The sequence below is a fragment of the Erinaceus europaeus genome, chromosome 4, assembly GCF_950295315.1.
Source record: "Erinaceus europaeus chromosome 4, mEriEur2.1, whole genome shotgun sequence".
NCBI classification, from domain to species: domain Eukaryota; kingdom Metazoa; phylum Chordata; class Mammalia; order Eulipotyphla; family Erinaceidae; genus Erinaceus; species Erinaceus europaeus.
The window spans coordinates 96869181-97013359 of record NC_080165.1 but is presented as its reverse complement, the minus strand read 5'-3'; the positions used below and the strand labels follow the sequence as shown (position 1 = coordinate 97013359).

Sequence of the window (144179 nt, the reverse complement as noted above, 5' to 3'; positions counted from 1 at the left end):
AACAAACAAAAAACTAGTGTAGTCACAGGCCCTTTGGAATTTAACTAAAATATGCCTACTAGCTATCAAAAAAACAGAAATCCCCCACCCCCAACTCTTCATCTGCACTATTCCAGCCTTTAGGTTCATGATTAGTCAATAATTTGTTTGGCTTTATATGTTAACTCTCTTCCCAGTCACCAGATTCAGATGCTACCATTATGCTAACCAGACTTCCCTGAACAGACAACCCTAGCAATGTGTCCTGGAGCTCCGATTCCCCAAAGCCCCACCCCACTAGGGAAAGAGTGAAGCAGGCTGGAGGTATGGATCAACCTGTCAATGCCCATGTTCAGCAGTGAAGCAATTACAGAAGCCAGAACTTCAACCTGCATCCCACAGTGACCTTGAGTCCATACTCTCAGAGGGTTAAAGAATAGGAAATCTATCAAGGGAGTGGATGGGATATGGAGTTCTTATGGTGGGAATTGTGTGGAGTTGTACCCCTCTTATCCTATGGTTTTGTCAGTGTTTCCTTTTTTTTTTTTTAGTGTTTCCTTTTTATAAATAAATAAAAAAAGAATTCTATTTGTAGCTAACAAATACCAACACAGGAATGATGAGTTTAGTTATGAGCATTTCCAAAGTAGTTTGTATCTTCTTTGTGTGTGAGTATGGGCAGGTTGAATAGTTGGGTGCATTTAAGGAACAGTCAAGTTCTGGGATTTCTTTATTGTTTCTGTAAAATGTTATATATAAAGAAGATTTTGAAAACAAGACCTATTTTTCCCTGTATAAAGTAAAACCTCAAAGAAGCAATTGTCTTCATATAACAAGTCAGAAGTAGATTGAAAATAGGTAATATGACAAACCAACAAAATAATTTTCTTTCTTCTCTCTTTATTTTTACAAGAGCATTGTTCAGCACTGGTTTTTGGTGTTGCTGGGGTCTGAACCTGGGACTCAGCCTTAGGCATGAAAGTCTTTTGCATAACCACTATGCTGTTTCTCCACCCCCAGAGGAGTTAAATTTTTTATTATTAGCTTTATTTAATTATTTTCTAGATAAAAATAGCCAGAAATTGAGAGAAATGGGGAGATATGGAGGGAGAGAAAAAGAGATGCCTACCACTGTCAGAGCTTTCCTGCTGCAGGGACTGGGAGCTTGAACCCAAGTCCTTGTGCACTGTAACATGCACTCAACCCCACCACTCGGGCTCTAGAAGAACTTTAAATGTGTGTTTGCAGAACTTTTGAAAAAAAGAGAAAAATAAAAGCACTATGTAAATTAGGTATTTCTTTTAAGAAAGATTAGTTAATATAAGGCACAGAATAAACACTACACATGGCTAAAACATAGAAACAAATGTGAAGAGAGATTGAGAAAATGACTTAGATATTTTATTTAAGAGGATTAAAATGAATTAGAAATGAAATTATAGAAGGCCAGGTGGTGGCACACCAATATCAGAGCATACATTACCATGTGCAAGGGTTGGGATTCAGTCACTACACCACTAACCCCACCTTCAGGGAAGAAATGTTACAAGTGATGAAGAGAGAGAGAGATTGGCTTCTAGGAGATGGAATTGACATGCAGATTCCAAGCCTCGTGATAACCTTGGTGGAAAAAAAAAATGAAAGAGTTAAAATGATAGAAATAGAAGTTGTATAAAGGAAATATAACACAAATATAATGGATAGTTTGGCTAATTCTTAGTTTCATTTGAACACAGTGATAAAACATGTTTTTTTTAAATAAACAGAAGAGTAATCAAAGCATAATTCATAGTTTCTAGAAATTATATGCACACACCAGACACTCTTCTCTATACACACATTGTAAAAGGACAGACACATATGCTGGAGACAATGGCCCAGAATAATCAACCATGAGGCATATAAAATTAGGTCATCAAACTTTAGAGAATGAATACTTCTGGCCAGTAGGGAAAAAAAAAAAGTCACTTAAAAAGTGCAGAGTATTTTCCTTGCCAGTAAATAAGAGTTATAAATCAACATGAATAACACTTGTATCAATATGCTTTACATAGTTAAATTATTATTTGTTTATTTAGGCAAAGGGTAGACACTTTTGAGAATGTATTAATTTAGTATACATTTCTCGTGAGTCATTAAAAGGTGAAATTCAGAATGAAGGAAGAAATCATAGAAATAGGATTCAGGATGAGTATGGGATTCATTTCATCATGGAGCCAAAACTAAAACAAGCCTGGGGATTATGATTGCCAAACAAAAACTTCCACAAGTTTCAAATGTAGAGATTATTTAATTAAGAAAAGTTTTGATGTAGAAGAGGAAAAACATAACCCAAATAAAAATATAGCTTTATATGCTGCCTTTCTAATCATACCTAGTGAGAGGTCAAAGCCTGTTATTTCAAATTAATAAACCTTGCAACTGAGATATACTTTAACACAAAACAATGAAATAAAATTGAGTGGCAATGAAAAGGAAGAAGGAATGGGAGGAATTAAATTAAACTAGTACTTTTGTCACCGGGAGCTAATAGAGACTGGCTAAAGAATAACAAATTAAGTATCATGCATGGAGTTATAAAGACAGCAACTTATAATAAAAATAATAAATGCAACTACTAGAGCAAATAAAAATTCACACTTTTCAAAATGTCAGCATAAAAAGCAAATAAGATATGTCCACACAATTCAACAAAAGGAAGTCAGATTCTTTAGTAGAAGAGTTAAAAAAAAACAATCTAAGTGATAAGACAAAGAATCCTATTAAATATGATTGCTTTGGAAGTGGATAGTGTGCTTAATGTTTCTTTCCATGTGGAAGATTTATTCTACTATTTCTGACCTCTCCACTTCTTTATGTACTCTTCTCTAGAGGAGGTGAAGTGATTTATCTACTTGATAAATTTAGAAAAGTAAATAAATACACTCATCTCAGCTCTTCGTGGTTTCTCCCTGGAGGAAATTGCCCTAGGGGGAGAACATTCTGAGCTTCTGGGAAGCCATTTTATCTCTGGACTGGTCCCAGGTCTATTCTGACAGTTTTGAGTGGGTGAGTGTTCAGTAGACATCTCACAAATAAATCGCACATTAAGCAGCCGCATTTTGACTTCCTAGTCTCATCTCTCAAGTTGTTCTGCATATGACTGGTAAGGAATGTCTTAAAAAAACCCTAGTGATAATGACTTGGGCTTTTTGAAGGCCCAACTCAATGAGAGAATAATTGTAGAACACTTAGGACAATTTCTGGTAGCTAGCAGTTTCTTCACAAAAGCAATTAAATAAATCAGTACAGAATTTTAGATCTTCAGAGGGAGATGACAGCTAATTAATCTTTGTTGTGGCTAAGAATGAGCACATAAATATGCAGGAACTGTAGAGTGATTGTTTTGCCATCCATGAACAGAGCAAAGGACTCATCTACAGAGGAAAAATAATGGCCCACTAGCATGTAAGTCAGTGGAGGCGAGAGAAGACATTGTCTTGTTACTATCATACTTCCTACTGGCTTTCCACCCTCTGGTTCCAAACCCTACAGGGGCCCAGTGGCATTCTACTCCCTTGGTTTTGCAAGTCATCCACATGCTATCTGACTATTTCCTACCCCCCGCCTTGTTTTTACTGCTCAAACTTTCGTGGGTTGTCTTTGTCATCAGTCAAAAACCCTAGACAAATGTGTGAGGTGCTGAGGTCCAGAGCAGTTGGAGGATGCTTCCTAAATTTATATAATTTTGGAAAACTTCAAGTCTGGGAAAACAGCCAGACTACTCCGTGGGAAGAACAAGGGCACTTTCACAGCAAGAAAGCAACTGCTGGGGTTTCCTCAGCTGACTGGATCCAGTGGGTCTGAAGTCAAAGTATCACAGAAACCATGAAACTTGGAGAGAAGCCATAGGCAGCCAAATATATATATTTGCAGAAAAGGGGGCTTCCAAAGTTAAGGAAATTGTATTAGAATCTTATGCTTCCCACTTCATGAATCATCTGAAAAAATGTAGAGCTCTGGAATGCTAACCAGTTGGGTAGAGTACTACATTAATTCTCCTTTGCAATTCTATAAATTCTACCAGTCTCATAGAGCCTCAAAAAATAAAATAATACCTCACTTCATTCTGATTCCAGTTCTCATTTGCCTGTGCCCTGATTTTCCAAGAGCCCAAGGTGATTGATTGCAAACTCTGGACTTCTGTGGGCTTAAACTAATAGATGAGACAAATGAATATCCTGGAAAGGAGTTAGCCAGGAAGCCAGCAATAGATGGAGAGAAGCATTCATTTTACAAGCTGGGTCTGAGATGAGATTCCACATTGGGAGGTAAATAATTCTAGTTTATAAACAGTGCAGAATCCTTGAGGAAAGCAATGTGGTTGTAGTTTAGAACCTAACAATGTCTGATCCAGGTGTGGAATATTGCATAGTAGTGTTGAATAGCAGGTATTGAATATTGCATAAAATCCGTTGAACTTTTCTCTCTCTCCCTCTCTTTTGTGGAGCTGGGCTCTCTCATGTGTGGTATTTTATTGCTTTAGAATACTTTTTCATTAAGTTTAATGCAATGCACCTCCCCTAGCTGGTGAGTTGCCTCTCTAGCCCTAAACTTTTGTTATTTGTTCTCTTGTCACCTTAATTTTTTTTCTTTTTCTTTTTCTCTCTTTTTTCACCAGGATTATTGCCCTTGCTGGGACTGTATCTTCATTCCTTGCAGCAATTTTCCCCCTTCTATTTCTTTCTGACAGAGGGTGAGAAACAAAGAAAGGTCGAGAGAGAGGAGGAGAGAGAGAGAATGGAAAAGAGACATTGCTTATGAAGTTCTCCACTGCATATGAAGATCCCAGGGTTTTGCCTTTGTGTATAGTAACATGTGTATGCCATGGGGTGAACCATCACCCAGCAACACGGGTGTCATTTTTGGTAACACAGACCACGTTGATTTTTTAATTTACCCAAGTATTTGTTCAATCAATGGTCATATTCCCAACTAGAGAATCAGTGCTGGTAAAGGGACCACTTTTGCACTTGCTCACTCTTGCTTCCAAGGGCCCAGCAAAGTGTAAATATTTTGATTTTAAAAACACATTTTTTCTGGATGAATAAAGAATGTCGATGTGCAAAGTGTTTTTATGGCCAATAAAGTTTTCAGATACTTGAGTGTTTAATTTGGATAGATGTCCATGTTCTTGCCTATGGCCAACTAAATGCTCTCTTGGCACAGTCATGGTATCTCCCTCTCCTGTCTTATCCAGACTCTAAGGGACTAGTACCTCAGTATTTGGACCCTCCCACCCATCCTTCCAAGAATGAAAGAGTTGATCTTTATCAAATCAGGGTTTGCCAACACAAAGTATAGCCATCCCAGGTGTCTGTTACTTCAGCCAGAGGAGACTAATTATGTAGAACCAAAGGAAAATGCTACAGAGCAGAAATACTGCACAAATCATCTGCAGATAATGCATCTAGGGTGCTGTTGACCTCTTTGGACTTTTCCCTTGGCTGTCACTCTCCTCTGGTCAACTGAGTCTTCTCTTGAACCTCTTCAGTGAAATGAAAGAAGAACGAGGGTGAATACTTCAATTTTGTTCAGGAAACCTGAGGTATTTGGAACTAGCATCAGGGATGTTTCCTTGGAAGTTCATGTTAAGTTTCGGCCACAGTAGGTAGAGTTTTCTGGCTTCATTTGTTTTTATAATTTTAAGTTAATTATTTCATTAATTAACTATATTGGATAAAGAGAAATTGAGAAGAGAGGAAGCATAGAGAGGGAAAGAGTCACCAGCAGCACTGCTTCACTACCTGTGAGGCTTCCCCCCTGCAAGTGGGAGTCCAGGGCCTTGAACCTGGGTCCTTGCACATGGTAACATGTGAACTCAACCAAGTGCATCATTAACCAGTCCCTCCCTGTCTTCCTTTTCAACATCTGTGTTTCTCTCATCCTTTACTCTTGATGGAGAGGGAACCCATTAGCTTAATATGATTTACCAAATTCATCTCTGAAAGTTGACCACATCAGCAAGAGAGAGAGCTTCAGTCTTACTAGGGCTTTTTCTGTGTCTTGAAGTGACTTGGTGCAAATCCAGTGATGATGAAGTGTTTGGCCAAACACAAAAGACCACATCAGAATGTAACAGGGACCCTTGAGGAAACAACTGAACAAGAGAGATATGGAGAGACTCTGGACTTCCATTGTTCATGCAGATAAAAACTCGCACTGTGTGGAAAAAGTGATTTGTGCTCACCAGGAGTCCTTCAAGTAGCAAAACTTAATTTAGAAAACACTAAGCAAAGGAAAGAGAGAAAGGAAAAAGGAAGAATTTATTCACCTGTATTACTGGGAAATTCCAGTGGTGAAAAGAACATTTAAGCCTGACTGGGTCTACATCCAGACATTTGGAAACTGTCAGGAACTGGTCTTTAGACATTGACTCTGCTTTCTTCTAGAAAGATCTTATCCTGATGCAGATTTTCTCCATGGTATGGGCAATGTAACTGTTGACAGTTTGATGCTGACATTAGACACTTGCTAGTTTGACCAAATAAAAATATAGGATATTCAGTTAGATTTGAATTTCAGATATAAAATTAATAGCTTTTTAAATGTAAGTATGCTTCAGATGTTGCATGGGACATGATTATGCTAAAAAGTGTATTAAACATTCTATATTTTTATCTAGTAACCCTATGATATCATCCTTACATTCAATAATGTTCAATGAAGAAATATAGATCCCTCTTTTACACACAGTCTGTCCTGCAAATGATCCTGGCTGGCAAACTAAAGCCATAAACTTGTTGTGGTGAATTGAGTTCATGCAATTAAACTCTAGGGTGTAGAGGGGGAAGGAGTAGTTGATAAATAATACATAAAGAAAAAGTAAACATGGAGCAATTACAAATCTGAATAAGATTCAAAGCTGGGAGGCTATTGAGGGTTATGTTCTGTGCATATCCAGGCCCATTGGTAGGTCTCAGAATGTCTATATGTATGATGCTCCAAGAAGAAAATGATAGCATGCCCATAAGCCTAAGACATGACCAACCACCACTCAACACCTTTGCACCAATCCATACAACACTGTCTAGAAACTCATTTAAATAAAGAGACCTGGGTGGGGATGAGTCTTACCCCTTATACATACAAACAAGCTCACCTTTCCCTGGGGGGTGGTGGTGGTGGTGGTGGCTTGAACACACAGGCAAGTACATCTTGGCTTTTTCTTTTCCAGATTGCATTTCTGAGATCCTGAATGTAACATGGTTCTTATAAGGTGCCATAATTTTTTAACTATTATACATTTACTGTGACTGGACCAGGCTTGGGCTCTTTGTCAGTGCAATAAACATTTGTGAAGCTACTACTCACTGCTTTGTGCCAGGCCCACTGTAGGTGCTGCAGATTCAATTATAAGCAGAGTAGTAGCAAGACTGTGCATTTCCCTTTCTGGTTAATAGTGGGATTGGGCTGACAGTGAACACATATAGTCATAAATAGAATATATTTCTTACTGGAACTCTATATCTGCATGATTCTGTTACTAATAGCCTTCCCTTCCCTTCCCTCCCTCCCCTTCCCTCCCTCCTCTCCCTTCCCCTCTCCTTCCCTTTCCTTTCTTTCCCTTCCCTCCCCTTCCTTCCTATTCCTTCTCTACTTTTTGTCTTTCTTTCTTTCCTTCCCTCTTTCTTTCTTTCTTTCTCTCTCTCTCTCTTTCTTTTGTCTTTTTCTCTTTCTTTCACTAGAGTATAGCTGTAGTGCTGGGAATTAAATCTGGGACCTCAGAGCCTCAGGTATGAAAGTCTTTTGCATAGCCATTCTGCTGTCTTCTTAGCTTTACTGCCCTTGATTTCTTTGTAAATAGAGAATGAGAGACAGAAAGGGACACAGAGAAGGAGAGAGATACATATGCAAAAATAAAAAAAAACAGGATACAGTTGTCTTTTGATAAATACTATGAAAAATATAAAATAGGGTGCCATGGTAGGAAGTGTATAGCACTGTTGTGTCCCTTGCAAAAAGATAATGTCAAAATTGGAACTCCTGTTATAGGTGCATGTAGTCTTATTTGCAAGTAGGGATATTGCAGCTATGACTGAGGTAGGATGAGGCTATATATGTTGAAGTGAACTGTCATCCAGCAAGTCATGCCTTTATGAGGGGCATGGACATAGAGAAGAGAATGAGGACAGAGGTTTGGAGGGACATATGTACAAGCCAAGGAATGCCTAGAGCTATTAGCAAATACCAGAAAGCTGGAAGGGGAAAGAATCCTGCCCTCTAGGCTTCAGAGAGGCCTACTGTGACTGATACTTTGCTTTCAGACTCTTGAGTTTCCACATCTGTGAGAGAATATGTGTCTGTCATTTGGGGCCGCCCACTTGTGGTTTTTGATTTTGGCAGCTCCAGGAAACTGATGTAAGAGCAGCAGGTGGACTGAGTGGTGAGGGGAGCAGTGCTGCGCTTGAGACTGAGGGTGTGGAGACACAGCTGTGGGAACATCTAGGGGAAGAATATTTGAAGGAAGAAAAAAAAAACCCAGAAAATACAGAGACGGTATTCTTTTTTTTTTTTTTTTGCTTGTTTGTTTTGTTTTTTTCACAGTGATTTTCAGGTTTTTATGGTGACATCTTGGAGCCAGTGAGGCAGAAACATACAGGAAGAATTGTGAAGAGGGAAGAAGTTTTCAGAAAACTAGGCAGACAAGAACAGAGAGACTCAGGACAACAAAACTCAGATTAACATTCTGATGCAACTTCTTCAGTCCCAGCCATGACCAACCAGAAGCAGCCAGAGGAGACTTACAAGTACCTTAGGTATTAGGAATTACACAAAGTTGCATTCTTAAGGAAAGGCATGCAGATTGTCAACCCAGAGTCACCTGAAAATCACCTCCAACCACCCCCAGCCACTTGAGAATGACAAGAGATTCAACCAACTGGATGTACAATCAGGCTAATTATAAGTGATGGAGGGGGTAGGAAGAAAGACCTTAGAAACCCAAAGCTGATTGACAGTCCAGCTCTTTTGTTTTCTTTGTTACCTTCCTGGTTGCCCCATGCTTGAGGAGAGGATATACTACTGCTTCTTAAATAGAATTATCGCTATTACTATTATTGTTATTTGTCAGGACAGGGCTATGCTCTGACTTGAAGCCCACATTTAGCTTTGGCTAAAAAGCTCATGTTTTGCACATGGCACATTTTACATCTGGTATAAATGATGTAATACACATACTGTCAGCCAAAACTGAAGATGAACTGGTTCAGGGAAGCAGCAAGGACCTGTCTGAGGGCTGATTAATACAAATCAGAAGTGGAAAGGAACTTGAGCTTTAATGGTTGCACTGAGGACCACTACTGGCAAAGCAAAATTGGGTTGGCAAGTGAACCAGAAGTTGTCTTGTGTCTTTCCCCCACTCAAGCCAGAAATTGCAAACCTTTATCCACCTTGTCACCCCAAGAGAGAGAACTCCCAATCCAGGGAGTTGGCTTCCCCTAAAGATGTAACTGGAAGGAGAAGGACTTCTAAGTCAAAAGGGATTTCTTTTTAGCCCTGGAACTCAACTGGCTCCTGAATCTGGCAGCAATATTCAATAAGAATAAATTCCTCAAAGACCTAGAGAAGTAACAAGTCTCTCTGGAGGCTGAAGAATAATCCTCAGAGATTAAAACAGCATCTGTGACTAGACCAAGAAAGATCTTAAACCTGAATTTGAGTTGCTAATTAGATCCTTGTTTATAATGTTCATTTCTTTCAGAGGCCTAGTGGGGGGTAGGGAGAGGTACTATACTGGAGAGGGGGAGTTGATGCATTCAAAAGTTGGTACTTAATCTTCTCCCAGGCTTAATCACATACTGACAATTTATATGTTGATAGGAATTTCAAGTTGGTCTTTTCAGGAGCCTGTGATATGGCAGCTTGGCAAATTCTGAATTTAAGCAGAGGGAAGATGATAGTGTATTTGGCCCAGTCAGTTCTGCTGTATAACTGCAGCTTGGCTTTCATGAGATGGCTCCAGCCTGACTCAGAGGATAAGATGCTTGTTTCCAAGGGCACAGCATCACAACACTGAAGTCACAGTTCTCAGGGGCCCTCTTGCAGATCTTCTGATAAGACTCTCTTATTGACAACTGCTCTTTTTGCTTCACCCTGGTTAACCATAAACCCAAGCAAAGTCTGAGCTTTTGCTATGTCCATTCTAATTTCTTTACTTGCATTATCATATGTATGACTCAGCAAAGCCTATGAATTTTGTTCTGTCTTCTTATTATACTTGAAGAATAAGACAAGCACTCACAATTGATGAGATTTTCCCAATGTCAACCAATATTCCCCTGGTAGACATGGGATTCAGATTAAAGTAGTCATGATACTAAAACTCATTCTACTCTGACCCTTGCCCTAGAGTGTGGGGATATGTGTAAGCTTGATAGAGCTTAGGGAAAACTCCCCCCATCCCCCCTGGATGGAGGTCTGGGAAAGACACCCCCTTGTAAGTCTCTCTTGCTGAGGTGAGCAAAGGGGAGAAACTGTCTCTCAGACTTAGTTCTTCCCTTCCAGTCTCTCAAGCCCACAGAAATCTCACTGCCTCTCTCCACTAACTGCAGGCCACATGACTTCCTGCCTTAAGGTTCATTTACTCAAATTCACCTCACCTTCTGGTCACAGAGGAGAACATACATTATCACACACTCCATCATACACCTCAGACCCCAGACAAGAGAAATTCCAAACTCTATGGCCTTTGATATCCATCCCCTCTCTGTCTCACCCTACTGGTTTAACCCCCATGTTTCTCTCAAATACCTTTGGATAATTAAGTTGCTTGCATCATGGAGAATAACTGTCTTGTATCACATCAATTCCTGTCATACCAGCCCCCTACCATAGGGGCAAGCTGACCTTTAGGAAACCTGTAATTTCTGACATGTTTGAAATATGTTTTTTTTTCTGAATTCCTATTTAAACCCATGTTATTCTGCCATTAAATGAGAGTGCCTCAATTCTCCCCAGTATCTCTTGTCTGAATCACATCGTCTCTTGAGCGAGCGAGGGAGAACCGGTAAGCTTACCTTCCTTGCTGAGTCATCCCGTGTGAGCCCTGGCACTAGAGGATTTTTACAGCTGTCCCCTTGAAAAAGAGTGAAAAAACTATATATATATATATATAATTTTTATTTACTTACTGTTGGATAGAGACAGAGGAAAAATTGAGAGGGCAGGAAGAGCTAAAGAGAGGAGACAGAGAGACACCTGCAGCCCTGATTCACAACTTTTAAAGCTTTCCCACTGCAGGTGGGGACCAGGGGTTTGAACCTGAGTCCTTGTACATTGTAATGTGAGCACTTAGCTAAGTGTGCCACCACCTAATCCCAAAACTGTATATCTATTTTTTAAAGAATCAATATCACATGCAACTTCTAAGGGGGACAAAAATCTTTAAACTTTATAAAAAAGATATATTGACCAATGGGGGGAATAAGGTATACCTCCAAAATTGTCCTCCCTCCCCCAATAGGGGAATGGAGGTGAGTTTCTCAAATCATTTCCTCTCCATTAATGTTCTTTTCTTTGAAGATAGTCTCATCTCATTTGAGTAGGTGCTGAATCCATGTCTTCAGAGTTAGTCACAGGCTAAAGCCTAGTTTTGCAAAGCTAGGTGTTCTTTTTCAGTGCAGGAGAAAGTTTCTTTCTTAAAGACAAGAATTTAAAGGCCAAATTAGAACTCATTGTTTGAAGCTCTAGTAGATATAAACTAAAGTTATTTTAAACATTAATATACAATAATAGATACAAACTATAGTTCTTTTAAAAGCCATAGTAGGTGCTAACTAGATTTCCTAAACAATACTTTTTAAAAAAAAAAATCTCTTATTTCTTGGTTATATCCTCTCTATATCTCTTTTGCTTTCCTAAGAATTGACTACTTTATCAGTAGGGAGAAATATGATGATTCTTTATTTGGAAGTGACAGAATCATTACAGGACACAGTACCAGATCTGGTACCTTGGAACCTCATCTTTAAACCTTTTGAGAATGAGGGCCTAAGGAATGCTTTCCACCAATGCTTCATCCAGATGTTTAGAAGCACATCCCCTCTATGTGAGTGCCAGTGAGTTGATGGTGGGCAAAGGTAGAATGCAGAGTAGAGCATGAATAAGTCTGTGTATCCACAGGTCCCCCCCCCTTTTTTTAGAATTGAAGACACTTTTGGAAGTTAGATGGATGCCTACCGGCAGAAGTCACTGGATGGCCCAAGTGCTAAAAAGTCCTTTCCAGTTATTTATTCATTCATCCCCATATTTGACATATATTTGTTCAGCATCAACCATTTGCTAGTCATTCTATGAAGCACTATGAAAATACTGATGAGTAAGACTTAATTCTGGTTTTCAAGATGCTTTAAATATTAGAGGAGAAACATAAGCTATGTAGTAGACAAAGAAAAGGAGTAAGAATACAATCATATGTTGTACCAGTGCAGTGAAGCATCACTTTGATGATTTTAAGAAATAAAACGTTTCATCTCACTATGCTTTCCATTAAAGTTCAACAATTTGGCTAAAAATGTTTCCAATATGTTTACTTGGAATGCTAGATAGTAAAATGCCAGAAGGAATCCTAAGTTCTGATGGGCATGGATACACCATTGGGGAATGGTGAAAGGAGTTCGCTCCAGGGAGAAGAGTCTGCACTCAGCCCCAGTACTCAGGCCTTCTGGGACACTCTATGTGACAACCAACTGCTGAGAAAGCCAGAGTGAACAAAATCATGGGGGAAAAATGTATTGTGTATGTTTTCTTGCCAAGCTCTCTTCTGGAAATTCTGATCCTTATAATGTGTCTCATTTTTTTTTTTCTTAAATCTGTATAAAAACCTATAACACAAACCTATTTCCCTCATTTTGAGTGGCTTGGGACTAAATGATATGAAGGGCTTTCCAAAGTGACCCAATTTACATGTGATAAAGTAAGGATTAAAAAAAAATTCCAGGGGCTGGGTGGTGAAACACCTGGTTGAGCACATATATTACAATGTGCAAGGACCCAGGTTCAAGGACTCGGTCCCCACCTACAGGTGGAAAAGCTTCACAAGTGGTGAAGCAGGACTGCTAGTGTCTGTCTGTGTCTCTTCCTTGTAATCTTCCCCATTCATCTTGATTTCTCTCTGTCTCTATCCAACAAAAAATAAACAAAATATTTTAAAAAATTCCACAACTTCCTGACTAGAAAGTCAAATGAGTATATATTATGTTTATATTCTTTACCTGAGAAGAAAATATAGGAGAAACACACAGGTCTTAGGTCCTATAAGTTTACTTTTTTCCCTTTAACAGTTTCATTGCTCTTATAGAATGCTCTCTCATCATATCAAAGTGCATTTCTTTCCTTTAAGCATACCTAATTCTTTTCCATACCATTCCATTTATTCCCATCCAACTGCAATCTGTTTTCATCCAGTCCAACCCATCTCATCATAATTTATCTCTTTATTCACTTTCTCATTCTATTTCTTTCCTCTTCTTTGCTATTTAAATTTTATTCCATTCATTCCTTTAATTTTTTTAGTGATCTAACAATGATTAACAAGATTGCTAGATAACAGGGGTACAATTCACATAGTTTCCACGACCAGAGTTCTGTATCCCATCCCCATAATTATCAAGTAATTATGTTAGAATTTGAGAAATTCACTTCTCATCTTCATATTCATCCATTATGCATCCCCTAAATGAGAAATTTTTGTTATATCTGTGTTTTCAACTTTGGATACATAATAGAATCTCTTACAGAATCTGTCGCTTCCTCACTCCCTCTCCCACTCCTCCCAGGCATTTGGATTTAGTCAGTCTAGGTTGTTCCTGGGAATTGTAGTAAAAAAAAAAAAAAAAAAAAACCTGCCTTAGGGGGCCTGGAAGGTGGTGCAGTGGATGACGCATTGGGCTTTCAAGCATGAGGTCCCAAGTTCAATTCTTAGCATCCTATGTACAAGTGTGAGCTTCTGGTTCTCAGTCTCACTCTTATACACATAAATCTAAAAGGAAACCTCCCAAGATGAAACTAATTTATAGTCAAAGACAAGACCTTCTGGGTTATATGATTACTAAGCTATTATTATTATGTATTCAGCAGACATTTAGTTTATACTATATAATTGCTACTAGGATTGAGGTAGACTGAAAATCAAATTTATAAAAAAGATTGTTCACCAAATTTTCTTTTGTTCTTAATGTAACAGTGTGGGATGTTGTAAGTCCTGGAAGTGTCTCAGGTAAAATGTGAAATTAAGGGATTTTTAAAATGTGTGGTTGTTCAGGACACATTTTATAACTGACTTTCACTGGGAAATCTAATTTATCTTTAAAGTAGAAATGATACTTGGTTTTCCAAAGATGTTGCATTAGCTAGAATAAGAAGCATCCTTTGACTTGGAGGATTTGAAATGAATCCTTTTCTAGAAGGTATTGACAGTTCTCTAAGAAACTGTGAATAAGTCACAAGAATTATTTAAGTAGACTTTAAGTAGACTTTGCATGCCAATTTCCTCAGATGTTGTCTTATTCTGGGCACTGAGTCTTATGCACCATAATCACATGTTGGAGGAAGTAGTCTGAAAATGATATTCCCTTATATACCCAGAAAACAAATGATCAAAATAAACTAATACTGACTTAATAATAGTATTTAATCTATAGGCCTTATTCAGAGTTTCATCCATTGTCTTCATACTGTTAAAAAATAACACTTTTGAAATTTAAAATTCCATTTGGGGTCTTGTGTGGCATTGAGTTGTTGCTTTATCTCTAGTGTCTTTTGATCTGGGATAACTAATAATTCTTTATGGTTCATGACTTCATTATTATTGATGGTAACAGATCCATTGTTAGTAGACTACCCCTAAATTTAAATTTGTTGAATGTCTTCTCATAAGGGAATTTTGTTTGTGAATTTTGGGTAGGAATATCACAGAGTGCTTCTGAGTCCTTCTTAGTGTCATACTGGGTGGTAGTATGTGGTGCTTGTTTGCCCCATTAATGGAGTCAATCTTGTCTTAATGACTCGACTCCATTTTTCTATTTCTCAATGCAATATGCATGCATCAGGGTGGCAATGTATGCATTTTTGCAATTAGCCATTGATGACAACTCCAGATTTACTTTGTTTTTCTTTCTTTCTTTATTAGTGATTTAATAATGATCAACAAGATTGTGGGATAAAAGGTGTACAATTCCATACAATTCCTACCACCAGCGTTCTATATCCCATCCCCTCTGTTGGAAGCTTCCATATTCTTTATCCCTCTGGGAATATGAACCAAAGATCTTTATGGGGTGCAGAAAGTGGGAGGTCTGGCTTCTGTGATTGCTTCTTCACTGGACATGGAGGGCAGGTCAATCCATACTCCCAGCCTGTCACTTTCTCTAGTAGAGTAAGGTCGCAAGGCAATGGGGTTCCAGGACACATTGGTGAGGTCGGTTGCCCAGGGAATTTAGGTTGGCATCATGGTTGCATCTGCAACTTGGTGGCTGAAAAGCATTAAGATATAAAGCAGAACAAATTGTTTAATAATCAGAAACCTAAAGGTAGGGATATATCAGGTGAGATTGGGATCTTCATGTTGGAAGAAGCTAGGAAAGACTTCATTTAGCCTATGAATAGCTTGAAGCTGACTGACTGTGTCTAAAGTAAGAAAGTCAAAAGCACACTTTTCAGATTCTTGAGTGTTTTGATCTCCCTGCCTGCTGAGGAAGCAGGGAAACTGAAACAATACAGCAAATGAGAATGCTATTTATAATTTATGGTAAATCATGGTGACAAACCCTGAGGGGTTTTAGTTGTGATATAAAAACTTACGTTCTTGTGTTTTGCCAGGAGAAAGGATGTCTGCTGTTGAGCAGACAGTGCTCCTACTGAGAATTGTCCAAGATTTAGTATTCCAGGGGTGAAGCTATTTCTCCAGGTTCTGCTCACCTTCTTTCTACCTGCCAACCATCTTCTCTACAACCATCTGTCCACATTTATACATAGTTGCCCTTCTTTTTCTGATTCACTCCCCTCTTTCCTTCTAAGCCACTCATGACATCATAACTGCCTCCATATGTCCCTCTCCTTTTCCTTCTCTCTCTCTCTGGGTGCTGATGGAGCTGGAGTGCAGAGTCCTCTTATCTTCATCCTATCACTTCTCCCCTGCTGGGAGTATGGACCAAGGTTGTTTATGGGGAGCAGAAGGTAGAAGTTGTGAAGTCACAGATTTTACAGAAAATGTCAGTCTCTCCTTCCTTTAGCTCCACCAGTCCTGAGAGCTTGGCTGAATCAGAAGGTTTTCAACCTTGGTTTTTGTACCCATATCTAGGTTGTTAATATATGTTGTCTCCGCGCCCAGCATGGAGTAATGTTCAATGACAATCCTGAGAGAAGGGATGAGAGATGGGTGCAGTAGGGAGGTCTTGTGCCATCGACACAAGCAAGTTTATTTCTGAGCTTCTGATATTTATACTAAAAGCAGGCAGTTACAGAGTCTTGCACATCAGCATTATTCATACAGAGAAAGGTCATACACTGATTGTGGATAGTTATAGAAACAATAATACAGGGAAGAGGTTACAGACCTTATTTTGTCTTACTGGATTTGCCTAAGGTCACTCTGCTCTACTAAACTCAGCAGAGCCTAAACAAGAAAGTGGCTGCACACCATCAAGCACACATCAAGCAGCCAAGCATAATCTATATCAGGGGAGCAGCAAAGTGCAGCCAAGGGTCATGGTGTTCCCATGCAAGTCCCCTTGGCTATCCCCCTTCTCGGGGGCCTGAGGGGTTTACCCTGAACGCTGCTCCCAACAAATATATATTCCTGCACTATGTGCTACGGGCCTCTGAGTGCCAGAGGACATGAAAATATTAACTTCAATTCATGCAGAGAATGTACTAACTCCATTGCTTCATTTAAAAACAATTCTATCCACAGAAACCTGACATGATTTTTATAGCTTTCCCTCCTAGCTTATCAACCTGATTCAAACATCTTAGAGGTTATTTTACCTTTTTTTTCTCTGTATTTACAGGGATGTTTAAAATAGATTTTTCCCTTGATTAAAAATAAATTATTCCCATGGTAGAAAATTTGGAAAGATCAGAAAAGCATAAAGAGGAAAATAATTTCAAATCTTATCTCCCTGAAGCACTTACTCAATCTTTTTGGATATAAGATTGCTTTTTTTTTTTCATTATATTTTTGCAGAGTAGGCTTTTCTGTATTTACAATTTGGAATGCCTTTTTTTTTTAAAAAAAAATAATTAACTACTTTGCCTTCACTTCAAAATTCCATTAAATTCTCTGCTCACCTTTGAAGTTATCTGCTTGTCCAGATACATGGAAAAATGAATATGTGAGTTGGAGCTTGTGTTCTATACTGGTGGGCTTATAAATGGACAATGGAAAGCAGAACATAAGGCAGTAGTCACTTGGGATGAGATCTATTTATATTTTATGTAAACAAATAAAATAAATAAGTCCATATTTTATTTGCCTTCAGGGTAGTCTTTGGGGCTTGGTGACAGCACTAAGAATACATGGCTCCCCCTCTCTGTCTACCCCTCCTCTCTCCATTTCTGTCTGTTCTATCCAACAACAACAACAACATCAATAACAATGATAATAGTAACCACAACAATGGTAAAACAACCAGGGTAACAAAAGGGAAAATATGGCTTCCAGGAGCAGTGGATTCATGTTGCAGGCACTGAGCCAGGGCAATAACACTGGAGGCAAAAAAAGAAAGAAAGAAAGAAAGAAAGAATCCATGGCTTCCAGCTACCATTTTTTCTCCATCCCCCATTTTATTCAATAGACAGAGAGAAATTGACAGGGGAGGGAGAGATGGAGAGAAAGAAAGACAGACACCTGCAGGCCTGCTTTTCCACTTGTAAAGCATCCCCCCTGCAGTTGGGGAGCAGGGGCTCGAACCCATTTTTCTCCTTCCATTTTGTACTATACTAAGTGTGCTTAACAGGGTGTGCCACCCCCACCCCCATAAATATTTTAGAAGCTGAATGTTCCACTAAATCCTTATTTAGTGCAGAAAGAACTGTGAACAGTGGTTTACTCAGGACCTCACTATAACCAAGTAGTCAATTTCAAGGTACACATTTAATCCTAGTACAAACTAACTTGAGCTGTTTTGGACAGTTTGAACTGATGATCTGGGATATCAAAAGTTGAAGATCAATATGCATTCTGACTTAGCTTCTCCTTATTTCTCACAAATTAGTATTGAAGTGATCTTTATATTGAAGTTACTTTTTGTAGAATAATATTTATACTTCATTATTCTTAGGAACTCATTTTAAACCTTCCAATTTTTAAAATATATTGTATTGGATTAGGGAGATATCATAGTGATTTGTATAACAAACTGTTATTCACTTCTGAGGCTCAGAAGTCTCATGCTCAATCCATCGCTCCACCTTACACCAGAGCTGCAGTGTGACGGTTAAAACAAACAAACAAAAAGGACTATTTATTTTCATGGGAAAGAGAAACACACACACACAGACACGCACACACACACAGGGGTGGAGATGATAGATAGGTAGAAAGAGAGAGACCAAGACCAGAGCACCTCTTAGTTCTGGCATATATGGTAATGCTATGGATTGACCCTGGGACATCTGAGTCCTCAATCAAGCAATTCTACTGAACTATCATGACTCCTTTTATTTTTAAGGCATAACTGATAGACTTACATTGTTACAAAATACCAGAGTTCACTTGCATGTTAGTCAGTATTCATGAAACAAACATCGATGAGAGGAATGCAGGTACTAACAGCCTGAGTAAATGGCAGATTTATGTCTCCCAAATACCATCTTACTTTTAGACTGGGGTTTTAGGATTTGATGGAACTTGAAAGGGGAAGGGATCTTGGAGAAGGGCTAGCATAGTGGTGAGGGAAAAGAGGTTCAGTTGTATCTCTTTGGCACCTGGGGTTGATGTTTTCACTCTAGCTTGCAGTTACTCCGAACATATTTTTCCCCCTCAGTACATTTTAAAACATTTTCCCAATCCATTTTTTTTATTTGTGAGTAATAGTAGTTTACAGATTGCAGTATTACAGGATGTCGTTAAAATCAAGACTATTACTGTGCAAAGCTTGCATCTGCTGGTCTTTGTGCTGGGGACTAGAAATCTGTCTCCTTCAAGGACATTTCTTGTCTGTTCTTCATTCTGTTGGCAGCTGACCTCTTCAAACACACTAACACAATTAATACAGGTCTTTCTAAGTGGCTCTTGCTAAGTAAGAATAACACAGGCAACCCTGCAGTGATGGCCATGGAGAGAGTTGCTATGGCAAAGTCGTCCAGGACCCATTATAGCATGACTAAATTAAACATCAAAATGGGTTTTCCTGCTTGGCTATAGTATCACTGATAAAGTAAATTCAAGTACACAATTGAAGGAAATAGGGATGTAAAATCTAGACTAGTAAGTACTAGGTTAGGTGGATGTGTATTAGGATGGTTGTTACTAATATCAGTAAAACCTGGATCCACAATTAAATAGCAATTGTCTTTTCCCCATGAAGGCAGTTTGTTATTATTGGTATTACTGCCTGAGAGAGAGAGAGAGAGAGAGAGAGAGAGAGAGAGAGAGAGATTGTGGAGGGTGACCAACTAGGGAGATATCATAATGGCTATGCAAAATGACTTTCATGTCTCAGGCACCAAATATCTCAGGTTTAATCCCCAGCACCATCTACCAAAGTTGATGTTCTAGAAAAACAACAACAAACAGCAGCAGCAGCAGCAACAACAACAAAAAACTTATCACCCAATAATTGTAAAACAATTGCTGCTGCTCCTAGCATCACATCCACATCCAGAAGATAAAGAGGGTAGAAAGAGAAGCTTTACAATCTTCCTCTTTTTTCTTTCTTTCTCTCTCTCTCTCTCTCTCTTTCTTTCTTTCTTTCTTTCTTTCTTTCTTTCTTTCTTTAATCTTTCCTTCTTTCCTTCTTTCGTCCTTCACCCCTCTTTTGGATAGGCAGAGAAATTGAGAAGGAAGGGGAAACAGAGAGAACAATAGAAAGAGAAGTATTTGCAACAGTGCTTTATTGCTTGTGAAGCTTCCCCCCTTGCAGGTGAAAGGTGGGGGCTTGAACTAGGGTACTTGAACATGGTAACATGTACATTCTACTGGCTGCACAAGCATTCAGTCCACCATTCTTTTTTTATTAGCAAAACAAAACCTTTCTGCAAAGTGCCTAGGAAACTTTTTTCTTTATTTCTCTGGAAGAAACAGAGGCATACAGCAGGAGAGAAGTCTGAGAAGAATCAGCATCCTCCATGGGGAGATGGGCACATTGTTGCCCAGAATAAAGTCAGTTAGATGATGGCTCATAATGGCAGAGGAGGACCTAGTGGGATTGAATTGTTATGTAGAAATCAGATAATTGTTATGTATGTACAAACTATTATATTTTATTGTTGACTGTAAACCATTAATCCCCCAATAACAGAATTAAAAAAAATAATGATGGCTGGTGAGTCAACCAGTGTCTGCCACAGATGACCTATTTCTAAGTAAAAAGTTTCTAGGTGATAAAATTCCTATGTGTACTTGTGTTTTCTTTAAGTATCCTTATGTAAAAATGCAAAATAGGTATCTAGAATGAAGGACTATAGCAACAAATCATGTAGAAAACAAAGGAATTATCCTGAATCTGGGCTCTAGGGACTCCAGGTGTATCCAGACCAGTGCACACCTAGGATTCATAGTGCTCCAAGAATCTGTCTAGCCATTGGTGAACTTCCCACCAATCAGGAGGGTGCAAACTGATAGGCTACTTAAATAAAGTGGTCTCAGGTGGCCCCCTTTTACTTACAAGGTCCCATATTACTCACAATGGAGCTGTGGATCCTGGGCTGTAGCTTGCTTCATAAAGATGGTGAGTACTCCTGGGTTGAAACTCCTGCTTTTTGAGTGGAGGTTCAGGACTTTATTTGTGGAGATTGTTTTCTTTCTTCTTCTTCTTCTTTTTTAATTTCTTTATTGGGGGATTAATGTTTTATAGTTGACAGTAAATACAGTAGTTTGTACATGTATAATATTTCTCAGTTTTCCACACAACAACAACACCCTACTAGGTCCTCTGTCATCCTGTTCTAGTACCTGAACTTTCCCCCCACTCACCCTAGAGTCTTTTACATACACCAACTACAGTCCAAGTTCTGTTTAGTGTTTTCTCTTCTGATCTTGTTTTACAACTTCTGTCTATGAATGAGATCATCCCATATTCATCCTTCTGTTTCTGACTTATTTCACTTAACATGATTTCTTCAAGTTCAATCCAAGATGGCTGAAAATGATGAAATCATCATTTTTAATAGCTGAGTAAATATACTACAACTTTCTCAGCCATTCATTTATTGTTGGATACCTGGGTTACTTCCAGGTTTTGGCTATTACAAATTGTGCTGCTAAGAACATATGTGTACACAGATCTTTTTGGATGGGCATGTCGGGTTCCTTAGGATATGTCCCCAGGAGAGGAATTGCGGGATCATAGCGTTGGTCCATTTCTAGCCTTCTGAGAGTTCTCCAGACTGCTCTCCATAGAGGTTGATGCAATTTACATCCCTACCAGCAGTGCAGGTGGGTTCCATTGTGTGGGGATTATTTTCTTTGTGTGTTTATAGACTGCTCTCCTTTCTCTATAAAAGGTTTCTGCTTTTGTGGACTTTGAGATTGAGGTTTGATTTCAAATGTGCAGTCACCCTACACCTAAACAGTGAGATATTTGTGTCAAAAGCTCTGCTTCAAGATTTGGATTTTGTGATTTGGTCAGTACTCTAAACTTTCATCCTTACCAGAGACTTGAAGTGTGGCATTTTCTCAAACATAACTGGTAATGATACTCCCCCCATTTACCCTTTCTTTTTGCTGTTTTTTTCTGGGCTCTTCCTATAGATTCCTGTCCTGGTGGATTGACCCTGGATAATTTGAGATTCAGTTCAGTCCAAAAGGGGAAATTTAGAAGTTCACTAGATAGTTTACTTGAGTGTACATAATTGGAGAAGCTACAAAACTGAGCAAAATAAAGGCTAAAAATTTGTTTTCCTCACTGTCAGGCCAAGGGTCAGGCCAGAGGTCATGTAAAGAGTCAGGTATTGCTGTCTGAAGAGAAGTTCAAAGAGATGAAGTCTTTAGGACACAGAAGAAAGTGCAAGAGTCAAGGAGAGAGAAAAAGAAAGGGGAGAGATGGAGAGACTGAGGCTGTCAGGCCCATAGGCCCCTGATTTGGCATGTTTATATCATTCTCTTTTTTGTCCAGGGAGGGAGAAGACCTTCATGCTGCTAGTCTTCCTTCTCTGTCCATCTGTCTCCTGTTTGTCTTCATCTTCTGTCTCTAGATAGCCTTTATCGCTTCAACTTGCATCAAGTGTAAAAGGTATTGTGTGTATAATATATCCATTGAGCTAGTAAAACATAAGTTTTGAGCCAAAGCTACCACGGGGGCTTCCAGTCAGGGTATATTCCTGTCTTACACATGACATAACTTTTGTTTTTTATTATCACTGAGGTTATTGCTGGGACTGGGTACCTACACAACAAATCCATAGCTCCTGACCACCATTTCATCTTTCTCTCCACCCTCACCCCTTTATTTGATAGGACAGAGAAATTGAGAGGGGAAGGGGAAATACAAAGAGAGAAAGAGCCTGTAGCCCTGCTTCATCACTTGTGAAGCTCCCTCCTGCAGGAGGAACCAGTGACTTAAGCCCAGGTCCTTAGATATGGTGATTATACCACCACCTGTCTCCCCAAGATAAATCTTAGACCACTTGGGAGTGAATGTTCACTATTTTTTTTCCTAAAAATTTCAAATAAAAACACAAAAATGAATCTAGGTTTTTTTCCCTTAAATTAATATGATTTAGCATAATCACTAGTAATGAAAACTAGTTTAATAATAGAGTTAGTACGCTGGCCTTCAGAGGTAGCAGATGAACAAAATATAACTTTATTCTGTCCTATGTCTGCAATAATTGTAGGAACACAGCTCTTTTCAGCTGTTATTTCTTTTCTTTGGCATTTTCTCCTGGTTCTTGTCATCTTCTCAAATAGCTTTGGTACAGGGATCAAGTATGGGACTCCAGTTCTCCTCACATAAGCCATGCATCTTTGACAATGAAGACGTCAGAGCCCTCATTTCATACCTTAAAAGAAAAAGTGACTCATCTGTGAAAAGGGAAGGATAAAGCCAAATTCATACCCATCAAGACTTAGCTGCTTGCATATGAGGTTTGGGGGTACAGTGTCCCTTTGACATGATGCTGTGAGCAGGGCTATGGACTGCTCAATAGTCTGTTTCCTTCCTGAGGAGTGCTCCTACTATTTTTTTGACATTTGCTTTGAATCTCAGCAGCTAATACTGAGCCACAGTAAAAGTGCCATTTGGTATCCTGAGACTCTTGTGACTTTAACCTAATTAGGCATTACATAAGTGGATAAGATGTCCAGTGGAAAAGAGTGGTGCTCTCATAAAAACTAAATTAAATTAGATGGAAATATTTGAAAAATCCAAGTCACTTTCCAGTGCTATTTAGTTGGGTATAGTCTAAGTGACTGGAAAATAAATCTGAGTGATTCTTCATTGAGATTGTTTCTTGGAGGTTTCTACATTTTCAACCACTTTAAAGGATTTGAATCCAGGGACTGAAATGTAAAAGTTTATGAAAGGATATGGTGGTATGTATGTCAGGGGCTATGGTGCACATTGTGCACATAAGTGTAGGTTCTAGTCTCCATCTCCAGTACCCACCTGCAGGAGAAGAGCTTCATGACCAGTGAAGCAGTGCTTCAGGAGTCCTTCTTTCCCTCAGTGCCCAGCTTCCTTCTGACAACCCAGGAGTCCTATATGTTTTTCTCATGCTGGTTTGGGAGAAATACAAGGTACAGTGGCATGAAGAGGTCAGGGAAAGACTTTGGAACTAAATGCCCTGGATTCCATGGGGACTTTTCATTTCCCAGCTTGCCAACAGTCTGGACTAGCAAAAACAATAAAGCAGATACCTTATCCTTAAGGATTAAGTGTCCCAATAATTCTTACCTGGGCCACATATAAGATTATTTCTCACATTATCATACTTTTATTTGTTTTTATTATGATATTTCATTCACTTTATTACTTATTTATTTTTATTTGTGATTCACAGTGGGTTATAAGATTGTAAGATTGAGTGTATAGTTAGTTCTACACTACACCCACCACCAAATTCTGTGTCTCTACCCTTCCACCTCCCAGAGATAACCACCACAGTTCTCACAAGGTTTAGAAACTATTTGCTTAGTAGCATACTTTTAAATTCTGATATGGGTGTCTGAGTCTCTGCTGTACACATCAACATTTTTTTTTTTACCTTTTCCTTATGATTAATCTGAGGTTATCAGTGTATATATATGTAAAGTAACCTCCTTATCACATTTTTTTTTTGCCTCCAGCGTTATTGCTGGGAATCCACTGCTCCAGGTGGTCATCTACCTAACCCCCCCCATTGTTGTTGTTGCTGCTGCTGTTTTTGTTGGATAGGTCAGAGAAATTGAGAGAGGCGAGGAAGTTGGAGAGAAAAAGATAGACACTTGCAGACCTGCTTCACTGCTTGTGAAGTGACCCCCCTGCAGGTGGGGAGCCAGGAGCTCCAACAGGGAACCTTGTGGCAGTCTGTGTGCTTAGCACTATGTGTACTTAACCTGGTGTGCTACCACCTGTCTCCCCATGAACATTTTCTATTAACTTTGGAAGTGCCTTGCTTATTTGACTTTGAAACCACTGGGCTTTTATTTCATTAAAAGGAAACATTCTGCTACCTCCCTAATTTACCTGGCTATCAAATGATATTATTTTTATTTTTATTTCCAGAGGTTTACCTGTCCCCTCCCCAGTACTCAGGCTTCTTCTTGAGTGGTGGCCTGGCTCGAACCTGTGTCACACACATGACAAAACAGTACACTAGCCAATAAGTGAGCTATTTTGATAAAAGCCCTCTAGCTGTATTTATTGTCTGTCCATCTGCCAATCCAGCCATTTTCTATAAGATAACATGCCCGATGGTGTTTTCACCAAAGTAAAGGACTCCAGGGTGGATGGGGGGGGGGGGATGCGGGGGAGGATGGAAAGTGTTCAGATCCTGGAACATGATGATGAAGGACCTAGGTGGGGGGGGGGTTAGAGTTATGCGGAAAACTGAGAAATGTTGCACACATACCAACTACTGTATTTTACTATTGACTGCAAAGCATTAGTCCCCCCCCATAAAGTAGAAAAATGTAAAACAAAAGAGAACATGGCTGAGAAAGTGTGTGAGCTGTGCATCTTACCAACACTGATGCTGCCAGTTAGTAACCCTCCTCCTTAGTGACAGTTAATGCTCAGCAGCTGAGAGCCTGGTTCACTTTGTTTCTCATATTTGTGGCTTTACCCTTTGATGGGCTTCAATTTCTGACGTTTTTAATGTGTGTTTTGCCTACCCTAACTTTAGGCTGCTTCTACTTGCAGTGGATTTCATTTCTCTTGGCCTCAGATGCTCTCTATTCCTCTGCTTTGTCCTAAATTAGAACAAAGCTATCACACAAACATGAATACCTTCTCTGACCTGTTTTCCTGTTCCTCTTCTTTCTCACCCATCAGGAAGTTTTGGAGATGAGATTTCATAACTTAATAAGACAGGTATCCCATCTGTGTGATTAGTATGAGCAACTGGGTTCACCTGGAGTGACTATTGGCTGATGCTTGGGTTATAGTGAGGGGCGTACTGAGAGTGCAAAGTCAGAAGCACCTTTGTCCCACATCACTTGGTGTCGTATGCTTTACATTGGTTTGTTCTAGCCCTCCCCCACCAAGAGAATTGGATCAGTCCAGTTAATTTCGCAGGCCGCTTGGCCCCACCCCAAGGAACCCCGGGAGAGGGTTCCTGAGTTCGAGAGTGCGAGAGTTTGAGAGGGTTCCCCAGTAAGAGAGTTCCAGAGTTCCAGAGTTGGAGAGTTCCCGAGTTATAGAGTAAGAGGGAGTGCTTGTGCCGCAGCAAAGAGACAGCAGAGTTCTGTTTGGTGATTAGTTAGTTTGTCTTAGTTTGTGAATCGTTGTTCCTGAATAAAGAAATACAGCTTCCCTGCCCAGCCGTTGTCTCCGAGTCTCTGTTACCCGCCCGTGAAGCTAACCCGCACGGCAAGAGCCTACGAATTTTAACAACAAATGGCGCCCACGTGGACCTGATCTGCGCATCGCTCAGATAAGTGAAGACAATTTGGCTACCTATGCACTATGGCCTTCTCTTCTGCTTGTGAAGAGATCTCCAAAGGCCTCTGCTCTTTCTTCACGAGACTGTTTTGCTGTTTCTGGAACATTTATCTCTGGACCACTCTGTGGTTTCCACTCGCTCGGGCAAACTCAGAACAGCCAGCGGGAAGAGCCAGTGGGCGGGAGGCGAGGCACGGAGCTGCTGTTTCCACCTGGTTAAACAGCCAGCCAGCCAGCTGCACCCAGACAACCCCGCGCACCGCGCCCGCAGCCCCGCAGCCCGCAGGAGGCCGACGCCAGCACACAAGAGCCCCTGGAGCCCGAGGCCAACACGCAAGAGCCAGAGGCCAACACGCAAGAGCCCGAGGCCAGCCCACAGGAGCCGGCTCTCCACTGCGTGGCGCAGGGCACTGGACGCGTGATCCCTCCATGCTGCTCAGCCACTGCGAACAGGGCAGCAGACATGGCAGGGCCATGGGGCAGGGCCGCGGCGGCCTATCATTGTGAGTTTTAGGGTACTTGAGTTTAGCTTAGCTCATCTTAGATTGTGCTGCGTCCTGCATGAATAAAGAGATACTGCCTACAGCTCAACCATGAGTCTCAGGTCGTCTGTTACCTGCCCGTGAAGCCAGCCCGGCGAAAACAACCTAACCCATCGAAAACAATATAAGCAGAGGAGATTTACATGCCTCAACTCTTGAGCATTCATTTCCACCAATCCAGTCTCCTTCATTTCCACGAAATCCAGTATCTCCCCATCTCTCTCTCTCTCTCTCTCTCTCTCTCTCTCTCTTTCTCTGCTCTCTCTCTCTCTGTCTTGGGGTAGAGTGCCGCTCAGCTATGGGGACTGAACCTGAGACTGCATTTGAGGCTGCTCACATACAAGCTCTGAACATTGTTCTCCCCAATGCCACAAGCATCCATTTTCTGAAGTGTTTATAGAGATCCTATCCTGTGCCCAGCATCATTATTGCTGGCTTCTGGTGGGGATTACAGCCTCAAACCCCTAATAAATTCCTGGTCTTGCTGTGGAGGCATAAGTGCACATTTACAATGCCCATGCCACATGATAAGGACTAGAAAATACAGGGAAAATGTGGCAACAGAATAAAAGGCAGTCTGCTAGGAACTGGGTGGTAATGAATATGGTAGAGTGCACATGCTACTATGTGTAGGGATCCAGGTCCAAGCTTGTGATCCCCACATGCAGGGATGAAGCTTCATGAGCAGTGAAGCAAGTACTGCAGGTATCTCTCTTCTTTCCCTCTTGATTCCCCCCCATCCTTCAATTTCTCTCTGTCTTAGCAAATATAAACAAAATAAAAAAGCAGGGAGTTGGGCGGTAGCGCAGTGGGTTAGGCGCATGTGGCTCAAAGCGCAAGGACTGGTGTAAGGATCCTGGTTGGAGCCCCAGGCTCCCCACCTGCAGGGGAGTCACTTCACGAGAGGTGAAGCAAGTCTGCAGGTATCTCTCTCTCCCCTTCTCTGTTTTCTCCTCCTCTCTCCATTTCTCTCTCTCCTAATGTTGGTTAGGACAATAATAACTACAACAATAAAAACAAGGGCAACAAAAGGGAATAAATAAATATTTTTTAAAAAGCAGTTGACTTCAAAGGCTGTCATATTTGTGGATCAAGTCAGCTTTTTATCTGTTTTACATATAAAATCTTACTTCTTCTTCTAGCATTTGCCCTTCTTCCGTAGCCAGTCAACAGCTTCAGGCTGAGCCTAATGTAAAGTTTCGAGACCTCCTTTAAATCTGGAGAAGTGGCAGTCGTTGACTATGTGGGTCATAGTCTGTCTGGAGCCGCAGGGGCAGTTCGGGTCGTCTCTGGCTCCCCAGCGATGGAACATAGGTGCACCAGCCATGGCCTCTTCGGTACCGATTGAGGAGGGCCCAATCATAACATGCTAGGTCAAAGCCGGGTTGACACTTGCAGGGGTCTGTGATGAGGTGTTTGTTCTTTACCTCAGCTGACTGCCAACTCTGTTTCCAAGAGTCTGGAACAGAGAAGTTCAGTGTAGGCGTAGGAGACCAGATTGGATGACGAGACGTCAAGCGTTGGACAGGGTGGGCAAAGATATCCGCGTATATTGGCAGGTCCGGTCGAGCGTAGACGTGGGAAATGAACTTAGATGATGCCGCATCCCGACGAATGTCTGGCGGGGCGATGTTGCTAAGAACTGGCAGCCATGGAACCGGGGTGGAATGGATGGTTCCAGAAATTATCCTCATGGAGGAATATAATTTGGAATCGACCAAGTGGACATGGGGGCTACGGAACCATACTGGGGCACAGTATTCTGCATAATGCCAGAATAGCATAATGCCAGAAATGATGATCGTAGTGTAGAAGCACTTGTGCCCCATGAGGAGCTGGCCAGTCTTACAATGATGTTATTCCTCGCGCCCACCTTTGCTGCAGTTTTTATGAGATGTTCGTGAAATGACAGAGTGCTATCGAGAGTAAAGCCAAGATAGACTGGCTGGGCTTCATGCCGGATTCTCGTATCGCCAAGCTGCACATTAAGCTCACGCGAGGCCGAGGCATGGTGTAGATGGAAAACAGATGATAATCTTACTAGAACACAGTCATGCTTCTTTGCTTAGTTATCTGGAGTCCTTTTTGCAGCACAGGAGCAGAGTTTGAATAGTTGCATCATATGATTGCAAAGCCAAAAACACTTATTCTCTGGTCTTCAGCAGTAAAATTTGCTAGCTCCTGATAATTAGTTGGATGAGTGTCAGGAATCATCAATCCAAACTTAACAAATGATTGTTCATATTTTTCCCCATGAGACCAGAGCACCACTTAGTCATTTATAATGCTGTCTGTCTTGTTATGCTGTGCTAGGAATCAAACTCAGCACCTTATGCAAGTAAGGTATTCACTCTACTGCTGAATCACCTCTCCAGTCTCAGAATTCTTTTTAATGCTCTTGGATTGACCCTTGCTTTCCTTTCATTCAATTTACAACTAAATCTTTATATTCTTTTTTAAAAAAATAATTGCAAACAAATTGTTGGGGAGGGGTGTAGGGAGAGAGGCCTGCTGCACTGTTGTACTGCTTGTGAAGCTTCTGCTCAGCAGGTAGCAACCAGGGGCTTGAGCCTAGGTCCTTGCATGTTGTAATGTGTGCTCAACTAAGTATGCCACCACCCAGTCCCTTTTTTGCATTAAAAAATGTATGGCTTAAATTATAAATTACACATAAGATTGCATTTATCCAGAACCTTCTATATGCAAACTTTGCAAATGATTCCATGTGTAAAGGACTTTAATAGTGGGAAATTCATGTATATAATCACTATTAACATAAGACAAAAAGCTAGATGGGAGATTAACTATGCACTAGATTTTATCTATATTATTTCATTTATATGCTATTATCATCTTACGAGACAGTGATTAATAGACCATTTTATAAATGTAAAAATGAAAGCTAAAAGAAATAGGGTTTGGAAGTGTCACTTCGTAATGTGTGTGCCTTACTCTGTACATGGAGCCCTGCTTTCCATTCCAGGCACTGCACAGAGAATTGGGCACAACACCAAGGGGACTCCCTGGATGGTGCAGTGGTGCTTTGATCTCTCAATCTCTCTCCTCCACTCTCTTTGTTCTCCCCCCACTACTCCCCTTTCTGATAAAAGAGTAGAAATTTGACCTAGGGAGATGACTCAATAGTTTTCCCCTTTCAGGAGACAGTCACTTGATTTTCCAGGGAGGGCCATATGGCAAAAAGAAAGAAAAGAAAAATAATCTGTCATCTCTCATCTCTTTATACATCTGTCTATCTAATCATCTATCACTTGCCTGCCTATTATTTATCTGTTGGGTTATCAGAAAAGTTATGACATGTTTGAACAGAAAATGTAATGATGTTTCCAATAACCCAAATGTCTGTCTTTTCTATCTGTATATCTATCTATCACCAATCACCATTTATCTGTATCTACCCTGCCTAACAAGGGAAGTCAGTACATAGTAGAATTAAAATTCAGTTATGTTTTATTATTCCCTATTACCATAATTTTTATGATTATGTTACAAATCTGTTGGTAATTTTTTCCATAGTTACTGTATTTTGACTATCCTGTCTCTTCAGATTTTTTAAAATTGAAAACTTTCCATCTCATATCTAGCCTTGCCTCCAAAAATATCAGAGTGCTGAGAAAAATTGCAATATAATATAAGTTAGGATGATGACTACATTTCATTAAACTGGAACTAAAATTGAGTTCCAATTCTACATAATAATTTGATTATTACTTATTAAATGGGGGTAATTTTGATACTATGCCTGCTGCATCTTGTTTGTAATTTTTTCCCTTAAAATTCATTTGGGGCAACATTTGTCTTTTGTGACCTCCATATGTTCTGAATTATGGAGATATCCTTTTGAATGATTTGGTATTTGCTTTTATATAATGTCTACAGAATTTACCATATGATAGACCAGTAGTTTTATACATTCCCTAGTTTGTGATTTCCTAAGTCACATGGATAGTGCAAACTTGAATCCTGTTGTAGGGTTTGAAGCTTCCCTTCAGTAAACAGTTTCTCTTCCTTTAGCTCTGGACATTAGCAGGTTATATATAGTCTTATTTATCCAAGCAGTGGGCAAGAGTGAAATGGGCAAGAATAAGAATACATTTAGGGCTAGAGAGATGGCATAATGGTTCTGGGTTCTGCAAAAGATGCCCATGTTTGAGGCTCTGTGGTCCTAGGTTCAATCCCCAGCACTATCCACCATAAGCCAAGTGGAGCAGTGCTGTTTTATTCTGTATTTTTCTCACTAAAGTATGTAAAGAAAAACAATAAATTTAATTTTAATTTTTACATCTTAGAAATTTTTATCTGTTTTTGAATTGAGATTGTAGTATATTTTTTGCTATAATGCTAGTGATTTCTAATAAGATCAATAGGGAAAACACTAAGCAGAATTTGTACTGGAGTTGGTGTATTTCACCAAAGTGTAAGACTCTGGGGAGGGGATGGGAAGGGTTCATTCAGGTCCTGGAACGTGATGGCAGAGGAGGACCTAGTAGGGGTTGTATTGTTATGTGGAAATGTTATGCATGTACAAACTATTGTATTTTACTTTCAACTGTAAACCATTAATCCCCCAATAAAGGAATTTTAGAAAAGTGAGTGTGAAGCATAAATATCTCATTAACTAAAAATAAAAGAATTCTAAATAAAAAACTAGTGATTTCTATATTCATTGCTATTCAATAATTCTTTATGATAATAACTTAAAGTTTATCCTTTTTATCTTTCTGAATGATAGAGTCATAGAATGTTCAATATTGACTGTACTCCAATAATTGTCTGCATTTAACACTACAGATAAGACTTAATTTTATTACCGTATACGTTCCAATATTGTTCAGATTTACTCACATTTACTTTTTCTCATTTTGTCTCATCTTTCCTTGAATTGTATACCATTTTAGACCCATTTTCTTTTTTCTTTAATTATTTATAAAATGAAAACACTGACAAGACCACAGGATAAGAGTGGCACAATTCCCACTACCAGAGCTCCATATCCCATCCCCTCCCCTGATAGCTTTCCTATTCTTTAACCCTCTGGGAGTATGGACCCACAGAGACCCATTTTCTACCTACTTTATGAAGTTCTCTTGCTAGTAAATGAGTTGCTTTTTCTCAACAAGTGCCTTTCTTTCACCGTTTGAAAAATAGTTTCTAAATTCATATATTCTACATCAACAATGATGTTCTTTCATTATCTTCTAATTTCTATGTTTGTGGATGAGAAGTCAGCTATAAATCTATGCTCCATTTGATAATACATGTGTTTGCATTTTTCTGGGATCCTTTAGACATCATGACTTGCAGTGATTATGAAAAAGAACTCAATTAAGAGTCTTCCTAAATATGGTCTCTCTAGTTTTTCTATTATCTCCATTTGGCACTAATTGATAAACCTTATTACTGTATCACTGGTGATTTTTCTTTTCTCTTTTTTTACTCTAATCTCATTAATTAAATTTTACCTTTCATAGTTCAGTGGTGGTAGATTGGTTTTTACATGCATGAGGCCCCAGTTTTAAGTTCTAATACCACATATGCCAGAACTGAGCAGTACTTTTTATATGCCTCATAAAAATTAAAGGCAAATAAACTATACCTAACTTCAATTTGCAAATATTTTCTATATTTTTATAATCTTCCATTTTAATACACTCAGAATTTCTGGTATTCATTTATTTCTAAAGTTCCATTTGCAAATACATACATATATGTATATGAATAATAGTCAACCCATATCTGAGACCTTGGGAAAAGTACTGCAGTTTCCAATAAAGGGAATGGGGACACAGAACTCTGGTGGTGGGAACAGTGTGTAATTATACCCCTGTTATCCTATACTTTTGCAAATCAATATTAAATTATTAATAAAAGAGTTCCATTTGATTCATTTTCAAAATGATTATTTTATTGTGTTTTTTGGAGGTAATAGTCTTTTGTCATACTTTCCATACTCTTTCTTTGACCATATTAATTATAATTTTTAAGCTTTTTTCCTTTATTACAGTACTCAGACCTTTGAGTCTATCTCTGTAATTTAGAGGTTTTGCTATTCAAGTTTTCATTTGAATCGTGGTGACTTGTTTATGTTATTTAATGTTTAATAGGAGTGCAAATTTCTTGAAGTACCATTCCTTGTAGACTTGAATTTAAAATACCTTTCTCCAAAAAGGGTTTGATGTATAGTCTGGGACCTTGGAGTACCACCACAATACTGCAAAACTTTCAACTACACTTTAAAGACATTTATTTATTGTTAGGAAGCATTTGGTTCTGTTACATGTGGTGCTAGGGCTCAAACCTGGGACCTCGTGCATGCAAATGCTTTGCTCTACTGCTGAAATATTTCTCCAGTCCTCAGTCACATTTACTTACTCCTTCACAGCTAGTTTCCGAAGCCAGACCCACATAATGGATAATCTTATGGGAGGGAGCCTATACAGAAATGAACAAGCCTTCCAACTTTGCCTGCTTGAGAACACATTTATTTTTACTATATTACTTTTGAGAATCTTGCCTTGTTAGGGGTTTTTAGATGCATGTTCTACTATGAGCAAGCCCTAAGTTTTGCCTGCTGTTCCTTGGGCATGTGGCTTGTCCTTGGTTATCATGAGCTTACACTGAGTCCTAGGAAAAACAATCATCTCCCTTCTAGACTAATTTTGTTCCCCTGTCATTTCTAATACCTGAAGAATTTCTTCATTTTTTAACACATTATTCAAACTTTTAATAAATTCTGTACCAGAAAAGTTTCTCTAGTTATCTAGTGACTTAAGTCTCAATTCTTGTTCTTGGTGGATATCCACATGCCAATGTTAGCTCCTAATTCTATGTTTTGTTCTAACACCAATTTGGGTATTTGCCTCAGCCCTTGCTCAGTTGACATTAAATTCACTCTTCATGTTGGAGGAGAAGGGATTCAGAACTCTGGTAGAGGGAAATGAATGGAATTGTACCCCTCTTATCAATCTGGTTGATCATTATTAAATCACTAATAAAATAAGTTTTTTTAAAACCTGCTGTGCTTTAGAGTGACTCTTTTATCTTTTGCTATTACTTTAAACCAATAATTATATTTTTAGAGCTTTATTTTTATTTGTGATTTAATATTGATTTACAAGATTATAAGATAGTAGAGGTATAATTCCATACACTTCTTACCACCAGAATCCTGCATTTCATCCCCTCCATTGGAAGCTTCCCTATTCTATATCCCTCTGGGAGTATGGACCAAAATTCTTTTTTGGATGCAGATGGAAGTGTACTGGCTTCTGTATTTGCTTCTCCAAAGGACTTGCATATTGGCATGTTGAGCCATACTCCCAGCCTGTTCCTCTTTCCCTAGTGGGGTAGGACTCTAAACAGGTGAACAGGTGAGGTCCTAGGAACCATTGGTGAGGTTCTCTGCCCAGGAAAGTCAGGATGGAAACATAGTAGTATCTGGAACTTTGTGTCACAGCTGGGAACATTCCAGACTGCACTCTTTTCAGAGCTAGTCTTCCTCAAGTGGCAGAGTAGGATGACCCAGCCTTCCTTTGGCAGGTGAAGTAGTTCCTACCATCGGTATTTCATAGTGAGGGTACAGTCCTGAAGAAGCCTACAAAATGGGCTTAGGATGTTCCCAATGGGTGTGGCCAGTGTTGGGAGAGAATGGGGGTCTATCAGAGGTCTAGGCCAATATTATCTATGGGGAATCCAAGGATTCCCTATCTAGGGCCCTGTAACCCAATAATTCTGTATGTAAGATAGTGAAGCATAGAACCTCATGCTGAATTGCTACAGCTTTTCTGACTACCATTCTTCAGTGACTAACTTGGACAAATTATTTAACCTTTATGTGCCTTAGGTCTCTTCACTGAAGTAGATGTAATTCCTCCTCAAAGCTTCTGTGAAGATTCTGATAAATTAATCTATCAAATCAGTCAAAATAGTAATCCCTGACATGTGATCTTTCCTATGTAAGTCATAGCTAGTACCACAGGGTATATTTAGATTAATTAATTTTTTTAATAGAAGAAGAACCAAAGGATCACATTGGCACATGTGATGCTGAGGACTGAACTTGTGACCTCATCCTTGAGAGTCTACTGTCTTATCCACTGATCCACTCCCTGGATCCCCAGGGTATATTTAGGCCAGGATAGGAATTTCCTAGTGATGGGAATTATATGGAATTGTTACTCCTCTTATACCACAGTCTTGTTGATGATTATTAAATCACAAATAAAAAATAGTTGAAAAATAAGAAAACACAAAGCAGAACTTGGACTGGATTTGGTGTATTACACCAAAATAAAAGACTCTGGGTTGCAAGGGGGAGGGTTCAGGTCCTGGAACATGATGGAGGAGGATATATAGGGGGTTGGATTGTTATGTGGAAAACTGGGAAATGTTACACATGTACAAACTATTGTAGTTCACTGTTAACTATAAACCATTAATCCCTAATAAAGAAAAAAAAATTCGTGCTTTAGCTAAGTAGATCTAAATACTTCCAAAGTCCATGTTTTCTCCACTATACCATAAAGTCTGCCCAGAAAGAGAACAGGAACTGTGTAGGTCTGGTTGGGATAAGAAAGATCTTCCAAAATATAAGACACAAGGAATAAATTTGCTTATTTAATAATAAAGTAAGTTCTACTTCATATTAATCCAAGGAATAAAACTTAAGGGGCAAGGAAGACATGAAGATTTTCATGTAGTGTATCCCTTACTCAGTTAATAAAAATGATTCTCCATATTTGGCAGAAGGGGTCTGTGGATAAGTGTTGAGAGACAGAGGTTGAAACCCCAACAGACTTCCAACCTGTATTCTAGACAGAAGTTCCATGATCTTTCAATATCCTAATAGTTCACTGTATACTTGGCAAGCAAACATTCAAATGCCATTTGAACTTTTTACTCTTTTCCAAGGATAGGGTGAATATTTGTTGTTTTCGCCGGGCTGGCTTCACAGGCGGGTAACAGACGACCAGGGACTCATGGTTGAGCTGTAGGCAGTATCTCTTTATTCATGCAGGACGCAGCACAATCTAAGCCGAGCTAAGCTAAACTAACAACTACAAACAATCTTGTCCTTATAAATATACTAGCCCAGTAGGGTGGGAACAGGATGCGACGCAGAGAGGGTGGAGAGAAAAGTGACTGGTGAAAATCAGGGTATGACAAGGAGAGGGGGCGGAGCAGGCAAGAATTCTATCACTGAACCACCAATGCCCTGGAGGGAGGGTGGTGCTTGTTAACAGCGGTTATGTAGATAGAATGAAGTGGTTATGTAAATAGAATAGTGTTAAGCAGGGGGGATTAAACTAATGAAACAGAAGGGGTTTTTAGAAGCATACCAACAAATATTTTATGTACTCAGATTATTTAAAAATTACAAGAACACAGTTCGATAAACTTTCTTTTAAATTTTGTCAGAGTATAGAAAAGAACTCTATACTTGTCTGTTTTCTCAGTGCTTAACCATATATGAAAATTAAGTAGCAGACAGCAGGGTATCCAGTTGGGAGTTGCTCTCTTGTTTGAGTGACACCGGAGAGGCATTTGGTAATGGTATATTTTAGATTTTAATTAATTGTGTGGAAGAGGGATTCAGGAGAGCTGTAAGGACTTGCAGGTATGTTTCATCAAGAGGGATGGCAAACACCACTGAGGAGAAACAGAATAAAAGGGACTGGAGCCATGAGTGAAACTAAAAACAAAGTCGGAGGGGAAGTGAGGCTTTTGCTTTCTGTGTGGGGGGGATGTGCTCCTTTAATGAATGAGCACTCAATAAATTAGATTCTTGTTTCTTCAAATGTCTGGTTGACCAGGGTTTTTTTTTGAGCAGATAGCATGACAGTGATAACCTCCATCTTGTTTCCACGGTGTCTGCGTTACTCATACTCAAAGCATCATCTCTTAGTGCTTAAGGCAAGTAAGTGTTCTAGAATTGGGCAGACTGGGTTAAATCACAACTCTTGTCAATTCTTTAGAGTGCACTTTTGGATACATTGCAACCTTTCTAACCATCTCATCTATGTGGTGGTAATTATAAGATTCAGGATAAAATTGAGATGACTCAGCCACTGGCACATAGACAGGAAAATTACAAGTCTTGGCAAATTATTATAGAGGGTCTTATGGTCAGTATAATGCATTTTTAAGTGTCATAATTGGAAAAAGAGGTCAGTTATTGGCATCTCCTGAGTAAAGCTTCAGGATTCCCAAGCCCACTCCTCCAAAGAATTTTCTGACCCTAAATGCCAATAATACTAAGATTTAGAAATGTTCTGTTTTATTTTGAGCAAGGAGGAAGACCAGGAGAGCCATAGGATATTGTATTTTGTCTTAAAGGTTTCATAGTTAAGGTAGGCGGAGAAGCCTTTTCTGTAAAGATTGTGTCACATTATCTTGATCTCTTCTCCTCTACACTGCCAATGGGACATATGTGGACCCAGTTGATATTTCATAAATCTTTGCTCCAGACAGTACATCCTGATCACTGGATTTCAGTGTAGGAGAGTCATGAGAAGCAAGTGAGGTGAGAAGGGGTTCCTGGTGAGCTCAGAGTTGGTGAAAGCTACAAGTGGGAGCCATAGTGGACATCAGAGCAGAGGTGTGAATTAGAACCAGGGGGAGCCTGTGCAGAAAGAACCTGGAGCCTGGAGGGGCAGTGAGAGGTGGCTGCAATGCTCTTCCTGGAAGCCTAAAGCCTCAGACAAGCTGGACAAAGGGAAGGATGGGTCACTTTCAGAGGCTGGGGTGGAAGGTGGCTCTCGGAGCTTGTGCAGGTATATGCTCTGCTTTCAGTCCAAGACAAATGGGAACTAATGGCCTCTGGCCATGCATGCAAGCCTTCTTTGCACAGCCCTGGGTGATTCCATGCCTGCTAATGAGATTTTCCAGAGGGCTTGTTCAAGATCATTAAAAAGCAGTTTTTGCAAACCCAATATTAGTTTTTAAGTAGTTAGCAGGGTGAGCCCTCACTGCTCAGTGTTCACCAAAGTGAGTTTTGAGTTGCTATTTGGGGGAGGGGTGGAGGCTATAGAATCTCCTGGGGCCCTAGAGGTGGCAGGGATGCTTCTACATGGATTCTAACACTTTTGTTTCCATTTAATTCAAAATATGCTTTTTGAACAACTTCTCTATTGTGAAAATTCTCAGTACCTATGACTAATTGTCATATTAAAACTAACAGTAATGTGAATATTTAAAATGTATGGTGCGCCTATAAAAATTGGCTAAGTATTTTATTTAAGTGTAAACATTTCCTCTGATCCTATGATTCAGCTGCAGTGCACTACCAGTTCTATTTTACACATCAGAATTTTGATATTAATAATAACAACAAAAATCCAGCAACTTAAGCAAATGAATGCTAGATTAAATGATGAGGCTGGGTCTATATATTTATAATGTTCAGATACTGTCCTATTTTTCCATGAAAAGTACACTTATTTCTGTTTTTTTTATTTTTAGTATCTTTATTTATTTGATAGAGAAAGCCAGAAATTGAGAGGAAGGGGTAGATAGAAAGACACCTGCAGCAATGCTTCACCACTTGTGAAGCTTTTCCCCTGCAGGTAGGGACCAGGGGCATGAACCTGGGTCCTTGTGCATTGTAACATGTGCATTCAACCATGTGCACCACCATCCAGCCCCCCAAATTCATTTATTTTTTAAAAAAATACTTAGAGATAGTTTGTATAGTCCCTGTTTCCTGGATAGGGAGAACAAAAATGAGAACAGTTAGAAGAAAATTTAGTTTGGCAATTAGTAATTGGATTAATAGGATACAAACCTAGGTAGTACATTAGTTAGTATAATCAACACTTGGCTGGAGACTCAATAAAGCCATAATGCCCCAGATTTGAATATCTGAGGCCCACAGGTCCGAGGTTCAATCCTTTGCACTATCATATGCCAGAATCAAGCAGTGCTCTCACCTTATAAAAATGAGCCATTTTATTTCACTAAAAAGACTTAATATACTCATCACAGAATGTTCCAGGGACTCTACTAGCATGCAACACTGAGCTGAGTGCCTGGCATACATCACTCGCTCTCACAACAGCCACTTCCAGGCGTTTCATTCATTCCTTTGTTTCCTGTGTCTAGAACATTGCCTAACACAGAATAGGCAATCAAGAAACATCTGTCAAGTACATGTTACAATGTCAGCCATCAAAAAAAATTGAGAGATCAAAGGTAATTTTACACCAAAGCACATAAGGACACTGGACAGCCCAAAACAGAGTTTACTGGAGTAGAGAAGGATGAGTTGGGGGAACTTCTCTGAATTATATAATCCTAGGACAGCTGAGATACTGCAGGTGCACAACAGTATCTCAAGCTTTGGAAAGTTCTTATGAGCTGTCTGGGGGAAGAGACATGTTTGGAGGAGGCGGTTGCCATAGAAGCCAACACATTCCCAAGCTGAGGAGGCAGACACCTGAGGAAGAAAGTCTCTGTGCTAAGAACAAAGGCCATTTTCCTTGCAGCATATATTTCTCCTTCTGCCCTTAGGAGAAAGGCAACTAGCGAGAGGGGAAGAGAATATTGAGTTAGTCTCAGAAAATGCAGAAGTCATCCCAGAAGTTCAATGGGAAGTTTTCAGAAGGTCAACCAGGTAAGACACAGTGAAGCTCTATTTCAGAACTCAACTGAACAAGAGAAACCTCACAATGCCTTCTCTGATAAAAGCATGCCTGTGTGTTAGTGAACTTGGGGAAGGTCAGAGTACAATAGACACCCAGGACTTGGACTCTGATGTCTGACTCCCAATATTTAACTATTGCACTATTCACATATCACCTCTCAACAATTGCCTTTGAACATGCCTGAACTTTACCCTTATTTCTTCCTTGAATACTCATCCTTCTCTACTTATGTAGGTCAGAATTTTTGTAGTTTACTGAAGAATAAAATAATTCTCCCACCAATTGTAAGTCATCAAATGTATTTTTCTTGATCTTTTAAGACTGATCTCATTTTACCTTTTTATTATATATATTTTTAAAACTCACTTGGAACCCTTTGGGGCAAACTGGTTCTCTCTTCATTGCTGCTCCTGTGATACTTAGCACATTAATTTTGACATAGCTCAAGATCAATAACAATTGTTCAGTTGAAATAAGACATAAAAGGGTGTATTTTTCTTTAACACTGCCCAACTGGTCTTTAGGGGTCCCTATTGTCTACAGAGTTTTCAGAAAATTTAAAGCAGCATCCGAAAATACTCTTGGACCAAACAAAAGGTGCACAGAGGAATGGAAAAACCTGTGTGCATCAGATGGCACTAGTTGGGTAAACTGACCTATTTACATGTCACAAGGAATGTGCATATAAATGGATAAAGTGATCTCTGGGGAGTCGGGCTATAGCGCAACGGGTTAAGCGCAGGTGGCGCAAAGCACAAGGACCGGCATAAGGATCCCGGTTCGAACCCCGGCTCCCCACCTGCAGGGGCGTCGCTTCACAGGCGGTGAAGCAGGTCTGCAGGTGTGAATCTTTCTCTCCTCCTCTCTGTCTTCCCCTCCTCTCTCCATTTCTCTCTGTCCTATCCAACAACGACGACAACAACAATAATAACTACAACAATAAAACAACAAGGGCAACAAAGGGAATAAATAAATAAAATAAAATATTTTAAAAAAAAGTGATCTCTGGAATACATTTCTGAACAAACAAAATTAAATGAGATGGAAGCAAGGCCTGTATAAGAAAATGGGGACAAAGATGTAATTATATGTCTATATCTACAGTAATGATAAACCAAAAATGCATAAAAAGACTACAAATATCTGCAAGGATATTGAAGAAGCATGATAGGGGATGAAGCTTAACATCTCTGAATTTACCTTGCTCTGAAGCCAAGAATATATTTTACATTATTATAAAGAAAATCAAGTTTCCAATATATCAGTCTCTTAAGATTGAAAGCACAGCAGAAGAAATGAATTTAACTGTGGTAAATGATCAAATAGAGAAAGATTATTTCAACTGACTTCAAAACAGTCATTTGACTGCCTCTCCAGTGGCATATATTTTATGGATAAAAATATAAACATTTGCAGTAATTGTAGTGCTCACATAGCGTCGATCTGGTTATTCTGAAAATTGTGTATCTACACTGTAGGATATGTAAGTGCTTATTTTGATGTCATTGTGAATCAGAATTATTACTGTGGAGAAAAGAATATGAAGGTTTCAAACTGAAGGGATTAAGTAACAAAGTCCTTATTCTTAAATTTGATTTTGGAATTTTGGGGCATAACTTAAAGTGAATTTTCTCAAAAAGGAAAATAATTTCTATCAATAGTTGACCTGATGAAAACACTGACATACAAAGGCTGATCTGTAGTAGTGAGTACACTAGCACCGAAAGAATGTAGTCTCTGAGTATCACTTCCCAATAGAGGAAACCAGGGTTCTGTTAAGTCTCAAATGATAATATAGGCCTGAAACTATCTTCCTGAAAGTCAGAAGACTATCATAACTTAATAGGACTTGTCCAAAAACTTGAAAGCCAGCTTTTCAGAGATCTATTGGAGAAAAAAACAAATAAACTGTCTTGCCAATAGGCTGATCTCTGGGGATTGGTGTCTCTGTAACTCTTCTCACTGTTTCCTGGAAGTCACTTTTTTACTTTTACTTTTGATAAAGGAAGACAGAGAAATACACATGGGCAGAGGAAGAGAAACAGGAGAGAAAACTGTAGCATTGTTCCAATGCTTGTGAAGCTTTCCTCCTGAAAGTGTGGGTGTGGGTGGGGGTGGGGGGAGGGGCTGGGGGCTTGAACCAGGGCCCTTATGCATAGTAATGTGTATTTACTCATTTAATGAGTGCACAACTACTTGCCTCCCCAAAATTAATCTTTGTCAGAAAAACATATTAAAATACTATGTTTTGGTTGAATTATGTAACATTCATGCTATATAAGAATAGAAAGTATAGAGGAACACTATAATGTGTTTATGTTTTAGATGTGTCTCCTTAAAAATTAACTAGTATACAGGCTGTATTAAATTTACCATTGAAAGCCCAATTCCTTCTTTTTTATTTTATTAGTGATTTAATAATGACTACCAAGATTGTGGGATATGAGGGGTACAGTTCCATACAATTCAGTTTCCACTGCCAGAGTTCCATATACCCCTCCCCTCCATTGGAAGGTTCCCTGTTCTTTATCCCTCTGGGAGTATGGACCAAAGATTTTTATGGGGTGCAGAAGGTGGACGGTCTGGCTTCTATAACTGCTTCTCTGCTGGACAGGGGCTTTGACAGGGCGATCCATACCTCTAGTCTGTTTATTTTTCTTTCTTTTCTAAATTACTTTATTTTATTTATTAAAAGGAAATACTGACAAAAACCATAGTATTCAGAGGGGTACAACTCAACATAATTTCCACCACCAGAACTCTGATCCTGTCCCCTCCCTTGATAGCTTTCCTATTCTTTAAACCTCTGGGAGTATGGACCCAAGGTCATTGTGGGATGCAGAAGGTGGAAGGTCTGGCTTCTGTAATTGCTTCCCTGCTGAACATGGGCATTGACAGGTAGATGCATACTCCCAGCTTGCCTCTCTCTTTCCCTAGTGAGGCAGGGTTCTGGGGAAGCGGGGCTCCAGGACCTATCAGTAGTGTTGTCTGTCCAGGCATCATGGTAGCATCTGGAACCTGTTGACTGAAAAGAGAGTCAACATATAAAGCCAAACAAATTGTTGACTGATCATGAATCTAAAGGTTGGAATAGTGCAGATAAAGAATTGGGGGGGTCCCTCCATTTTGTAGATAGCTAGTAGGCATATTTTAGTCATAGTCCAAAGGGCCTGTGGCTATACTAGTTTCCAAAGAAATTGACACAGTTATTAAGAATCTGCCCAATAACAAAAGTCCTGGACCAGATGGCTTTACAAACAAATTCTACAAAACCTTCAGGAAACAGTTAAAATCTATACTTCTAAAACTCTTACATAAGATTGAAGAAACAGGAACACTCCCTTCCACCTTCTATGAAGTAAACATCACCCTGATACCAAAAGCAGATAGGGACACAACAAAAAAGGAAAACTACAGACCGATATCTCTGATGAACATAGATGCCAAAATACTGAACAAGATCCTGGCCAACCGGATACAGCAGTATATCAAAAAGATTGTTCATCATGGCCAAGTGGGATTTATCCTAGGAATGCAAGGCTGGGTCAACATACGTAAGTCAATCAAAGTCATTCACCACATAAATAAAAGCAAAACCAAAAACTACATGATTATCTCAATAGATGTAGAGAAAGCCTTTGACAAAACCCAACTCCCATTCATGCTCAAAACACTACAAAAATGGGAATAGATGGGAAATTACTCAAGATAGTCAAGTCCATATATAGCAAATCTATAGACAACATCATACTCAATGGCGAGAAGCAGAAAGCATTCCCCTTCAGTTCGGGGACTAGAGAGGGATGTCCATTATCACCATTACTCTTCAACACAGTATTGGAAGTTCTTGCCATAGCAATCAGGTAAGATAAAGAACTCAAAAGATTATAGATTGGAAGGGAAGAAGTCAAGCTCTCACAATTCACAGATGGTATGATAGTGTATATAGAAAACCCTAAAGAATCCAGCAGAAAACTACTGGAAGTTAGGCCATATAGCAAGGTGTCAGGCCACAAAAATCAGTGTACAAATATCAGTGGTATTTATTTATACAAACACTAAATCCAGAGAAGAGGATATTCAGAAATCACTCCGTGTGATCATTCACTGTTGCAGCAAAATCAATAAAATACCTAGGAATAAAACTGATCAAAGAAGTGAAAAACTTGTATACTGAAAACTCTGAGTCACTACTTAAGGAAACATAAAATAATACCAAGAAATGGAAAAGCATCCCATGCTCATGGATTGGAAGAATTAATATCATTAAAATGAATATTCTCCCCAGAGCGATATACAAATTTAATGTGATATCCATCAAAGTTCCACCAAGCTTCTTTAAGAGAATAGAAAAAAAAGTACAATTATTTGTCTGGAAACAGAAAACACCTAGAATTTCCAAACCAATCTTGAGGAAAAGAAATAGAAATGGAGTCATCACACTCCCAGATCTCAAACTATATTATAAGGCTACCATCATCAAAACATCCTGGTACTAGAACAAAAATAAACACACAGACCAATGGAACAGAATTGAAAGCCCAGAACTAAACCCCCACACCTATGGACATCTAATTTTTGATAAAGGGGCACAAAATATTAAATGGAAGAAGGAGGCTCTCTTCAGTAAATGGTGCTGGGAAAACTGGGTTAAAACATGCAGAAGGATGAAACTGAACCACTTTATCTCATCACAAACAAATATCAACTTCAAATGGATCAAGAACTTGGATATTCAACAAAAAACTATCAAATACTTAGAGGAAATCATTGATGGAACACTTTCCCACCTAAACCTCAAGGATATCTTTGATGAAACAAACCTAATAGCAAGGAAAACTAAAGTAGAAGCAAATCAATGGGACTATATCAAATTGAAAAGCTTCTGCACAGCCAAAGAAACTATCACACAAAGAGACTCCTCACAGAATGGGAGCAGATCTTCACATGCCATACATCAGACAAGAGACTAATCACCAAAATATACAAAGAGCTCAACAAACTTAGCACCAAAAAAACAAATGACCCCATCCAAAAATGGGCAGAGGATATGAACAGAACATTCACTCCAGAGGAGATCCAAAAGGCTAACAAACATATGAAAAACTGCTCCAGGTCGCTGATTGTCAGAGAAATGCAAATAAAGACAGCATTGAAATATCACCTTACCCCTGTGAGAATGGCATACATCAAAAAGGACAGTAGCAACAATTGCTAGAGAGGCTGCGGGGAGAAAGGAAGCCTTTTGCACTGCTGGTGGGACTGTAAATTGGTCCAATCTCTGTGGAAAGCAATCTGGAGAACTCTCACAAGGCTAGACATGGACCTTCCATATGACCCAGTAATCCCTCTCCTGGGGATATACCCCAAGGATATCATAACACCCAACCAAAAAAGGTGTGTACTCCTATGTTCATAGCAGCACAATTCATAATAGCTAAAACCTGGAAGCAACCCAGGTGCCCAACAACAGATGAGTGGCTGATAAAGCTGTGGTATACATATACATATACATATACATATACATATACATATACATATACATATACATATACATATACATATACATATACATATACATATACATATACATATACATATACATATACATATACATATACATATACATATACATATACATATACATATATATAAACAATGGAATACTATGCAGATATTAAGAACAATGAACCCACTTTCTCTGATCCATCTTGGATGGAGATAGAAGGAATTACGTTAAGTGATCTAAGTCAGAAAGATAAGGACGAGTATGGCATGATCCTACTCATAAACAGAAGTTGAGAAAGAAGAACAGAGTGGGAAACTCAAAGCAGGATTTGACTGAATTTGGAGTAGAAAACCAAAGTAAAAACTCTGGGTTGAAGGTGAAAATGGATGTTCGGCTTCAAGGGGGTATGGGTGGGAATGGGATGGGACACTGTCTCCCTTTGGAGTGTGGGACATTTTTTTTTTCTACCATTGTTGTTCTACATTGAAAGCAAGGTCCTGTAGAGGACGATAAGAGGATTTAGGATGTTGTTACTGATTGAGATGACCAGTGATGATGGAGAGAGGAATCTGTTAGAGTATAGGCTCATCATATTTATGTGGGAATTATAGGATTCCCTGAGTACGGCCCTGGTTGATGGCGTGGCATGGTATTGACCAAAAGGTGAAAGCCCAATCCTATCTAAAACTTTTGCTTCTGGTTGTGACAGAATAAATTTTACCAGACTAAGCTGCCTGCCACAAAAAGAGAGAGGAAAAAGCTCAGATACTGAACAAGATAGTGCACTCCCTTTGTTATGGTTTGCTGTACAGTACCCAGTATCTTGTATATAGCTGTGCTATTGGAAGCTTCTAATCTACTTGGTCTAGGCTTTTGAGAGAGTCCGCATATCAAATACGTAGCCTATATATTAAAAAGATTCAGTTTGTCTTTTGAGAACCTTTGAGACATACAATTGATTTCCCCCTCTCATATTAATTAACTACTGATTTATATGTCTACATTTTGCTAGGAGTGTACATAAACACCATTCCCACCACCAAAGGACTGTGACCCATCCCTCCCGCCCACTCCCACCCCCCACTGGCCCAGGAAGTTAACCCAATTAACAAATAATGTGATAATAATATTAACTATTGATTGTCTTTTTGAACCCTAAGACAGCAGGAACCTCACATCTTCACTATAGAGCCCCTACTTCCCCCAGTCCTGGCACCCTTGGATAGGGCCCACTTTCCCGTATGCATCTCCCAATCCAAACCGAATAATATTGCATCCACTGATCACAACCTAACCAAAGCAACGATTGCCATCTCCACATGCTTCACCTCAGACTGTATCCAGAGACTTCACGTGTGGAATGACAACCTTTCAGCTTCATTACTCGGGTGAGACCTTTCCTTTAATAGTACACTCTAATTTCATCTCAGGTAGTTCACTTTCTAACAAAGTTCCATAACCTAGATATATACCAGTTTCTCTGAGAGAGAGCTTATGTGCACACGTATCCATAAACTACTGCAAAATATATACCTGAAAGCAGGATTACACTAGAGTTTGCAGTGAGTACCTCCCTAACACTTCCTCTCCACTATTCTTGGGATATTCTTCCACTAAGCTTGGGATCCATGATTGCTCAACAAATTGTTTGGCTTCATATGTTAACTCTCTTTTCAATCACCAGGTTCCAGATGCCACCAGGATGCTGGCTAGGCTTCCCTGGATTGAAGACCCCACCAATGTGTCCTGGAGCTCAGCTTCCCCAGAGACACACCCTACTAGGGAAAGAGAGAGGCAGACTGGGGGTATGGACCGACCAGTCAACGCCCATGTTCAGCGGGGAAGCAATTACAGAAGCCAGACCTTCTACCTTCTGCAACCCTCAACGACCCTGGGTCCATGCTCCCAGAGGGCTAGAGAATGGGAAAGCTACCATGGGAGGGGGTGGGTTATGGGGATTGGGTGGTGGGAATTGTGTGGAGTTGTACCCCTCCTACCTTATGCTTTTATTCACTAATCCTTTCTTAAATAAAAAATTTAAAAAAAAAAAAAGATAGTGCACTCACTAGATAGTTATTCCTAGGAAGTGATCTTATTGAGAGCCCTGAATTCTTTAGGACCTGGTGTGATGAAAGAAATTCCAGGCAGTGTGGGAATCACTAACTAAATTAAGATGAAAGTTGAATTTAAGGAATTGAAGGGGATAAAATTTTCAGAGCAGAGGCCAAAGAAAGGGAAGCTACTAGGAGAAAGAAAAGGCATCTGGGGAGTTGGGTGGTAGCACAGCGGGTTAAGAGCAGGTGGCGAGAAGCACAGGACCAGTGTAAGGATCCTGTTTCCAGCCCCTGGCTCCCTACCTGCAGGGGAGTCGCTTCACAGGCGGTGAAGCAGTTCTGCAGGTGTCTCTTTTCCCCTCTCTGTCTTCCTCTCCTCTCTCCATTTCTCTCTGTCCTATCTAACAACGACGACATCAATAACAACAATAATAACTAAAACAACAAGAACAACAAAAGGGAAAATAAATAATAATACAAAAGATTAAAAATAAAAAAAAAGAGAAAGGCATCTGTAGGTGAGTTTTCACAAGTCTGATGATGTACACTCGATCTCTTGTACATTACACAGATGTGTAGGATGTGACTCCAATATTGGCATAATAACAGCCAAGTGGGAAAGCAACTGAAAGAATGTAACTGCTAAAATGACCTTTTACTGAATCTATCTACTGGAGGCTTCTCATCCTCAGCCTAGAAAATGTGGACATTCAAAAATTACTCCAAGGAAATAACCTTGAGTGCACAACGTTGTGTTGAGGCTTTCTTCACAGCACATATGATTGAGCATAGGTTAAGTCTCCATGAGCTACAAATTTGACACAGGCTGGTGGAGAAAACTCATCTTCAGCTGCCCAAGTCAGTAGCTCACACCCTTGTTCATTAAAACCACTCTTTCCCCATTAGGGAAAGAGAGAGGCAGCCTGGGAGTATGGATCGACCTGTCAACGTCCATGTTCAGTGGGGAAGCAATTACAGAAACCGGACCTTCCACCTTATGCATCCCACAATGACCTAGGGTCCATACTCCTAGAGGGATAAAGAATAGGGATGCTATCAGGGGAGAGGATGGGATATGGAGTTCTGGTGGTGGGAATTGTGTGAAGTTGTACCCCTCTTATCCTATGATTTTTGTCAGTGTTTCCTTTTTATAAAAAAAATAAATAAAACAAAATACTCCCTACTGATCTGCCTGTTTCTTTGGTTGGTCTTTTCCCTCTGCTGGTGGGAACCACATTCAAAATGCACAGAGGATGTGCTTGTTTGTGTCTCAACACAAAGAAACTGTAAGTTAAATTACTTCCAGATTCCATAGAGGGATGGAAACAGTTGTGAACTAATTATATGGAGTGTCCTTTGTGAACACTAAGCATGCAGAAAAGATCCCTGAAGAGCTATGCTTTAGTTGGTAGGGTCAACTAGCCTGGATTAAAATTGACTATAAGTACAACCTAACAAAGGCTACAAACAGATTTCAAAAATTATTTAGTGATTATCTAGTCATGACCATGCTTGACAGAATAAAGCCAAATGTGCCTTGAAGAAAACCACTCTGAAGAAAATGTTGCAGGTGGCTTCATAGAGGGTGTCAAAATGTATTAAATTGCAAACATTCAGCATTTATCAGTTACTGTCTGTTGTTTTTATTCTATGCATGCCTTTTTTAAAAACTTATTGGATAGAGACAGAGAAATTGAGAGGGGTGGGGAGATAGGGATGGAAAGAGACAGACACCTACAGCCCTGCTTTACCACTCCTGAAGCTTTTCCCCTGCAGGTGGGGACAAGGAGTGTGAACCTGGTCCTTGAGCACTGAATGAGTGTACTTAATCAGATGCTCCACCACCTGGCCCCTTTTATATGTTATTGATGCATCAGCAGTATTCTAAAAATTTGCCAAAGATTTAAGCAGCCACTCCTCAAAGGAAGATAATGCTACATGTAAGTATATTAAGTAACATTTGCGATGAGGAAAATTAAGAAAACAAGAAGCCACAACATAGATAACAAAATACCTAAAATCAAAGTTTGACTATACGATATATTGACAGAGATATGAGTCATACTCATACATGTATTGTATGAGTATGAGTATGATGGGAATGTATTGTATGAGAAAATCATACAACTGAGGAGAATATAAAATGGTATTTTGGGAGATTGGTGGCTTCATATATATAATGCCACTCCTAGGTAAATGCCCAAGAAAACTGAAAACAAAGACATATAGACTAATTTCCAGGTAGCTTTAGTCATATAATGCAAAACTGGAAATAACTGTTGATTAGCTTATAACTTGAGATATAAATTACCCTATAGCCATGCAGTGTTGATACTTAGCAATAAGTGCTGAGAAATGAAGCAACAAAAATGAATTTCAACATTGCATTGAACTTCGAATTGTCTATATTCTACATACAAGTGAAATATCCAGTAGCTTTCACCTCATGTGTCACTAATTATAATCACCACCAGCACATCCAGTTTTTGTCCCACATGGTACAATACCCTTTAAAGTATAGACAGGTATTCCAGTAAATATATACTCTGCAATTTATATTGTGAAAAGACAGCAGACACAAGAGCCCATGCTGTGTGAATTCAGTCATATGTAAACACACATCTACTATATAACCTTTCCAGTGATGGAAAGCTTAGTGATGGCCTTGAACAGGTAAAGGGTTAGATGACTGTACAGCTGTTGGAAATGCCTTCAAACATGCTGAGACTCACCTTAGAGCTAAATTGCCACTGCTCCTGGTGCATCCTGATCCAACACTCTTTACTCCCTCCTGAATAACTTCCTAATTTCGCTGTTCTACCCTGACACTAGCTTATACCCTTTATAAAAGATATAATAGTCCTATTGAAGTGAAATTCAGGGACCAGGTGTTGATGCACCTTGTTAAGTGCACCTTTAACTTGCAAGGATCCGGGTTTGAGCCCCTCGTCCCTACCTGTGGGGGTGGGGACATTGCAATTGGTGAAGCAGCGTTGCAAGTATCTGTCTCTCTCCCTCTCTGCCATCCCCTTCCCTTCAATTTCTTGTTGTCTCTATCATAAGTAAAGGAAATAAAAATTTTATAAATAAAAAAGGTGAAATTGAGATGGTGTTAACTTCTCTAATCGAAACACTACGGTGCCCCCACTTCACTCTAATTAATAGCCCGAACTAAGTCATTGTTTTCTGGCTTTGGATGATGGCTCACTCTACTAGGTGTACACATTACCTTGCAAGAGGACCCAGATTTTATTTTAATAAAAACTCTGGCTTATGTGGTGGTATGTGTGTTTGAACCTGGGGTGTAGGAACCTCAGACATGAGTCTCTTTACATAACCATTATGTTAGCTACCCTTGCCCTAAAAGCCCAAACCTGAAAGTTCTACATTAGCTCCCAAGAGATCTTTGAAACCCTTCACCACCATCACTCATCATTGAACTGTCTGGCATGGCATGCACACAGGTCTAAACTGTTTCACCAGCTGTTTCTCATGCTTCAAATGCTTTTACCTCCAGATTTTCACATGGGACAATCTCCTTTATCAGTAATATCCTCAAATATCACTATTTTCCCCCATAGGATGCTGTAACAAAGCACTACTGACTGGGTGAACTAAAAAGATCAGATCCAATTCATGGGGTCAACAACAGTTAACAACATTTATACACCTTTCCCCTATTTGGGAGCTATTCTCGTCCCTGATCCAGATTTCTGGCCCTTTTTCCAGCCATGATATCATCTCCCCTGATAATAATTTGGATCCACCTGCATATCAGATGTCAGGCTTAGAAAAAAAAAAAACTAGTATAGTCATGGGCCCTTTGGAATATAACTAAAATAGGCCTCCTAACTATATACAAAATGGAGACCCCCAAATCTTCATCTGCACTATTCCAGTCTTTAAGGTCATGATTAGTCAACAATTTTTTTGGCTTTATATATTGACTCTCTTTTCAGCCACCAGGTTCCAGATGCTAGCATGATGCCAACCAGACTTCCCTAGACAGACGACCCCACCAGTGTGTCCTGGAGCCCTGCTTCCCCAGAGCCCTTCCCCACTAAGGAAAGAGAGAGACAGGCTGGGAGTATGGATCGACCTGTCAATGCCCATGTTCATTGGAGAAAAATTATAGAAGCCAGACCTTCCACCTTCTGCACTCTTAATGACCTTGGGTCCATACTCCCAGAGGGATAAAGAATAGGAAAGTTTTCAGGGGATGGTATGGGATACAGAGTTCTGGTGGTGGGAATTGTATGGAGTTGTACCCCTCTTATCCTATGTTTTTGTCAGTGTTTCCTTTTCATAAATAAAAATAAAAAAAAATCATTCTCTCAGATAACAGAAATCAAAAAGTAATAGCCAGAATGCTATTCTCACATTCTGAAGGAAGGGGAGAGTCCTCCCTAGCCTCTTTCTATCTTCTGATGATTATTGGCCATCCTTGGAGTTCTTCAGCTGGTGACTTCATTATTTTAACTCTGCTATTTCATGGCTTGCTTCCCTATGTGCTCTTCTCTTCTTGTCTCCCTTTGTCTGTTCCAAACATCACCCCCAACCTTTTATTTAAAGAATAATAGTCATTGACCTTTGTCACTCTCTAATTTGGTATGGCCACATCTCAATCTGATTACATTAACAAAGGCTCTGTTTCTTAATAAAGTTACAACTGAATTCATTTATACAATTTGAAGTACTTTAGCACTGTTGATCCATCTTTTCAGGTAAGAAAATTGAGGCAAAATTGCAAGATAAAATAGGCTACTCAGTTAATCTGAGTTTCAAATGAACATTTTTAGCATAATAATATCCCAAGTATTACATAAGATATATTAGATTAAAAATAATCATTGTTTACCCAAAATTCAAATTTAGTTACACTTCCTGTACTTTTACTTGCTAATTCTGGCAACCAAAATTGAATCTCAGAGAATCACTTTCTTGAGACTATTTTCTTCTTTGCAGAGAGTGACTCATTTCCAGATCTGTTTGTCTCTGGAGACTGGGTTTTTAATCACCAGGCTCTAGGTAACACTCATCTACCCTTTGTAGTTTCCAAACTTCATTCAGCTCCAGAGAAACTGAGCAGGTGCTTCAGTGGTGGTGCATGGGATTTGCATGTATGAATTTTTGAGTTCAGTCTCTGGCACTTTTTATGCTGGATTGGTACTCTGGTTCTCTCATTATCTCATAATCTTAAAAAAAATAACAAGTACCAGGGGTTAAGGCTTGAGCATATCTTTTGGGGAGAACTTAATTCTGTTACAGATACTTTTTTTTTTTTAATTACCACCAGGGTTACCACCAGGGCTCAGTGCCTGCATGATAAATCCACTGCTCCTGTTCCTGGCAGTTGTTCCCCCCCCCCTTTTTTTTGATAGAATAGAGAAAAATTAAGAGTGAAAGAAAGACAGAGAGGGAGAAAGAAGCCTGCAGTACTTGTTCCAACACACGTGAAGCTTTTCTCCTTCAGGAGGGGAGCAGGGACTCAAACCTAGGTTTTTGTATATAGTAATGTGTGCTTAGCTGGGTGTGCTACTACCTGACCATGCATTACATTTTTTTAGATGCAGAGATGCAGGAGTAAGGTGAAAGGGATCACAACACTTCCTTCACTGAGTTGGGGGCTGGGCTCAAATCTTGATCACATACATGCAAAGCAGTACACTATCCAAAATGAGCTATTTTTCTAGCACTATTTTGCCAGTTTTACTTTTAAGAAAGAACTTTTCTACCTACCCCTTATCTACAATTATAGTCTGTTCCCAAACACTCTTTCCACTCTGTGCTCCTTGTTTCTTTGATGACTATCACCATCAAATAAGCATGTGTTTTACTCATTAAATTAGTTTTTCCTGGGGACCTGTTGGTGGCATATCATGTGGAATGTGTTTAAGGATTTTTTTAGTTATATAATAATGATGGACAAGATTGTGGATTAGAGGAGTACAATTCCATACAATTCAATTCCCACCACCAGAGTTCCAAATCCCCTCCCTCCCCCTTAGACGTTTCCCTATTCTTTATCTCTTTGGGAGTATAGACCAAAGGTCTTTATAAGGAGCAATAGTTGAAAGGTCTGGCTTCTGTAATTTCTTCTCCCCTGGACATGGACACTGGTAGGTGGATTCATACTCCCAGACTGTTTATTTCTTTCCCAAGTGGTGTAGGGCTCTGTTGATGTGGGGTTCCAGGACACACTGGTAAGGTCATCTGCTCAGGGAAGTCAGGTTGGCACCATGGTAGCATCTGCAATTTTGTGGCTGGAAAACATTAAGATAACATTAACATAAGCAGAAAAATTGTTTAATCAGGAGCATAAAGATAAAACACATGGAATTTGGGGTCTTCATGTTGGAAAGAGCTGAAGTTATTTTAGGTATATTCCAAGGGACTTTACTAATTGCCTGAGCCTCATCGCTAACATACATGGGGACTAAGGAAACTGTTTGGGAAGATGGTGTCAGAGTGGAGACTAGGACTAGAAAGTTGGATCAAGGGCAGAAAGAAGCTCCCAAATATGGGAAAAGTACATAAATGCCATCAACTGTAAACCTCATCAATATGACCTAAAGCCCATGTCTATTCATATTGAGCATAGGAACCTATGTAACCTCTGAGTCCCTCTTAGTCTGAGGTCTCAGTCTATGGTCACAGTTAGGAGCATTCTAGACTGTGCTCACTTCAGGACTAGTCTTCCTTGAATAGCAAAGTGTGTTGACCCTGCCTCCCTTTGGAGAATGAGGCAGCCCTGATGCCCTCCTACAGAAGGGAAACTACACAAAGGAGTGAAGTTTTCTCTTTTTCTCTTTCAAAGTGGCTGCCAGGAATGGTGACGTTTTTCAGGAACTGAGCTTGAGTGATAAAATAAACAAGCCTGGCTAATTTTACTTCACTATGAGACCCACAAGGGAGTTTTTTTTTCCCCTTTTGCCTACTGGTATATGAGGTATTCAACATAATTCGAATGAATAAAAACTGTGTGAATATATATGTCCATTAACTATGGCATGTAACTGTATGTCTCCTGATTCACTGCAGAAGTATGTTGATCTATGCACAGTTTTTTCCTCCATTAGAAATAACCTCATTTGGTAAAAACCCATGAAGTTTCACAAATAACAAAGTTAATTATTTCTACTCATTTCTCCTTGTCAGCATGTTTAGTTCCTACTTACCATTCTTATTCTCATCTCATTTCCCCCTTGATTTTCAGTTATCTTGGAAATTCATAACTTCTTCTTGAAAGGGTCTGGAGTATCATCTCTGTGGGAAGGAGATATCATATATCGCTTCTGATCAAGAATAGTCTCTGAGTTTCATGTCAAGGAGAATGGTCAGACATTTTTGATTCATGTGTACATTTCACCACCATCATTCCTACCATCCCCTTTGCAACAATGCTTTTTGTGGTCCACTAGTAGGTGATCAGGATTCTTAATATAATTTTTTTATCTTTAGTTATTGAACAGAGACAGCCAGAAATCAAGAGATAAGAGGGTGAGAGAGAGGGACAGAGACAGAGAGATACCTGCAACACAGCTTTACCACTTACAGAGCTTTCCCCCTGCAGATGGGGACCTGGGGCTCAAACTTGGGTCCTTGCACATTGTAATATGTGCACCAACCAGATCCGCCACCACCCGGTGATCAACATTTCTTAAAAAGAATCAAATAATGAAACATATTATTCACTGTTGATATATGCTAGGCACCATCGCTTGGTAATAGTAATGCTGATTCATGTAAGCATCCATAACTGTGGATGAAGGGCATCCCCATTTTAGAACTAAGGAAGTTTATGTGACCTGCTCTAAGTCATGAAATTTGTAATCCTGAAATTAAGAGCTAAATCCAGATTCAACTGACTCCAAAGTTGGTGCTATTAATTGCCATGACACATTTGCATGTAAATGAATTCAGTTTAGTTAGGAAAGATGATTTTTCTCCATAGTAAATAAAATAATAACTCATTCTAAATGGGGAAAGCAGAATGGATAGTATGTAGTATGGGTGGAGATATGACTAAGTGGTCTTAAGATTTCCACATTAAAATATGTGTAAGTTAAGAGCCTGGACACCAAGTTGAGTGTGCATATTACCATGTGCAAGGACCCGAGTTCAAGCTCCCAGGCTCCACCTACAGGGTGGGAAGTGGTAATGTAGCCATCTCTCCTATCTATCTATCTATCTATCTATCTATCTATCTATCTATCTATCTATCTATCTATCATCTATCTATCTATCTATCTAATCTATCTATTGTCTGTCTATCATCTCCATCATCTCAATCATCCCTTTTGACTTCTGTGTCCTAATAAATTAATGTATAAAAAAAAAGGGCACTGGGAGTAGTAGATTCATTGTGTAGGCACCAAGCCCCAGCTCTAACTATAAGACAATAAATATAAATATAAAAAGAGAACATATAATTTCAGTGAAAGTTTTATGGCTCATTTCTGGCCAAGTTTTTAATAGCAGCTCACAGTTGAGAGGTGCTTCAGGCTTTGCTCTTGCTTCTGATGGGGCTAATCTTCTGAATCAGCTTAGGGATTCTCAGGAGAGGTTTCTCAGTACTGACAGGCTGGCTGGTCCCAAATGACTTCACTCAAATTTCTGGTGATTTTCTCACTAGAAGCAAAAAGGGGCAACTGTGCCTTGGGTCTATTATCATTTATCAGGATGGTTCAGGCCTTTTCTTTTTTTATGATAGGCTAACCCAAGCTTATTCAAATGTTGGCAGATTTCAAGAGAAGCAAGAGTAAGAAAACCCTAGTATATGAGAAGAAACAGATGACCTTTACCATCTGTTCTCAACAAAGTCACGTATACCCCATTCACATGCAAAATATCCTTGTGCCATGTCTGGATCCACTAAAATATTGTCCAATTATATAATCAGAACTATAGAATCTCCCAGATTTCATTAGGTACAAATGTGGATAAGACTTCTTGGATATGTCTATAAATTTAGAGACCTCACAGTAGGAAACAGATAGCAGATTCCTCTCACACAATACATTATATAGTAAGACATAATAATGGAAGACCATCATAGCTATGGAAAACCTGAAAACCCTCCAGATAGATGTGTAACTGTTTCCACTACAGATGTATGACCTGCTCCTCCTTGAAAGGAACTTCACATCTATAGTACTTCCAGGATATATTATCTTCACTCTTTAACACTGTTTTTTGAGTCATTCTTCCTTTTTCATAAGTAACTGTCTCTATTGGCATATGAGTAGCATTTTCTACCACACTATGCTCCCACAAAGTCGAGAACCTAGAAAACTATTTTCAATTTGGGTAATATCAGTTCTATGTAATTAAAGCTTCTGACCTCTTCACTGATACAAGTTCCTTAATTCTTAGTAGGCTTTCTATATATCCAAGTCTAAATCTACTCCATCTGATAAAAGTCTACCCATACTCTGGTACAATTTTTTAAAAGATTCTTCTAAAACCCATTCCATAACTAAGAATGTGTGATGGTCAATTTAATAAGACTTTTGTCGGTCTTTACAAAGTTTCATAGCATGACATCTTGCTGGGTCAGCTTCATGGGCGGGAGACAGACAACCAGGGACTCATGGCTGAGGTGGGACACAGTTCAATCTTTATTAATGAGCGGGGATGCAGTGCAATCAATCTAATCTCTCTTCATTAGAAAATCCTGTCCTTTATGTCTCCTGAGGCAGAAGTGTCAGGAAAAGGAAGTACGTAGGATAGGGGGTGGAGTAGAAAAAGAGCGAGAACCAGTGGGGATTAAATGGTGGAAAACAGGATGTGACTAGGAGAGGGGGCAGAGTGAAAAGAGAGCATGAACCAGTAGGAGTAAACCAATGCAGGTCTCACAGAAAACAGTGATTATGTAAACAGACCACAGCGTTAAGCAATGCAAATGAACCTAACGTGATGATCAAAACAGAAGGGGTCTTAGAAGCAGAATTAGAAGCAGACCAACAACATCTTTAATTTATCCTTATCTTGAAGTCATTGCTTACTTTCAATGTGTTTTGCTCAAAGACTGATATAGCACATATGTAGATATAGAAAAACAGGTTGTTTATAATTCAATAAACCCTGGTCCTTCTAAAATAAATATGCTTGCCATATAAACAATTCCTCCTTCAGCCATCCTCTTTAATAGTGTCTTTTCAGGCACCTACCCAATCCAACTTTTTTTTTTTTTTCAGAACTATGCTTGGAAACAATTTTTACCAAAGTTCAAAAGTGTAAGTACATCTGCTGCTATATGACAAACAACAGTTATTCTACCACTAAGCATTTCGTGATTTTATATTGCAAGTCACCTTTTACATTTTTTCCTTTGCAGCTTTGGAACTAATTTTCCATTTTCTCACTCTCCATCAACATTTCCTTTGTGCTTCTTAAAGTTCCTTACATTTTCCCCAAAGTCAGTGACCCTTATTTAAGGTTTTAGTTGTACAGTACTCCATTTTTAGGTGTTAATTTCTGTACTTGTTAGTTTCTGCTGTAGAACAATTCACACCAAATCTTAACTGTCTTAAAAACAACAACCATTTGATCTTGTACATTTGTTCTGTTTCTGATCTTGTACTAAGATTAGTGAGCTGTTTTGATTTGGGCCAGATCTGTGCTAACCTTACTTATAAACTTGTTATCAGCTGCACATTGACTGATGTCTAGGTAAGGAGCCTATGAGGCCACCCACACACCTGGACATTAACAGGCGTATCTGTTGGAATAACACGGCTAACATGACTGTTCTCATCCATTATCTATAGCAAGATTTGTTACACGATAGCAGTTTTTAAGGACAGGCAATTGCTGCTAGATAAACATGTGCAGTCTTTTGGCTCCATTTGGTTTTGTGTGGTCCCACTAGTGAGCTAAATTATGTAGTCAAGTTCAGAGTCAGACCAGGAGAGAACTCACCCAGGAAGTGCTTACTGAGAGAGTTTTTATGGCAGTTTTGCAAAAAGTCAACTACATAATTGAAAATGGAGAGGGGTAAAGGTGGAAAGCTTTATTTAAAATTCAAAAGGGCATTGCCTTTGTCAAAGATATATCTATGTCTAGACAGCATCAAATAACTCAAAGAGGGTAGGTACTTTGAATGTATCCCACTGACTTGGGGGTTGAATGACAATATGTACAAAGTGATGGAACTGATTGGGGAGGTGGCTCAATGGTAGAACACAAGACTTTGCAAAAAGACCCTAAACTTTGTCCCCAGGACTGCATATATTAGCATGATGCTCTGGCCCATGTATATCTTATTAAGTTATCTTTTCTTATTAAGTGAATGAACAAATTAAACCAGGAAATCTTAAACAAAAACCAAAGTAACAGAACTCTAGTTTAACATTGAGATTTAACATATACATTGCAAACACATTGCAAAATGTTTCAGTGAAGGCTCCATTCAGGATACCCCAATGAATGACTGATGTAGAGAACTATTATACACACACACACACACACACACACACACACACACACACAGATGTTTTCAATTTATACAGAGTAGCTGAGAGTTCCATGACTTTTCTGAAAGAGCTATACAGCCAGCCCATATAGGTCTACAACTCATAAAACAGTGAAGGAAGAGGTCACACTTGTTCAATGAAGGCAGGTAATGCAGCCTCTAATTTGGAAAGGATTTCCTTACTGATGAAGTATCAAAAGTGTTGATCTGGCATAAAAGAAATTGAAGCTGACACTCTACTTCAAATGGAATGAAAAGTAAATAAATGTTGAAGGAGAGCATGCAGATATGACTTAGGTAAACTCCACACTTAACAATTCATTACAAATATCATTTCTCTGGTTAAATGTGTTCCCTATCCCTGACAAATAAATGACTTGTAAACTAACTTTTATGTCCTAAACTGGTCAAGGTTTGTCCTTTATTGTTCTTTTCCCAGGGAATGGGATATTAAAATGTTCCTTTCCTAAACAATGAAATGCTTAATTATTTCTCTTCCAAATAGTTTCATGCTCAATTGTTCTCTCAAGAAATGGAACAGCCAATGAGTCCTCTCCCAAACAATGGAGTGCACTCAATTGTTCCTCTCCCAAGCAATGAACCATTCAATTATTTAGGTGAATGGAGTTGAAAAGTTTCCATTTCTGGCAGTATAAAACAAAACTGTGACAAGGGCAATGTTTTGGACCACTTTGCTTAGTTGGAAACAGGCACATTCATGTATATTTCCATAATCTTATGGGGTGTTTTTGAAATTTTTTGAATAAGAGATTTTGTTGTCTCCTCTTCCCCCAAAGAACCTACAGACTCTTCTTATTCTTTTGCTAGCCACACACAAAGTAAAGGTTGGTCTCTCCATTGAATACATGGTCCTTTGATTACCATTAAGAATAAGTCAGTCAAGGTGAAACTGAATAAAAAATTTAAGTGTCTAATCTCTATTACTAGAGCTTCTGCTACAGAACTGAGTACAAACTCTGATTTAAAAACAAAACACAAAACTGATATTTTATTTACCTAGGAAGATTCATCAAGAAATATGAAAAATCTAGGAATAAATCTAACAAAGGAAGTAAAGGCCCTTTTAAACAAAAATTATAAGCCATTGTTAAAAGAAGTAGAGGATGGGGAGTCGGGCTGTAGCGCAGTGGGTTAAGCGCAGGTGGCGCTAAGCTCAAGGACCGGCTTCAGGATCCCGGTTCGAGCCCCCGGCTCCCCACCTGCAGGCAGGTCCCTTTACAGGCGGTGAAGCAGGTCTGCAGGTGTCTGTCTTTCTCTCCCCCTCTCTGTCTTCCCCTCCTCTCTCCATTTCTCTCTGTCCTATCCCACAGCAACGACATCAATAATAACTACAACAATAAAACAACAAGGGCAACAAAAGGGAATAAATAAATAAAATAAAAATAAAATAAAATAAAAAATTTAAAAAAAAGTAGAGGATGACACAAAGAAATAGAAGACCACCCCTTATTCATATATTGAAATAATAAATATTATGAAAATGGAAATCCTGCCAAAATAAATATATAGATTCAATGCAATCCCTATAAAATTTCAACAACATATTTCAAAGAAATTAAACAACTCATCCAAAACTTTGTTTGGAATTATAAAAAGTCATAAAGAGAAAAAGCTGTCCTGAGGAAAAAGAAGAAAAATGATGGCATCACAATTCCTGAATTCAGTTTATATTAGAGCAGTAGTAGTTAAAACAGTATGGTACTGGAACAAAAATGGACATATGAACCAATGGAACAGGATAGAGCCAGAACTAAACCCATATACATATATGCACATTAGATAGGCTAAAGGGGCTAAAAGTGTCCAACGAGGAAAAGAAAGTCTTTTTAACAAATGGTGTTGGGTGAATTGGACAACCACATGGTGAATGAAACTATACCATGCACTACAATTAACTCAAAATGGATTAAAGATCTGGATATTAGACCTAAAACTATAAAATACATAGAAGAATACATTGGTGAAACATTTCAGGACCTCAACATTAAAGATGTATTTGGAGACTCCACCCCATGGGCAAGGGGAACAAAAATGAATAAATGAGGCTATGTAAAATTAAAAACTTTTACATATCAGAAAATTTCATAAGGATAAACAGGAAACCCAGTAAATTGGATAAGATATTTGCACGTTACACTTCAGACAATCAGTTAATATGAAACATCTTAAAGAACCACAGCTCAACAAAAAGAAAAAGAATAATCCAACAAAAAACTGGGCATTAGATATGAATAGATGGATCTAGGGAAAGAGAGAGGCAGACTGGGAGTATGGACTGACCAATCAATGCTCATGTTCAGTGGGGAAGCAGTTACAGAAGCTAGACCATCCACATTCTGCAACCCACAATGACCTTGGGTCCATAATCCCAGAGGGATAAAGAATGGGAAAGCTATCAGGGGAGGGGAAGGGATATAAGGATCTGGTGGTGGGAATTGTGTGGAGTTGTACCCCTCCTATCCTACGGTTTTGTTAATGTCTCCTTTTTTAAATAAATAAATGAAAAAGAAGAGGTACACATGGCCCACAAACACTGGAAATGTTGTAATTCTCTCATAAGATAGATGCAAATCAAGACCACATTGAGATTCTACCTCACACCTGTGAGAATGGGATCACTAAAACAAGAAAATGTAAGTGTTGGAGAGGATGTGGACAGAGAGGAACTCTACTTCACTGCTGGTGTGAACGTAAACTGGTACAACTGCTGTGTAGAACAATGTGGAGAATCCTTAAACAAATACAAATGGAAATTGCATATGACAACTGCAATTCCACTACTAGGCATGTATCCAAAAGATGATTTGAAGGAATATGTGCACCCCCATGTTTATAGCGACTTTATTGACAATAGGAAAAACCTGGAAACAACCGAAATGCTCTTTGACAGATGACTGGATAAAAAAGTTATGGGACACACACTCAACAAAGTATTATTCAGGAATAAAAAGGGATGATATTGTTACCTTTAGCGTGAAGTGGTTGGAATTGGAGATTATGCTCACTGATTAAGTAGGGAGGTGAAGGATAACTGCAGAATCATTTCACTCATAGGCAAAATACAGACAATTGAATATACAAATGTGAAAAAGAATGCAACCTATTTTCAAGACTGTGGGAGAATTATAGTGTTTATCAGTGGGGAAGTGTCAGGCTAGTATCACAGGAGGGAGAGATAACCCAGGAACCAAGTTCGTGGTAGTAGCAATACAAATCTTTATTCGTGTATCTGCCCCAGAGTCAGGCGTGTAGGCACCTGGTTAAAACCACTTGGAGGCAAAAACCTCAATGGCCTGTGTCTGCCACTTACCCCATTTTTGTTGTATTTGTTGTTATTGTTATTGCTGTTGTTGTTAGATAGGACAGAGAAAAATTGAGAGGAGGGGAAGACAAAGATAGACACATGCATACCTGCTTCACTGCTTGTGAAGCAATCCCCCTGCAGGTGGAGAGCCAGGGGCTCGAACCAGCATCCTCAAGCCTGTCTTTGCACTTCATGCCATATATGCTTAACCAGCTGTGCTACTGGCCAGCCCCAAATTTGAGTAATTTTTTCCTGAGCCTGATAGCTAACATGCAGGTAGACTGAAAGTATTGTTTGGGAAGATGGTGTCAGAGTTGAGAATAGGACTAGAAAGCAGGATTAGGGCAGAGAGTAGCTCTCCAATATGAGGAAAGTATAAAAATACCACTAATTGTTAACCCCATAGATATGACCTAGGGCCTATATATTTAGCATAGGAGTCTGAGTCCCTGTCATTCTGAGCTCACAGTTCATGATCACAACTGGGAACATTCTAGGCTGCACTCATTTTAGGACCAGTCTTCCATGAATGTAAGTATGTTGACCCAGCTTCTTGGAGAGTATGGCAGTTTTTACCATTGTTTATCTATATTGAGGGCAAGGTCCTATAGAGGCCTGCAAGAGGCTTATGATATCGTTCCTGATGGAAGTGACCAGTGATGGTGGAGATTACATCAGTGTGTTAATCCAAGGATTCTTTGACTAGAAGCACTATAGTATTTTGAGGTTATGGTTTCACACATTGTTCATTGTTCCCATACATAGATATGAATGTGTCTTAAAGATATTTCAGACACAACTAGAATCAAGTAGAATGTGTGATTTTGTATCTTGTATATTCAATTTACATTATTTCATGAGTATTTTACATATAAATAATCTCTGAACATCTCACTCACTGACAGAAGTTGAAAACAAGAGCAGAAGGGAAAAACCAAGCATAACTTAGACTGGAGCTGGTGTATTGCACCAAAGTAAAGGACTCTGGGGTGGTGGGGAGGGTTCAGGTCCTGGAACATGAAGGCAGAGGAGGACCTAGTGGGGATTGAATTCTTATGTGGAGATCTGGGAAATGTTACACATGTAGACTATTGTATTTTACTGTTGACTGTAAACCACTAATCCCCCAATAAAGAAATAAGAAAGAAATAATCTCTGAACACATCTGAAATCTTGTGAAGCATGGATCATTTGCAACATGTTTACTGTGTTATTATGTATACATCAGCTTATTTTTCAGGAAGACTACTGGGCAGTGGCACTCCTAGTTGAGTTCACATATTGCCATGTGCAAGAATGTAGGTTCAAACCCCTGTTCCCCACTTGCAGGGTAGGAGTTTCCCAAGCCATGAAACAGTGATGCAGGTATTTTTCTATTTCTCTAACTTTTTATCTCCTTTTCCACTCTTGATTTCTGTTTGTACCCAATAAATATATATATTAAAATAATTTTATTTTATAAAGAGAGGGACCACATGTTGTATCTGAAATGGAACTCAGATCTTTATGCTTTCACGTCCAGAGCTCTGCCACTGTGAAATCTCACAGTCTGATTTTTTTTCTAGTATGATGAACTATGCATAATAAATCACTATTGTGAAACTTTTAGGTAGAAGTTACTTTTCAAAAATCACAAAATTGGGGCCAGGTGGTGGCACACCTGGTTGAGTGTACATATTACAAAAATCACAAAATCAACTTATTATTACAGGTGGGATATGAACCTCTCAATTTATACCAAAAACCACTACCTTAGTACCCTATTGAAGGAATGAAACAGCAGGTGTGTTACTGGAGGGACTTCATGGCTTGGAATTTTCTGGACCAGTGCTCCTTAACATGTGGTCTGTGGTCTGCAGGCATGTTATCATGCACTCGTCACTAAATACATATATCTGGGGAAGATCTTAGGTTTAGATTAGAGTTTAAAATAACTCCAGCTACAGCATTGGAAATATCCTAGATAAAGCTCAGAATATTGTGTTAAGTGAAAGAAGTTGGACATACATGCACAAATGTATTGTAAGTCTCTATTTATATGCATTGTCCAGAAATGACAAGTTTGTAGAGGCAAAAAGCAGGTATATTGATAGCCTGGAGTGGGTGTGGGGATACTCTAGGCTTAGAGTATCTTACTCAGGGGTGGAAAAAATATTCTAAAGCAGGTTTATGATGCCATTCAGTAAAGTTACTAAAAATCATTGAATTGAACCATTAAATGGATGAATTTTTATGCTATGTAAAGTCTATTTTAATAAAAATTCAAAAGAAAGTTCTTCAAATGATTCCAATACTCACTTTAATTTTTAGAAGCACAGACAAGCCTGTATTTCCCAAGCTTGACTGCAAATAAATATTACCTGGGGAATTTTATCTGTCCCAATCTAGATCTACTAAATGATAATTTCCATTGGATAGCCAAAGTACCCCTATGAATATTAAAAGACTGCTTTATTTTTTTTAAAAAAATTATTTATAAAAAGGAAATAGTGATAAAAGCATAGGATAAGAGGGGTACAGCTTCACAAAATTCCCACCACCAGACCTCCGTATACCATCCCCTCTCCTGATAGCTTTCCTACTCTTTAACCCTAATGGAGTATGGAACCAAGATCATTGTGGGATGCAGAAGGTTGAATGTCTGGCTTCTGTAATTGCTTCTCCTCTGAACATGGGCGTTGACAGGTCTATCCATACTCCCAGCCTGTCTCTCTCTTTCCTTAGTTGGGAAGGGCTCTGGGGAAGCAGAGCTCCAAGGCACATTGGTGGGGTTGTCCGTCCAGGGAAGTCTGGTCCCATCCTGCTAACATCTGGAACCTGATGGCTGAAAAGAGAGTTAATATACAAAGCCAGACAAATTGTTGAACAATCATGGACCTAAAGGCTGGGATAGTGCAGATGAAGTGTTGGGGAGTCCTCCATTTTGTAGATAGCTACTAGGCATATTTTAGTTATATTTCAAAGGGCCTGTAGATATACTAGTGGTTTTTGTTGATGTTGTTGTTTTTTGCTTGAGCCTGAAATCTGATATGCAGGTGAATCCTAATTATTGTCTGGGGAGATGATGTCATAGCTGGGAAAAGGATCAGAAAGCTGGATCAGGGAAGAGAGTAGTTCCCTAATATGGGAAAGGGGTATAAATATTGTTGACTGTGAACTACATGGATTTGTTATGATCTGGGGCCCATACTTAGCTTACGAGCCTGTGTGACCTCTACATCCCTCTAGATCTGAGCTCACAAGTAGGAAAATTCCATGCTGCCCCAGTATCGACCCATCTTACTCATGTGTAGCATAGAATATGTTGTCCATCCTCACTTCAGAGGATGGAACATTCTCAACCATTGTTGATCTAGGTTAAGGACAAGGTCCTCTGGAGGTCCACAGAGGGGTCTATTTTGTTGTTCCTGATCGAGATGACTGGTAACAATGGAGAGAGGGATTTATTTGAGATCTAGGCCATCATGTCTGTTTGGGAATCTCAGGACTCCCTGATTAGGGCCCCAGCTGGTGGAATGGCCTGATAGTGACTAAAGAGTTATTGTTAGAGTATGACAGTCTCTTGACCTTATTCAGCTTTTTGCTGCTGTAATTTTTTAGGACATTGCGGCTGAGGGGGTTTTAACATAGTCAAGTTGGGGGGGGGGTCAATGCTAATGGTCATTACTTCCTAGTCTTACAGCTTTTCTATTTGTCAGCATTGGAGTAAATATAATACTCATAGTTAATTCCCATGGTATAGATGGCTATTTAAATTCCAGCCATCATATCAATGTTTCAGATCATAGGATAGAGGGGGGAAAAGACAAAAGACAAATAGATATATCCTGCTACTTTGAAGGAAGGTTCTTAGAAATATTCTGTAATTCCTGCTACATATTCAGTGACAGAATTTAGCTATATGATCATACCTTTATCCAACTCAGTTTTAGGAAATAACCTTTCATAGTTATACAGATAATATGGGTGACTATAAATCAGAGTGCTGGTCCTAAGGAAGTAGGGAAGAGATGTATAGAGACAACTAGTACACTCAGCACTAATGCACCTTATCCATCTTCTCAGATTAGACAGAAACAGGCTGGGAGTATGGATTGACCTGCCAATGCCTGTGGCTAGCACAGAAGCAGTTACTGAGGACAGACCTTCCACCATCTATACTCCATAATAATCCTGGGTCCATGCTCCCAGAGGGATAAAGAATAGGAAAACTTCCAGTGGAAGGGATGGGATGCGGAATTTTGGTGGTACGAACTGTGTAGAACTGTACTTCTCTTATTCAATGGGCTTATTGATCATAATTAAATCGATAAAAGAAAACTGAGGAAGTTAATTTGAGTTTCAAATGAACAATACTTTTTTTAGGATAATGTGCAAGATATCACATAAGACATATGACAATTATTCATCGTTTATCCAGAATTCAAATTCAAGAACTAAATTCAAATTTAGTTCTCCTTCATGCACTTTTACTTGCTAAATCTGGCAGACATAATTGAGTCTTAGAGAGTCAATTTCTCAAGGCCATTTACTTCTCCATTGGAAAGAGTGACTCATATCCAGATCTGTTTGTTTCTGGAGACTGAGCTTTTAGTTACTGGGCTCTAGGTCACGCTCATCTACCATTTGTAGTTTCCGTTCTGCATTTTCTCTCCTGTTCACTTTATTCTAGCATTCACTCACTGCACACCTTCTATCACTAACATTTTCTTCTGGAAAAAGGCTTTAGCTCCTTTGTTTCCTCATCTGAAAAATGTGCAAAATAGCAGCAATTACAATAACAGTATTTGTTACCACCAAAGTTTGCTGTGAAGAGTAAATTAGTCATCTTCTGAAGTTTTTAGTACAAGGTTTAGAGCATAGAAGACTTTTAGTATTAGGAAACTGAAGATGTGTGCCTGTATCCATTTCTCCCCAGTATATGTTCACTGTGGTGCTGCAGTAGATACATAGCTAAACTTACATTTGCAGATGATCTTAAAATCATGTTATTAGTGATTTAATAATATTCTATAAGATCATTATATTATAGGATATAGTTCCTCACCACACTCACTCCAGAATTGTTTGCTTTTCCCTTCCCACCCTTGCCTGTCACCCCCAGGGATAGCCATTATAGTTTTCACAAAGTTTTAGTGATAGTTTGACTACTTTTTTTCTCTTTTTTAAAACTTCATTGGAGTGAGGGAGATAGAATAATGGTTATGCAAAGAGACTCTTGAGAGTGAGGCTCCAAGGTCCCAGGTTCAGTCCCCTGCACCATCATAAGTGAGAGATGAGTAGTGCTCTGGTAAAAATAAACAAAATCAAACAAAAAAAGATTCATGTGTTTCAGTTCTTTATTTTGCAAAACCATCTGATAGTTTTCTTTCAGAGAAACACAGGTCATTTGGTAACAGATATAAGCTATAGCAATAAAAGACTTTGATTATAAACACTAAAGAACTTCAAAGTAATACATATATAGAATAAAAATATTTAATAGAGATTAAGAAGTACAAGAGAGAAAATTATCTCATTAAAAACATTTCTTCTATAAATTTTAGTTTCTAGTCGAATATGCAGGTCTTTGATTCATTTTGATTTGAGTTTGGTGTATGGTGTTAGGTAGTAGTTTAGTTTCACTTTTCTACATGTGGCTGTCCAATTTTCCCAGGTGCATTTGCTTACGAGACATTCTTTATCCTATTGAATTATTTTGTCCCCTTTGTCATACACCAGGTGACTGTATATGTGTGAGCTTATTTTAACCCTTAAGAACAAAATGCCTTGTTTTGAATATTTTTAAGAAGATACTCCATTTGTAAATTAAAGTTTGGTTGGCCCTTTCTAGTCTTTTTACTCAATATTTTGAATTCTCCCATTTCTTCTTTTTGTAGAGTCTCTGAGCTTCTTCTCTTTCTTGTCATCTACTCTCCAATTCCTGTTTTTTAGCAGCATGCTTAGCATGCACCTATTAATATTCTTCTTGTGCCTTCTGATGTGATGTTTTCCTTTTATTTTTATTTGGAATAGAAATAAAGTTTACTCTTTTGATACACTGTTCTTCTTTAGGCTGAGGTTCATCAATACCACAAGGCTCTTCAGACAAAGCCTTGTCACTGTTACCTTGTTCTTCTGGTAAAGTCTGATCAATTTGTTCTTCTGACAAAGTGTGATAGACTTTTCTAAGTTGCTTCCTTAATCTTTCTCTTCTTCTACATAGAGATGTTTCAGGTAATTAGGGTACTGATCTGTAAACTGGGACTCCTGAGAATCTTGAGCCTTCTTTGACCTCCATAACAATTTCCTGTGATTGTGCTGAATCTTCATATTTCTTCGAAATGTAGTCTTGTCCCCTGAAAACCCTGTCCATGAAGATCTGCATATAATAAGGTCACCATGTTCTCTGCTTCACATTCTTTTTCCTCAAGCTGACTCCTGTAACTTTTTAGCCAGTCATCTGATAATGGGCATTTAGGCTGCTTCCACACTTTGTCTATTATGAATAATGCAACTATTAACATAGGGATGCATATGTCTCTCCTAAGTATTTTGATTGTCCACTGGATAAACTTAGTATTTCAAGATCACCTTGTGTCAGCGTTCATGCGGGGTGACACCAGCAGGAAGGCAACCGGCTGGTTCTCTCTCACTTGCTCAAGGGTCGAAATGAAGTAAAGACACCGGGGAGAAATGATATGCTCTCAAATCTAAAATCTTGTTTATTAGCGGGTAGGCAAGAGTTTAAATAGAAAACCAAACAAAGAACATTATTCAAATATGTCAGAAATTACAGGTTTCTTAAAAGTCAGCTTGCCCCTATGGTAGGGGGCTGGTATGACAAGAATTGATGCAGATACATAAAAGTCAAGATAATTCATCTCCTGATGAAGGAATTTAATTACCCAGAGGCTTTTGAGAGGAGAATAGGGGTTGAACCAGTTAAGGCAAGAAAGAGAGAAGATAAGAAAGGTTTGATGCAGATTAAAGACATCAAAGGGCACTGCTAGGAGTGTGTGATAAGGTGTGTTCTCTTCTGTGATCAGAAGGTGAGGTGAACTTTGAGTAAATGAATCTTAAAGTAGGCGGCCATGTGGCCTGCAGTTAATGGAAAGGGGTATTGAGGTTTCTGTGGGCTTGAGAGTCAAGAAGGGAAGAACTTAGTCTGAGAGACGGTTTCTCCCCTTTTCTCACCTTGGTTGAGAGAGACTAACAAGAGGGTATCTTCTCAGCCCTCCATCCAAGGATGGGGGGAGTTCTCCCTAAGCTCTATCAAGCTTACACATAGCCCCACAACAATGTACCTCCATTTTTATTTAAGGACTATCCAAACAGTCTCCATAGGGATTGTACCAGTTTGCATTCCCACCAGCATTGAAACAGAATTCCCTTTTCTCTACAACATCTCCAATGCCTATCACTTCCTGGTTTGTTGATGGAGGTCATTCTTTCAGGTGTGAGATGTTATCTCAGTGTAGTTTTAATTTGCATTTCTCTGATAAGTAAAGTAGGGCATTTCTTCATATGTCTGTGGGCCATGTGTATCTCTTCTTTAGAAAACTGTCAGTTTAATTTTTAGCTTACTTTTTATTGATTTATTGTGTTTCTTTTATAGTTCTGTATCAATTCTATAGAGATATTTAATATCAGTTGTTTGTCTGATGTGCAAATACCTTCTCCCATTTACTGGGCTGCCTGGTTATTCTTGTTTAGTTTTCTTTTGACATGTAGAAACTTTTTAGTTTAAAATGTCATTTATTTACTATTATTTTTATTCCCCATTCCAAGGGAGATGGAAATTCACCCAAATACATCCTTGATGTGAAGGTCCTCCGTAAAAGTTTCACCAACATTTTCTTCTATAAATGTTCAAGTTTCTAGTCTAATGTCTAGATCTTTAATCCCTTTCAATTTGACCTTCGTGTATGGTGTTATGTGGTGCTCTATGTCGGGCTAGCTTCGTGGGTGGGAGAGAGAAACGACCAGGGACTCATGGCTGAGTGGTATGCAGTTCAGTCTTTATTCATGTGGAACACAGCACAATCTAAGCTATCTCTAATCACAATCTTGTCCTTATCTCTCCTGCGGCGGAAGAGTCAGGTCCGAAGAGGATGTATGTTGGATAGGTGTGTGGGGAGAAGGAAAAAACACGAACCAGTGAGGATTAAACCAATGTCCTGGAGGCAGGGGGTGCTTAGTTAACAGTGGTTATGTAAATAGAACACAGTGCCAAGCAGGGGGTACCAAACCAATGAAATAGAAGGAATATTAGAAGCAGAATTTAGAAGCATACCAACAATTCCCCCTTTCTTTTTAACTAATCAGGAGTGTGGGGTGAACAGAAACCTATATCATACAGGCATTTTCAAAAGAACTAGCACATGACATGGAGGAACAAGTAAGAGAGCAGCAAGAACCAGTGTGATGCCAAGGGGAGGCCTAAGGGGGGCGTTTCTTGTCTCAAAGGGCAAGGCCTATCAGGCTAAACAACGTTTCCTGCCTCTGTGGGCATCTCTTGCCTCTGGGGGCACTTCATGCTTTAAAGGGCGTTTCCTGCCTGTGTGGGCAGGACCTAGCAAGAAGGGAGGGGTGTGTCCTATAGAGTCCCAAGGCAGCTAGCTGCAGTCAGTCTTTGAGAAACCCAGCAGCATAAAAGGAAACTGCTGTAAAGTTGTGTAAAGTGTCCAAGAGGTGTACCAGTAAGTCCAATAGAAGTGTCAGTCCAAAGCAGATGACCACAGATTAAATGCCAGGGGATGAAATGCTGCACGTCTGTATAGATGGGGAATTCTGCTTTTTTGTCGAGAGTGAGTTTTGGAGTCTGTGAATCAGTTTCTTCAGGTCATGCGAGGTCACATCATTGGTTATGGGAGGTGCATTGTAGTCATGCCATCTTGTGGGCGATGTCAGAGAACAGGGGTCCAAATGGATTTCCTGGGGTTCCATTTGAGCATATGTTTTTTCAGGTGAAGACTTGGCAGCTGTAATTCACTTACTTGTGAAACAAAACTTGTAGGAGTTTAGAAGTTTACTATAATTGATAACTCTATTATAATTTGAAGTCTTTTCTAATATGATTTTAAGGTTGTTTAAACAGTTTAAACTCAATAAAATGTGGAAAGGTAAACAGAAGAACCATGGTTAAAAGCCTCAGGCATGAGAATTGCCGGGATAGCCTGAGGGTACTTCTTCCCGAGCTAGTGCTCTCTGGGTTGGAGAGAACTCAACTGGAGCTGATCTAGGCTGCTGTGTGGGAGAGGAATCAGGAACTCGTGCTGCATCAACTTCCACAGGAGATACACTCTGGAACTCTCGGAGCCGGAAAGCAATTTCCAAGTGTCTTTAATCAGAAGAGCAGCTGTTTTTATACTCTCCAAGTAGGGTGGAAACAGGATGTGATATAGAGAGGGTGGAGAGAAAAGTGATTGGTGAAAATCAGGGTGTGACAAAGAAGGGATCAGGGTGTGACAAGGAGGGGGTGGAGCAGGCGAGAATCCTATCATAGAACCGCCAATGCCCTGGAGTGCTTTATGTAAAAGTGATTTGTGTAAATAGACCAAAGCTTTGGATCAGTAAATCCCTATATAGGCATATGGTTAAGCAGAAGCCTGGGGGAGGTGGCATACTACCCAACAAGAATCACTAGGATAACCATTGTGCAATCTGCCCCACCCATACTCATACAGTTTTTGTGATTAAAAGTTTCTAAGATGTAAAAAATCAAAAGAGAAAAAAAAACAATTTTTTGGACTGTTTTTGGATGTCTCTAGAAATCATGGCTGCATCTAGCTTTTTTTTTTAAAGTCAATGTCATACAAAAATCAGTCATTTAAATCACTCTTATGAAATGCAACTGAAAGCAGACAGCAAACTTAAGATATTCAGAGAGAACAACAAGCGGGTAATTGAGAGAAAAGCCGTAGGCAGCTTTTGATTCTTTAACCTTGAACCAGATTATCCAGATCTCACCATGTAGCATCATGAGTCCTTGGAGAGCGTCCTAGTCCAAAAAGCTCCTTTCAATTCCATTTAGGGTGCTTCTGACGATTTCTGCTGGATTGCTGCAGGCACTGATCTTTAAAAACGTCTTCCCCTCGAAGAAAGAATCGTATCAGTAGGGTAGAACTAACCACATATCTCCATTCTTGGGGACTGCCAGCGTAATGGAGAATGCTCTTCAAGTTAGAGTAGTCTTTCTTCACGGGAAACATGCTAGAGGAAGTCCAGAAAGTCCCAGGGGAAATCTCTGTGCATCTCCCAAGCTCTACGATCACGGTCATAAAGAACCAGTTTCACGGTCATAAGGAACCAAAGTTTCCTGGTCAGGGAACCAAAGTGTGGCCCAAAGTGATGCCGTGGAGGTGGCAGTGGGACCTGCATTCTCATGGACTCTGTGGTCCACGGCTGCCCGCAGATCAGGCGCGGCTCCAGCAGCAGATGCCAAAAGCTGGGTGGGAAGAGACGCTGAGAACGAGAGAGCAGCAGGACCATGTGCCACACCTGCCTTGCCATCTGCAGTCCATAGTGAATAGGTAGCCAAACGGCTTTACTTATCTGGTGGATGGGCGTGTTAGGTCCAACGTTGGTGCTGGTCCCTGTTTAGGTGCCATTATGCCGGGCTGAGCCTCACAGGCAGGAGACAGAGATGACCAGGGACTCATGGCTGAGTGGTATGCAGTTCAGTCTTTATTCATGTGGAACGCAGGACAATCTAAGCTATCTCTAATCACAATCTTGTCCTTATCTCTCCTGCTGCGGAAGAGTCAGGTCCGAAGAGCTTCACGGGCAGGAGACAGAGATGACCAGGGACTCATGGCTGAGTGGTATGCAGTTCAGTCTTTATTCATGTGGAACGCAGCACAATCTAAGCTATCTCTAATCACAATCTTGTCCTTATCTCTCCTGCTGCGGAATAGTCAGGTCCAAAGAGGATGTACGTAGGATGGGGGTGTAGGGAGAAGGAAAAAGCACGAACCAGTGAGGATTAAACCAATGCCCTGGAGGCAGGGTGGTGCTTAGTTAACAGTTGTTATGTAAATAGAATACAGTGTCAAGCAGGGGGGATTAAACCAATGAAACAGAAGGGATCTTAGAAGCAAAATTTAGAAGCATACCAACAGGTCTAGTTTCACTTTTCTACATGTGGCTGTCCATTTTCCCCAGCATTATCTGTTGAAGAGAGCTTCTTTGCCCATTGGATGGTTTTGGCCCCTTTGTCATATGTGGTTGTACATGTGTAGGCTCACTTCTGGGTTTTAATTATACTTCATTAATCCAAGTGTCCATTTTTATTCCAGTACCATGTTGGTTTGATTCCTATATCTTTGTAATATAAATTGAAATTGGGAAGTATGATGCCTATATGTTTTTTCATTTTTTTCTCAGAAGAGCTTTAGCAATTAATTGCCTTTTGTAGATCCACACAAATTTTTTGACAAGTTGTATAATTTGCCTTGCTTTTGGGGGGCTACTTGCCTCGACGGGCAATTGCATGGGGGCGGGGAACAGCCTAGAGTCCCACAGGCAGCTGGCTGCAACTTACTTACTATGAAACAAAACTTGTTATTAGCATATCTACTGCACGATCCAACATTTCTAATAGAGAAGGAATTTGAGACTTTTACATATCAACAACATCTTTTAACCTTTTGTTACACCCATTCAAGATGGAGACACACCCTAGGTGTGGGCCGGAGAGGAAACCTCAGGCATGAGAACAATTAGCATAGCCATTGTGCGATCTACCATTTCTAATAGAGAAGGTAGTGTTTTACATATCAACAAGTCTATTTAACCTTTTGTTTAGACTAACTTAGTTAAAATATATTGATTGTTAACTAATTTTTACCTTAGACTTTAAATGTAAGTTAATTTTATCTTTATGAGAATTACATTGAAAACCTTTTTCATTTAACTTTGACTAGTAAGAATTTAGCCTTAAAGCTACTGTTTACCAAACTTTAAACATACACATAAACATGGTCATTAATACACAAGGAGAGAAACCTTTGTTACGAAGACATGTCATTTGAAACACGAATTTAAATCTGTACTGTCTTAGTGGTTGGGGGGGGTCACCATTCGGAGGTGGCTTCCCGCGCAGCTCCATTCTCGAGCAGCTCCACTTCTAGGAATTGCAGGTTGTGATCTCTGCACAAATCTCTGCGTACTCCAGCTTGTCTGCCTTCAGACCGGACCGGCAGCTGGAGATCTCGTGTGCCCAGTTTCGGCAGGGAGCCCAGGGGTCCGGGAGGTCCGGGATCATTCCAGAATTCATAGCAAGAGGGCAGGCGGGCCAGTATTGTAGAAGGCATGGGCCTAGGTGCCCAGGGGTGGTGACCATGATAGGCCGCAGCGGCCCTGCCCCATGGCCCTGTCATGTCTGCTGCCCTGCTCGCAGTGGCCAAGCAGCGTGGAGGGATCACGCGTCCAGTGCCCTGCTCCACGTGGTGGAGAGCCGGATCCTGTGGGCTGGCCTGCGTGCTGGCATCGGGCTCCTGCGTGGTGGCATCAGGCTCCTGCGTGGTGGCATCGGGCTCCTGTGTGTTGGCATCGGGCTCCAGCGTGGTGGCATCGGGCTCCTGCGTGCTGGCGTCAGCCTCCTGCGGGCTGTGGGGCTGTGGGGCTGCGGGTGCGGTGCGCTGGGATGTCTGGGCGCAGCCGGCTGGCTGGCTGTTTAACCAGGTGGAAACAGCAGCTCCGCACCTTGCCTCCTGCTCGCTGGCTCTTCCCGCTGGCTGTTTTGATTTCGCCTGAGCGAGTGGAAACCACAGAGTGGTCCAGAGATAAATGTTCCAGAAACAGCAAAACAGTCTCGTGAAGAAAGAGCAGAGGCCTTTGGAGATCTCTTCACAAGCAGAAGAGAAGGCCATAGTGCATAGGTAGCCAAATTGTCTTTACTTATCTGAGAGATGCGCAGGTCAGGTCCACGTGGGCGCCATTTGTTGTTAAAATTCTCGGCGGCTCTGGCTGGCCGGGCTAGCTTCACGGCGGGTAACAGAGACGCGGAGACAACGGCTGGGCAGGGCAGCTGTATTTCTTTATTCAGGAACAACGATTCATAAACTAAGACAAACTAATCACCAAACAGAACTCTGCTGTCTCTTTGCGGTGGCGCAAGCACTCTCTCTTACTCTGGAACTCAGGAACTTTCCAACTCTGGAACTCTGGAACTCTCGTACTGGGGAACCCCCTGAAACTCTTCCACTGTGGAACTCTCTCTTACGTTGTAACTCTGAAACTCTCGAACTCTGGAACTCAGGAACTCTCGGACTCAGGACTCAGGAACCCTCTCTGGGGGTTCCTTGGGGCGGGGCCAAGCAGGCCCGCGAAATTAACTGGACTCATCCAATTCTCTTGGCGGGGGAGGGTTAGAACAAACCAATGTAAAGCATACGACAGCTGGTCCCTGTTTAGGTGCCGTTATGCCGGGCTGAGCTTCACAGGCAGGAGACAGAGATGACCAGGGACTCATGGCTGAGTGGTATGCAGTTCAGTCTTTATTCATGTGGAACGCAGGACAATCTAAGCTATCTCTAATCACAATCTTGTCCTTATCTCTCCTGCTGCGGAAGAGTCAGGTCCGAAGAGCTTCACAGGCAGGAGACAGAGATGACCAGGGACTCATGGCTGAGTGGTATGCAGTTCAGTCTTTATTCATGTGGAACGCAGCACAATCTAAGCTATCTCTAATCACAATCTTGTCCTTATCTCTCCTGCTGCGGAATAGTCAGGTCCAAAGAGGATGTACGTAGGATGGGGGTGTAGGGAGAAGGAAAAAGCACGAACCAGTGAGGATTAAACCAATGCCCTGGAGGCAGGGTGGTGCTTAGTTAACAGTTGTTATGTAAATAGAATACAGTGTCAAGCAGGGGGGATTAAACCAATGAAACAGAAGGGATCTTAGAAGCAAAATTTAGAAGCATACTAACAGGTCTAGTTTCACTTTTCTACATGTGGCTGTCCATTTTCCCCAGCATTATCTGTTGAAGAGAGCTTCTTTGCCCATTGGATGGTTTTGGCCCCTTTGTCATATGTGGTTGTACATGTGTAGGCTCACTTCTGGGTTTTAATTATACTTCATTAATCCAAGTGTCCATTTTTATTCCAGTACCATGTTGGTTTGATTCCTATATCTTTGTAATATAAATTGAAATTGGGAAGTGTGATGCCTATATGTTTTTTCATTTTTTTCTCAGAAGAGCTTTAGCAATTGATTGCCTTTTGTAGATGCACATGAATTTTTGGACAAGTTGTATAATTTGCTTGAAAAATGTCATTGGAATTTTGATAGGAATTGCATTGAGATTGTAGAATGGATATTTTTACAATGTTTATTTTTCCAGTCTGGGAACAAGTAATGCTCTCCCACTTCTCTTTAATGAAGTCTTATGGTTTTCATTATAAAGGCCCTTCACATTCTTTGTAAGAGTCACCCCAATGTATAACATTTTGGGGGGTTCTATTGTAAGTGGGATTGAGTCTTTTATTTACCTTTCCTAATATTCCTTGTTCACATACAGAAATGCCACTGATTTATGTGTTTTGGGTTTTTTGAAATTTTTTATTAATGTTTTGATATTGATTTACAAAATTACATGTCAACAGGGGTATAATTCCACACTGTTTACACCAGAAAAATTCAGAATTCCAAGTCCCTCCAATGCAAACCATCACGGTTCTCCCAAGGGTGCAGATATGGATTAACTGTCATCTCTACAACTATCTGTCTACATTTATACATATTTGCCCCTTTTCCTTCCAGGTCCAATTCTCAATTCCCCTCCAAGCCACACGTGACCCTATTACTACATCCAAATATTTTTCTTTTTTGTCCTTACTCTCTGGGACATGATAGTGCTAGAATTCAGAGCCCTCTTATCCTCTTTCTTCCATCACTTCTCCTCCACTGGAAGCATGGATCAAAGTTGTTTTTGGGGTGCAGAGGTAGGAGTTCTAGCTTCTGTAATTGCTTCTCTACTGAAATTGGGTGTTGGCAGGTGCATCCATATCCCAAACCTGTTTCTGTCTTTCCCTAGTGAGGTAGGGCTCTGGAGAGGTGAGGGTGTAGGATATATTGGTGAGGTCATCTGCCCAGAGAAGTCAAGGTGGAATCATGGTTGAATCTACGACTTGGTGTCTGGAAGGTGGCAGGACATAAAGTGAGATATAATGGTTAAGAACAGGAACCAAAAAGTAGGGATAGGACAAATGAGACTGGGGCTCTTAGGATGGAAGAAAGCTTGGATATCCATTTTAGGCATGTTTCTTGGGGCCCACAACTATGGTAGTTTTGCTTGAGTTTGATAGCTAGCATGAAGTTGGATAAAAATATCTTCTGAAAAAATGGTGTCAGAGTAGAGAAAAGGACTAGAGAGTTGGATTAGGACAGAAAGTAGCTCTCAGTCTTGAAAAACTTCTGTGGATAAAATTAACTATTTACTTCCATCCACCTGATCCAGGGGCCATATGTATATTTATATTTAGAACCATAGCCTAAGTTACTCATAAATCCCTATTGATCTGAGCTTGAAGCTCGCAGTCATAGCTGAGAACACTGCACTCATTTCAGGATGAGTTTTTCTCAACTGGCAGGGTGAGATACCTCAGCTTGCCTTGGAGACTGGGGCTATCCCTACCATGGCTGCTTTATAGTGAGGGCAAGGTCCTGAGAGGGCCCCAAAATGGACTTTTTGTTCCTGATATAAGTGACCAGTGGTGGTACAGAGAGGGATCCATTAGAGGTCTAGGCCCATTATATTTGTATGGGAATCAAAGAATTCCCTAAGGCTCCAGATGGTGAGGTGGTATGATATTGACCAAATGGACCATTATTAAGTGAGCCAGTCTCTTGCCCTTATCCTACTCTTGTAGTCCTCTCTTTGTCTGATGACCTTAGACTCTCATTTGTTGAACCCAACCAGAATCAGTGTTTTCTGCTCTGTCTTTGGACCTTTCTGTTATATTGTTCTAAGTCTAATATATTAGAGAATTTATGGTGCTTTCTTAGACACTATAACTAAAAATCTAGGTTTGTTAGGTCTAAGTCTGCTCATCAAGGACTATTTAATACTATGAGTTATATAATTTCCCATAACTTATGGCTATATGTATACCTGTACCTAGTACCCTATATCCTTTCCCATACCTAGTATCTGTAACTTTGTTAGATGTGCCATCTAAAGTGGATGCAGTCCCATGTGTTAAGAAAGATCTCACCAAGTTTGAAGAGTTGTGAAATTGACATCTCAAGTTCCAAATCTGGTTGTAATCCACTGTAAGTATTCAGTAGCAGCATAATTTCTTCTTCTAGCATTTGCCCTTACCAGTGTTGGGTCTTTCTTTGGTTTCAAAACCGCTATCATCTTCGCATGATGCCAAACTTTGGGCATAGACTCAGATTCCAAGATGTGGGACAGGAATGAAGCGAGCCACTTCTTTGCGGCGGGGCCCAGGTTAAGAATGAGTTCTGGGGTGATGTTATCATAGCCAGCAGCTGTTCCCGGTTTAAGCACTAGTAGCAATTTGGTTAAGGTCACCATAGGTGGTATGGTGGTAAGGAACGAGAATAACTATCAAGAAGTGTGGGCATAGTCCTATAGGTTCCAGGACTAGGAGAAATGAGGACCCCAAAGAGGATGCAAGGGGTTTCTTATAGTGTTAGAAAGAGCTTAGAGTAGGAATAATCAATTGTTATTAAAACCAGGTTAATTGGGGGGTTGTTTTATGCTAATCCAATGGTTAGCATCTATAGTAATACACTAAGCCTTACTTTGCTTTGTGGCCTTTAGTGGTATAAGAACATATTCATATTTTAGATACTGACAGGGCCAAATGGTCTTGATCTGTCTGGTCTAAAGTTGTAATTGACTTAGATGTTTAGAAAACTATATACACACATATTTTTTGAACTCCTTGAACAATTAAATCCCAGTTTTAGAGTTTGATCATATTATAAATCTGAGGTATTGGTTACTGATTACTTAGGCTAAAACAAATGTTTGTACTTAGAGCTATTGGCTAGGCAGTTAAAGAACTTGAAATATTACATCTATTTCCTCTCTGACATGTCACCAAAAGTGTGTGCCCACCCCCCACCCCATACACATACATACACACACCTCTCAACCACTATAGTTTTCCTCAGTTTAAAATCTCTGTTCTTTGTTTTGTGGTTACCATAAGTGTTACAACTAGCATTGTGTATTTAAAAAGTCTTTTTAAAGTTGATCTTGATTAACAAACATTTGTTAGCACTGCTTTGTCCTTTAATTCCCTCCATTATTTGCTTATTCTTTCCTAGTTTTAATATGCTCTTAGTTCTAGTCTACTGCTACTCATTCCACTTGGAACTTGGCTTCCTCCTTTCTTGTGGGACTTGGTTCAGTAGTTCTTCTAAGGTGGGGTTGTTTGTGGCAAATTCCTTTATTTTTTTAATATTTGAGAAAAATATTTATTTCTCCCTCATATTTGAAGGATACTTTTGCAGGATACAAGGTTTATGGCTGGAATTCCCTCTCTTTTAGAACTTCTAATATGTCATTTCACTCTCTCCTTGCCTCTAGGGTTTATGAAGAGAAATCTGATGAAAGTCTTATAGCTCTACCTTTGTATGCAACTTCTTTTCTTTCCCTAGCAGCCTGCAAAGTTTTTCCTTGTCATTGAGTTTTGATAGTTTTATAGTAATGTGCCTTGGCATTGGTCTTTTTGTATTTATAAGTCTGGGTAATCATTCTGCCTCTTGAATGAGAACATTCTGAGGGTTTCCTAAGTGAGGGAAGTTCTCAGCTAAAATTGCTCTGAAAATGGACTTTATCAGGGATATAGGTCTATTGTTTTCTTTTCTGATAAAGCCCCTTGCTGATTAGGGGGAAAAAGTGATGTTCACCTCATAGAATGTGTTTTTCAATGTTTTCCCTTCAACTTTCTGGGATAGCTGGAGGAGAATAGTTGCTCATTATTAAAGCTGTCTGGGCCTGGGCTTTTATTCTTGGGTAGATTTTTGATTACTGATTCAATTTATAAATTAGTAATTGGCTTGTTTAATCTGTCCACATCCTCTGGGGTTAGGGTTGGCAGGTGGTATGATTCTAGAAATGCATCTATCTCTTGTAGGTCAGTAAGTACCTTTTGTAAAAATATATTGGGGTGCATGCATATTGGGAGCATATATATTAATGATGGCTATGTCTTCCTGTTGGGTTGATCATCTGACCAATAAGCAGTATCCATATCTTTCACTTTCCTTGCCCAAAAGTCTAATTTATGTGATATTGGAATGGCTATCCCTGCCATTTTATTTGCATTATTGATAGAGAATATCTTATTCTAGGCTGTCACCCAGAGTTTCTGTTTGTCTTTCTTTAGGATGCATGTTTCCCAGAGACACAAAATAGATGGGTCTTGTTTTTAATCCATTCAGTCACTCTGAGTCTTTTGACTAGTGAATTTAAGCCCTTCATATCTAAGGTGGTTATTGATAAATGTGATTTGCTTATAGCCATTCTGTTTTTTGTTTCAAGGTTAAGGTTTTTATTTTATTTTATTTTATTTTATTATTTTTGACTCTTTTCCTACTTCTGTTTGTTATCCGTGGATGGTTTACTATAAAAGTCTTGCCTACTGTATATGTTTACTATTTATTTTTATGCTATATTTTATTTTGTGGTTATCATGAATATTGTGTATAACTTAACAGTATCTACAGGAGTCTTTTTCAAGTTGGCTCACCAGTATTGGACTGTGGTGCTCTATTTTGCTTTCCCTTTCCTGTGTCTGATGCCCTGTTGTTGTTGTGTTCCTGGTTCTCTTCTAGTACTGATCATCACATTAAAAGTTTGGATTCCTTTGCTTCTTTTCATGTTGGACTTCCCTCAGAAATTCTTGCAAATCAGGGTTGGTAGTGGCAAATTCCTTCAGTTTCTGAATGGTTGAAAAGATCTTTATTTCTCTCTCATATTTGAATGATAATTTAGCAGGATACAAGATTTGTGGCTGGCATTCTAAAGTGTTCATTAGGCCCTGCAGTTCTGTTCATAGTCTTGTTTGTTTGTTTCTGTACTTTGTAATTCTTTGGTAGAATAATTGCTGAGTTATTGAATCTTAACTTTAGTTTTTGAATTGATTTAATAAGTTTTCTGAACTTAATCTCTGTCATGTTTTTCTAGATCTGAGTCTGTCTGGTCATTTGGGCTCCTATCATTGCTGTCTCTATATATTTTTTGTTTCCTAACTTAGTGTGAATTTTGTTGTTGTGCCAATAGGAGGTGCTGTGCTAAGGTATTCTGTTTCTCTGTATTCCCTGTTGGGGGAGGGGAGATTTCATCCTGAATTACTGGATGGGTTCTCTGACCTTGATATCAATATAGGGTCTTCCTGCTGCTGTTTCAGCCTCTGTGGGGCAGTAATAATGGAAATTCCAGAAGTTACAGTTGTAAGTTGTTAGTTTTTAGGTGATTTTATTTTTTTACCAGTATTTTGTTGCTAAAACTAGGACCCAGAAATGGTGTACCTCAGCTGCCAAACTCCCAGTCTGGTGCCAGCAGTCACTGAGTAAAGTCTTTTATTCCTGGGAATCACTCTCTCACCCCCCTTGTTTTGTCCACGAGCCAGATGTGTCTGTACTCATCTGTGGCTTAGTGAGTTTTTGAAGAAATCCTGGTTGTATTTTGAGTTGTCAGGTGATTTTCATTGCTTTTACTAGTTGATTGGGAGAGCAAAAACACAGCTGCTGCTACACCATAGCTAAACCTCTGGAACTCTCCCAAGCATGCCATTTTAATTACTGTTGATTTTTCCATATATTTGTTATCCCTTTGGGTCTCTTTGATTAATGCTCTGCTAATATCTTCTCCTCGTTTTTGGATAGGGTTTTCTTTTAGTTCTGGAGTTTGGGAGCCCTTATATATTTTGATTATTAACATTTCTGTCTAATGTAAGGCATGTTATGATATTCTTCCATTCCATAAGTATTCTCTCTGTTTTGGTAGTGGCCACATCACTGTGTACTTCACTGTGCTTTTCAATTTGATGTAGTCCTAGTGGCTTATTACTGTTTTTGTTTTCCTTGTGATTAGACTTGAGTCATTGAAGATACTTTTAAAACTTAAACCAAAACAAGTACTTCCAAAAGACTGGCAGACTTTAATGATGGCCTTTTTGGTTAATACCAGGCCACACAATCATTTGGGGCTCTAGTCAGGGAATCCTTGGATTCCCACATAGATATGCTGGACATAGACCTCGATTAGATCCCTCTCTCCACCATCACTAATGAATTCCAATAGGAACATCATCATAAACCCTTTTGTGGACATCTCCAGGACCTTGCCCTCACTTTAAAGTAACAATAGTAGGGACTGCCCCACTCTCCAAAGGGAGGCTGGATCATCTTACTCTGCTACTAGAGAAAAACTGGCCCTGAAATGAGTGCAGCCTAGAATATTCCCAGTTGTGACCAAACACTGCTAATTCTGATCGACAGGGACTCAGGTTAGAAAGGCTCCTGTGTTAAATATGAATAGACATTGGTCCAAGATCATACTGATGGGGTTTACAGTTAATGGTATTTATATGTATTCCTCATATTTGGGAGCTACTCTCTGCCCTAATTCAGCTTTCTAGTCCTATTCTCAACTTTGACCATCTTCCCAGACATTATTTTTAGTCCATTTGCATGTTAGCTATCAGGCTTAAGAAAAATTAGTGAAGTCTTTGGCCCCTTGGAACATACCTAAAATGGACTTCCTTGCTTCTTTCTACCCAAAGACCCCCTAATTTCACCTGCTCTGTTCCTACATTTTTTCTACCTTTCTTTTATATTAAGCAATTTTTCCTGCTTTATATCTTACTGCTTTTAGCCATCAACTTGCAGATGCTACTGTGATTTCATCCTGACTTCCCTGGGTAAAAAACCTCACCAATATGTCCTGAAGTCTCACCTTTCCAAAGCCTTACCCAACTAGGGAAAGATAACAACAGACTGGGGGTATGGATTTACCTGCCAATTTCCGTGTCCCCTAGAGAAGCAATTACAGAAGCCAGAACTCCCATCTTCTGCATCCCCAAAAGAATTTTGTCCATACATCCAGAGGGATAAAGAATAGGGATGTTTCCAATAGAAGAGATGGGACTGAACTCTGTTGGGGAGAATTGTGTGAAATTACACCCTATTATTTTATAGTCTTGTAAATTATTATTTAATCAGTAATATAAATTAAAAAGAGTTCTGCCAATGTTTTCCTCTAAGTATTTGATGTTTTTTTTGTCTTAAGTGCTTTATCCATTTGGAATTTCCTTTAGTGTGTGATGAAATGCAGTGGTCCAGTTTCATTCTTTTGTAATGCTCCAATGCATTTTTCCCAACACCATTTGTGGAAGAGACTTTCCTTTTTTCATTTAATATTTTGAATTTCCTTGTCAAAAATTAGATCTCCATAGATGCGGGGGCTTTATATTAAATTTTAATGTATATAATGACTACCCACACATAAGATTTTGTGTATATATATATATTTTTTTTCTTAGTGTAGTGTTACTCTCATATACTTGGTAATTCTCTCTTTTTACTGTTTACTTACATTAGCTTCCTGTGTTGAGTTTTTTCCAAGTCTTTCTCAGTAATCCTGTGTAGTCATTTATATAATATGTACATCAAAGGTTTATTTTCATTGTTTAACTTACAGAAATTGGATTAGAATATACAATCTTTCACCAATCTTGTTTTTCTAAATAAGTGATGCCTTTTGGGAATCCTTCCAAACAGCTCTAATTCATTTTCTGTAATGGACTACATAACATTGCATGGTGTGAATTCTGCATAGTTTACTACCCACTTCTCTGCTGACAAGACAGCCACTTGATTTACAGTTCTTTGCCACTTAGAAAAACACTGAAAACAATACTTCAGCGTCCATGTGTTTATGTTTCTTATGTGCTTATGCTTTTTTCTTAGTGGTGAAATTGAGTTGAAATGATTGGATTGAAGGAACTGCATATTACTGATGAGATGTTGGGCAAATTGTTTTTCACAGACACTCTACACTTCATCTTTCCAGTAGCAGTATGTGAAAGTACACTTCTCAATTTCTGCTTATAGGCAACACTATTAGTTTTATTTCAGGAATTTTATAAAGATTCTGATACTGAGTAATCTATTCCCTTCCACCCCTTCTTCTACCATCTCTTCCTCTTTCTTATCCTTATTTTAGCTAATCTTGGGCAGTATGTATCAAAATAATTACCATGTGTATTAAATATTTAAACCTATGTAAAAATGAGTAAATAGGAGCTGGGAAATTGCACACTTGGTAGAGCATGCACATAACCATGCTCAAGGACCCCAGTTCAAACTCCTAGTCCCCACCTGTAAGAAGGAAGTTCTATGTATTATGAAGCAGTATAGCAGATGTCTCTTAATTTTTTAACCTCCCTTCCCTTATCATTTTTTCTGTCTCTACCCAAAAAAAAAAGGGAAAGAAAAAAAAAGACTACCAGGAGAGCTTAATATTAATACTAAAATATCTCTTACAGTCAGAATTTTTTGACTGGTAAACTTTACTGAAGAGTGTTTGAGTAGGGGAATTAGTTCGCTTTCTTTCAAATGTCAGTATTTAGACTTCTTCATTTGTCAATTCCTTTTCCAGACAGTAAGTTCCAATTCCTAACTTCTTTTGGGAATCAAACAAGAGTAGGAACTGTAATACTTTGTCATTATTTTTTTAACATGGTTTTTTAAAAAAATTATTTATAAAAAGGAAACATTGACAAAACCATAGGATCAAAGGGGTATGGCTTTGCACAATTCCCATCACCAGACCTCCATATACCAACCCTTCCCCTGATAGCTTTCCTATTCTTTAACCCTAATGGAGTATGGAACCAATATCATTGTGGGATAAAGAAGGTTGAAGGTCTGGCTTCTGTAATTGCTTCCCTACTGAACATGGGCATTGACAGGTTTATCCATACTCCCAGCCTGTCTCTCTCTTTCCCTAGTGGGGAAGAGCTCTGGGGAAGCGGAGCTCCAAGGCACATTGGTGGGTTTGTCTGTCCAGGGAAGTCTAGTCACATCCTGCTAACATCTGGAACCTGATGGCTGAAAAGAGAGTTAATATACAAAGCCAAAGAAATTATTGGACAATCATGGACCTATCACTGGAATAGTACAGGTGAAGCATTGGGGGGGTCCTCCATTTGTAGATAGCTAGTGGGAATATTTTAGTTATATTTCAAAGGGCCTGTAGATATACTAGTGGTTTTTTTGTTTGTTTGTTTGTTTGTTTTGCCTGAGCCTGAAATCTGATATGCAGGTGAATCCTAATTATTGTCTGGGGAGATGATGTCATGGCTGGGAAAAGGATCAGAAAGCTGGATCAGGGAAGAGAGTACTTCCCTAATATGGGAAAGGGGTATAAATATTGTTGACTGTGAACTACATGGATTTGATGTGATCTGGGGCCCATGATTACTTTAGGAGCCTGTGTGACCTCTACATCCCTCTAGATCTAACTTCTGCTGCCCCAGTATGGACCCATCTTCCTCAGGTGTAGCATAGAGTATGTTGTCCATCCTCCCTCTGGAGGATGGAACATTCTCTACCATTGTTGATCTAGGTTAAGGGCAAGGTCCTATGTAGGCCCACAAAGTCTATTTTGTTGTTCCTGATAGAGCTGACCGGAAAAAATGGAGAGAGGGATTTATTTGAGGTCTAGGCCCATCGAGTATACTTTGTCATTATATCTACCTATCATTCTTTCTACCTATTCTATCTACCTATCATTGATTTAATTTTTCATTATGTCTCCAGTCTTGCATTATTTTACTTTTTTTGTGTCCTGTAGTCGGGGCAGAATGTCTCTAATTCAACTCCATAGGGTGTAAATTCTGTTGGCTTATATGGGGGGAAGCAGTCACTTGATTGTATAAAGTTACTTAGGAATGTGGTGGTTAAGTGCTCTTAATTATTTAATTTATTTCAGCTGAGGTGACACTGTTATTAAAAACTTTTTAGGGATATATCTTGCACCTCCTCAAAATATGTATTTACACACCTTATTCACTAACAAAATCACTATCTTTCTCCCAGTGCTTTTGTACCCTCCCTCTGTAAGCACTCTTTACATAGACTGTTAGGGAAGAAAGCAGAGTAAAAAATAGACTTGCTAAGTATTAGAATATACTTTGGGGGGGGGGGATTCTGCAGTGGAAATCAGCTTTTTCTCCCCATTTAATTTTCTCATCTGAAGAGCCTGAGCTTTAACTCTTTTGAGTCTGTTAGTTTAGTAAATACATACTCACACACTATCCATTTTTCAAAATTATGTTCTCATTTGATATCAGATATGATCTTGGTCTCTTTGTCTTCTGAATTGAAATTATTTCATTGCCATTATGGTAAGGATTTAGAGAGGCAATAAAGGGTAAACAATTTTACATGCATACTTTAAATTTTAATTGCTTTGGAGCTAAGTGGTAGCTCACCTGGTTGAGCACACATGTTATAATGTGCAAGGACCTGGGTTTAAGCCCCTGGTCCTCACCTGCAAGGGGAAACCTTCACAAGTGGTAAAGCAGGCCTGCAGGTGTTTCTCTGTCTCTCTCCCACTCTATCATCTCCTCCTCTCTCTATTTCTGGCTGTCTCTATCCAATAAACAAAGATTTAAAAAGCTTAAATTTTAATTGCTGTGTTCTTAATTTCTGAAAGTCATAGTTTATTCTTCTCAAAATATTTTTAGTTTTATTTCCTTATAGGCCTCTAGCTTTTCATATGATTTCTGCACTCTATTGCTGCAGTCATTTTAAACAAAACTATTTTGAGATCTCATACAGATTGATGGTGCTCAAGTTCTCAAACACTAAAGCTCTTGTTTGATGTGTCTGAGTTTCTGCCATGGTGGATCATTGCTTGAAATAGTCCACAGTTATTTTTCTGTGCACTTATCATCATTGTAGATTGTTTGAGCCTGAGTAGTCCAGTAATACCTGAATTGCAGAAGTTTCCCCAGATAGTGGCTTTGCATTTGTTTCTTTGTTTTAAAATTTTTTTACTAGTAGAGGTGGTAGGTCAGTTCCTTGAATTAAAGATTATTATACCATGGGAAGGGTATATATATATATATGTGTGTGTGTGTGTGTGTGTGTGTGTGTGTATTCAGTTTCTATGTGAGTATGCATGATGGATTTGGGGTTCCTGATACTCATAGGCAAAACAAGTTTTTCCTCTAATGTCACAAGGAGAAATTTTCTTTAAATTTTTGTATTGTGTTAGCATAATTTTTCAGTTTTTTTGAAAGCTTAGACTCTAGGTTATAAAGTTTGCTTGAAAATAAAAATTCCAGCCTCTCCACCTGCATGCTGTTGGGCTCAGGCAAAAATTGGTAAAGTCATATACCCCTTGTAATATACCTAAAATAGACCTATTAGCTTTTTCCAGAATGGAGACCCCAAATGTTATCTGCTATATTTTTGTCTTTAGGTCCTTGATTATTAAACAATTTGTTCTGCTTTATATCTTAATGTTTTTTCAGCCACCAAGTTGCAGTGCTATCATGATGTCAACCTGACTTCCCTGGACAGATGACCTCACCAGTGTGTTCTGGAACCCCACCTCTCCAGAGCCCTGCCCCAGTAGGGAAAGAGAGTGACAGGTTGGGGGTATGGATTGATCTGCCATGATCAGTGGAAAAGCAATTACAGGAGCCAGACCTTCTACCTTCTTTACCCCATAATGATCCTGGGTCCATGCTCCCAGAGGGACAAAGAATAAGAAAGTTTTCAAGGGAGAGGAAGAGATATGAAACTCTGGTGATGGGAATTGTATGGAATTGTACCCTTCTTAATATATGGTTTTGTCAGTATTTCCATTTTGTAAATAAATTTTAAAAAATTCCAACCTCTATCCCATAGAAAGCTTAACATATAGAATAAACCCCTCATCATGGGTAAGGCCCTGGCTTTGATTCCTGACATTACCTGAAAGCAGAAATAGCACAAAAGGGAACTCAGTGGATAGTGGAGCAGTTCTTTGGTGCTCTTCCTTCTCTTTCCTACTCTCCTCACTCCCCCTCTAAGTGCACATAATTAAAAATATATATGACATATTATTCCAGCCTCTAGCTTATGACATCTATTGTCATATGCTTTACATTGGCTTGTTCTAGCCCTCCCCCCGCCAAGAGAATTGGATCAGGCCTGCTAATTTCGCGGGCCCGCTTGGCCCCGCCCCAAAGGGACCCCAGGAGAGGATTCCTGAGTTCGAGAGTGCCAGAGTTGGAGAGTTCCTGACTTCCAGAGTAAGAGAGGGAGTGCTTGTGCCGCCGCAGAGACAGCAGAGTTCTGTTTGGTGATTAGTTTGTCTTAGTTTGTGAATCGTTGTTCCTGAATAAAGAAATACAGCTGCCCTGCCCAGCCGTTGTCTCCGCGTCTCTGTTACCCGCCCGCGAAGCCAACCCGGCAGGCCAGAGCCTTCGGAAATTTTAATAACAAATGGCGCCCACGTGGACCTGACCTGCGCATCTCTCAGATAAGTAAAGACAATTTGGCTACCTATGCACTATGGCCTTCTCTTCTGCTTGTGAAGAGATCTCCAAAGGCCTCTGCTCTTTCTTTACGAGACTGTTTTGCTGTTTCTGGAACATTTATCTCTGGACCACTCTGTGGTTTCCACTCGCTCGGGCAAATTCAGAACAGCCAGCGGGAAGAGCCAGCGGGCGGGAGGCGAGGCGCGGAGCTGCCGTTTCCACATGGTTAAACAGCCAGCCAGCCGGCTGCGCCCAGACAACCCCGCGCACTGCGCCCGCAGCCCCGCAGCAGCCCCGCAGCCAGCAGGAGGCTGACGCCAGCCCGCAGGAGCCCGATGCCACCATGCAAGAGCCCCATGCCAGCATGCTAGAGCCCGATGTCAACATGCTGCAGCCCGATGCCAACATGCTGCAGCCCGATGCCAACATGCAAGAGCCCGAGGCCAGCCCACAGGAGCCGGCTCTCCACCGCGTGGCACAGAGCACTGGACGTGTGATCCCTCCACGCTGCTCGGCCACTGCGAACAGGGCAACAGACAAGGCAGGGCCATGGGGCAGGGCTGCGGCGGCCCATCATGGCCGTCACCCCTGGGCACCTAGGCCCACGCCTTCTACAAAACTGGCCTGCCTGCCCTCTTTCTATGAATTCTGGAATGATCCCGGGCCTCCCGGACCCCCGGGCTCCCTGCCGAAACTGGGCACACGAGATCTCCAGCCGCTGGTCCGGTCTGAAGGCAGACAAGCTGGAGTACGCAGAGATTTGTGCAGAGATCGCAACCTGCAATTCCTAGAAGTGGAGCTGCTCGGGAATGGAGCTGCGCGGGAAGCCACCTCCGGATGGTGAACCCCCCCCCCCCCAACAACTAAGACAGTACAGACTTAAATTCGTGTTTCAAATGACATGTCTTCGTAACAAAGGTTTCTCTCCTTGTGTATTAATGACCATGTTTATGTGTATGTTTAAAGTTTGATAAACAGTAGCTTTAAGGCTAAATTCTTACTAGTCAAAGTTAAATGAAAAAGGTTTTCAATATAATTCTCATAAAGATAAAATTAACTTACATTTAAAGTCTAAGGTAAAAATTAGTTAACAATCAATATATTTTAACTAAGTTGGTCTAAACAAAAGGTTAAATAGACTTGTTGATATGTAAAACACTACCTTCTCTATTAGAAATGGTAGATTGCACAATGGCTATGCTAATTGTTCTCATGCCTGAGGTTTCCTCTCCGGCCCACACCTAGGGTGTGTCTCCATCTTGAATGGGTGTAACAAAAGGTTAAAAGACATTGTTGATATGTAAAAGTCTCAAATTCCTTCTCTATTAGAAACATTGGATCCTGCAGTAGATATGCTAATAACAAGTTTTGTTTCATAGTAAGTAAGTTGCAGCCAGCTGCCTGTGGGACCCTAGGCCGTTCCCCACCCCCATGCAATTGCCCGTGGAGGAAAGTAGCCCCCCAGAGGCAAGAAATGTTTTTTTTTTCTCAGATATGGCCCCCTCAGGCCTTCCCTTGGCAACATGCTGGTTTTTGTTATATATGTTTCTGTTCACCCCACACCCTTGATACTATAGTCATTTAGCTAAAAAGAAAAGGGGGAATTGTCGTATGCTTTACATTGGCTTGTTCTAGCCCTCCCCCCGCCAAGAGAATTGGATTAGGCCTGCTAATTTCGTGGGCCCGCTTGGCCCCGCCCCAAAGGGACCCCAGGAGAGGATTCCTGAGTTCGAGAGTGCCAGAGTTGGAGAGTTCCTGAGTTCCTGAGTCCAAGAGTTCCTGAGTTCCTGAGTTCGAGAGTTTCAGGGTTACAGAGTAAGAGAGAGTTCCAGTGTGCCAGAGTTTCAGAGGGCTCTCAAGTATGAGAGTTCCAGAGTGCCAGAGTAAGAGAGAGTTCCTGAGTTCGACAGTGCCAGAGTTGAAGGGTTCCTGAGTTTCTGAGTTCGAGAGTAAGGGAGAGGGTTCCTGAGTTCCCCTGTGACAGAGTTCCTGGGTTCCTGAGTTCAAGAGTAAGAGAGAGTGCTTGTGCTGCCGCAGAGACAGCAGAGTTCTGTTTGGTGATGAGTTTGTCTTAGTTTGTGAATCGTTGTTCCTGAATAAAGAAATACAGCTGCCCTGCCCAGCCGTTGTCTCCGCGTCTCTGTTACCCGCCCGTGAAGCTAAACCGGCCTGCAAGAGCCTTCCGGAATTTTAACAACAATCTATTCCAGATCTAATTCCTTTATAGGGTGATTATGTGCCACCATGAAATATAGCTCCCCATCTTTAAATTTCCATTTTAAAAAAAAAACACTTGGTTGGAGACTTATTTTCTCCTTTTTTGAGTTTATATGAGTTTGGAGTGGGAGGGGAAAAAAGGGGATGTTTCATATAGAATTGTATTGACATTTCCTATATGTGGCAGGGATAGAAGTGAAATTAGTTGCATTAACTCAATTCTCCAATGGGCCAGAACTGGCAGTTCTGTAAACAATTCTGTGTCTTATTTTTCTCTGCAAAATTATATCTTGTAGATCTGTGTTAGTACACAGCACTCTTTTTAATGACTACACAGTATTTCATTACATGGACATCACAGCAGACATCACAGCTTCTGCCATCCTATTTGGATCATCATGGCTCTTTGTTATTATAAAACAATGCTAGGATGAGGGTAATATTACATTGTCATTTGCCTAGTAGAGTTTCAAGAGATGCTGGGTCAAAGGGCATGAACCTTGCATTTTTTTAGTTTTAGCTGGCATTTCAGAAACACCAAGGTATGACATTTATTTTTCTCTGTAGAAGCAACATGAAATTTCTGAGAAGTATACTTTGGGACCTAGACCTCACTCAAAGGCCTCTAACATGGGAAATAAGAGCAGATGAGGGGTCTACTCTATTTGGTGTAGGATATAATTATATAAAGATCAGATATAAGACCCTCCTAGGTTCACCTGCTTGTAGAGTGGTTCTTTTCTAGATCTTCATCTGGAGGAGCAGAATGCCTAAGGGGTGCAAGAATAAGGGGGAGTGCATTTCAAGCATTTTCTCACCCACAGCTGGTGTCCCAGCACCTACTAGTTCTCATGGAGCAAGCGACATTCTCTGGACATCAGAGGAATGAGGGATGCAGAAGATGGGTGTTGGGGTAATGTTTGATGACTTCCTTCTATTTCCTGCTGAGGAGGGCAGCAGACCACTCAGTTCCCTGTCTTTCTGAAATACATATGAACTTTGCAGTGTATGAGGATGGCTGGCAGGTTTCCTCCACAAAGCTGCTTTCCAAGGAGGGAAGAGTATACTTCTTCTGGGATGTTGGAATAAAGCCCTGGAAATCCATAATTGTCCTTTGAGTTCAAGGTATTGGAAAAACATTTTTAAAACCCTCCATATATGTTTATGCCCTCTGCATGTATAGGGTGCAGGAGAGAGGGGAGGGGAGGGGAGTTCTTCTCAGAGGAGCTGGTCAAGCTTGCTCATTTTACCTGTGTTCACAGAGTGCTCTGGGTAGAGCCCTACCCCAATAGGGAAAGACAGAAGTAGGCTGAGGGTATGGATTCACCTGTCTACTTTAATGTCCAGCCTAGAAGCAGTTACAGAAGCCAGACCTCCCATCTTCAGCACCCCAAAATAATTTTGTTCCATGCTCCCAGAGGGGTAAATGATAGGGGAAGATGATCAGGAGGCTCTGAATTACAATTCCATCAGGGTCTGAAGCATCTTCCACTAGGAATATTGTCTTTATATTATTACTGAAAAGGAACTGAATCTGGAAAACACCAGCAGAAATCAGGCACTGTATCTCTTATGTGAGAGAGAAGAGAGAAAAAAGGAAGGAGAAAAAAATGTGCAAAATTTCTTTACTGGGGAATTAATGCTTTACATTCCACAGTAAATACGATAGTTTGTACATGCATAACATTTCCCAGTTTTCCATATAACAATACAACCCCCACTAGGTCCTCTGTCATCCTTTTTGGATCTGTATCGCCCCCCCCCCCCATCCAGAGTCTTTTACTTTGGTGAAATATGCCACAGGTGTGACCACAGAAAAAAATGGACATAAAAGTCTCTCTCTCTCCCTCCATATATATATATATATATATATAAATCTGTCATTTTCCCCCCACTCTGTCTCTCTTTAGAGAGTGGGGGGATTAATTATAGATTTAAAGTCAAACTGTGACCTTGGGAGAACTGCTGCAGTTTCCAGTGGAGGGGATGGGGACACAGAACTCTAGTGGTGGTGATAGTGTGGAATTAATTATATCTCTATTATCTTATAATCTTGTAAGTCATTATTAAATCACTCATAAAAGTTATATATATATTACAAACCAGACAGCTCTGGGTCAGTAGGCTTTGTACCCTATCTGCTATGGGAGCCTGGCATTATTACTCTTAGTCTGTAGAAATGAAGTGCGCTGGTCTGAAGACCACAGAAAGACTGATTTGATACTTTAGCCCACTTCTTACTAATGGTGGCATCTTGGGGATGATTTCTGCACTACTCTAGCCTATGGCTTCCTCCCTTGTAATTTGGTATAAACAATAACATTTTCCTCATAAGTTGATTAAGTAGGATAACACGTGTCTTAATGATTAACTAAGCTTTAAAGTTAAACAGGATATATAGAGTTTGCACTTGTTAAAGCAACTAGAAGACATTTCATGTGGATGCATTTTACATTTCACTGCTTTAATACCAATAATAGCATCACTAATATAATTGTAGGATGTGAAGTAGAGTTGTCTGGCACGCTAGAGTTGTAATGCATGTTTAAATATGAGGAAACAGAGAATGAATTCTAAATATTACATAGTCTAAGTTTACAAAACTACTGTCGCTACTTGTCATCACCCCCTACCCCAGAGAACTGATGGAAAGGCTCTAGTTTATATACCTCTCTTCACACCCACTGAGTAGAAGGCATAAACGTGATTTTAGATGAGGAGCATGGAGGAAAGGAGAAGAAGTGCTGTGTGGAGAATTTTGCTTATGAAGGGAGCAGTTGCCTATTTTCAGTACTCAACTTCTCTACTCTAGCCAAAGGGAGAAAGCAAAAGGGCATCCCAGAGAATGAAAGCAAATCCTTACTAGTTGCCTTCCATGGGTTCTTGGTCAATTTGATCATCTCTTACCAATAAAAGTTCCTCCAGCATATTTCTGGCAACTCACACATAAAACAACCAAATTTCTAGAATCCCCGAACATTTTTTTTCAAATACTTTACTGGAGAAATTGGTTTACAGTATGTATGATTGTTGACATATGACTATAACTTATCTCCCTATGGTTATCAGCAAAACACCTTCAACCCCTACTGAGGTCCTATGCTACCACTGAGCACCCCAACACCTTCTCTAGCTGCTTCCATCCCCTCCCACCTCAGAGTCATTTGCTTTGGCTGAATATTACCTTGCTTAGTCCAAGTTTCACTTTGTGTTTCCTTTTATATTTTCTTAAGCCACAGCTGTCAGTGAGATCATCCAGTATTCATCCTACTCTTTTGGGCTTATCTCAGTGTGATTTCTTTGGGGTACACTCAAAATGAGGCAAAAATAATTGACTTTATAATGACTTTTTAAATGTATTGCTACAGGTGGGTTACTAGGGTTTTGTTTAGGATCTTAGCATCTATGCTCATTTGGGGAATTGGTCTTTACTATTGTTTGGTTAGATCCCTGTCTGCTTTTGGTATCAGGGTGATGTTGGCTTCATCGAAGGGGGAAGAAAGTGTCCCTTTGTCTATGATAATTTGGAAGAGCCTGTTAAGAGGTGTTAGCTCTTGAAGAATTATAGAATTCATTTGTGAAGTCATCTGGGCCTGGATTTCCAATGTTGGGAAAGCTTTTGTTAACTGCTTCAATGTCCTTATTAATTGATCTATTCATGTTTGATAAGTCTGGCTTAATCTTGGAAGATTGTATGCTTCAAGGAATTAAACCATATCTTCCAGATTTTCTAGTTTAGTGGTATATAGTTTGTAAAAACCTTGCCTTATTCCTGTGGTGTCTGTTATGATTTCCCTCTTTGGTTTCTTAATCAGGTAATGAGAGTCCTCTCCTGTTTTGTTTAGCCTTTTTTTTCCCCCTTGTTAGTCTGGCCAAGGGTCTATCAATTTTGTTAACCTTTCCAAAGAATTAGCTTCTAGATTCATTGATCTTGTGTATTACTTTTTTAATATCATTTATTTCTGCTGTAATTTTTATTAATTCGCTCCTATTGGTTTGGGTTTCCTTTGTTCTTTTTCTAATTCCTTAAGACTTCCAGTTAGATTTTTTACTTGAGATTTTTTTTGTTTGTTTGTTTCCTAGTGTGTACCTGTATAGCTATTATTTCCCTCTTAGTATTATGGTAGCTCATATCTTAATTTTTATTTATTTGCAGTAATATCTTACTTTTTCTTTGATCTAGTAGTTGTTAAACAGAGAACTAATAAGCCTCCATATTTTGGAACTATCTCTAACTTTTTGTTTAATGTTGAATGTTAGTTTAACTTTGGTGTGGTCAGAGAGGATGTTTGAAGTAATTTCAACATTTTTTTTATTTGGGGGATTAGTTTTACAGTAAGTACAGTTTTTGGTACATGTGTAAAATTTCTCAGTTTTCTGCAGAACACTCTCACACTCAGCCTAGGTCCTCCTCCAACATAGTGTACCAGGACCTGAAAGCTATCCCACCCCAATGCTCCCCACCATGCCCCACCCACAGCATCTGACAATGTTAGACTTAGTGATTGAGAGAAGTGAAGTAGAGGGTAGGAGAGGAGGGTGTCTAGGCCCAAGTGGCAAATATTTGATTAGGTACATTATAGTGTTTTCTTTAGGTCTTTATACGTGCTGAATTTATTATCTACTGACAGGAGACTATTGAGCACTTTTACTTTGAGGTATATATTTTCCCCTAATTTATGGATACATATGCACATGCACCCTATCCCTTAGGCCCTGTTATAGATCTAGAGCCTGTAACTTTGGCATCTTTAGGTATAGTTCAAGTAAAACATGACATGGTGGCACTGGTTACACTTATTTAGTTGAGTTCAGAAAAGGCAGTATCTCAGAGTAGGAGATCAAGAGGAGAGGCATGGAGAAACAACAAGCAAAGTCCCTGAAGTTCTAGGACTGTGAGAAATAAGGCTTAGAAAGAGAATAGGGGAAGGTTCTTTGCTGTGTTAGAGTTTAAGAAGGCAATAAATAATTATTATAACTAAGTTATTTGGGACTTTAGTTTACTTTGAATATCCCATGTTTAGGATTTACTGTACCATACAAAACCTCACCATGATATATGCTTATAGGTACGTTTCAAATTTTTAAACATTAACTTAACAGTTAAAAGTGTAACCTTGAAGCTACATTAATACCAGGCAAGGTAAAATTAATTTGCTAAGTAACTATTTAAGGTAAAGTCTAAATATTTAATGTGACAATATATCCTCAAAACTAAAATGTAAATTCTCTATACAGGGCACTTTTGGAGGGCTCCCAAAAGTGCCCTGTAAGCTATCTTGTGGAAATTAATCCACAACAGATCTGGCATCAGTCTGGCACTGTTAAAACCATTGTCACTAACATGCGTTGACTCTCTAAGTAACCTGAGTCTGTTTATAGTCCAAAGTAAAAATAGTTAAAAAATCAAAATATATATTTTAACCAAAATTGGTCTGAAGATCCTGCCGTAGAGACTGCTACGAGAGGTAACATTAGATGACCTTCAAACAAAATCATAAAGGTATTTAAACCAACTATAAACATCAAGGTATCAATTATAGTAAACCTCTAACTTGTTACAAGTTTTATTTTTTCACAAGTAAGTGATTACAGCTATCAAGCCTTCATATGAAGAATCATCTGTTCATATGGTAAGCTATTAAACTATAAGAAGTTCCTCCATACACAGCCTATGTGAATTAACAACATTCACATATTCTTGTACACTTAACTGGTGTATCTTGTCTTGCCACCATAGGCCTGCCTTTGTCAGCCAACAATTTAAAGATGTTTCCCTTTATAACATCACCCATGCCACAGACATCCTTTACTGCCCCCAAAGACAAATGGCTGTTCCCCTGGACATCACATCCACTGACTGCTTCCCTTAGACTTGAGATATGATCCCACCTCTTCATACCAATGGATAAATTCCCCCTTCCTTACCTGGCTACCCTCAGTTGTGGGACCCTTGCTTGTTTTACTACTTCTGCTCACAGTAGGTCCTATAATTCCTAACAAGCTCATGGCCTTTTTGCAACAACAGATTGATACCATAAAGATGCAGCCTATACAAGCTCACTATCATAGGCTGGACATGGCAGAATATGGAGTTGCTGCGGAGGATTTGCCCCCCTCCATCAGAACGTCCACCATGTAGAGGGCTGGCTAGCCAATGACGTGTAAAGGGGAAACTAGTGCTATCCAGTCAACCTAAGACAGGGCACCTGGTACTACTGGGCAAAAAATGACCAGGTGTTCCAATGACAGGTAAGATGGAAGGCTGATCCCTAACCTAAGACAGGCACAGTCCACCCTGCCACAAAATAAAGTCCACCAAACATCAAAACATGCATATATATATGAAAGGGGGACATGTAGGGAGACACATGTGCCCTCAAGGTTGCTATTGGCATGACCATAGAGTCTTTGTTAAAAGATAATTTCCTGCTTCCCTACACCTTAGAATCTTTATTAAAAGATAAGTTCTTTTTCACCCAGGACCTTCCAGATAACGGCTGATTACCATGACAAATAAAAATAACAACAATAATAAATAAATAGGAAAGATACATCCCCCAATACTCAGTTGGCTAAGGCACCAAACCTCTTTTTCTATAAAAAAATTCAAATCAGATGCCCTGCTAACCACGAGAAGCAGATTGTTTGTGTTTCTTTCACAGGAATCCTGAAAAAGAAAAAAAAACATCTGGACGCCTGCACACTCTGACATCACCAACTAGATGGCACGACTACAGTGGCACACCCCTCAAAACCCTAGACGTCACCTGACGTGATCTGAAGAACCTGATTCACAGACTCCAAGGACAGAACTTTTTTACTGCCTGTCTGCCCTTTCTACTTCTGCTTTGCCTGTCACGTTTTGGCGGTTCCAGCTCACTATCTACAGAGAAGCAGAATCCCAGCAGCTGACCTTCCTCATGCAGTGTTTCACCCCCTGCCATTTCTCTCCCTAGACGCCTACTTTGGACTGAGACTTCTATTGGACTTGCTGGTATACCCTTTGGACAATTTAGACAATTTTACAGCAGCTTCCTTCCCTTCACATTGCTGGTTTTTCATAGACTGACCCTGAGTAGTTCATAGACTTTACAGACTGTTGCCTTGGCCATTAGATAAAAGTAAAGGGGGAGAAGCTGGGAAATTGTGCAGATGCAGTCACATCTGCCATGTTGTCCCCTCAGGCTATTGCTAGTTTCCGAGAGAGTTGGGACATTCTCAGAGCACCTGTTCTGCCATGTTGTGCCCTCAGGGCATTGTCTATTTCCCCACCATAGTTGAAGTGCTTTGGTTACTCCTCCCTTTTCCCATTCTCATGAGAGTTATTATCCTACCCTGGAGTGCTATGGTAACTCCTCCCCTTTCCCATTCTCACGAGAGCTACTCCCATGAAAGCCCTTCTTCTTCCGGACCTCACTCTCTTGCCTGCACTTCACTTCGGTGTTTAGATGCAGAAAAGGTTACTGCATGAGATGGCCATTTTTGCTACCTCCATGTGGCCCAACCTGCTTCTCTCTCACCCAACTCTGAGGTGCCAGCACAAATAAAGATTTGTGTTCCCTCTTTGCGCTGGATCTCCTCTCTCTCTTCTCCGCGGCACAGCACGACAGACATGCTCTATCTCCATATTAAATTTTTTTTTTTTTAACAGCTTAACAATAAACCACAACTCTCGGACCAACTTCTCCATATTAAAATTTTTATCAGGCCAGGAATACCATGTTTAACTTTTTTTTTTCCTGGCAAGGCCACTGCTCTACCCAGACTGGGTCATTAGAAATGCAGTCCAAGCATGGAGTTTGTTACAAACAGTGGCAGTTGGTATTGGGGTGCTGGTAAGATATAGAATTCTTACTTCTGTGAGAGAGAGACACCCTGTAGAGGCATCTTACCACATCTAGAGATCCCAGAAAATCTCTAACTAATGAATTGATGCTGGTATTAGCTATCAAAAGGATAAAACTGTCCTATATTCCAGTCTGGTTGTTCCCACACAAGGGGAATTTTATGAAGTCTAGGTCCAAGAAGAAGTTTTTCCCAGTGCACTTCCATTTGTCTCAAAATAGGTTTTGTTTATGCCGGGATATTTTGTCAATTCAGATTTGTCAAATTCAGGTGGCCCTTTTCTATATAACAGGCAGTTGGCAAAATTTTAGGCTTTGAATCTGCACCTTCTATTTGTCCCAGCCAGCTGCTTTTACATTGGGGCTTTCCTAGATGCTGAGCACTTCTCCCTCCTCCTTTAGAGGAGAGGGCAATGAATAGGATCCCCTGGGCTGGGCATTTGATTACTTAATAGAGGTGCATCAATCTTTGTCAAGGTCCAGTAAAGTTGTGCCAACTCTATGAGTCGGGATCTTTAAGACCACATTTAGCTTAACTAAATCTTATTTAAAACTTAAAACAAAGTCTAGTTATTTTAGAGGGTTAACACACATTAATGAAAACAAGGTTAGCACGCAGACTTACACTTAAAACAGACAGTCTTGGTGAAAGGAAAATTTGCCTTTAAAAAAAAATTTGCCTTTAGAAACAGCTTGGATTCCTAGCTCATAGCAACTCCCCCACCCAAGGAGGGGGCGAGCATGGCCAGGGGAATAATTGACTGAAGTCTCTGCCAATCTGTTGGAGCAGAAGCTCTATGACGTGATTGGCTTAGCAGACGGAAGAGGCGTGCTTAGGCTGCCACATGGTTCGGAAAAAAAATCTTGGTCTGGGCTAAGGTAACTTTTAGATTTTTTAAGAAACTCTATAAGGAGCAAAAAAATAAATTTCTAGAAAAAGGTGTGTGCTGGTTCTCTGATTCTTAGGGTGTTTTTAAATCTTGTGCTATGCCATGGAGGATGGATTTTGTCTAGGGCATGGATTTTAAGCAAGGGGAAAAAGAAGCCGCAGTGCCTGACTGGTAAGGACATTTTCGGCGGGTTAAGGGAATTTTTTTTTTTTTAAGGAAGTCCACTTGCCCTCGCAAGCCAGGGAGCGGGGGGGGGTGGGGGGGGGGTGGGGGGGGGTGGGGGGGGTGGGGGGTGGGGGGGTGGTGTAGTGAGGTTAAGATCAGCGACTCAGTCCTTTTATGTTATCGCTGTTTCAGAGTTTCCTTCTACGGAGAACTGTATCGGAGGGGCCCCACCCTCCACTAAATCTGTGAAGGGAGAGCTGCCTCCTAGGGCAGATTTCTTGGTACACTGCTTTAATGCAGCAATTAAAAAACTGTATAGGTAATTCCTGTGCTCCTTCTTCTTGGAAGGAAGGTTTTCCATGTCCGTTTAACTCAGAAATTAGTCAAGAGTCTTAGAAAAAACACCACTACTAGTGGGAGAGGAAAAAAATAGGTCACAATTGTCAAGATTAAACAGGGGAAAGACACTCAGTTTCTCAGAGCCTGGCCAGGGTTATGATCTACCAAGGTTTTTCCTCTGCATCCCCTCCACAAGCTTTCCTGGAACGTGAAAGGATAGAGAGAGAAAAATCACAGGAGGCTTAAAATGGAAGCCTGAGTTTACCTTCTGATGTGCTCTGGAATTTCCTCTTCTCTCTTAAATTGCTAGAGATCTTTGGCCACCTTGTCCCTATTCAACCTGCTGGACTTTTGCCAATTCTATGTTGGGAGTGCAGTGTCTCATGGACCGATTTCTTCTTAGGGTGGATGTCCCGTGCCCCACAGTCTGGGCGCCAGATGCTGACACTCCCGTGAGGTGAAGTCCAGCAGGAAGGCAAACTGAATGGTTCTCCCTCACTCATTCAAGGGACAAAACAAAATAGAGACAAGAGGAACTAGGGAGAATGGAGGCACTCACAACTCTCAATTTATTCAGGGGTGGGCTTGGATATATATAGAGAAAGTTAAACAAAGAATGTTTTTCAAATACTGAGGTTTCTTAAAGGTGAGCTTGCCCCTATGGTAGGGGGCTGGTATGACAAGAATTGATGAGATACATAAAGGTCAACATAATTAGTCTCCTGATGCAGGCATTTAATTACCCAAAGGCGTCTGAGAGGAGAATAGAGGTTAAGCCAGTTAAGGCAAGATAGAGAGAAGATAAGCAAATTAAGGACATCAAAGGGCACTGTTAGGAGTGTGTGATAAGGTGTGTTCTCCTTTGTGATTTGAAGGTGAGGTGAACTTTGAGTAAATGAACCTTAAATCAGGCAGCCATATGGCCTGCAGTTAGCAAGGAGAAACTGTGAGATCTCTGTGGGCTTGAGAGGCTAACAAGGCAAGCTTAGTCTGGGAGACTTTTTCTCTCTTGGTTCACCTCTAGGACAAGAGAGACTAACAGACCTCCATCCAAGGATGGGAGAGCTCCCCTAACCTCTATCAAGCTATCACATAGTCCCACACATAGGTATACACATATCTTTTTGGATGGGTGTATTTTACTCTATTCGATATATCCCTAGGAAAAGAATTGCTGGGCCATAAGGAAGGTCCATTTCTAGCCTTGTACGCATTCTCCAGATTTCTCTGTAAAGGGGTTGGGCCAATTTACATTCCTATCAGCAGTGCAGGAAGGTTCATTTGTCCCCATAATTTCTATAGCATTTGTTGTTGCTGTCGTATCTGATTTGTGACATTCTCACAGGGATGAAGTGATATCTCATTGTTGTCTTAATTTGCATTTCTCTGGCAATGACTTGGAGCATTTTTTCATATGTCTGTTGACCTTTTGTATCTCTTCTGTAGTGGATATTCTGTTCATATCCTCTCCCCATTTTGGAATGGGGCCATTTGATTTTTTTGTTGCTAAGATTGGTGATTTTAGAATGTATTGATACTGTCTTTGTGGCCTAATATGTAATTGATGCATAAGAAAGTTCCATGTGGACTTGAGAAGACTTTCTTGGGAAGCTCTCAAGATGTTTAGTAGATCTAATTTATACTCCTCTTCACTCAATTCTCTTGTTTCTTTAGTAATTCTGTTTCTGGTTGATATGTTCATTTGTGAGACCAGAATATTCAGATTTCCCAGTATTATTGCTTTGCTGTTGATGTCCTTTCTCAGTTCTCTCAGAAGTTATTTTACATACTTTGCTACCATTTCATTTGATGCATAGATAGTAATAATAATTCCCTCTTGGTACACATAATGCAATGTCCATTCCTGTCTTTTAATATCTTGGTTATTTAAAATATATTGTGTCTTCAATGATTATGGATTTTCCTAATCTTTTCTTTGTGGGCCATTGGTGTTTATGATGGTTTTCTACCTTTTCAATTTGAGCCTATTTCTGTCCTGATGAGTCAGAGGAATTTATTGCAGTCATTTGGCTGTGTTGTATTTCCTGACTCATGTTACTACTCTACCTTTTAATGAGGGAATTACACCATTCACATTAAGTGAAATTACTGATTTAAGATATTTCAAAGATATTTTAATGTAAATATTTGTTTTATGTGTGCATGCATGTTTAAGTCTATTTATGTTATTTTTATTTCTGAGTTCCTTTAGAATTTATTATTTCTTTTTATTTATTTATTATTGGATAGAGACAGAGAACTTGAGAGGGGAGAGGGAGATAAAAGGGGAGAGAGAGAGAGATACCTGCAGCCCTGATAAAGCTTTTCCCCTGCAGGTGAGACTAGGGGATTGAACCTGTGTGTTTGCACACTGTAGTGTGTACACTTAACCTGGCCCCTTTTTAGAACTTCTTATAGCACAGGCATTTTAATTTTTTTTTTAATTTTTACTTATAAAAAGAAAACATTGTCAAAAACTTTAGGATACGAGGGGTACAACTCCACACAATTCTCACAACCAGATCTCTGTATCCCCTCCCCTCCCTTGATAGCTTCCCTATTCTTTATCCTCGGGAGTATGGACCCTGGGTCATTGTGGGATGCAGAAGGTGGAGGGTCTACCTTCTGTTAATTGTTTCCCCACTGAACATGGGCATTGGAAGGTTGATCCATACTCCCAGCCTGCCTCTCTCTTTCCCAAGTGGGATGGGGCTCTGGGGAAGTTTGAATGTTATGCTTACAGGAATAAAGTGGTATCTTGTTTTCCCCTGACAACTGGTTACTGAGCAATTTTCCATAATTTTATTGACCCTTTACATCTCTTCTTTGGTGAAGAATTGGTCCATGGTATTTTCTTTTTTCTTTGTCTTTATCTTTTTAATGATTTAATATTGATTTACATAGTTAGGAGATGATGGGTATTTTATCACCAACAGAGTTCTGTGATCCCATTCCCTGCATTGGAAACTGCAGTGGTTCTCTCAAGGTCACAGATAGAGGTTGACTATAACTAACTATACTTATGTATATTTGCCCACTTTTCCCCTAAGTTTCTGCCTTCCCTTCCTTTCTAAGTCACATCTACATCTATTGCTACTTCCGAAATTGTCTTTTTAATACTGAATTTAGTGATGTATTAATATTATGCCTTTATCTGATATATGGTGTACAAGGATCTTCTTCCATTCAGTAGGGCATTTTTCTGTTTTGAAGATGGTTTCATTCACTGTATAGAATTTGATGTAGTTTCAGTTTTATTTTTGTTTTTCTTGCTGTTGGACTTGATTCTTCAAAGATATTTTCAAAGTAAATACTGAGTGTTCCACCAGTGTCTTCTTTTATCCATTTGATGGTTTCTGGCCTAGGGTTCAAGAAACCAATTAATCCAATTGGGGTTGACTTTTGTGTATACATGGTGGCCCACTTTCAGTCTTTATGTTTCCATCAAGTTTTCCCAGCATCATTTGTTGAGGATACACCCCTTTCTACATTTAATAAAAAATTACCTGTCCACTAGGAGGTATGGATCGACCTGTCAATGCCATGTTGTTGAAGCATACCAACACCATGTCTAGTGGAGAAGCAATTATAGCAGTCAGACCTCCCATCGTCTGCATCCCATAAAGATTTTTGGTCCATACTGTCGGATAAAGAATAAGGAAGCTTCCAATGGAGGGCATGGGACAAATAACTCTGGTATTGGGAATTATATTCCTCTTATCCCACAATATTTCGATCATTATTAAATCACTAATAAAAAAATTAACTGTCCAAATATGTCAAGGGCTCTTAGTTCATTCTTAAGGGAAGAAGCTTTTATTTTTATTTATTATTAAATATTTGTTTATAAAAAGGAAACACTGACTAAATCATGCTATATATTTTTATTAATTAGCTAGGTGGAGAGATAAAGGAGAGTGGATGGAAGAGAAAGAGAGAAACATGTTCCTCTCAAAATGGATAGAACACCCAGTTACCTATCAATGGAAAAAAAAAACCAGTTAATTTTGGTCAATCTGAAGAAGGAGGAGGGAAAAGGGAACCATATATAATAATAGTAAAAATAAAATAAAATAGAGTAAAAAACCCTAACAGTCTGATGCTTAGACTGCTCCAGATTGGCTGCAGGCAGCCTGAGCAAAGACAGCCAATTATAATAAATATAAAAAAAAATGCAGGTAGTCTTTCCCAGGCAGGGCTGAGGTTCTGGTTGGTCAGGTATTTTGTAACTCAAATAGAGCTCCAGCCACCCCCAAAAAGGAGAAGGAAAACAAAAAGAAAAAGTCTTAGAATGACACCCCTGATGAGCCAGGAATCTTGGTAAAGAAAACAGCTCAGTAGGAAGCCTGCTAGGAGTGTCTGTCCAGCCCCTGGGAGCTGGTTCTGGGGTAGGGGGGAAGGGTAAATTCAGAAATAATCAAACCAAAGATTTTCCTTTCTTTGTCCTTTTGTCCTTTGTTTGCCAGCCCAGGAGTGGGTTATAGGACTCTTTTTTGGTGTCACCCTGACCACCCCTTGTTTATCCTCCTACTGACAGCCCAGTATTCTACCCTGTCCAGAGAATCTCAGTTTGTAAGCTGCTTCTCTTTGGAACTCACACCAGCTGTTGTTTCCAAGTCACCATCTTGGCTCTGACCAGGAAGTAGCTTTTATTGTCTTAACAATCTGGTTGCCTGATGCCTGCCCAGTTCTACTGCCCATCTTTCCTCCTCATGTATATCATCTGCATGATCTGATTCAAATTTTGAGCAGTCATTGTGTGAAGATCCCAATATAGTGCCACCAAAGAAAGCTTAGTCAAAAAGTACCCATCGGGAGGTGTCATCAGAGAACTATTGCCTAATGGAAATTGCTGGGAACTTAGTGTGGACAGATATGTTGCTAAAATTTGTCTTTACTACTGATGTTCTTTCTGTCTCAATTTCTAACTGCTGGAAGAAGTATAACTGAGTAAATTAACACAGGCTTGAGCTTTGGAGGCAAATGGCAAGAGGATCATATATTTCTTCCTCATTCATGCATTCAAAAATATTTATGCTGCAGCTACTGTTTGCCAGAAATAGCTGCAAACACTGAAGTTATAGTGGTGAATAAAAAAATCTCTGCATGCATATAATTTATTTCTTAGTGGAAATTGTAGTAGGTGCAATGCAAGTTCTTAGACTTTCTATTGAATTTTAACTTTTCTAGGTTTCTATTTTCTCACTTTGTTTTGTTGTGACCTTCTATGCAATATGTTTAATTCATAATAAGCATTAGATGAATGATAGATGTTATTATTTTATATCAAATGATGATACATGCTTTTCGTATATCACTCTGGATTGATTTTTTTTAAGTTTTTTATTACCTTTATTTATTGGATAGAGACAGCCAGAAATCAAGAGGGAAGGGGATGATAGAGAGGGAGAGAGACAGAGAGACACCTGCAGCCCTGCTTCACCACTTGTGAAGTTTCCCCCCTGCAGGTGGGGGCTGGGGGCTCGAACATGGGTCCTTGTGCATTATAATGCATGTGCTCAACCAGGTATGGCACCACTCAGCCCCATCACTCTGAATTTCTAAGTAGCCTTGAGAGGAGTTCAGAAGATCCTATAGTAGCAGTCTTTTTCCTTCTATGGGAAGAAAACACCTTCCAGCATAACAAGGGGATATACTAGCTGGTTTCTCATAGTCTTGGCATTTTGAAAACAAAATGATACAAAGAACATGGGACTGAAAATCAGGAACATGGCTTTAAGTCTGAGTTTTTTTTTTCCCTAACTCCACATATGACCTTGAGCAGGTTCAGTTCCCTCTCAGAAGCTATTTCTTCTCTGTGCTAACAAAAAGGTGAACCATGGTCTCTACTACCCTAGTTCTAACCTCCTGTGGTCTAAGCTTAGGGTTGTTAGTCATTCACAGTGAACTTCTATTGCATTGGAGCATGGATAATAAATTCTTTTTCTGAAGTTTAGTAACTAGAAGTTTAGTAAGAATGATTACGGTCACAGTAATAATGATGATCCTGTTGATACCTAGTTATTCAATGTTTATGACATATTAACCTCCTTTATTTCCCATTTTGAAGATGCAATATTGGACCCACAAGGAAGCCAAGTGACTTAGCCCAAGTTAGAGTAAGGAAAGAGGATGAGCAGAGACTAGAAACTAGGGAACCTGGGCTCAGGATACCAGCTTTCTTTCCTGTCTTCACCAGCATTTCATTTCAGCCTGATCCACAGATTCATAATGGAGCTATTAGAATATACAAATGTTTATAGTGCTTTAGAATTATAAAGCATTTTAATGCTTACTTAACCATCTTACCCTTAACATTGGTCTTATTACCTTTATTCTGTAGCTGAAAATACTGAGGATTAAAACAATTTAGGTACTCAACACAAATCATAAGTTGGTTAAAGCAGAGACATCACTCAACCAGGTATTCCTAACTTGGAGCTTAAAGATTTTTTCCCCCTGTAGCATAGCAACTAAATCTGTGAAGAAAGAAATAATTGTCGGGTTGCATGTGGGAGAGAGATGAGACCAGGAACTCATGGCGGAGTGGAAACACAAATCTTTATTCACACTGGTGCCTCAGAATTGGGTGTGGGCACAGCAGGTTTAGGTCACTTGGAGCTACAAAATGGCCGCCTCCCGCTATGCCCAACAGCCCTTCTCCAGGTAGGGATGTGGAAGAGAAAAGAGAGGGGAAGAAGAGGGGGAAAGAGAAGGGAAGAGAGGAGAAAGTGCAAACAGGAGCAACTTTTATAGGAGAATTTTGGAAGTGGCAAGTCTAGATGGGATTGGCTAGGAAAGGGGGTAGAGAGAGGCAAAAGGCATGCTGGGAAGGTGGAAGCATCCTTAGCAACTGTTGTAATGGTTTAAACTGAATTAGCAATACCCTGAGGGGATAACGTGGTGAGGATCTGTAAATAATACTTGCATGGAAATATAGTGGTTTGTGGGCCCTGCCAATGTTCAATCACATCTGCACAATTTCCCAACAAATAATCACCTCCCCATGGTCTGCTTCACATGTGAAAAAGTGTTTTTGGATGCTGTAAAATGCCCTAGGAACGTGCCTTTACAACTAAATTCAAAAGCAGGTGGCCATGTTCTTTTACCTTTATCTGTATATAGCACCTTGCAATGAGCTCATAATGAGCTGGCCATGGTGCTGAAGATGGGATGTGATGCAGGCAGGCAATTCTCTTTCCCTCTGAACCTTTCAACTGCTTGAGGCTTTGACATCCTGCAGGCCCATGTATTGGGGTGGACTTGACAAGTTAATTCTCTAGCAGGCTTGAGCAATCCTGAAAACCATGTAATGAGAGGGGTGTCTTACTACTGCAAGAAGGGATAGAGTCAGATATGACAAGTGGATTATCAGAGACAATCTGTATGGTGACAAAAAGGAAGTGCTATCTTTTAGCTTCTCTGGAAAATGGTTCTGCTCTCCTGGTATGGTGTGTTAGAAGACCAACCAGGGAGGATGAAGATGACTTTGTCCTATGATGAATCCAGGGTGAAAATTGCACAAGATGAAGGATGAGATATAATCACTTCTATATTACCTAGTGTTCACAGAATTATATAATCTACAGGCTTCACACTGACCCAAATTCTTTAATCCTGCCTCCCACACCCATCCATCATGAGCAAATATCAGTCAAGCAGAGATGAGAACATGTCATTATCCTTGGCGATAATAGTGTTTAGAAGAAGCAGTTCAGCTCTCCACAGAAGAAAAAATTACTGGAGAGCAATTGATCTAGAACTTTTCTTTCCTTCTTCCCAAAACCCTACTGTATTCCAAATTTTTCCCTAGATTTTGATCCTGCTCTTTATCTTCAAACTTGTTGAATGGCTATTTCACTAAGTGAGTGATCCAAGTAGTTTATTGTTCTTGTTCTGCTGTTTCTCTCCCAGTTTCTCTGACAAGACACTTTAATCTAGCTGTCACTCTCAGTCAACCAAATCACTCCACTTAACAAGTATCTGTTAGATCTCTCCACCCCCACATCGAGGTCTTAGAACCTAGACTTTTCCCCAGACTTGGAAGAGATCAAACGTGAAATTAACATCTTATTCTAGTGATTTATTCTGGGCCACACAACAAGATTTTGCCTAGTGTTAGAGTTGAGAGTAACTATTCTTGTAATAATGACTCCTAATGTATACTTACGATTCACGTGTTAATCTAAGTGTACTATATGAGGCAGACATATTAACCCATTTCATTGTTTTAAACAAAAAATGCAAAGAGATGAATTTTTTTTTCTCAGGGTCAAATAATACTCAGCTTTTCAAAGAGAAAAATGGTAGAGAAGAGTCATCAGGAAAGACTTTTTTTTTTTATGGATCCAAAGTAGGGGAAGAATATCAGGAACCTCTGAGTAGTAAATAAAGTTCCAAGTAATGTGAACCCTGAGTTAAACTGACTTTTGGCACAGATCCAGAAATCTGCAAAACTCTTTACAGAGTTTTGAGTAAGGGCTCACACAATGTCTCTGGTACTATTGCTCAATTTACCCTTAAGAGTCCTATTTCTCTGCTGCTTTGTAATTTGATTTGAACTTTAGGCTCATGATTCTGAGAGCTCCAAGGTTCCTCATTCATATCCAGAATACTTGAGATAAATGACTTTTCATACCTAACCAATGAATAAACATCAAGAGACTGAACTTCATGAGTTCATTCTCTTTGGATAATGAGAGTCCTGTGCCAATTCCTATTCTACCTGATGACTGGTGTGGGCCTGAAAGCACACTCATATGGCCCAAAGACTTCAAACCCAGCCCAAGTTCTTTTTTTTTAATCTTTATTTACTGGATAGAGATAGCCAGAAATTGAAAGGGAGGGGAGCTGGATGGGGGAGAGACAGGGAGACACCTGAAGCACTGCTTCACCACTTGCAAAGCTTTCACCCTGTATGTAGGGACCAGGGACTTTAACCATGGTCCTTGTGCATTGTAGCATGTGCTCAACCAGGTGTCACCACCCAGCCTCTCAAGTTCTACTTTTTGTTCTTATTTCTCAGTTTATGTCTGTGAGTAAAATCATCCCATATTCATCCTTCTCTTTTTGGTTTATTTCACTTGGCATGATTTCTTCAAGCCCAATCCAAGATGAGGTGAAGAAGGTGAATTCATCATTATTAATAGATAAGTAGTATTCCACTGTATATATAGACCACAACTTTCTCAGCCACTCATCTGTTGTTGGATAGCTAGGTTGTGTCCATGTTTTGGCTATTATACATTGTACTACTATGAATATAGATGTACATACAAAGAGATTTTTGGTTTGCATTATTAATGGGAGAAGGAAAGGAAATCTAGTATTTAAAAACAGAACTGATTGGAATGTCTATTAGGATTAGGATACTAGCCTACTGTATAGAGAAAGAACTGTGACTTGAATATCTATTGTAGCTGAGGAGAAGAAAAAAGCTGATTAGCATCCATATTGTTAACATATATTGAATAACTATGGCTGTTCAAATGAGTTAAGAAAATAGAAGCTGAGAAGATTAAAGTTGTATAATTGAGGGAGATAAGGGGAGGAGGATTTGAGGAAAGTTACCTCCCTCTCTCACACTGACCAGTGTTTTTTCTTTTCTTTTCTTTTTTCTTTTCTTTTCTTTTCTTTTCCTTTCTTTCCTTTTTTCTTTTCTTTTCTTTTCATTCATTCTTTCTTTTTTTTTTAAGAAAAATTTTCTTTGGGGCTTCCTTACCACCAGTTATGTGGTCATTCGTCATTGATTTTAAATATATATTCTTTTCAGACTCTGTGTCAGTATCTGCATTTGAGTTTATAACCCCTGGATTCTGTGATTTCAGTAAATCCTTTTGGTACCAAAAGAGGGAATCCAGGCCATATAAACAAACTTCCCAGCCATCTTGACATTGCTCCAGCTCTAATTTCTAGAAGGTGACTAATATATCTACTTTCTCCCAAAGGAGGAAGAAGATAAATGGAGGCAGCTGGAAAATGGGGGCGAGGGAAGGTCACAAGTTTGCCCTTTTAATATTAATAGCAGGTGGTTAGATAGGGATAAAGCTGAGTTCTGCTAGGGCTCCAGGGTTGAGGGAGTGAGTAGATGTTTCAGCCACCCATCTCCCTGACCACTGGACCAGCACCTTGTTGGGTCTCAGTGTGGGGACAGACATATAGGGAGAGTCATGCTCCCCACATCATTGTAGATTCATCATACATACAACCATCAAAAAAGAATTTATAAAACATGACTTTCAGGAATTTTAAGATTTATTGAATAACACTGAGAATATACACATGTTGAAGTATACATGGGCAGTGTGAAAGAACACAAGAGACTGAGCAATTTACTCACATGTTGAGAATCCCAGCTTGGCAGACAGAGAACATAAAACCACACACATAACAGCTTTTATTAACTTTCAATCCCTGACTTCACTTCCTTTCTAAGCCACACCTACATATATTACCATTTCCACTTCTTGGGCAACATTTACTTTCTTCCCCACTGACGCCTGTTCCTGGGGAACATGTGTTTCAGCATGGTGAAGTTTGTCTGTGTTCCAGGTGCTTTTTCAGGCCTGGCTCTCTTCTGTCTGTCCCTACCTACATTCCAGTGGGGAAGAAATTAAATATAACACTTGAAAATGGGAGTGGAGTAGGTCTTAGAAAGCACAAAAGAAATACTTTGCACATTATAGGAGGAGTTTTTAATAAAGTAACGACACCTGGTGATCTCAGCAGACCAATGGGAAACTGGCCCAATGTGACTTAGAGTTTAAGTAAAGATGAACATATGGAAGCGCCTTGCTTTCCTCCCCAGGCCCTTAAGCACAGATCCCCTCCCTCATCTCTTGAACTTTTCTGTAATTTATTATCATTTCTACATAATCTCTTATCTCACAACTTCAATGGAATACTACTCAGCTATGAAAAATTAAGAATTTACTTTTTTAATCCCATCTTGAATGGAGCTTGAAGGAATCTTGTTAAGTGAGATAAGCCAGAAAAAAAGGATGAATATACAGTGATCTCACTTATGGACAGAAGTTGTGAAATAAGAACAGAAAGCGAAATACAAAGCAGAATGTGAATTGTGTTTGGTGTATTGCACCAAAATAAAGGATTCTAGGGAAGAAAGACTGTTAGGTCCTGATGTACAATTGTGGAGGAGGACCTAGGCTGGGGTTTGCAGAAACCTGAGAATCTTTGTAGATGTACCAACAACTGTATTTACCGGAAACCATTGTTCTGCTCAGTAATAACAAACAAAAACAAGAAAGAAAGGAAAAAAAAAAAACTTTAGACCTTATACAGACCATGGAGTTTGCCTTGTAATTCTTTCAAGAAATCCTGTGAGGAACCCCCATGTAAATGAACTGGTGGGAAACTCATTGGGGTTTCCACAATCCTAGTCAACTTCCTCCCCAACAGTCTGACTGTAGAACTGACTTAGGGCTAACTCTTTCTTCTACAGGAAACATACAAAAATACAAAGGCTGAAGTAGGACTTAGTCTTTCAAATGCTGGAGTCTGACTTCCTCTTTACTTACAATTCCTACAGGATTCCATTTCTGATCACTGGCTGGTTTTGACCCCTTTGATCCAACTCTTCCTTTCAGTTCACTTGATTCAGCTACTTGAATTTCATATTTAAATTCTGAATTAAATCTGAGGCTGTTTTCACTCTTGAGGGTTACTCTTGAGGATTGATTGTTCATTGTCTTGTGATATTATTGTAACAATACTGCTGGGTAATGTTAGTTTCATTTGTCCTAAGACCAAATAGGTTCAGATGGATTAGGTAACTTGTTTTGCTGGGGTTAGAAATCAAATTAATTTCTTTCCTTTTATCTTGCCACAGTCCTCCACTGTACTTCACAGAACAGTTGGGAGCATTAAACCACACTGGAATACCATCTTCAGAAGGAAGTAAACAGATGGACAGTATGTCCCTCAACTCCCTTCTCAAGTTTTAACTTCTATTTGGATTCAATACTCCCCAAGGACCACTGCTATCTTTTCTATAGTTGGTCCAAGTTTGAGAAATGTTCCTATTCTTCTATCATTTAACACAACTGAGACAGGCTGGTAATTTCAGGAATATTTTTGACCAACACTAAGGGAAAGTGAAAGGAAATAATTGCAGCAAATACAAGCTGTATAAAAATAACTTACTTTCCAAATACACATTTCTGGCTCTAAGAATCACAGTAGAAGCAGCAGAAAGCTTTTCTGTTGTCCAGACATGATAAAGAAGCCATCCTTCTGTTCCTATTTAAAGCAAAGTTGCTACAAAGCCCTCCCCCTTTTAAATTTATTTATAAGATAAAAATATCAATAAGACCATAGGATAAGAGGGATACAGTCCACACAATTCCCACTACTAGAGTTCTATATCCAACCCCCTCCCTTCCCCACTCTTTTTTTTTTGCCTGTTGGGTTTATTGCTGGGGTGCTCTGTACCTGCACTATGAATCCACTGCTCCTGCCATTTTTGTTGCCCTTGTTGTTGCTGTTGTTGTTGGATAAGACAGAAAGAAATCAAGAGAGAAGGGGAAGACAGAGAGGAGGAAAGAAAGATACCATGGTGATTTCCTCTGATGTGCCTCTCTGACCTCCAGCCTTTGAGTATATGCTCTTCTCTCTAATGGCTCGTCTTAATGCCAAGTAATACCAATTACTTTCATCTACTAAGTCTTACATTCCTTGGCTTTGGTGTTTTCTTCTAGGGGATCTTTTAACTCTCATAACTCATAACACCTAGATGTTTATTTTTTTCCTTATTATTATTGGGACTTCTGCACTCTAGGTAGTTTTAAAGAGAGAGACATAGAAGATACCAACAGCACAGATGCTTCCCCCAGTCACTGGAGATTGGGCTTGAACTTGGGGCCTGAATATGACAAAGCAGGCATACTCTCCAGGGGAGCTATTTTGCTGCCCTAGAATCTAATCTTTTAATGAATGTCTGTCTAATAGCTGAAATGACTGGAGAAAGGCACCATGTTCTCTAGTTCTCTGTCACATCATCATTTATTATCACAGTGCCTGATGCAGCTAAGAAGCAGCGCTCAATAAATACCTGATAAATGGTTGAATCAGTGAATACATCAGGAAGGATGGGGCAGTCATAGCCTTGGAGGTCATGACTCAACTTTGGTGTCAGAAACAAAAGAATTAGTTAGCAAACATTTCCAGAATTCCTTCTCTGTGTCAACCTCTGTGCTGGGTAATATGGACTATAGAGACAAAACAAGGCCAGGCTTTTTCACATCAGCAGGACCCTAACCTTGGACCACTTGGCTCTTGTCACTTTTTCTTTGCTGTGGATTCATCTTTCAGCTTTGAGTTCCTGGAGGCTTTTCTGTCCAGTTTTCAACAGTCATAGAATTGTATTTTAAAATAAAAGCTAACTACTTTTTCTCCTCCTCTCTCATTTCTTTTTAAAGGCATGTTAGTGAGAGAGACTGAGAGATGAGAGAGAAAGAAAGGCAGGAGGGAGAGACTGAGGCCACAGCATCATTCTGACGCACGGAGAGTCAGGAATCAAATCTAGGACCTCACATGTGTAAATCCTGCTCTCTATCCACTAAGCAAGCTACCTGCCCAGCCCTTTCTTGCCATGCCTCTGTTTATTCTCACTCTCATCTAATTCATCTGTGATGCTCCAGGTATCACTTTTCTTGTAATTTTTTTAAGAGTGTTTTACTGGAAACAGGACTAATGCATTTCTGAAAGTGGTGTATAAGTGGTTTAATTGATTACCCAGAATCTTTGCAACTGTTACACTCTTAGGAGTGGAGGTGTGTGTGTGTGTGTGTGTGTGTGTGTGTGTGTGTGTGTGTGTGTGTGTGTGTCCAGCCAGAGGAGGGGAGGGGCTTGGAATGAACCCAGAAGGGCTGAAAAGGGATTAAGTGTTAATTCTTCTCAGACACCTCAGTGTTCTAGTTCTCAGCCAATAGGAGACTAAACAGTGGAGAAGGTTTAAACACAGTCCTGCTTCTTCTCAGCACCCACTAATCCCTTTCTCTCTTTTCCCACAATGGACCTACATTCAGAAGCCTTAAACTAGTAATCTGCTGACTCACACAGAGCCCTAGAATGGCCTCCTCTCCTACTTTTCTGAAGCTTTAAGGGGACCCTTTATCTTCAGAGGGTGAGGGTGTTGTTTCTAGGCATTTAGGGTGCTGGGAGATGTGGGAACATCTAAAGCTGCTTCATGATCTATGGATGGAGGATAAGTAAAGTGTGGATGTGGAGGGAGGTCCAAGGTAAGGAGAAAGTGAGATAACCACTTGTCACTATGCTGTCCTGAAGCCTCATTGCATGTGGCAGACAAAGATGGACCTGATAAAACTCAACTATGGGTTCTCACTCTATTGTGTGCTTCCCTTTCTGTTCTGTGTCACAGCCCTGTCACTTGTCTTGAACCAACAGAGATGACAGAGGGTAGGACATCACTCCATTCATCACATGATGCTGTGTAGGGATCCATTTCATGCTCCCTGAATCCTTCTACACTCCCTCCCCCCATTTCTCTTTGTTTCTCACTATAAATCTTACAGTTTCCGGTGACTGAATGCATTCAGCACCCTGGCTGAGCTTGAAAAGAAACCAGCCCTGGTGAGAACACTGGTTGGTTCCTTAGTTGCAGCCCCATGTCCATATCTCTCTTCTCTTGTAACTTAAGAGTGTTTTAGTGGAAATGGGGCTAATGCATTTCTAAAGGTCATGGATAATAGGGAACCCTAAGCCATTCCAGGACTTCAGGAGCACAGTGCTATGAGTTTGTGTGACTCTTTGGAATGACAGAAAAGACTGGTGTATTTGCCTTGCCTACCTGCCTTGAGCAGCAGGACCTGATCTTTTGTCTTCTTCCATTGTCAAAAAGTTCTCTTAAGAAAGGACAGTGAACCTAGGTTGCTACTCTCTCATCAGAGGCAGTCATTCATAGAAGAAGCTTGAGAGCTATGGCTCCTCATAAAAAGTATATTGGATATTAACTTCTTATCATATATATAAGGCTCACATACAACAATAATAGAAAAACAGTCCATAGTCTCACTTATAGGTTGAACTTAAGAAACAGTGACAGTAAGGGAAAACATACAGTGAAACTTGGACTGGGTGTGGTGTGTTACACCAAAGCAAAGTACTCTGAGGAAGGAGGGAAAGGTGTCAGGCTGTGACGTGGAGGAGAGAGAGGAGATCTGGAGCGGAGAGGGAACACAAATCTTTATTCACGTGGGCACCTCAGAGTTGGATGAGAGCGCAGCGGTTCAGGCCACGTGGAGCTAGCAAAATGGCTGCCTCCTGCTACATGCAGCACCCTTCCCTGCATCTGGTCACCGAGGTGAAAAGTGGGCAAGAGAGAGAGAGGCATGAGGGATTTATAGGGCAAAACCAGAAGTGAGGAGTCGGGACTCCAGGAATATCGTTTCCACTCTTGTGGGAATTGACAATACCCTGAGGGGACAACATGGTGGATATGACTGCATTTGCACAATTTCCCAACAGAAAGGGACAGGATGAAGGGCACTAAGGTCCTGTTAATCTTCTAGACTCCATACAAGGGGAGATAAGAGATTATGTCTACATGTTAAAGACTATACTGTAAAACATTACACCCTCCCCAATAAAATTTTTAAAAAATGGATGATGGGGCTGGGTGGTGGTGCACCTGGTTGAGCACACATGTTACAATGTGCAAGGACCTGGGTTCAAGCCCCCAGTCCCCACCTGCAGGGGGAAAGCTTCACAAGTGGTGAAGCAGTGCTGCAGGTGTCTCTCTGTCTCTCACCCTCTCCATCCCTCCTTTCCCTCTTGACTTCTGACTGTCTCTATTCAATAAATAAATAAAGATAATAAAAAATTTTAAAAAATGAACAAAATGCTTAGACCGTGTTCCAAAGATAATATACAAATGATCAACAGGCATGGAGAAAAATGTGAAATCATGAGTCATTGAGGAAATACAAATAAACCAATAAAGTATCACCTCACACCTTTTAGAATCTCTATTATCAAAAAAGGTAAGAAACAGCAAATATTGGCAAGGATGCAGGTAAAGAGAGGCCTCTGATGAAGGGATTGTAAATTGGTACACTCATCAGTGAAAACAATGTGGCATCTTCTAAAAATTAAGAAGTGAAAATAGGACTGGAGAGAGAGCATAATGTTCATACACAAATGTTTTCTTGCAGGAGGCTCCGATGTCCCAGGTTTAGTCCCGAGCACCTTGATAAACCAGAACTGAGCAGTGCTATATTATTTAAAAAGTTTAAGTGAGCTAGGTGGTGGTGCACCAACTAGAGTTCAAATATTACTGTCCACAAGGGACTGGGTTCAAGTCTCCAGTTCCCACCTGTGAGGGTGCAGTTTCCCAAGCAGTGGGCAGTGAAACAGTGCAGCAGGTCTATGTGTGTCTCTCTCCCTCTATCCCCCCTCCCCTCTCAATTTTTTTTCTATTAAATAAAACTTCCAGGAGTATGGAGGCTTTGTACTAAACCACAGCAATAAACCTGGTGGCAACTCATCATAATAACTTAAAATAGAACTAGCATATAATCCAAAATTCCGTTTCTGGGTTTACATACTGAGGAAATGAAATCACTATCTTTAAGAATGTCTGCATCCAATTTAACCTCTCCTGGAGCTGACATTTTCATTGAAAAAGAGATGGCAAGAGACAGAAATAGAGAGAGAACACAGCATTAGAGTGTCCTTTGGTGCCAAGTCTTGAACCTGGGTCACATGCATGGAAGACAGATACTCTATCCAGTGGACTAATTCTGCAGCTCTACACTTTGTTTTTGTTTTAAGCTATGCAAACTATTCTTTTAGTTAGGTTTTAAGAGTTGAAAACTCAGTTCCATTTGAGAGAAAATTACTTTTGCAGTTAACTTCAAAAAACTTTTTTCTAAGTAAATCCCTTTTAGGTCAGAATGACTCATTCCAGACCAGAGAAGCCCAACTCATTTTGTAAATTCTCTGCAAAAGGACAAAAAGCATGACCATGCAGCCTCACAGGAGTCAGAAACAGTTTTCTGAGAGGTAGCATTGGTGTTTAGACATTTGGGTGAGATGAGATTTTACTCTTCACCTAATTTAAAAGAGTAAGAGAGAAAAAATCAGAATGAAATTTGAAATAGTAAGAGATGACAAATCAGATTGAAATGCTATTGTAAGTCACTGAGTGCTTAATTCTCTTGGCCCACCTACTTTAACAATCCATGATTACTGTGAATATTTTGTAAGGTAACATTGTTGAGTTCTCAGCACACCCTAGATGCCATCCAATAATGTTAGACTTTGCTCTCCTTTTCTCTGAGTATAAAGGAGGGATGTGAGCTCTCAAGTTAGGACAGAATTTTCTCAGAGATGACTAAAATATCAAAGTGGTGAAATTGGCTGCTTCTCCTCCCTTTGTTTCTGGATTCCTCCCTTGTACTTTTTGAAATAATGCCTGGTCCTAAATGCTAGTTCCTGCTTGTTGTGGTTTACATTTTACTGGAATTATTGTCAGTTTTGCAATTGTTGTAGTCATCATTAATGTCACAATCTTATTCTACTTCCCAGTTCCCTTTTATTTTCTCCAGTGGAAGTAATGACACCTGTATCTCTATCAGTGATATTGAGACTTCAAAACTTGTAAATTATATTTTCTGAACCCACTCCCCACCCCACTCTCCCCCTCATCTGATTCTCCTTTGATTTTTGTCAATAAGCAGAGAGCATCAGATAAGAATGAGTCTTATGTTTACTTACTCTTCCTACTTTTGGATGCTCTCTGGGATGGTTTGCCACCTTTGGAAAATACCTGGTTTTATTCACAAAGTCCTTTTCTTAGTAATATCTGCTGGGTGACTGCTCTTCAATGCTCCCCAAAACAGTGCTCTTTTAGTTTTCAGTTTCAGTACTCATGGGAGCCACCTCACATGCATAGTTCCAATACTAGCCATGCTATCAAGGTAAGTGCCCTTCTGGGCACTGCCAATATCATCTCCTCCCTCTGCTCTTACAATCATCCCAGATTGCTAGTTACTCATCTATCACAACTTTCTCTTCCTCCACTGGCTCTTTTTCCTTCTCCACCTCCACTTCCTCCTTCCCCCTCCCACCTTCTCCATTTTTTCTTTTGCCTTAGTGGCATTCTAATAACTGGTTACTGCAGTATAACTTTCCTCTCTGAATTACCTAGTACTGTTAGTTTACTTGAATGAACACTGATTCCTCCTCTTCCTTTCCCTCCTTTTCCTCTTCCTTTTCTGCTGTCACTGGGTTCTACCACTCAAGGACTGATGTTTCCAGAAACAGAGATTCAGAGAGACATCAGTGAAAGAAAATCACCTAAACACCCAAGCTTCTCCCAGTGTGATGTGATCTGAGTTTGAACATGCGTCCTGTGCGTGGCAAAGTAGGCATACCCCCAGCTATCTCCCCAGTCCATTAGTACTAATTTATTTTTTAATTAGTGATTTAATAGTGATTGACAGGATTGTGGGATAAGTGGGGTATCATTCTACATAGTTCCCAACACCAGAGTTCCTTGTCCCATCCCCTCCATTAGAAGCTTCCCTATCTTCATCCTTCTTGGAGTATGGATATTTTGAGATGCAGAGGTGGGGGGGGGCCGTCTGGCTTCTGTAATTGCTTCTCTACTGGACATGGGCATTGGCAGGTTGATCCATACCCCCAGCCTGTTTCTATCTTTCCCTAATGGGGTAGGGCTCTGGGGTGGTCAGGTTCCAGGACACACTGGTGAAGTCCCTCTGCCCAGAGAAGTAAGATTGGTATCGTGGTAGCATCTGCAACCTGATGGCTGAAAAGTACTAAGATACAAAGCAGAACAAACTGTTTAATAATCAGCAACCTAAAGGTTCATCTGCTACACTGTTGTAGCAGATGAGATTTGGGGTTTTTATGTTGGAAGAATCTCAGAAATCTATTTTAGCCATATTCTGATGGGCCCATGCATGACCTTATTAATTTTTGCCTGGGCCAGACAGATAACATGCAGGTAGGCTAAATATATTGTCTGGGAGGATTGTGTCAAAGTTGGGAATAGAACCAGAAAGATATACCAGAGTAGAGATAGCTCCCAAATATGGGAAAAGTATATAAATACTATTAACTATAAACCCCATTGATATGATCTAGGGTCCGTATATATTCATATATATCACAGGAGCCTATATAACCTCTTTATCCCTGTAGGTCTGAGCTCATATTTCATGGTCAACATTATAGGCTGCATCCATTTCAGGATTAGTCTTCCTTGAATGGCAGAGTATGTTGACCCAGCCTCTCTTCAGAGAGTGGGTCAATTTCTACTACCACTGTTATTATACACTGAGAGCAAGGTTCTGTAAAAGCCCACAAGAGGGTTTATGATGCTGTTCCTGATGGAGATGGCTAGTGATGGTGGAGAGAGGGATATATTGAACATCTAGACCCATCATATCTGTGTGAGAATCCAAGGATTCCCTGACTATGGATCTGGATGATGGAGTGGCCTGGTAGTGACCAAAAAGGCCATCAATAGAGTATGCTGATCTCTTGCCCTTATCCTGCTTTTGTAGTCCTTACTTTATCTGATGGGTTTAGAGTGCCTAAGGGAAGTGAAATAGGGAGTAGGTGAGGCGGGCATGTAGGCCTAAGTAGAGAATATTTTAAATACTTTATGGTGTCCTTTTTAGATTTTTTTTTTTTGGTCTCCAGATTTATTGCTGGAACTCATTGCCTGCACTACAAATCCTCTGCTCCTGGAGGCCATTTTGTTGCCCTTTTTGTTGTCATTACTGTTATTGTTGACATTGCTATTGTTGTTATTGGATAGGACAGAGAGAAATCAAGAGAGGAGAGCAAGACAAAGAGGAGGAGACAGACACCTGCAGACCTACTTCACTGCCTGTGAATTGACCCCCTGCCCTGCAGGTGGGAAGCCAGGGGTTCAAACCTGGGTCCTTGTGCTGGTCGTTGCACTTCAGGCCACATGCACTTAACCGGTATGTCACCTGACCCCATCTTTTTTTTTTTTTTCTATTTGCTTGCTGCACTTACTGAGTCACTGCAGACTATTGCACACTTTTACTTTAAGGTATATATTTCCCCCTAACTTATGGATGCATGTACACATTTATTCTATCTCATGGACCCTGGTCTGTATCTAGGCTCTATAACTTTGTTAGGAAGTGTGCTGCCTGAACTGGAACTTAAGAATCCTGTGAGCTAGGAAAGGTCTCATCCCAGTAATGTAGCTGAAGGGTTGACATCCCAGGCATGATCTCTGGGCACAGTCCAAAGTGAAACATAAAGAGGTGGCCCTGGTTACTACAGCAGCTGTAGTATCAAATGGTATAGATCAAAAGAAGCATGAAGGAAAATAAGCAGGCCCCAGAAGTTCCATCCATCACACATACTCCCTGATCTAAGGAGTACTATATTTCTTTTTTACCAGAGCACTGCTCAGCTCTGGCTTGTGGTGGTACGGTGGGGGATTAAACCTGGAATTTGGAGCCTTAGGCATGAGAGTCTCATTGCATAACCTTTATGCTATCTACCCCCATCCCTGGAGTACTGATTCTTAAAGACAAAGATTTTTATTTGTGGACAAAGGGATTACAAGTCATCAGAATCAGAACCTTTAGGATTAACTGCTTTCTAATGTTTTCCACAAGAACAAAAGCAGATGGCAACTAAGCCAAGTCCAGAGTTAATTTTCATGGGTATTGCAGAAAGTAGAAAATGTACATCACCATCTTCCCTGCTCCACTCACATCTGAATGTACCTGCAGGTAACTGAAGCAGATTGTTACATCCACTTGTATCAGAGTAGATCTTCAGGTTGTAAAGAATCATTTTACCTATTCTTAACTTACACAGTATTTGACACTTTCGTTTCTCCCTCCCTATCTCAGCATTTACCTTCTCTTCTATCACTCAAGATTATCTTAAAAGAAAGCACTTTAATATCTGTAAACCTAAAATGATGTTTGAGAAGGCAGATGTTTCCTGAACATTCTATTCAGTTATAGGCATAGTTTTTTAATATTTATTTATTGGATAGAGACAGCCAAAAATCAAGAGGGAAGAGGGTGATAAAGAGTAAGAGAGACAGATACCTGCAACACTGCTTCACCACTTGCAAATCTTTCGCCCTGCAGGTGGTGACGGGGGCTCAAACCTTGGTCCTTGCACATTGTAACACGTACTCTCAACCAGGTGTGCCACTACCCAACTCATATGTTTTTTTTTTTTTTCATATGAGAAAACTCTGGGAAATTTTGTTTGTCTGTGGTAACTGAGAAAGTCAGCTGAGCTCCAAATCAATTATTATAGATCCCTAAACTTATAAGTACTCCTTTTACTCTTTTCCTTTCTACTTTTCCCTTCTCTCTCAGTTTCATTCTCAGTTTCTACTTTTCCCTTCTTTCTCAGTTTCATTGGATGGAATGATAATGACTGAAAAATAGAAATTTTATTTTAAAATGGTAAGAAAAAAAACAATAAATAATTTCTGTCTCAACAAAGCAGCCCAAATGTAAGAATATTCCAAAGATGGCTGATTTAGTAACTCAAGCATGTAATCAAGGACTCTGTTTTTAAAAATATTTACTTATTTAATTCCCTTTTGTTGCCCTAGTTGTTTTATTGTTGTAGTCGTTATTAGGACAGAGAGAAATGGAGAGAGGAGGGGACGACAGAGAGGGAGAGAGAAAGATAGACATTTGCAGACCTGCTTCACTGCTTGTGAAGCAACTCCCTGGCAGGTGGGGAGCTCGGGGATAGAACAGGAATCCTTACTCCAGTCCGTGCTCTTTGTGCCACTTGCGCTTAACCCGCTGTGCTACCTCCTGACTCCCAAGGACTCTGTTTTTGTCCTGTTGTTCTACTGTTCTCAGTATTTTTTTGACTGATAATGGGGTTGGTAACAAATGACTACTCATTTAAACATTCAGTAGAAACCTTCTGAAGTAGGGTCTGAGTCTGTGCTGCCTTCAATTTCCTCTCCATTTCATACATTGCCCTTGCCTTTCTCTTCCTCCTCCTCCTTCTTAGAAAAATAGAAATATAAGCCCAGAATCACCATGAAGTTAGCTTTTTTTCATAGTTATTTGGATAGAATCAGAGCTCATGTCCATACCTGGGTAAATCTTTGTCAAAGAGGATATAATTGTCATGATTGGACAAGCCTGTTTGCCATCAGGGATGATAATGGAGTCAACTTTGAAGAACTGTGAAATATCTATAATTTTACTTGACTCTGACAGTTTCCTGAGTGTTGGCAGAAGACAAATAAACCCTGAGTCAGAGACAAAGGACTTTGATTAATCATAGAACAGAAGGCAGCATGAGCTTAGATTGGTTGTCTTTTCTTTGCCTCTTAAATCCCACAGGAGCAGCATGGAGGGCTTGCATCACAGCTTAGGAACCCTAACTTTAGAGAAATCACATCTCTTACATCTGACTGCTAGAAAATATGTCACATCCTTTGATTAATGTCAAAAATACAACACATGCATTTACAAATTCAGAACGAAGTTGGAAATAGGAAAGGTATTTAAAGAATAGTTTAAAAATGTATATATGTATCATCTCCATATTTGATGGAAACTGTAGTGCCCACAGGACCAAAGAACTCAGTGACCCCTGAGTAGTGTAAACATAGGGAGAGAACTCAATGAATTTCCATTATTGTTAAATTGCTGAAAGCTGATAAAATGAAAGTCTCAATAAAATAAAAATATGGGATATACAGAGGAACAAATGTATCAATAACAGCAGACTCCTCATGAAAGCATATATAAGTCACAAGACACTGGAGTGACATTTTAATAACTGAATTAAAAATAACAAAGAAAGAATGGAACTAAAAGTTATTCAGCAAAAATAAATTTCAAAAAAGGGAGGCAATACCATATTTTGAAAAATGAAAGCTGGGATACTTCACAAACAAACCACACTACAGGAAATTGTAAGCTCATGAGAAAACATCAGTGGGAGCTGGCCAGTGGCCCAGCAGATTAAGTGCACGTGCCCCAAAGTGCAAAGACTGGTGTAAGGATTCTGGTTCAAGCCTCCTGCTCCCCACCTGCAGGGGGGTAGTTAGCTACAGTTGGTGAAGCAGGTCTGCAGGTGGGGTCTTTCTCTCTCCCTCTCTGTCTTCCCCTCCTCTCTCAATTTCTCTCTGTCCTATCCAACAACAATGATACCAGTAATAATAAAAATAATAGCAACAACAATGACGATAAACAACAAGGGCAATAAAAAATAAAAAAGAAAATATCAGATTGGAATTTCAGTTACAAAAATTAAAACTTTACAAGAAAGTGATAACTACCCATAAAGTTGTAATTTTTGACATAAATTCTATTTTTTTCTCACTTTAAATTGCTATAAAAATTGATCACTTACATGAAGGCAAACATTAACCAAATATATGGGGGCTTATAACACATTTAGAAGAAAATTGTAAGATAACTATGAACAAAGAATGTAAAAGGGAAGAAGAAAAATCACTATTATAAAATACTTCTGCCATCTATAAAGTGGTATAATATTGCTTGGAAGTAGATTGTGACTAATTCATGTTTATAATGTAAACATGAGAGCAGTTACACACACAAATAAACAAAACAAATATTATGAATATACAAGTAGTGAAGACAAAATGAAATACTAAAATATACTTAATTAACTCAAAAGAAGGAAGAGAAAAAAGGATCAAAGAACAGATGGGATTAAAGAAAACAAGTGTACAGTATGGTAGTTTAAAACCCAGGCATATTGATAATTACATTAAATCATAATAGCAGTGCACTCCTAGAGATGCCTAGATTGAATAAAGGAACACCTTTGTATTTACAAGGAACCACTTTTAAATGTAAATATATAAGTGGGTTAAAAGTAGCAGAATGGAAAAAAATGTATACCATATAAATACTTATCAATATACCAGTCTGTTCTTAGTCCCATATTTACATGCATTGCCTCAATGAATGTTAAAGTTATTTATGATTATTTCTAAGATAAGGAAGTTCCAACGTTTCTTGACTTTAAAGCTTGTTAATACTGTAAGATACCAATTCCTGGAAGGCAGGAATTATATTGTACTTATGTTTATAGTTTGAAAATGAGAATATTTCCAACAGGTTATGTCACACATCAGTTATCAAGGTAAACTTTGAGTTTTTTGGTATAGTAAGTGTGCAGTTATTGGAACCAAGGAGGGGGACTCTACTAAGAACTGGTTTTTGTACTCAGATGGGAAAGCCTTACCTTAAAGCCTCTTCATTCTAAGATTTTCCCTTTTTGACTCAAGCACAAACATTTCACCTCATACCATACATACTGAGTATCCTAGATAAAGAAGCATGCTCAGCTGGGAAGGAGATCTTAGTGAGCTGTTATATATTTAAATACTGCCAAAGAACATATAATTACATCTAACTTGCAATCGTAGAGCATACGGATAATGTGTTTGCCAGAGTTGTTAGTATGATCAAACTCATTTAAAGTACATCCAACAGACCAATACCATTACACTTCTCATAGAATACTACATTTCTTTTCTTAAAAGCTCCATTCTTGCAATTTTAGGGATATGTGTTATATATATTCACTGGAGATTGCTAAAGGAAAAAGAAAGATTATGGAGGGACCAGGGGACTTTATTATAAAAATACATAGATGTCTCATGCCATCAAAGGAGAAGAAAGCAGCTGTGCCTCAGGGAATAGTGTTTATGTAACTCCTAGTAAAATGTAGTCATATACATTACTAGTTAATTAATACGAGAGAGGGAAAATTACTTGTATGTCTTGAAGTTTTTCAAAACACAAACTGAATCTTTTCTCAATATATGCAGTGTAATTGATATGCAGACTCTCTCAAAAGCCTAGACCAAGTAGATCAGAAGCAACCAATAGCACAGCTATATACAAGATACTGGGTACTATACAGCAAACCCTAACAAAAGGACTTTTCAAAGTTAACCCAATTACCAAATAATGTGATGATAACATTAACTATTGATTGTCTTTTTGAACCCTAAGACAGCAGGAACCTCACATCTCCACTATAGAGCCTCTACTTCCCCCAGTCCTGGAACCCTTGGATAGGGCCCACTTTCCCGTATGCCTCTCCCAATCCATATCAAATAATATTGCATCTGCCGATCACAACCTAACCAACACAACGATTGCCACCTCAACATGCTTCACTTCAGACTGTGTCCAGAAACTTCACGTGTGGAATGACAACCCTTCAGCTTCATTACTCAGGTGAGACCTTTCCTTTCATAGTATACTCTAATTCCATCTCAGGTGGTTCACTTTCTAACAAAGTCCCAAAACCTAGATATACACCAGTTTCTGTGTGAGAGAGAGCATATGTTCACACGTACTATTGCAAAATATATACCTGAAAGCAGAAGAACACTAGAGTTTTCAGTGAGTACCCCCCTAACACTTCCTCTCCACTATTCCAAGCTTTGGGTCCATGATTGCTCAACAACTTGTTTGGCTTCGTATGTTGACTCTCTTTTCAGTCACCAGGTTCCAGATGTCATCAGGATGCCGGCCAGGCTTCCCTGGACTGAAGACCCCACCAATGTGTCCTGGAGCTCAGCTTCCCCAGAGACCCACCCTACTAGGGAAAGAGAGAGGCAGACTGGGAGTGTGGACCGACCAGTCAACACCCATGTGCAGCGGGGAAGCAATTACGGAAGCCAGACCTTCTACCTTCTGCAACCCACAATGACCCTGGGTCCATGCTCCTAGAGGGATAGAGAATGGGAAAGCTCTCAGGGGAGGGGGTGGGATATGGAGAATGGGTGGTGGGAATTGTGTGGAATTGTACCCCTCCTACCCTATGGTTTTGTTAATTAATACTTTCTTAAATAAAAATAAAATAAAATGCCAAAAAAAAAAAGAATTAAAATCAGTATTCGGAAAGATATCAGGACAATCTCACTAGCTCATATGTTTACTTCCCTTTCAAAAAACAACTTCATAATCTTTTCTTCTCTTATCCTTTTATTTCAGAGCACTGCTCAGCTCTGGTTTATAGTAGGGTGGGGGATTTAGACCTGTGACTTCAGAGTTTTAGATATGAAAGTCTTACATAACCATTATGCTGTTTCCTCTACCCAATTCAGTCTTCTGAAGGCTATCTTTTCTTCATTGTATATGCTAAGTTACTTATGGGCACATGACAAAGCTAAAATCATCTGCTAAGTATAGGTCATACTTAACTAGAATATCTTGAACAAAATTTTAATTTCTGGAAGAAACACTCAAATCGACTTATTTCAGTGTAAAGTTACTAAGAGGAAATACTAGTGTCACTCAGCTAGGTGATGAGAGAAATTAGAAAGTAATCTCCAGATAAACATTCCAGAGGGTATAAACTTCTGCATCCCATCCCCTCCATTGGAAGCTTCCCTATTCTTTATCCTTCTGGAAGAATGGACCAAAGATCTTATAGGGTACAGAAGGTGGAAGGTTTGGCTTCTGTAATTGCTTCTGTACTGGACATGGACATTGGCAGATAGATCCATAGCCCCAGCCTGTTTCTGTCTTTTCATGATGGGGTAGAGCTCTGGGGAGGTGGGGTTCCAGGACACATTGGTGAGGTCCTCTGCCCAGAGAAGTCAGGTTGGCATCATGATAGCATCTGCAACTTATTAGCTGAAAAGCATTAAGATACAAAACAGAACAAACTGTTTAATAATCAGGAACCTAAAGATAAGAATATGGTAGATAAAATTTGGGATCTTCATGTTGGAAAAAGCTAGAAAGTCTATTTTAGTTTTATTCCAAGGGACCCATGACTTCACTAATTTTTGCCTGGGCCAGATAGCTAACATGCAGGTAGGCCAGAAATATTGTCTGGGAAGGTGGTATAAAAGTTGGGAATAGGTCTAGAAATCTGAATCAGGGCAGAAAGTAGCTCCCAAATATGTGAAAAGTATATAAATACCATTAACTATAAACCCCATCAATCTGACCTAGGGCCTATGTCTATGCGTATTTAGCATATGTAGCCTCTGCACCTCTGTAGGTTTGAGCTCTTATTCCATCTTAATGGCACAGAACAGTCATTCTCAAAAGTATGGGTCCTACATCAACAGCATGAAAACTACCAGGGAATTCAGTAGGAATTCAGGTTATTGTTCTCCAAGTCTACTGAATGAGAGACTAATTATGGAGCCCATAGATCTTACTTTACCAAGTTCTCTAGAAGGGGGATGATGACTAGGGGAAACTGAGAAGAGCTTTGAACTTTTAAAACATTTCACTATCTGCTCTTTGGATATATTATATTAATGTGATATATTGGTCCATAGGTGGGCACACATAGATTAGTTAGGGAATATTGTAACAGTCCATGTAAGAGATGATGATGACTTAAACCATAGAAAATTAGAGGTGGTATGTACTTGTCTGACTAAAGATTTATTTTAAAGGTTGAAACAAAGGGATTTTCTAAAGCGTAGGGTGTACAATGATAAGGAAAGCTAGAATCCAGAGAGATTCCAAAGTTGTGGACTTGAACAATTGGAAGAATAGAGTCACATGTACTGAGAATGTCAGACTGAGGAAGAATTAGATAGGGTGTGTGGGGGGAAGATGGGTGGTGTCACATTTGGTTGAACACATGCTATAATGTGAAAGGACCTAGGCTCAAGCCCCTGGTCCCTACTTGTAGGGGGGAAACTTTACAAAGTGGAAAAGCAGTGATGTAGGCATCACTCATCCTCTCTCTCTCTCTCTCTCTCTCTTGCACCCCATTCTGTCTCATTATTCCATTCTCCATCTCTATCCTAAATAAATATATAAGCAAGTTTATTTTTTAAAAGGATTAGATGTGGGGTAGGGATGAGAGCAAAAATACAGTGTAGAGCATATAAACTTTAGAGACATCTAAAACTGCATCACAATAGAAATGGCATCAAACACATGCTTTCATTAGACCCTTAAGTTTCTGGTAACACCAGTCATCTCTATCAGGAACAAAAAAACAGACCCCTTTGTGGGCCCCCCATAGGACCTTGCTCTCAACTTGGATCAACAAAGGTAGTGAATGTTCCATCCTCTGAAGGAGCTACTTTTTCCCCTGATTCAGCTTTCTGTTCCTTTTTCAGCCATGATGACATCATCTACCCAGACAATAATTTGGATCCACCTGCATATCAGATTTCAAACAAACAAACAAACAAACAAAAAACACTAGTATAGCCACAGGCCCTTTGGAACATAACTAAAATATTCCTACTAGCTATCTACAAAATGGAGACCCCCTCCCAACTCTTCATCTGTACTATTCTAGCTTTTAAGTTCATGATTGATCAACAATTTGTTTGGCTTTCTATTTTAACTCTCTTTTCAGCCACCAGGTTCCAGATGCTAGCAGAATGCAGACCAGACTTCCCTGGACAGACAGGTCCACCAATGTATCCTGGAGCTCTGCTTCCCCAGAGCCCCACCCTACTAGGGAAAGAGAGAAGCAGGCTGGGAGTATGGATCAACCTATCAATGCCCATGTTCAGTGGGGAAGCAATTACAGAAGCCAGACCTTCCACTTTCTGCATCCCACAATGACCTTGGGTCTATACTCCTAGTAGGTTAAGGAATAGGAAAGCAAGCAGTCAGGGAGGACGGTATGCACTCTCCATGGACCAAGTCCGTTTTGAGAAGCTTTTACCAGCATTTAAATACACCACAAGACTGGAAAGAACTGGCTCGTGCTGCACTCCCAGACCCTCTCTATCTTCAGTGGCAGGCATGTTTCCGCGATGAGTGCTCTAGGCAATCGCAGGAAAATAGTAACAAACAGATAGAATGGAATTCTGATGCTTTGTTTGGAGCAGGAGCTTATGAATCTGGAGCTCAGCAGGCAGAAGCCAGGTTTCCAACTGGTTATTTTGAACAGGTACGCATCTGTGCAACACAAGCATGGGAAAGGGTGACCACACCTGATGTAGATCCATCAGCTCCCATTAACTCTTTTCACCAAGGCTCCGATGAGTCATTGGCGAGCTTCATCTCAAGGGTGAAGAGAAGCTTAGAGAGAAAGGTTTATAATCCTGACGTCCACACACTACTCCTGCGCTCTATTGTCTGGGAAGGCATGACACCACAATTCCGTCAGGTATGCCTTAATCTTAAACACCTACACCCAGATAATTGGATTCTAGCGACACAGGAGCTTACATCAGGCAATTATGGGACACCCGCTACGACGCAGGTCTATGCAGTTGCCCCACGTAAGCAAAACGGGGCCTGCTTTCAGTGCGGTCGCCAAGGACATTGGCGTAACCAATGTCCTGATAAGTTGCGACCACGCCTCCAGTCAGGGAAACCACGCCTCCAGCCAGAGCAACCCCGCTTTCAGTCAGGGAGCCAGAGACCACGTACTGTTTGTCCAAAATGTTGTAAGGGGTTTCATTGGAAGAGAGATTGTTGGTCCCAATTTCATAAAGATGGTTCGCCCCTGAATGGTACAAATTCGGGGCCTGAGATTTTGTGGACCACTCCTGTTTTAGAACAAGGTCACCCTTCTATGACAGTAAAGATTGGCAATATTCCTTTTAAATTTTTGATTGACACGGGGGCAGCAAAGACGATTTTAAGGCAAGAAGAGGTTCCCCAAGATTGGGAACTCATCCCTGGACCCAGTTTACATGGAATAGGAGGGATGACAAGAGCATTTTGCACACGAGACTCGCTTATGTGGGAAGACCCAGATGGTTCTACTGGACACTTCCGCCCTTTGGTAGCTAATATTAGCACCAACTTACTGGGCAGGGATCTTCTGGAATGTCTTAATGTTAGGATATCCACAGACGCCTCTGCAGAGCGTAAAACTCATTCCCGCGATACCAGGTCTATTCAGCACCCCCAATACTAAATGCCACTGTTCGTAGCCAAACACCCCGCTTAAGCTGGCTTTCTAATGAGCCTGTCTGGGTGGAACAGTGGCCTTTACCTAGGGATAAGCTAAAAATTTTAAAAGAGCTCGTCCGAGAGCAGTTGTCCTTGGGACACATTCGTCATTCTCGAAGCCCATGGAATACTCCTGTCTTTGTGATTAAAAAGCGCTCGGGAAAATGGCGCCTCCTTCAAGATCTCCGTGCAGTAAATAAAACCATGCAGGTCTGGGGCTCCCCCCAAAGGGGTTTGCCTCTTGCTTCTGCAATTCCCACGGGAATTCCAATCATAGCTATTGATATACAAGATTGTTTTTTCTCTATCCCCTTGCATCCGCGAGATTGTAAACGTTTTGCCTTCTCTGTTCCGTCTATTAATAATGCCAGCCCCGCTGACAGATTTGAATGGGTGGTGCTGCCCCAGGGTATGGCCAATAGTCCTACAATTTGTCAGGAGGCTGTTAAATCTGCCCTTGTCCCATATATTCATAAGGGCCTTAATATTTTTCATTATACAGATGATATTTTAATATGGGGAAAATCAGATACAGATCTCTATGCCTTACGTGATTTTCTCATTCCTGCATTAAAGAAAAGCGGCCTTAATGTAGCCCCTGAGAAGATACAGCTAATCCCTCCAATATCCTTCCTAGGTTCAGAGATTTCTCTAACGCAAATTCGTCCCTTAAAACCTAATGTTACCTTCCCTTCTAACCTTACTCTTGCTTCTTTACAAAGTTTTCTAGGAAATTTAAATTGGCTTAGGCAGTATCTCTATCTGCCCACAAGCTGCCTCCAACCACTGTTTGACCTGTTGAAAGGAAACAAACAGCCCTCTTCAAAACGTAAGTTAACTCCCGAGGCCTCCTTGGCACTGGAAAGGGTTAACCAGGCCCTCCAGGACATGCACCTTGTTCGATTCTCCCCCTCCTCTCCAGTAAACCTCCTAATCTTCAACTCCACCCCCACAGTAGTAGGGGCACTGTGGCAAGACCATGGGGTTCTCGAATGGCTTCACACGCCAGTAGGAGGAGCTCCAAGACTCCTCACTGAGATAGATGCGTTAGCATTCATGGTTCGCCAAGGGAGAAATAGGTCTGTGCAGGTCTTAGGGAAAGAACCGGATTTAATCATTCTGCCCTGTCCTCTCACAGATACAGAGTGGCTTATACGCCATCATTCCCGCTTTGCCATAAGCTTCGTGGGGTTTCCAGGACAAATAGATAACCATTTTCCTTCTAATAAATTGATAGCTTCTTTACCTCTTCTGCCTCTACTAGCACCTAAACTTTTCTCTCGGGATCCCATTCCCTCTGCTCCTACAATCTTTACTGATGGCGGAAAAAGGGGAGCTGCTGCCCTTATATATTACCCAGACAAACAATCTCCTAAACCTCTCTTTACTGAGCTTCCTGATAATTCCCCTCAGTACAAAGAACTTTATGCTGTTTTTCTTGCACTAAAAGCTGTACCAGAATCCTTCAACCTTTTTTCTGACAGTGTGTATACTGTTAACTTACTTCCATGGCTTGCTCGTTCGTATGTGAAAATTGATGACAACCCACTTTCCCCTCTCTTGATTCAAATCGCCTCTATGCTCTGTTCTCGAACCCAACCACTGTATATTCAACACCTTCGTTCCCACAGCCCTCTTCCTGGTTCCCTGTCCGAAGGGAATGCCGCAGTTGACCGCCTTGCCTCCACAGGAACTTTCCCAGTCTCTGTCTCTGATCCTGCTAATTTTCACTCTCTAACCCATGTTAATCTTAAAGGCCTTCAAGCTCGATTCCCTGATGTTCCTGCACCACAGTTAAAACATATCCTTGCTACATGCTCTTCTTGTGCAAATCTCATAAAGACACCTGCTATCCAGACCCTTGGGGTTAACCCCCGAGGTTTAAAAGCTAATGCTATTTGGCAAATTGATGTCACCCACATACCAAACTTTGGCAAACAAAAATATGTGTTTGTCTCAATTGATACCTTTTCTAAATTTATGTGGGCTACAGCTCAGACAGGAGAAAGTGCTAAAAAGCTTGTAAGCCATATGCTCTCTTGTTTTGCCATTATGGGGGTCCCATTACTTTTGAAAACAGACAATGCACCTATGTTTTCAAGCAAACAATTTAAAGATTTTTGTTCCCTCTGGAATATTACTCATACCACGGGCATTCCCTACAATCCACAGGGACAAGGCATTGTCGAAAGGGCCCATCAAACACTGAAGGCTCAACTAAATAAAGATAAAGGAGGAACATATCCCCCCAATATCCAGCTAGCAAAAGCCTTAACTACGTTAAATCTCTTTAATATTTACAATAACTCAGCCTTACCCCCTATTATTCTTCACTGGCAAACACCATCTACCCTCCCATCTATTAAGGTCAAATGGAGAGACCCACTCGATAAAGTTTGGAAAGGGCCTGACCCATTATTGACCATGGGAAGGGGTTTCGCATGCATTTTCCCTCAAAATTTCTCTAAACCTGTCTGGGTTCCTGCCCGCCATGTCCGACAATACCCGCAGGATGGCGCTGTTATTCCTGAAGAACAAGAAATACTACAAGAGGACCAGATGCAGGATACATCCCAGGACCCGTAATACGACATGGCAGAACCTGCAAATCTGGCTCACAGAGACCTCTCTCCTACCCTTTCCCTGTATGTCTTATGTTATAACTGGCCAGTTGTTTTTGTGAATGAGTGTGTTAAATGACAAAAATTTTTTTTCTTTTTTTTTGCATGACCCATCTGCTTGGAGTACTCTAAAAGGTTATTGGCCTTATATAAAAATGCTGGACGCAGCCAAAGTTTCTGGAGACGTCCAGAAACATTCCAAAAATTTTTTTTTCTTTCTCCCTCTTTTGAATTTTATATATAGTATTGGTATATATGTAAGTGTTTAGTCTTAAACTGTGTGACTAATGACAGATTTAAAATTGTTTTTAAATAATGTGTTTTTATAACAAAAGTTCTTTTTCCTCCAGTTTGTTATAACTAAATGTTTATGGGTATGTCTCAAGTTTGGTAACACTAACTTAACGGTCAGAAGTGTAACCCTACAGCTACACTTTTACCAGACAAGGTAAATATTAATAGTTAAGGTAACTTACTATTTAGGTAAAAGTCTAAATGTTCAACGTGACTATTCATTCCCAAAACTAAACTATATAAATTTTATATACAGGACACCTTTGAAGGGCCCCCAAAGGTGCCCTGTAAACTATCTTGTGGAAATTAATCCACAACAGATCTGGCATCAATCTGGCACTGTAAACGTTAAAATCATTGTCACGAATATGCGTTAACTCTCTAAGCAATTTGAGTCTGTTTAAAATACATATTTTAGCTAAAATTGGTCTCAAGATCCTGCGGTAGAGGCTGCTACAGGAGGTCACATTAGATGACCTTTTAATAAATCATAAAGAGATTCTAAACCAATTATAATCATCGAGGTATCAACTATAACAAACCTATAACTTGTTACCAGTTCAAATTAACCACGAGAAGCAGATTGTTTGTGTTTCTTTCACAGGAATCCCAGAAAAACCATCTGAACCCCTGCACACCCTGACGTCACTCACTAGATGGCACGACTACCGTGGCACACCCCCCGAAACCCTAGATGTCACTCAACGTGATCTGAAGAACCTGATACACGAATTCCAAGGACAGAACTTTCTTCATGCCTGGTTACCGTTCCTGCTTCTGACCTGCTTGTTACGTGTTGGCAGTTCCAGCTAGCTATCTACAAAAGAGCAACATTCCAGCGGCTGACCTCCCTCATGCAGCGTTGCATCCCCTGCCAATTCCTCCCCTAGCCATCTACTTCGGACTGAGACTTGTATCGGACTTTCTGACATACCCTATATACATTTTACACAATTTTGAAGCAGCTTATTTCCCTTCACGCTGCTGGTTTTTCATAGACTAATCCTGAGTAATTCATAGACTTTACAGACTGTTGCCTTGAGGACTATACAATGCCAAATAGCCCCTCTGTTTGGTGGGTCATGCCTCCTGCCGCCCCCTCATTATGTACCCTTGCCCTTTTCCCCACTCAAGCAGGGAATGTTCCTTTACACACCAATCCTTCCCTTCACACCCCACTGACTTTTACTTCTCCCCTTCGTGTCCCTTCCTATTTTGTTATGTCATTTAGGCTTATGTCCAAAAGGTTTCTGCCCCATGATAGTCTTTTATAGACTTTGTACATCTTATGCAATTACTAGATAGAAAGATAGAAAAGATGTAGAGATACTGTGAAGAGATGGTTGAGCAGGCTGCGCTTAAACCTATGAGATGAGTCTCTCCAGGTAAGTCTCTCTCTCTGAAGAGGGGTTGAGCACAGGAGGACATTTAAATCTCACAAGGTTGGCAGCCATTTAAGCCTTCCCTCCTCCACAGAAAGTCCTACATCTTCCCACCTGAGCATGGCATTCCTCTAAAACATTTAAGCATGCTCCATTTTTCTTTACTGTGTCCATTTAGATATAAAGGGATAGGAGGAGATGTTGCTGAGGACTTATTCTGATGCAGTCTCCGCCCCCAGGTTTTTCTATGCCCCGCTAAATCCTAGAGTGCCCCCTTTCAACCAATCCTGGCTCCGCCCCCAGGTTTTCCTATGCCTCGCTAAATCCTAGAGTGCCCCCTTTCAACCAATCCTGGCCCTACACGTCACCCCTGGTTGTCGCCCAATAAAAAGCCCCCTCACCCCTCCCCTCGCTCTCTCTGGGCTCTCGGCTCTCCCTCTCTGAGGTCTCGCTCCCTGCTCTCCCCCCGTGGTCGGCCATTGCTGGCTGGCTCCACGTGGTCTGAACCAAACCTCCCCCCCATCCTATAATAAAGATCTGTGTACCCCTTTGCTCTGGACGTCCGCTCTCTTCTCCGCGGTGCAGCCCGACACCAGACCACCTCAACAACAATAAAGAATAGGAAAGCTATCAGGGCAGGGAATGGGATATGGAGTTCTGGTGGTGGGAAATGTGTGGAGTTGTACCCCTCTTATTTTATAGTTTTGTCAATGTTTCCTTTTTATATAGAAAGGAAGAAAGAAAGAAAGAAAGAAAGAAAAGAGAAAAAGAAAGAAAGAAAGAAAGAAAGAAAGAAAGAAAGAAAAAAAAGTGAAAATTAAAAATAAAGTTTCTGGTAACAAGGCTTATAGTTAGAACTGGAGTGAGTTCCTCATGAGCCAAAGATCAGCTGTGCCTTTGTGGGGCAGATTATTTAATCTACATCAGCCTCAATTTCTTCTGATGTCTTTTAGCTGCTTTGAATTCATAGGACGATTGAGATTATCCTTAGCATCTATGCAGTGCTGTGGAAGTTCTAAGTGTTCCATAGATATAAACAATGAGTATTTTCTTTTCTATGTTTTTTGTTGCCACCACAGCCTTCACTGGAACTCAAATTCATTGCTCCTGATAGCATTTTGTTTCCTTTTGATAAGACAAATTGAGAGGAGAGGGAGAGAAAAAGAGAAACACCAGCAGCTGCTTCTCCACTTGGAAAGCTTCCTCCACTGTTGGTGGAGGCTGGGGGGCTTAAACTTAGGTCCTTTTGCATTATAATGTGTGATCAGTCAAGGGCTTGAATGATTAATATTTTCTGTAGTCTCTGTTTATAGCTCTGGAGGCAAGCCCAACCTTTACAAAACCTACACAAGCCTAGCCATTCATAGTCTCTTCAGCAGAATAGAAACCTCTGAACAAAAATGACCCGGAATAAACTTCGAAAGCAGGGATCAGGCCCTGAAGAGGAACTGCTGAGCTCTGAGTCCTAGACATTTTTCTGCCAGAACAATAGGGCAACCCAGTCCTCTTCACAGCTGTCTCCCTCCCTTTCCTGGCCCGCCCTCTCTTTGATAGAGTTATTCAGTTGTTCATCATGCCACAGTGGCCACCAGAATATGAGAGTTCTCTGTGAACCTCCTCAGCCTATTTACTGCTGAGCTATGCTACCTCAGAACAATTACATCAACTGACAATTGTCAAAGTGTTGGCAGTTCTTTGGCCTTTGATTGCCAGACTCCACTTCCATTGTTGGTTGCCACCTGGAATCTGCAATGACCTGCCTGGCTTCCTGCCCCCATTTTCCTCCAGTCCCCTGCGGCAGAGGCCTTGTGTTCCCCAAAGCAGGCCTGGCTTGCCTTAGGTTTTGGAAGCAACCAGCTTTTTAATCAGAGAGTGAAAAGTACTTACAGAATTACGCTGGTTGAGAATCTCCTCATGACCTGTTTCTCCATCCATATTGTAGGTCTCCCCCCCCACCCCTACTCCTCCTCTTTCTACTCTTCCTGCTCCTCCTTTTCTTTCTCCTTCACTACCACCATGGTTATCACTGGGGCTCCATGCCTGCACAGTGTATCAACCACTCCCAGCAGCCATGTTTTCCTTTCTCTCCTCCTTTCCTCCCTTCCTCCCTCCTTCCCTTCCTTCCTTCCTTCCTTCCTTCCTCTCTCCCTTCCTTCCCCCCTTCCTCTCTCTCTCTATTGGATAGGGAAAATGAGGTGTGTGTGTGTGTGTGTGTGTGTGTGTGTGTGTGTGTGTGTAAGAGAGAGAGAGAAGCCTGTAGCACTGCCCCATTACTTGTGAAGCTTCCCCCTTGCAAGTGAGGACCAGGGGATTGAACTAGAAATGTATATGCCAGATGCACTACCCACCCAGCCCCTCAAATATAATTCTCCCTCAATCTGACCTTTCTCAGAACATGACACTCTATTCTTCCAACACTGAAATCTCTCTGGATTGTAGCATTCCTTACACTGTACATCCAGCCTATAGGAAAAACCTGCTGTTTCTGCCTTTAAAATAAATCATTAATCAGAACAGCACCTGCCATAATTCCTTCTGACCCACAAGTTCTAGTTCTGGTCACCCTCATCAGAATCCCTCTCAGGCCGGATCCCATCTCATTTCACTATATTCCTTTCTCCAGCCAACATTACCCAACTTTCACCTTCATCTGTCTGGTCTAGGGAAGAGTCACTTTACAGACATCATTCCTATCTTTGCTCATACTCAGCATCTCAGGAAGGTCAAGGCAGACGACTGATGGCTTTCCTAAAGGAACACACATAGTAAGAAGGAAGGCTGTGCTTTGAGGGAAGTAGGACTCTAGGGTGTGAGAGGCTTCCACTCTCCTTGACCTCCATTTTGCTTTCTTTCACCCCTACTCAACATTTGTTTGTTTGTTTTTTGCCACCAGGGTTATCACTTGTGCCTGCACAGTGAATCCACTAATCCTGGATGCCACTTTTCTTTATTAGAAAGGATAGAGAAAATGAGAGGGGAGAAGGAGATAGAGAAACACCTGCTGTACTTGCTTTACCTCTTTTTTAAAAAAATATTTATTTGTTTTTGTTGCCCTTGCTGTTTTATTATTGTAGTCATTATTGATGTCGTTCTTGGATAGGATAGGGAGAAATGGAGAGAGGAGGGGAAGACAGAGGGGGAGAGAAAGATAGACACCTGCAGACTTGCTTCACTGCTTGTGAAGCAACTCCTCTGCAGGTGGGGAGCTGGGGGCTCGAACCAGGTTCCTTATGCTGGTACTTGTGCTTTTCGCCACCTGCACTTAACCAGCTGCACTACAGCCTCACCTCTTATGATGCTCCCTCTTGCAGGTGGTGAGCGGGATCTTGAGCCCTGGTCTTTACACATAACATGTATGCTGGACCAGGTATACCACCACCTGCCCACCCCCAGTAGTTCTTCATCGATAGGTATATTCTGGTCATCTGATTAAATATGGTTTACTAGTGGGCAGGGTGATTAAACATACAAAGAGTTTTTCCATCTCTGTATTTCTGTCTTTTACTTTTTCTTAGACTTGGGCTTGCCACTTGGTAGATATGGAATTCTGACCTATAAGTTTATTATTAGTATTATTATTTTATATTTTTACTAGTGATTTAATAATGATTAACAAAATTGTAAAACAACAGGGATATAATTTCTTTTTAAAAGATTTTTAAATATTTATTTATTCCCTTATTTTGTTGCTCTTGTTGTTCTTTTATTGTTGTAGTTATTGTTGTTGTTATTGATGTTGTCATTGTTGGGTAGGACAGAGAGAAATGGAGAGAAGAGAGGAAGACAGAGAGAAGAGAAAGATAGACTCCTGCAGACCTGTTTCACAGCCTGTAAAGTGACTCCTTTGCAGGTGGGGAGCTGGGGGCTCCAACCGGGATCCTTATGCCGGTCCTTGCCCTTTGTACCACTTGCGTTTAATCCACTGCATTACCACCCGACTCCCAGGAATATAATATCATATAGTTCCCAACACAAGAGTTTTGTGTCCCATCCCCTCCATTGGAAACTTCCCCCCCCCCCTTTTTTTTAATCCCCCTGGGGCTATGGACCAAAATCCTTTACGGGATATAGAAGGTGGGAGGTCTGGCTTCTAAAATTGCTTCTCTTCTGGACAGGAGGTGTTGGCAGGTTTATCCACAGCACTAGTGTGTTTCTATCTTTCCCTAATGGGGTAGGGTTTTGGAGAGGTGAGACTTCAGGATACATTGGTGAGGTTGTCTGCTCAGAGAAATCATTATAGTGTCATGGTAGTATCTGCAACTTGGTGGCTGGAAAGCAGTAAGATATAAAGCAGGACAAATTATTTAATAAACAGGAACTCAAAGGTAGGAACAGAGAAGATGAAATTAGTGGTCTTCAGGAGGGAAGAAGCTAGGAATGCTGCAAGGGGCCCATGACTTTAGTAATCATTATTTTTTAGTCAGAGGACTATTCAGCTGTCTAAAGATGGTGCCAGGGATTGAATCCAAGACCTCTGAGTTTCAGGCATGAAAATTTATTGTGTAAACTGCTATGCTGTCTCTTCTGATCCTGGCCTGTGGGTATGGAATGTGTCCCTCTGTCCCAGATTTCATTCTCCAGTTAAATTTACCAGTGGTGATGGGGACACATCTAATTAATAGTAAAAAAATTTAACTGAATTCTCCCATTGGTCACAGTCCTCTGCGAATCTGCCCTTAGGGGTGAACCTGGGGTGGTTGGATCTGAGCATTCTTTGAGGTCTCAAAGGCCAAAACCTTATGCTGAATTCCTAACTATCAAGTCTGTCAGTCTCCAAATTCAGTGCTATGAATGAACAAAATTACATATAACACAAGGCATTAAATGCAGCAATAAAGGCTTTTCTACCACCTAACAAAGCCCCAGCTCTGATGGGATCTCTTATGTATAATAAAATGCTAAGCATTTGCCCAAACATACCCTTAATCTCAGACAGAAAATTCCATCTGCAAACTTTCTCTGGATCATCTACAATGGCCTCACATTTCTTATATTTGGCTGCATAAAATACCATCATTTCAATAATAAGAAATACAAAAGCTTTTCAAAGGAATGCACTATACAAGAAACATTCATTTTTTAAAAAAAACTCCAAGTTGATTTTTAATATCTGATGTTTGAATTTGTAGCTAGGGATTTTTTTTAATGTTAAGCCCATATATTTCTGGGGCAGAAGAGAGAGCTTAGGTGTATTAAAAGAACAACAAGCCATATTTAAGAAGTTATTCTATGTTGGATTGGGTAGCATGGAAAAAGAAGGAAATTGGAAAGCTTGAAAAAAGTTATTTTACTTTTCAAAGACATTTCCCTTTGTAGAACCCCAGGAAGTGCTCATTCACATAGAAATTTACTTCCAGATGTGGTCCTGAACTCACTCTCAACCTATACTCAGCCAATTTCTCCCTCCAGTTTTAATTAATGATTCCATTCGTGTTTACTTTTCTGGATCACATTCATCAAACTCAATTTCCTGATAGATCTAGAATAACATCTAGACCAGCCAAATATTCATCTTGATTCTGGGATGGAGATTCTGGATTGAGTCCAGATTTTATTCCCTTTTATATCCTATAGCAGAAAATTATTATAGGAATAATACAGAGCCTAGAAGACATTATTTGTATCTCAGCCCTCGCATTTTAAAATTCTGTGTAGGCTATTATCTAGGAAGATGTTATACACTAACAAAACAGTCACAAATAACAGTTATAATGTAGTAGATATCTTGCTCACTTAAATGTCTTGACATCGGCACTCTTTGTTAATGGGTGATTTTCCATGTGGTAATTCAACAACTTAGGCTCGGCCTGTATGAGAGACTCCACTTTTCCCTATGTTAGAATCTCCTTGGCCTAATCTGCATATTGGAAAATAGAGAGTGGAGAATGCATAGTCACTTTATGTTCAACTCAATACATTCCTTCATCTAGATCTTGACAGAGGACCCCAACTAGATGCAAAGTAACCTTGAAGTGATACCTTTGACTGGTCAGCTACTTTGATGCAATAACCTATGTTATTGTAAAGAGATTTGTGTGTGTGTGGGTTAGTTATTTTGAAGCCTCCCCAAATCTCTTATTTCCTTATCTGAGAAATGAAACTCCTAGAGATTTTAAATAAATCATCCTAGGTCACAAAATTGGTTACTTTGATGAGGTTAATATTCATATTCCATATTGTCACTACTTCGCCACATAACAATATTAAACCTTTTAGGCTAGTGTATACTGTGTCCTCTCTAACTTTTCCACACTCTCCCATGATGCGTCAGAAAGACTATTTTGACTTAACCAATATCTTAGGGTCTGTAATATAGAGCTAGATGATGGCACCCAGAAGTAGATTGAAGCGTTGAATGGTTAAATCCTAAAACTTGCTATTCATTCAGAACCTGGTAATGTGGCCTTGAGAAGTAAGACCTTCTTTAAAAATGTCTTTGTCAACATGTTTAGTTACACATATCATAGTGAAAGTATCCTGAGTATGGGGTAGACTCCATAGCTTATGACTGACATCTTTACAAAAGGAAGGGAGAGAGGGTTGGAGTTAAATTGTCATAAGCCAAGGAAAACTATGAACCATCATTAGTTGGAAGAGGCAAGGGTGAAGTCCTCCTTAAATTCTTTAAAGAATATGCCCCAGTGACTCCTTGATTTTAGCCTTTGGACTCCAGAACTGGGGACAGTACATTTCTATTGTTATAATTCACAAAATTCACAGTAATTTATAACAACATCCCTAAGGAAACTAGAATTGACTATTACCAGGAACAGATGGAATAAATTTTCATTTTACTGGAGCTGGGAGGAGGCATTCTCCAAGGCAGAAATCTTTGTCCCGAGGTCAGGAAAGAACATCTCACTTGTTCATTTTGTGACCTATTATGTCTACTTCAGTGAAGTTCAGTATCAGATAGGAATGAATCTGTTTTAATAGGCATCACAAATTTGGGAACTAATCAGTTATTTGGACCCTGGAAGCAGTATCATAAGCTTGTCTCCAAAGGTAACACTTCCACTATAGTGGGGAGAACACTAGGAATTAGAACAGGGGACAGATCTTGGTTCTTTTTTTAAAAAAAAATTTTTTTATTTAAGAAAGGATAAATTAACAAAACCATAGGGAAGGAGGGGTACAACTCCACACAATTCCCACCACCCAATCTCCAAATCCCATCCCCTCCCCTGATAGCTTTCCCATTCTCTATCCCTCTGGGAGCATGGACCCAGGGTCTTTGTGGGTTGCAGAAGGTGGAAGGTCTGGCTTCTGTAATTGCTTCCCCGCTGAACATGGATGTTGACTGGTTGGTCCATACTCCCAGTCTGCCTCTCTCTTTCCCTAGTAGGGTGGGTCTCTGGGGAAGCGGAGCTCCAGGACACATTGGTGGGGTCTTCAGTCCAGGGAAGCCTGGCCAGCATCCTGATGGCACCTGGCACCTGGTGGCTGAAAAGAGAGTTAACATACAAAGCCAAACAAATTGTTGAGCAATCATGGACCCAAAAGTTGGAATAGTGGAGAGGAAGTGTTAGGGGGGTACTCACTGCAAACTCTAGTGTACTTCTGCTTTCAGGTATATATTTTGCAGTAGTTTATTGATAAGTGTGAACATATGCTCTCTCTCACAGAACCTGGTCTATATCTAGGTTTTGGGACTTTGTTAGAAAGTGAACCACCTGGGATGGAATTAGAGAAAACTGTGAAAGGAAAGGTCACACCCGAGTAATGAAGCTGAAGGGTTGTCATTCCACACCTGAAGTCTCTGGACACAGTCTGAGCTGAAGCATGTTGAGGTGGAAATTGTTGCGTTGATTAGGTTGCTATCGGCAGATGTGATATTATTTGATATGGATTGGGAGAGGCATGTGGGAAAGTGGGCCCTATCCTAAAGTTCCAGGATTGGGGAAAATATAGGCTCTCTAGTGGAGATGTGAGGTTCCTGCTGTCTTAGGGTTCAATAAGACAATGGATAGTTAATGTTATCATCACATTATTTGGTAATTGGGTTAACTTTGAAAAGTCCTTTTGTTAGAGTTTGCTGTATAGTACCCAGTATCTTGTACGTAGCTGTGCCAATGGTTCCTTCTGCTATACTTGGTCTAGGCTTTTGAAAGAGTCTGCATATCAAATACACAGCCTATATATTAAAAAGACTCAGTCTGTGTTTTAAAAACTTCGAGACATACAATTAATTTTCCCCCTCTCATATTAATTAACTAGTGATTTGTATGACTACACTTTACTAGGAGTGTACATAACACCATTCCCACCACCAAAAGACTATGTCCCATCCCACCCCCCCACACCCCCCCACACTGGCCCAGAAAGCTGCATGTCTACCCCTCACCACAGGGTTTTTACTTTGGTGCCCTAATCCATATTTAGTCAAATCCTGCTTTTAGTTTCCCTTTCAGATCTTCTTTCTCAACTTCTGCTGATGAGTGGGATCATCCCATACTCATCTTTATCTTTCTGACTTAGCTCACTTAACATAATTCCTTCTAGCTCTGTCCAAGATGGGTCAGAGAAGGTGGGTTCATTGTTCTTAATAGCTGCGTAGTATTCCATTGTGTATATATACCACAGCTTTCTCAGCCACTCATCTGTTGTTGGGCACCTGGGTTGCTTCCAGGTTGTAGCTATTATGAATTGTGCTGCTATGAACATAGGAGTACACACCTCTTTTTGGTTGGGTGTTATGGAGTCCTTGGGGTATAACCCCAGGAGAAGAATTACTGGATCATATCAAAGGTCCATGTCTAGCCTTGTGAGAGTTTTCCAGACTGCTCTCCACAGAGGCTGTACCAATTTACATTCCCACCAGCAACGCAAAAAGGTTCTTCTGTCCCCACATACTCTCCAGCATTTGTTGCTGCTGTCCTTTTTGATGTATGCCATTCTTACAGGAGTGAGGTGCTATCTCAATGTTGTTTTAATTTGCATTTCTCTGACAGTCAGTGACCTAGAGCAGTTCTTCATATGTTTGTTAGCCTTTTGGACCTCCTCTGAGGTGAATGTTTTGTTCACATCCTCTGCCCATTTTTGAATGGGGTCATTTGTTTTTTTTGGTGCTAAGTTTGCTAAACTCTTTATATATTTTGGTGATTAGTTTCTTGTCTGATGTATGGCATGTGAAGATCTTCTCCCATTCTGTGAGGGGTCTCTTTGTTGGTTTAATAGTTTCTTTGGGTGTACAGAAGCTTTTCAATTTGATGTAGTCCCATTGGTTTGTTTCTGCTTTAGTCTTTCTTGCAATTGGGATTATTTCATCAAAGATGTCCTTGAGGTGTAGGTGGGAAAGTATTTTACCAATGTTTTTTACCAATATTTGGTTGTTTTTACCAATTATTTTACCAATATTTGATTGTTTCTGGTCTGACATCCAGGTCTTTGATCCATTTGGATTTGATTTTTGTTTCTGGTGAGATAGAGTGGTTCAGTTTCATTCTTCTGCATGCTACAACCCAGTTTTCCCAGCACCATTTATTGAAGAGAGCCTCCTTCTTCCATTTAATCCTTTGGGCCCCCTTATCAAAGATTAGATGTCCATAGGTGTGGGGTAGACCTTGGTTCTGTTGTCAGTCTTTATGTAACGTGGGGCAGTTGGTTAATTTCTTCACAAAATGGAAGAATCTCTGTGACCTTTCTTTCCTTATGAAATTGAATGATGTTTCACATTAAAAACAGTCTTCAGAGTTAGCATAGAACAAGCTCTCAGATTAGTGGAAGCTTTCAACTCCTTAACAGTTTTGTTTTGTTGTTTTTCCACTTACATGGATGCTAGAATTTAACTTTGGGTTTGTTAATTACCAGTTTTCAAAAGCCTCTTAAATTTCTACCCCCATATTGTTAAAGACTGTGTCTAACTGGGTCACTGTTATATCAGAACCTGACTATATTATGGGTAAGTAATTGAATTTGTCTTGCCCCTGGCCCTAAGTTATTTTTAAATAAAGGCCTCTTTCTCTTATTTATTTTGTACCATCTGTGGGGGGGGTTCTTATAACTGGATGAGAAACTGTACTCAGGGACTACTGTTTTGATTGAATTGTTTTGAGAATGAGTGACAATAGGAGGAAAGATCTTTAAATCCCATAAGTGAAGAGTTTCAGATGAATGCATTTTGGGTCTTTTAATTGTTGAGGACTGCTGCTTCTCAGAAT

At 40.0% G+C, this 144179-nt stretch overlaps 1 pseudogene; it reads right to left on the bottom strand.

The window, feature by feature from the left end:
* Nucleotides 1-67579: 67579 nt before the first annotated feature.
* Nucleotides 67580-111491, bottom strand: LOC103121626 (thyroid transcription factor 1-associated protein 26-like; annotated as a pseudogene).
* Between the last annotated feature and the right edge of the window lie 32688 nt (nt 111492-144179).